At 41.0% G+C, this 143376-nt stretch overlaps 5 protein-coding genes and 1 long non-coding RNA gene across 12 annotated transcripts in view; 3 read left to right on the top strand and 3 right to left on the bottom strand.

Annotated features, from left to right (window-relative positions):
* Positions 1–579, bottom strand: part of FEZ1 (fasciculation and elongation protein zeta 1) — a 51486-nt gene extending 50907 nt beyond the window's left edge. Inside the window, exon 1 of one of the 2 annotated variants that reach the window (XM_013979543.2) lies at positions 332–579. The gene's annotated coding sequence lies outside the window, so the exon portion shown is untranslated. The remainder of the gene's footprint in view (positions 1–331) is intronic. The other variant, XM_021063094.1, reaches the window with a different exon arrangement.
* On the top strand, positions 32479–52885 carry EI24 (EI24, autophagy associated transmembrane protein). Of its 2 annotated transcripts, XR_002335716.1 has the most exons (12): positions 32479–32642; positions 35398–35510; positions 39323–39468; positions 40654–40714; positions 42025–42091; positions 43108–43232; positions 43818–43937; positions 44278–44389; positions 45067–45178; positions 45594–45668; positions 47835–48207; positions 52324–52885. XR_002335716.1 is itself a non-coding variant. In XM_003130045.4 (11 exons), exons 2-11 carry the CDS (start codon positions 35469–35471, stop codon positions 47995–47997), a joined length of 1023 nt encoding a protein of 340 aa, XP_003130093.1. In that variant the 5' UTR covers positions 32479–32642; positions 35398–35468; the 3' UTR covers positions 47998–49306. The 2 variants fall into 2 exon arrangements, 1 of the variants encoding a protein (XP_003130093.1); XM_003130045.4 differs by lacking the exon at positions 52324–52885 and having other exon boundaries at positions 47835–49306.
* On the top strand, positions 54713–82590 carry STT3A (STT3A, catalytic subunit of the oligosaccharyltransferase complex). Of its 2 annotated transcripts, none has more exons than XM_013979542.2 (18): positions 54713–54857; positions 57639–57765; positions 58900–58960; positions 62071–62192; positions 62574–62719; positions 63884–63974; positions 65049–65155; positions 65818–65982; positions 67400–67580; positions 68648–68803; positions 69787–69878; positions 70625–70780; positions 71592–71780; positions 73331–73447; positions 73560–73662; positions 78268–78456; positions 79508–79623; positions 80634–82590. In XM_013979542.2, the coding sequence occupies exons 1-18, from the start codon at positions 54756–54758 to the stop codon at positions 80670–80672; spliced, it is 2259 nt and encodes a 752-aa protein (XP_013834996.1). In that variant the 5' UTR covers positions 54713–54755; the 3' UTR covers positions 80673–82590.
* Positions 80901–86776, bottom strand: LOC110255454. Its single transcript, XR_002335717.1, has 2 exons — positions 86650–86776; positions 80901–86091 (listed from the first exon to the last, which is right to left on the bottom strand). It is a non-coding gene; the product is annotated as an uncharacterized LOC110255454 (long non-coding RNA).
* On the top strand, positions 87143–118797 carry CHEK1 (checkpoint kinase 1). Its single transcript, XM_005667481.3, has 13 exons — positions 87143–87265; positions 88024–88108; positions 90201–90424; positions 91766–91830; positions 91924–91993; positions 96652–96840; positions 97334–97438; positions 100283–100378; positions 105368–105476; positions 106362–106539; positions 106835–106966; positions 115944–116045; positions 117740–118797. Exons 2-13 carry the CDS (start codon positions 88044–88046, stop codon positions 117833–117835), a joined length of 1431 nt encoding a protein of 476 aa, XP_005667538.1. The 5' UTR covers positions 87143–87265; positions 88024–88043; the 3' UTR covers positions 117836–118797.
* ACRV1 (acrosomal vesicle protein 1) lies at positions 131297–137894 on the bottom strand. Of its 4 annotated transcripts, none has more exons than XM_021102002.1 (5): positions 137802–137853; positions 134558–134621; positions 134100–134356; positions 132441–132560; positions 131297–131681 (listed from the first exon to the last, which is right to left on the bottom strand). In XM_021102002.1, the coding sequence occupies exons 1-5, from the start codon at positions 137851–137853 to the stop codon at positions 131557–131559; spliced, it is 618 nt and encodes a 205-aa protein (XP_020957661.1). In that variant the 3' UTR covers positions 131297–131556. The 4 variants fall into 4 exon arrangements, with proteins under 4 accessions (XP_020957661.1, XP_020957660.1, NP_001182249.1 ...); XM_021102001.1 differs by having other exon boundaries at positions 134100–134402; positions 134553–134621; NM_001195320.1 differs by having other exon boundaries at positions 134100–134621; positions 137802–137894.

Here is a 143376-nt window from a genome sequence, read left to right on the forward strand (position 1 = left end):
CACACACACACACACACACACACACACACACACACACACCCCAGGCCTGGCCGAGGCTCTGATGATGTTTGACGTGCCTATCATCCCATAGCTCCCGGCCCCCCGGGCATTGCTTCCCCGCTGCTCTCCCTTGAAGGGCTGGGCAGGAGAGCGACGGCCTCCGGGATCTTCCTTTCCGATTCCAGGATGGGACAGGATGGGGTGCAGAGCTGCGGCGCCCCCAGACCTGTCGGCCGGAGTCCCGAGTAGCGGGGCCTCTTTCACCACCCCCGTTCCACCCCACCCACGACAGGGAGTCGGTCCGGACTAAGGTCGCCCCCCGCGATGGCACCTGTGCGGGTCCTGGCGAAGGGAGGCGGATCGCGGGGCTCAGCTGGACACCCCCATCCAAGGGCCGCAGCGAGCGGCCAGAGCACAGCGCAGCGACAGCGGCAGCGGCAGCGGAGAAGCCAGGGCTCCCCCCGCAGCTCTGCCGGCGCCCGGCTCCGCTCCCCTCCTCCACCCCGCCCCCTCCGACCCCTCCCCTGCGCTCGTGCCCCGACTCGGGGGACGCGCCTGGACCGGGCACGCGCTTGCGCCGGGCACGCGGAGGCCCTGAACGTCATCCTCTCGTTAACATTCATAGCACTGCTTGGTGCATGTGGCCTGCCTTTATTAATATTTATGAATTACTATTTCTCCCTCCTTTAACACTGGCCTTTCTGCTTCCCTCATGAATATTCAGAAGCTCAAGATGTGTGCTTGCAATAACTCCCAGTGTGAATTTCTCACAGGGCCTGACATGTATCTTCTCCATAAAAACATAGGCTGAGTGGATGGGCAGGTGGATGCCAGCAGATACTCTCAAAGGCCTCCCTGGACTTTCCGGACTCCCCATTCTACTATTCCAGGGCCTGACATGAGCAAGCTGAGAGATGCCTGCCACCTCTAACAGGTGCAGTCTTCATGTCCAAAGTAATAAATGCTTTTTATCACCCCAAAATGCTAGGGGCTGGATCCAGGCAAGAAAGCTCCTTTTTTTTTTTTTTTTTTTTTGCCTTTTAGGACCGCACAGAAGTTCCCAGGATAGGAGTCCAATCGAAGTTGCCAGGCTAGGAGTCCAATCAGAGTTGCAGCTGCAGGCCTTTGCCAGAGCCACAGCAACGTGGGATCCCAGCCTCCTCTGGAAGGCAACGCTGGCCCCTTAACCCACTGAGCAAGGCCAGGGATGGAACCTACATCATCATAGATACTAGTCGGGTTCATTACCGCTAAACCACAATGTGAACTCCAAAAGCTGCAAATTTTATCACTATGCATCTGCAAACTTTCATTCGTCCCAAACTGAAACGCTGCACCAACTAAACATCAACTACCTGGTCCTTCTCTACAGCCCCTGGTAACCACCATTTTAATTTCTGTCTCAATTATTTTGACTATTCCCAGTACTTCTTTTTTGTTTTTGTTTTTGTTGTCTTTTCTAGGGCCGCACCAGTGGCATATGGAGGTTCCCAGGCTAGGGGTCTAATCGGAGCTGTAGCCGCCAGCCTACACCAAAGCCACAGCAACACCAGACCCGAACCATGTCTGAGACCTACACCACAGCTCATGGCAACGCCAGATCCTTAACTCACTGAGCGAGGCCAGGGATCAAACCCAAAACCCCATGGTTTCTAGTCGGATTCATCCACGACAGGTGCTCCTATTCCCAGTACATCTTATGAGAGGAATCATATATCTGTCCTTCTGTGTCTAGCTTATTTCACTTAGCATAATGTCCTTAAGGTTCATCTATGCTGCAGCATGGGACAGACTTTCCTTCCTTTTTAAGGCTGAATGATATTCCATTGTATTATATAGCACATACTTATATAATGCCTTGTCTATTCATTCTTCTGTCTATGGACATTTGGTTTGTATCTACTTTTTGGCTGTTGTAAATAATGCTGCTGTGAACACAGGTGTAAAAAATTGAGGCAAGTTTTAAAAAAACAAAAGCAAAACACCAAACCAACCAGCCAACCAACCAACCAAAAACAACAACAACAACAACAACAAAAAACAAAGGCATTCTATGACCTGTGCTAGAAGCTGGGGAGGTAAAATGAAGGCTTGCCTTCAAGAGGTGCAGAATTTAGTGTGTTGATTTCCAAACTCTGCTACTTGGAACCTATAGGGGGTTTCTTAGTGTCTTCTCCTAAATTTATATTCACCAGAACCTCAGAATATGACCTTTTTTGGAAACAGGATCTTTGTAGATGTGGTTAGTTAAAAGGAGGCCATGCTGGATTAGGATGGCCTAAATCCAATGACTCAGGTCCTCATAAGAAGAGAGGATACATAGAGCAACAAGAAAGAAACTACAAGATGATGGAGGCAGAAACTGAAGTGATGCAACCAGGAACCACCAAAACCAGGAAGAGGAAAGGAAGGTTCTTCCCTAGAGCCTTCAGAGGGAGCTTGGCCTTGCTGACATCTTGATTTTGGACTTCTAGCCTCCAGAACCATGAGACTATAAATTTCTCTTGTTTTAAGCTGTCCAGTTTGTGGCAACTTATTACAGCAGCCCTAGGAAACTAACACAGATTTTGTTACTGGGATGCTGCTGAAACAAGTATTTTTAAATGTGAAAATGACTTTGAAATTGGGAAATAGACAGACTGGAAGAATTTTGAGGTATATGACAGAAAAAAGCCTAGATTATCTTGTAGTCATTGTTGTTAGAAATATGAGTTAAAGGCGATTCTGGAAAAGGCTCAGAAAAAAATGAGAAGAGTCGTAAAGAAAGCTTCTATCACTATAGAGAGTACACATATTGTCATGAACAGAATGATACTAGAAATATGAATGTTCAAGGTACTTCTCATAATTATAGTTTCAGACAGAAATGAGGAACATGTTACTAGAAACTGGACAAAAGGCAGTCTGGTTACAAAGAGATGGGAAGCTTGGCTGAAGTGTGTTCTGCTGTTAGGTGGCAAGTAGATTTTTGAGTAATGAACTTAGATATTTAGCTGAGGATTTTTTTCTTTTTTTGGCTGTGTTTGTCGCTTATGGAAGTTCCCAGGCCAGGGACAGAACCCACACCATAGCAGCAACCCAAGCTTCTATAGTGACAACACTGAATCCTTGTGCCACGTGGAAGATGTGGCCTGGTTTCTCCTTTCTGCTTATGGTAAAATGCAGTGAGGCATGATGGTCTGGACCCCCTTCACTATTAAAGTATCAAATTGCACATAAGATTTCTGAGAATTGAGAACTATGTCTAGATACTTACATCACAACACAACAATGGGAGGGAAAAGTATATATACATGTATGTGTAACTTGGTCCCCATGCTGTGCAGCGGAAAAAAATAATTAATTAATAAATTTATTTATTTATTTATTTAAAAGATTTTTTGAGAATTTTATACCAACAGACATACTCTGGACCAAAAGCTACAGAGACAGGACATAATAAAGGAAGCCTGGTAGATCTGTGGAATTTCATATGCAAGAAACAAGGTGATAGAGGTTTTCTTCAAGAAAAAATGTTAACAGCTGCAGAAGTCATCCTTCAATAAAAAGGAAGAATGGGGAGTTCCCATTGTGGCTCATAGGGTTAAGAATCAATCCAACTGGTATCCATGAGGATTCAGGTTCGATCCCTAGCCTTGCTCAGTGGGTTCTCAGTGAGTTAAAGGATCCAGCATTGCTAGGAGCTGTGGTATAGGTTGAAGACTCAGCTCAGATCTCGTGTGGCTGTGGCTGTGGCATAGGCCAGAAGCTTCAGCTATGATTCAACCCCTAGCCCAGTAACTTCCATGTGCCTCAGGTGCAGCCCTAAGAAGAAAAAAAAAGCGGGGGTGGGGGTGGGGAGAATGACTCAAAGGGCAAGGCCACTGCCCCAAGACAAAAGCTTTGAGCCAGGAAATATTATTCTCAGTCCTTAGAACCTCATGTAACTTGCCCTGCTGGGTTTAGAGCTTGCTTTAGATGGGTAATTTCTATTTTACTTCCATTTTCTCCCCCCACCCCCTGCCGCCGCCGCCGCCGCCGCCGCCGCCGCCGCCGCCGCCGCCGCCGCCGCCGCCGCCGCCGCCGCCGCCTCCGCCTCCGCCTCTGCCGCCGCCACTTTTTTTCTTTTTAGGGCGGCATCTGCAGCATCTGGAAGTTCCCAGGCTAGGGGTGGAATTGGAGCTGAAGCTGCCAGCCTATGCTACAGCCACAGCAACACTGGATCTGAGCTGCATCCGTGACATACACCACAGCTCACAGCAATGCTGGATCCTTAACCCACTGAGTGGGGCCAGGGATCCTCATGGATACTAGTAAGGTTCTTAACCCACTGAGCCACAATGGGAACTCCCATTTTCTCACTTTCTAAGTAGGAATATCTGTCCTATGTCTGTCTTACCATTTTTTTTTTGCTTTTTTTTTTTTTTTTTTTGGTGGCACCTGCAACATGTGGAAGTTCCCAGGCCATGGAACTTCCATTGTGGCTCAGCAGAAACGAATCTGACTAGTATCCATGAGGTTCCATCCCTGGCCTCAGTGGGTTAAGGATCCAGCGTTGCCATGCGCTGTGGTGTAGGTCATAGACGCAGCTCAGATCTGGTGTTGCTGTGGCTATGGTGTAGGCCGGCAGCTGTAGCTCCAATTTGACTCCTAGCCTGGGAACCTCCATATGCCTCAGGTGTGGCCCTAAAAAAACAAAAAAAAAAAAAAAGAAGAAGAAGAAGAAGAAGATCCCAGGCCAAGGATTGAACTTGAGCCACAACAGTGACAATGCCAAGTCCTTAACCACTGGAATTCTTCACCATTGTATGTTGGAAGAAGATGAGTTTCACAGGTCCACACATAGAGAGGAATTTTGGCCCAGGATGTGTGTACGCTAAGTCTTACCTAAATCTCGTTTAGACGATGAGATTTGGAAATTCTTGAGTTGAGATTTAGAGTCAATGTTGGAAAGGATTAAGACTCAGGGATGTCAGGATGGAATGAATGCATTTTTGCACAAGGGGTGGACATGAATGTTGGGGGGCCAAAGGGTAGATTCTAGTGGGTTGGACCTTGTCTGCCAGAATTTGTATCTACCAATGTCTTAGTCCATTTTGGCTGCCATAACAAAGCACCATAGGCTGGCTGGCTTATAAACAACAGACATTTATTTCTAAATTATAAAGGCTGAAAGTCCCAGATCATAATGCTAGAATGGTAGGTTTCTGGTAAAGGCCCTCTTCCAGGCTGAAGACTGCCCACTTCTCACTGAATTCTCATATAATGGAAGGGATTAGGGATCCCTCTAGAGCTGCTTTTTTTTTTCTTTTTCTTTTTAGGACCACACACATGCCATATGGAAGTTCCCAGGCTAGGGGTCAAATTGGGGCTGCAGCTGTCAGTCTATGCCATAGCCACAGCAACGCGGGATCTGAGCCGCATCTGTGACCTACACCACAGCTCATGGCAACACTGGATCCTTAACCTACTGAGTGGGGCCAGAATTCAAAACTGCATCTTCATGGATATTAGTTGGTTTCATCACCACTAAGCCACAATGGGAGCTCCTAGAGCTACTTTTTATAATCCCATTCATGAGGGTTCCACCTCATTCATGAGGTTTCCCAAAGGCCACACCTCATAGTACCACCATCATATTGGGCATTATGTTTTCAACATATGAATTTGGGAACAACACAAATATTCAGAACAAAACAAACCAAAACTTCAGAATGTGACCTTATTTGAAAATGGGGTCTTTGCAGGTGTAATCAGTTAGTTAAGATGAGATAATAACTGGGTTAAGGTGGGCCTGAAATCCAATGATTTGGTCTCATTGCCAGGGTAGTCTTAAGGAATGAACCCAGAGTGTTCCCTTGTGGTGCAGCAGGTTAAGGATAAGGATCCAGCATTCTCACTATAGCTGCTCAGGTGGATGCTGAGGTTTGGGTTTGATCTCTGTTCCAGAAATTTCCATAAGCCACAGGCATGACCAAAAAAAGGGGGGAATTCCCCTTATGTCTCAGCTGGTTAAGAACCTGATGCTGTCTCTCTAAGGATGTGGGTTCAATCCCTGGCCTTGCTCAGCAGATTAAGGATCTGGCATTGCCTTAAGCTATGGCATAAATCATAGTTGAGGCTCAGATCTGGTGTTGCTGTGGCTGTGGTGTAGGCCTGCAGCTGGGGCTCCAATTAGAGCCCTAGCCTGGGAACTTCCATTTGCCACGGGTTCAGCCATAAAAAGAAAGAAAAAAACAAAACAAAACAGAACCCTGGAAGAATTAAATAAGACAATTCAACATTCACATCTACTAATAATTTGAACACTCTGACATAAATCACAGTAATATCTTTTTTGACCCACCTCCTAAAATAAGGAAAATAAAACCAAAAATAAACAAATGAGACCAATTAAGCCTAAAACCTTTTACACAACATAGGAAATCATAAACAAAATGAAAAGGTAACCTACAGAAAGGGAGAAAAATCTTTGCAAACAAAGTGACTGACAAGGGATTAATCTCCAAATTATACAAATATTTCGTATAGCTTTATACAAAAAAAAACAAACAACCCAACTGAAAAAATGGTCAGAAGATCTAAACAGACATTTCTCCAAAGAAGAAAGACAGATGGCCAAAAGCACATGAAAAATGCTCAACATCACTAATTATGAGAACAATGCTAAAAAATAAATAAATTTAAAAAGAGAAGACCCAATTTAAGATATAGATTTTCACTCAAAAAAAAAAAAAAAAGTGCAAGTCGGGAGTTCCCCTCGTAGCTCAGCAGTTAACGAACCCATCTAGGATCCATGAGGATGCAGGTTCGATCCCCTCAGTGGGTTAAAGGATCCGGCATTGCCGTGAGCTGTGGTGTAGGTCACAGACATGGCTTGGATCCTGCATTGCTGTGGCTGTGGCCTAGGCCAGCAGCTGTAGCTCTGATTCAATCCCTAGCCTGGGAGTCTCCAAAGCTGAGGGTACAGCCCTAAAAAAACAGACAAATAAATAAATAAATAAATTTTTAAAAAATTAAAAAAAGAAAAAGAAAAATGTAAGTCAAAACTACGAGGTATCACTTCACATCAGTCTACAAACAATAAATGCAGGAGAGGGTTTGGAGAAAAGGGAACCCTCCCACTCTGTTGGTGGGAATGTAAGCTGGTCCAACCACTATGGAGAACAGTATGGAGGTTCCTTAAAAAATGAAAAATAGAGGAGTTCCCATCATGGCTCAGGGGTAATGAATCTGACTAGTATTCACCAGGATGTGGGTTCAATTCCTGGCCTCACTCAGTTGGTTAAGGATCTGGCATTGCTGAGAACTGTGGTATAGTTCACAGACGAGGCTTGGATCTGGCGTTGCTGTGGCTGTGGCATAGCCCAGCAGCCATAGCTCCAATTTGACCCCTAGCCTTGGAATTTCCATATGCCACAGGTGTGGCCCTGAAAAGCGAACAAGAGGAAGAAGAAGAAAGAAAGAAAAATAGAACTACCATATGATTCATCAATGCCACTCATGAGCATATATCCAGAGAAAACCATAATTCAAAAAGATACATGCACCCCAATATTCATCACAGCACTATTTACAATAGCCAAGACATGAAAGCAAGCTAATGTCCATCAATAGAGAAATGGGTAAAGAAGATGTGGTGAGGAGTTCCCGTGGTGGCTCAGTGGTTAACGAATCCGACTAGGAACCATGAGGTTTCAGGTTCCATCCCTGGCCTTTCTCAGGGGGTTGAGGATCCGGCGTTTCGGTGAGCTGTGGTGTAGGTCAAATACGTGGCTCAGATCCCTCATTGCTGTGGCTCTGGAGTAGGCCAGCAGCTGTAGCTCTGATTCGACCCCTAACCTGGGAATCTCCATATGCTGCGGGAGCGGCCCAAGAAATAGTGAAAAGACAAAAAAAAAAAAGAAGAAGAAGATGTGGTGAGAATGGAATATTGGTGAGAATTGAATCATGGAATATTACTCAGTCATGAAAAAGAATAAAATAATGTCATTTGCAGCAATATGGATGGACCTAAGGATTATCACATTGAGTGAAGTAAGTCAGACAAAGACAAATATCATGCGATATCACTAATATGTGGACTCTAATGAAAAATGATGCAAAAGAACTTACAAAACAGAAACAGAGTCAAAGATTTTGAAAACAAATTTATTGTTACCAAAGGGGAGACATGGGGAATGGGACATAAATTGGGGGGTCAGGATTGATATATGCACAATACTCTATATAAAATAGATAGATAACAAGGACCTGCTGTATAGCACAGAGTAACCTACTCAATATAGTGTAATAACCTATATGGGAAAAGAATTTGAAAAGGCATAGATGTATATATGTGTATAATTGATTTACTTTTCTGTACATCTGAAAAACACCAGGAAAAAATATATGCTAATACTTCCTGTGTGCCATCAGGTAAAACTTTGGCACAGACCCTAGTGTATAAAAGTGCTCAATCAGGAGTTCCCGTGGTGGCTCAGTGGTTAACAAATCTGACTAGGAACCATGAGGTTGCGGGTTCGATCCCTGGCCTTGCTCAGTGAGTTAAGAATCCGGCGTTGCCGTGAGCTGTGGTGTAGGTCGCAGACACAGCTTGGATCCCATGTTGCTGTGGCTCTGGCATAGGCCGGTGGCTACAGCTCCGATGCGACCCCTAGCCTGGGAACCTCCATATGCCGCGGGAGTGGCCCTAGAAAAGGCAAAAAAAGAAAAAAAAAAAAAAAGTGTTCAATCAATGTTGCTTGTGTGTCATTAGGAGTTTCAAGAAGCTTCCTTAGGGCTGAGAGTAGAGCTATTCCAAGTTCCCACCTCTCCAGTCAGAGTCAGTCCAATTTTATTTTATACTTGCTAAGAGTTCCTAGAGCTTTAAAAAGTTTCTAAATAAATGTCACTTTCCGTGGACAAAGGTATAGGTGCTTTAAAGACAATAGAAAAAGTTTTAAACAAAGCCTTATAATTGTTATGTGATAGCCGGGACGAGAACAGGGGTTTTCAAGCCCAACACTGTAGTATTTGGGGCTGGGTGATTGTTGCTTGGGGCTGTCTTGTGCATTGTAGAATGTTGACCAGCAACCGTGGCCACTAGATGCCAGTAGCAAACCCCCAATCAACCAAAAAAAAAATCTCAAATGACCCGTAAGTCTGAAAAAAATTGCCAACTCACCCCAATCTGAGAACAACTGTAAATCCTTAAGGGGTGAGTGAACATTCTGCTTGGATGTGGCTGCATTTCCTACAGAGGGAATTAGCAGGACCAAAGCCGGGAATTATGAAAAGACACACATGCTTTTTAAGAAAAACTAAGACTGAGTTAGGGGTACAGACTGTTGGTTGTTGGCAATATAGGAAAATAGCTTCTGGAACTACATCAATACCTGTTCTAGGGTATTTATTTCAGTCCTGAACTGAACTTATTTTAGTACCGAATTTACTTGGTAGAATCAAAGAATCTTAGTATATAAAGCATTTAAAGGTCCTCTAGTCTAACTATTCACCTGATATAGAAGACAATATCCTTCCTAGATTATGTTACACACAGTTTTTACTTAGACACATCTCTTGATGAGAAACTTGACCTCATGGAGCTGCCCATTCTATTTTTTTTTTTTTTTATGGCTTTCAAGGCTTGAAATGGCATTTTAAGTTTAGAAACTCAGTGATAGCATGATGTGTATTGTGCTTACCCTGTTTGATCTTCCTTAGAAGGACCCTTCTTTAAAAAAAAAAAAAAAAACAGTTTTCTATGACATTCTGGAAAGAGCTGCTGAATCTTTATTGAAAAGCTACATCATTCATAGCCCAACAAATAAAGATAAGTTCATATCTGCTAATATTTTAAGACTACTTGATTTTTCTATTACTGGTAGTTCTTGAATGACCAACATGTAATTCAAGCCTGTATTCATCTCCATCCTAAAACTCCAGGGTTGATTAAACGCCAATTTGTTTCCACAAGGGAATGAAATAATTCCCAAAGATTTAAATTATATTCATAGTCATCTAGTCAGCAGGTAATTACTCCCTACTATAAAACACATGCACCAAGAACAAGACCATATTACTTTCAAAAAGAACAAGCAGTATTATAAAAATTGACAATATCCCACCCCCAAGAAAAATGATCAATTATTGATTCCAAAATGGTCATGTCTCTCTTTCTTTCTCTTTTTTGGCCACGCCCCTGGGTTATATGGAAGTTCCCAGGCCAGTGATCAAACCCTCACCACAGCAGTGACAACACTGGATCCTCAACCCACTGAGCCACCACCATGGAACTCCAAGTCACCTCTGTTTTCTGATGAAAAAAAGACAAAATATATGAGCTAGTTTGAAAACAAAGAATGAAGATCCCTTAAGACATTGGAAATCCCATAAGTGTAAATGTGATGACAATTTTTTTTCTATATAAGAAAAAAATTGGATGTTTCAAGAAAGGAAAAGGAGTTCCTGTAGTGGCTCAGTGGAAACAAATCTGACAAGCATCCACAAGGACACAGTTTTGATCCCTGGCCTCACTCAGTGGGTTAAGGATCTGGCATTGCTGTGAGCTGTCGTGTAGGCTGCAGATGTGGCTCAGATCTGCCGTTGCTCTGGTTGTGGTGTAGGATGGCAGCTTTAGCTCCGATTCAGCCCCTAGGCTGGGAACCTCCCTATGCCTTGAGTGGGGCCCTTAAAAAAAAAAAAAAAAAGGAGAACCACAGATTTTAATAGGAAAGGGAAAATGAGGTCCCCAGTGTGGGGAGGCTTTCAGATCTACAGTAGTCTAAAAAGAAAGTCTTTATCTTCCCTCTCAGTGGCTACCAAGTGACTCCTCAGAGCTGATCAGCATGTATCCTCGGTGAATGGGGACAGAATAGGTCTATAGTTGTCACCTATTCACAATAGGTCACAGAGCCTAGAAGCAGTGAGGCCACTCAAGACATGGTTCAGCTCTATGAACTCACTCTTGTGTTAACTTTTGGTTCTTTATGGGACCCTCCCTAGTCCAAGCAGGGACAACATTTGTCTGAAACCCTAAAGATTGACCCCCTCTCCCCTCAGTCTCAGGTCATCCTCTCTATTTTCTGCTATCCCCAGTATGTCTTGGAATTCAGAGATGTGAAGATTCAGAAATACACCTGAGGGAATAAAAATACCAAAACACCTTGCCATTTCACTGCATCAGTCTAGCCATATAAAAATCACTTCACCAGCAAACAGGCAGAGCCCAGCACATTCTGCAAATCCTGCCCCGGGCCACAGCTGTCCTCTCTAAGGCATGGCTCTGCATCGTGACAGCATTTTCAACACTATGAAAATGATGTGTTAAGAACCCACCTCTTAAGAGTTCCCATTGTGGCTCAATGGTAATGAACCTGACTAGTATCCATGAGGATGTGGGTTCAACCCTGTCCTTGCTCAGTGGATTAAGGGTTCTGCATTGCCATGAGCTGTGGTGTAGGTCACAGATGCAGCTTGGATCCCACAGCTTTGCTGTGGCTGTGGTGTAGGCCGGTGGCTGCAGCTCCAATTCAACTCCTAGCCTGGGGACTTCCACATGCCATGGTTATGGCCCCCCAAAAAAGCAAAAAATAAAATAAAATATACAGACAAAAAGATATCCTGCAAAATTCTTGACATGGCATGGCTTTGGGATTGGGTTTTAGAGAGATATGAAAGGGAAAATTCATTGTTGGATACTGACCAGATCCCTGGAACATGTGAAAAGAAGTTGATGAGTCTAAATGCTAACTGTTGTCCTAGAAACACACAAAGCAGTTTGACATAGAATGAATGTAAAACCAGAAGTTTTGAGAGGCTTGGTAATTTGTGATCAGTCAAAAATCTGATTTTTTTAGATTTGCATATTCAAACAAATCCAGCTTCTCTCCAAAATCTCTTCGGAGTGTTCGTTGGGTATAATGGTTGAACACGGATGAAATGCAAAATGCATAAATCAAATGAATCTCACTCATTACCTATTCAGAAAGAAAGATTACTCCCAAATCTGATAATGGCAATTCTTTGCAGCCAAAAGAAATGAATAGAAAGTATTCTCAAATCCTTTAGGAAACCTTGTTTGGAACAGGGAAATATTTGCTCCACGTTAAGTAATCTAGCTCTCTGCCACTTGGAAGGTCTAAGAATAATTCTCAGTTTAGTGTTTCACATAATTGTGAGATTATGATTGATCAGACTAGACCACATTAAAACAGAGGAAAACTAAAGGAAAGGGTATGTGATGCTGTTAAAGTAGGATAAGCTCCTTGACCAGGAGTCAAGAGTTTGGGATTTCAGCGTCAACTTCACCATTAGTGAGTTTTGTGACTTAGGGAAAATTACTTAGGTTTTCTGGACCTCAGTTTCCCCATTTATAATATAAAGAGCTTAAAATTCTTTCCTTCTCTTAAATTTAATGAATCTAAAATCCATATTTTCTTTCAAAAAGGAATCACAATATCTTGTTTAAATTGATCCCAAACTCACTGAAGGATCCTTTTAATAGCTTTGCCTTTGTTTCTCCATGAGTGGACTTCTAAGTATTTCACAGAGATATTGTGAGAAAGAAAGATGAAACAAGGCTTAGTTGTACAAAACCCTAGGGAGATAAAAGTAAATTAAATCTACAAATTAACTCCAAATTCCATTTTATTCTGAGATTTTCTGTAACCAAACCTCAGTTACTATCCAGTCATAAAAATAATTTATATCTGTTGGATGGTTTTGTTTTGTTTGTCTTTTCGCCATTTCTTGGGCTGCTCCCGTGGCATATGGAGGTTCCAAGGCTAGGGGTCTAATCAGAACTGTAGCCGCCGACCTACACCAGAGCCACAGCAACATGGGATCTGAGCCGTGTCTACAACCTACACCACAGCTCATGGCAACGCTGGATACTTAACCCACTGAGCAAGGCCAGGGATCAAACCCACAACCTCATAGTTCCTAGTCGGATTCATTAACAACTGTTGGATGTTCTTTTATTTCCTCTTCTAGCATTGCCAGATTTTCCAAGTAAAGATATGGGACTCCCAGTTAAATTTGAATTTCAGATGACAATGATTAATTTTTTAATGTGTCTATTTTATGCAACATTAGTGACAACAATTTTTTTCAAAATCTATTGTTTATTTGAAATTCAAATTTAATTGGGCACTCTATTTTTTCTGGCAACACTACATCTACCCTAACTTTGGTAAAGGTAGGTAATTCCTAAAAGGTGCTGTGTGTGTGATTTGAATAATTTTTAGAATTAAGAGCCTATCTCAATAAAGTTTCACACAATGTTTCTAAATGATATTTCAATTGTCCTTAAATTAGAAGTTTGGCCTACATACTATTATCCCTCTTTCCCTCTCCCCCTCCCACACTTCAAGAATATCTTTTGTGGGTGGGGAACAATCTTTTGTGAGTATCTTAGATGTCCTATCTGGAAATATGCATGAGATGGACTAGATTTTTCTACAGGGAGAAATGAAAGTAAGAGTAAGGAAGGAGTTCCCATAATGGCACATCGGAAATAAATCTGACTAGTATCCTTGAGGATGGGGGTTCGATCCCTGGCCTTGCTCAGTGGGTTAAGGATCTGGCGTTGCTGTGAGTTGCAGACACAGCTCAGATCTGGCATTGCTGTGGCTGTGGCGTAGGCTGGCAGCTGTAGCTCTGATTGGACCCCTAGCCTGGGAACCCCCATGGGTGGGGCCCTAAAAAAGACAAAAGACAAAAAAAAAAAACTTGATCAGTACATACACACAAAAACTGGTACCTGACTGTTTCTAGCAGCTTTATTCCTAATAGCCAAAATAGCGGAAACAAGCTAAATGTTCACTGATAGATGAATGTATAAACTACCACCAATGAAATATTATTCAGTCATAAAAAGGGAGAGTACTGTTACATACTACAACTTGGATGAACCATGAAAATATTCAGTTTAGGAGTTCCCATGGTGGTGCAGCGGAAACGAATCTGACTAGGAACCATGAGGTTGCAAGTTCGACCCTTGGCCTTGCTCAGTGGGTTAGGGATCTGGCATTGCCCTGAGCTGTGGTGTAGGTCGCAGATGCAGCTTGGATCTGATGTTGCTGTGGCTGTGGCATAGGCCGGCAGCTATAGCTCTGATTGGACCCCCTAGCCTGGGAACTTTTATATGCCCTAAAAAGCAAAAAAAAAAAAAAAAATTCACTTTAGTGAAAGAAGTCAGAACCAAGAAGTCACAAGTTGCATGATTCCATTTATATCAAATGTCCAGAATAGATATTCCATAGAGAAAGAAAGTCAATCCATGGTTTCCAGGGCTGTGTGTTTGGGGGTGGGGGGTGGGAGGGATACAGAGTGACTGCTAATGGGTGTGCAGTTTCTTTATCTTTTTTTTTCTTTTTACACTTATGAAATATGGAAGTTACCAGTCTAAAGGTTGAATCAGAGCTGCAGGTGAGGCCTAAGTCACAGTCACAGCAACACAGGATCTCAGTCACATCTGCAACCTATGCTGCATATTGCAGCAACACTGGATCCTTAGCCCACTGAATGAGGCCAGAGATTGAACCTGCATCTTCATGGACACTATGTCGGGTTCTTAACCCACTGAGCCACAGTGGGAACTCCTCTTTAGTCTCTTTTGAAGTGATGAAAATGTACTAAAATTAGATAATGGTGATAATTATACAACTCTATAAAAAAATTGTACAACTCTATGACTATCCTAAAATCCACTGAATTGTACAATTTAAAAGGGTGATTTTATGGTATATGACTATATCTCAATAAAGCTTTTTTTTTTTTAAATCAATGCATTGGAAAAAAAAAATTGCTCAGATCTCGGGTGATGCTACAGAACCAATCCAACAGAGCCATTTCTAAAGAGCCAGCAGAGGAGTTGTCACTGTGGCTCAGTGGTAATGAACCCAACTAAGACACAGGTTCTATCCCTGGCCTCACTCGGTGGGTTAAGGATCCATTGTTGCCCTGAGCTGTGGTGTAGGATGTAGGCTCAGCTTGGATCCCACGTTGCTGTAGCTGTGGCATTTGATTAGACCCCTAGCCTGAGAACTTCCATATGCCCTGGGCACAGCCCTAAAAAAATATATAAAGAGCAACAGAATAACAAGGGTAGCTATTATTTGTGTGCCTAATCATTTTGATTAATATTACGGTTTATTAAAGGTTTTTTTTGTTTGTTTCTTTTTTTTTTTTTTTTTTTTTTTGTCTTTTGTCTTTTTAGGGCCTCATCCACAGCATATGGAGGTTCCCAGGCTAGGGGTCTAATCAGAGCTGTAGCTGCCAGCCTACACCACAGCCACAGCAACACCAGATCAGAGCTGCGTCTGCAACCTACAGTTTATTAAAGGTTTTTATTGCGTATTCTGTTTCCTTTTTTGTTTGTTAATATTTTCAATCTCATTTATTTTCACAATGTCCCCATAGAATATTATTATCCTCTGTCTTAAAAAGAGGGAATGGACTCTGAGAAACTGATTCGTTTGAGACTTCTACAGGTAAGTAAGGTGCAGGGTAGCATCTGACTCCAGGATAGAACCAGTTTACACCTGTCCATCAGAGAAACCCAGAATGACAGAGAATCTGGCTAAGCCTAGAAACAGGACTGCCAGATCACTGTCAGCTGCCCTGCTGCTCACTCCTTTCTCTCCAGCAGAAGTATTTTCTCCCTAGTGGATCTTGTTTGGTTTTGTTTCCACTACATTCTCAGCCTCCCTCAACTTCATTGATAGATGTGTTTCTTGCTTTAGATGTTGCTTAGAAATTTCCTCATCCCCAGACATCTTTAACAAAAGATACTGGGGTCTCCCCAACAAAAACTCTGTGTGGTATTTTGCCTGAAATCAAAACTTAATGTCAGAATATGCTTATGTGTGGTGAGATGCCTCTTTCTGTCTCTCTCCTCCCCACCCCACCCCAGCCTCTCCTGCTGCTGCTGAGCCACACCATAGAAGAGAAAAAAATTAGTCGGTCTAGGGCCTGGGGTTCAGTTTGGCTTGTAGCCCTGTCCCAAGCCCCTCCTGAACTGGATTATGCAGTGAGGTTTGAAGTCATCAGGGCCTCTCTTTGGGGCCACCAGAGAGCTGGGCGTCTCTCCTCCTCCTTTTCTCTCCTCAGCAGGAAGGGTAGCCTGCTTACCCCCTCCCTTCTTCCACAGAACCACCTCCCACTACTTCCATCCCTCCTCCCCTTGCTGCCTTTCCCTGTGGCTGCCAGGTTGCCATGCCAATAAGGTTCCCATGGTTACTAAGAGGAGCTGCTGCATTTCCATAGGCAGTACCTACCTAACAAAAGAGAGAGGGTGACCAGTATTACCCTCGGGCAAAAAAAAAAAAAAAAAAAAAGGACCAAGGACAAAGGAGTCTCAGTCCAGGGGATATTGGAGGACAGATTTGTTTATCTCTGATGTCTTCAGGCTGGACCTTGGACCAAATCCTGCTGCCTCCACTCAAATTTTCTCTTCCCTAACTTGACAGAGAAGCGCCTGGCACTAGTTCAAGTCCATTGTTTTACCTAGTGTGGGGTCCAAATAGACACCACATTGAGGGGATCACATTAATATGTAAATACACTAATACATCTGGGCTCTTTGTCTAACTAGGGTAACGGCTAAGTGCAAAGCATGCGCTGCAGTCTCCACTGCTGGCTATCTTGTCTGAGAATCGGTTTATCCTTAGGGCGTTCCTCCCTGGATTGACTCTCTTAGGCTACACTAGGTTTTTTTCGTTTCTGTTTTTCATGAAATTTGTTTTCTCCCAATCATAAAGAAGGATCTTTTCATTTAAAATTCAAGTATAAAGAAAGTAAGAAAAAAACATTCCCTGTTCCAAAGTCAAAATGTTCATTTCTTCTTTTAAAAATATACAGGTTTTGGAGTTCTCATTGAGGCTCAGTGGTAACTAACCTGACTAGTCTCCATGAGGACATGGCTTTGATCTCTGGCCTCAATCAGTGGGTTAAGAATCTGGCATCACCATGAGCTGTGGTGTAGGTTGCACACACCACTCAGATCCCAAGTTGCTGTGGCTGTGGCTGTGGCTGGCAGCTGCAGTTCCGATTTGACCCCTAGCCTGGGAACCTCCATATGCCACGGGTGCGGTCCTAAAAAGATATATTATACACACACACACACACATTTTATTATTACTGGTCTGTCTTAGGTAGTTGTAGAACATCAGTTTTGAAATACAATTTACTTTACTCAGATTTTGCTATATTTTTCTATCAGCTGTTAAATAAAAAATGGCAACTCCTCAGAAAAACATTGTTATCTTCTGTGCCTGAAAGCAGGGGAAATTTCTCTTTGAGAGAAAAGAGACTCATCCCTAAAGATGGGGGGTTGACGCCAAGATAACTTTCCATAAACAGACCTTACTAAAATAGCTCTTATCTTCCATTAGCTCCTCCTATATTTCCTAGTTGCGTCCACACAACTTGTTGTCCCTTGAAGTCCAAACCCTTTGTTAAAAGGGTAAATAAGCTCCCAAGTCTAAACATTTATCTGAGTTTCACTTTTCTGTGACCCCCCATGCACATGAACATCAATAAAAATAAAGTGCCTGTTCTGTTAATCAGGCTTTTGTCGATTTAATTTGCAGCCCTCAGGAACTGAACATAAAAGAGTAGAGGAAAAGTTTTCCTCTTTGACACACACATGTTCATAGAAGTGCTATTCACAACAGACAAGTGGTGTAAACAACAAACGATGTCCAATAATGGACGAATAGATAAATAAAATGTAAATGTAAATATACGGTAGAATAGGAATATTATTGAGTCTTAATAAAAAAGGAAATTCTGACATCGATGCTATATGCTATAACATAGATGATCCTTGAAGACACTGTGTTAAGTGGAATAAATGAATCACAAAAAGACAAATACTGAGGTATCCAGAATAAATTCATAGAAACAGAAAGTAGGATGGTGGATGCCTGGAGCTGGGGGAAGAGGAAATAGGGAGTTTTTGTTTAATGAGTGTAAAGTTTCCGTTACGAAAAATTTCTGAAGATGTATTGCACAGCAATGTGAATATATTTAACACTACTGAACTGTACACATAAACGTGGTTAAGATGGACAAATTTATGTGTGTTTTACCACAATTTCAAAACCGCAAACAGACTTACCACATGACCCAGCAATTCCACTCCTAGGTACATACCCGGAAGAAAATAAAAATTGCATATTTGTCTACATAAAAACTTGCGCAGGAATGTTCACAGCAGCATTTTTCCTGATAGTCAAACAATGGAAACAAGCCAACAGTCCATTTTCTGATGTATCCTCAATATGTGATCTATTTATACAACAGAATATTATTCAGCTATAGAAGGAATCAAGAGCTGCTACATGTTAAACATGAAAGGGGAGTTCCCTTCATGGCTCAGTGGTTAACAAACCCCACCAGGATCCATGAGGATGTGGGTTTGATTCCTGGCCTCACTCAGTGGGTTAGGGATCTGGTGCTGCCATGAGCTGTGGTATAGTCTGGCAGCTATAGCTCCAATTCGACCCTAGTCCATGAACTTCCATATGCAATGAGTGAGGCACTAAAAAGCAAAAAACAAACATGAATGAACCTGAAAACATTGTGCTAAGAAGCCAGCCACAAAAGATATGTACTGTATGATTTCATTGATATGAAATGTCCAGAATGGGCATCTACAGAAACAGGGTTGGGAGAAAGAGGTGGGTTTGGGAGTGACAGCCAAAGGGAATGGTTTATTTTTGAGAATTGTGGAGACAGTTGCCCATCTACTACATGCAATACTATACTACGAACCATAGAATTACATGCTTTAAATGGGTGAAATATATGATATAGGAATTATACCTCAAATAAACATTTTTTTAAAAACTGAAAAGTAAAAAAGAAGTATTTAGGTCTTAAATTGTTGAGGTGTTTTTTGTTTTTGTGTTCTTTGTTTGTTTGGCTATACCCACAGCATGCAGAATTTCCCAGGCCAGGGAACCTGAGCCACAGCAGTGACAACACTGGATCCTTAACCCTCTGAGCCACCAGGGAACTCCAACTGTTAAATTCTTTTTTTTTTTTTCTTTTTAGGGCCACACCCATGGCATATGGAGATTCCCAGCCTAGGGGGTCGAATCGAAGCTGTAGCAGCCAGGCTACACCACAGCCACAGCAATGTAGGATCTTTAACCCACTGAGCAAGGTCAGGGATCAAACCTGAAACCTCATAGTTACTAGTCAGAATTGTTTTCACTGAGTCACAAAGGGAACTCCCAACTATTGAGCCTAAAAGCTCCAGTAGCTTAATGTGAAAAGCCAAACAAAGCAGACACCTTGGCCTGAATCTCTAGTCAACTAGGGAGGTAGGTTTTTTTTTTAGTTTCTTCTAATTCCTGGGTTCATCATATTCAATCCAGGACCTTTATTTTTAACACTTTTATTTTAACAGAAGCCATAAATGTATTGCTTCTTTAATTCCTGGGTGTTGCCAGGGTGAAGGGAATCAAGGAGACTGACTTTCCTAAACATTCATTGAGGGGCAGTCCCTAACATCATACTGTGTTGTCCCAGGCAATTTATTTCTATTTCTCTTCAATTTCATCATCTCTAAAATGGTAACAATAATAAATAGCATTCCTGTTAGTGTGCGTAAGAAAGATATTTGCTGGGTGGCCCCGAAAACCAGCCATTGTTTAGAGCACGCCCTTATGGATTAGGTGCTTCTAGACTTTCACTGCCGTAGAGGGAAAAACTTTCTTCTACCCTCTTAGGTTCTGTGGGTAGGCCTGGCAATTAAACTGACATAAGATAAATTAACAGGAGAAAAGCATACAAACTTTATTTAATATTTTTAGGTTCCTAGGGGAGCCTTTGTAGGAAAATCAAGACCCAAAGCAGGAGTTCCTGTTGTGACGCAACAGAAACGAATCCAACTAGGAACCATGAGGTTTCAGGTTCCATCCCTGGCCCCACTCAGTGGGTTAAGTATCCAGCATTGCCATGAGCTGTGGTGTAGGTCGCCGATGAGGCTCAGATCTGGCATTGCTGTGGCTCTGGTGTAAGGCAGCAACTGCAGCTCTGATTAGACCCCTAGCCTGGGCACCTCCATATGCCGCGTGTGCGGCCCTAAAAAGGTGAAAAGATAAAAAAGGCCCAAAGCAGCAGTCAAAACCAAAAGTTTATGTGCTTTTTAAAAATAAATGGTAGGAGTTCCCGTCATGGCGCAGTGGTTAACGAATCCAACTAGGAACCATGAGACTTCGGGTTCGGTCCCTGGCCTTGCTCAGTGGGTTAACGATCCGGCGTTGCCGTGAGCTGTGGTGTAGGTTGCAGAGGCGGCTCGGATCCAGCATTGCTGTGGCTCTGGCGTAGGCTGGTGGCTACAGCTCCGATTGGACCCCTAGCCTGGGAACCTCCATATGCCGCGGGAGCGGCCCAAGAAATGGCAAAAAGACAAAAAAAAAAAAAAAAAGAAAAAAAAGAAAGAAAATAAATAAATGGTAATTTTAAGGAGAATTGATAAAGGGGGTTGAAGTTGGGGCAGTAAATTGTGGGGAAATGGAAAATACACGGGGGAAACTAGGAGATCAGGGTTATTTTAGCGGGCCTGTTTGTATAGGTCCATTTCTGCACTGTCTCCGGCAACAAGAGCGTTCTTTTCCTGGTTCAAGGAGGGCACTTTTTCCGTGGGAAATTTTATGACCTGTTTATAGGCGACAGGGAGGGCAGAGAGCCTTTCCTGCATCTGCTGTTTCTCAAACGCCTTCAGCTCAAAATAGCCAACATGCCCAGAGTTCCCATTGTCGCTGAGTGGAAAAGAATCAGACTAGTATCCATGGGTGCAATCCCTGGCCTCGCTCAGTGGGTTAAGAATCCAGTGTTGCTGAAAGCTGTGGTGTAAGTTGCAGATGTGGCTCAGATCTGTGCTGTGGCTGCGGCTCTGGCCCACAGCTCCAATTCAACCCCTAGCCTGGGAAATTCCATATGCCATGGGTGCGGCTCTAAAAAAAAGCAAAACAAAACAAACAAGAAAATAACCAAGTGCATTCCCATCGTGGAGCAGTGGTTAACTAATCCGACTAGGAACCATGACGGTGTGGGTTCCATCCCTGGCCTTGCTCAGTGGGTTAAGGATCCCACGTTGCTGTGGCTGTGGTGCAGGCCAGCGGCTGCAGCTCTGATTGGACCCCTAGCCTGGGAACCTCCATACACCGCAGGAGCGGCCCTAAAAAAGACAAAAAAAAAAAAAAAAAAAAAGAAAAGAAAAGAGGAGTTCCCGTCGTGGTGCAGTGGTTAGCGAATCCAACTAGGAACCGTGAGGTTGCGGGTTCGGTCCCTGCCCTTGCTCAGTGGGTTAACGATCTGGCGCGGGAGCGGCCCAAGAAACAGCAAAAAGACCAAAAAAAAAAGAAAAAAAGAAAAAAAAGAAAAGGAAATAACCAATATGCCGAAGCAGCATGTTTTGCAGTGGCATGTTCTGAGCCCCTTCATTGCCCTAGAGCTACTTTGCTATTCTGTAAATTGTAGGTAACTAATAGATATGCATAACAATTCTTGCTATAGACACAAATTCTGTCAAGTGGAGGTTCCCTTGGCTTCTTCCTCTCCTGAACTTTGGAAAAAGTCAGATTACCAATTCATTTGTAAATTCATTTTGAAATTCCTTTACTCCATGCAAATTTGTGTCTCTTTTGATTCTCCCTTGAACAGGCAATACTGTTTTACTGGTTCCCTCATTAATAATTTTTTTTTTTTTTTTTTTTTTTTTGTCTTTTTGGCTTTTTAGGGCCACACTTGTGGCATATGGAGGTTCTCAGGCTAGGGGTCTAATCGGAGCTGCAGCCACCAGCCTATGCCACAGCCACAGCAACAGAGCATCTGAGCCACGACTTTGACCTACACCACAGCTCACAGCAACACTGGATCCTTAACCCACTGAGCGAGGCCAGGGATTGAACCCGCAACCTCATAGTTCCTAGTGGGATTCATTTCCACTGCACCACGATGGGAACTCCATCAGGTGTTCTTTTTCAAAAAATCTGTATGAGAGTCTTGTTTTACCTTTTTGACACTTTTTTAAAACACATTTTAACCTTTCTGTTTGTGGTAAAATGAGGGAAAGCTCTTCCAGTTGTGGGCTCTTTTCAGTATAATGCAAAACTTAGTTAAATTGAAAGGGTAGGAGTTCCCATCTTGGCTCAGCAGTTATCCATGAGGACTTGGGTTTGATCCCTGTTAAGTACTTAACATCTTCCATTTGTTGGGGATTTTAGTTCTGCAGAAAGGCTCAAAGATATTCTTACGTATATTCCTTGAAGAGGAACCAGGACCCTACCCCAAGGCTGCACTATCATTTCCTGACTGCTCCATCCTTGTCTCAGCATCCCCTCCCCTTCCTGATTAGCAACTGTTAGAACTTGCCCTTTGGAACTCAGGGAAGGTCATGGAGGCTGAAGCTTATTTCCTAAAAACAAGAAAGGGGGGACACAGAAAGACTGTGTGCCCCCAGAGTCCCACAGGGCCCTGCTTGGTTCCTCCCCAACCCCAAGTTCAGAGAAAGGTTGTTTTAAACTGAAGATATTTGAGATACAACAAATATAGAAAAAAGCCTTTCTAGAACATTGCTATCTGACCAAAAGACAATGCCTTGCTAGATTAAAACTGCCAGTGATCCCCTGGGGGAGTTTCACTCCCAGGAAGACTGACCTCTTCACCCAGGAAGAGAAATTGCATAAACAACTTTATCGAGAACTGTCAAACTTGCATTTGTGTCCCTAAAGCCCTTTTGTCTTTCCTGAAAACAAAACAAACCCCAAAACACCAAACCTTTTGTTCTTCCCATAGCAGCCCTTTCTCTCCTTTCTCTTAGTCCCATTAAATTGATATATCAACCCCTATCTCCAGCAGTTTAGAGAGCCTCTTGTCTAAACTGTCCTGCATGCTTGTGAATAAAACTTGTTTTCTTGTCTTCTGTTAATCTATTGTTAATTCAAAGGCCCCTATTATTAAACCTAAATTGGTAAAGTTTTTCCTCCGAACTGAAGGGGTGGGGAGGGAAATAGGGAATGACTGCTAACAGCTAGGGAACTGGGCAGGGATTAGTGAAAATGTTCTAAAATTGATTGTAAGGACGATTGTACAACTCTGCAAAATTACTAAAAACCACTGTATTATACATGTTTAGTGGATGAATTTGATAAAGTTGCTTTTTATTTTTTATTATTTTTTGGCCATACCCATGGCATGTGGGTACTGAACACTTGCCACAGCAGTAACCAGAGCCACTGCAGTGACAATGCCCAATCTTTAGCCCACTGAGCCACCAGGGAACTCCCTAAAGTTGTTATTTTATTTTGTTATTATTATTTTTTTTGTCTTTTTGCCATTTCTTGGCCCGCTCTTGCGGCATATAGAGATTCCCAGGCTAGGGGTCGAATCGGAGCTGTAGCTGCTGTCCTATGCCAGAGCAACAGCAATACCAGATCTGAGCTGCATCTGCAAACTACACCACAGCTCACAGCAATGCCAGATCCTTAACCCACTGAGCAAGGCCAGGGGTCGAACCTGCAACCTCATGATTCCTAGTTGGATTCATTAACCACTGAGCCACGACGGGAACTCCCCTAAAGTTGTTCTTTTAAAAAAGATCTTTAATCTGGCCTTGTCACTGCTATGGCTCTGTTAATTGCTGTGGTAAGTGTTCGATCCCTGGCCCGGGAACTTTCTCATTGAACAGGCCAAAATAAAATAAAATAATAAAAAATATCCTTAAATCCCTCTGCTATTATTTTACCTTACTTTTTCTAACATTCCTAGACTGTTTATCATGATTCTTACTCAAGCTTATCCAATCAAGTCCCTAGTGAGGGTCCTGGGCACAAAAGTCTTTCTGTGTTCTCCATTTCTTGTTTTTAGGGAATAAGCTTCAGCCTCCATGACCTTCCCTGAGTTCCAAAGGGCAGTTCCTAATCGGGTAAGGGAGAGGATGCAGAGACCTGGGAGGAGCAGTCAAAAACAATAGTGCAGCCTTGGGACAGGGTCTTGATTCCTCCTCAAGGAATATGCATAACAGTATCTTCTTTGAGCCTTTCTGCAGAACTAAAACCCCCAACAAATGGAAGAACTGCTTGATGAAATATTCTTCATTCCTGAAAGAAGGACCACCAGAACCTGTCCTGGAGCCAGCTTTGAAAGACAATGCAAGTTTACCTCTACCCTGATCCTTATCTGTGGCTCAATTTTTCCACTCCCCAAACTATAAAACCACCCAAGGCAGGGGCACAGTCTTTAAGGCATTAGCCTGCTGTGGCCCCCTTTGCCTGGCAAAGCAATAAAGCTGTCTTTTTCTCTTTCACCCAAAACTCTGCCTCAATCTGAACAGAGGCCGAGTTTCGGCAAAAATATTGAAAGAATTGCCTTGAATCAAAATTCAAATTCTTAATAAATTTTGACCCAGCCTCACTCTCTCGACACTGTGGAAGTTCTCCCTTACTGCCGTAAGCAATAAACTCAGCCTTGTCCTTTTGGCTAAAGAGGCTGGTGTGGGAGTAAGTGTGTTTGTGTGGCTGTGTATTAAAATACACACAACATAAAATTTACCATTTTCACCCTTTTTTAAGTATACAGTTCAATGGCATTAAGTACATTCACATTCCTATTGAAGCATCACCACCATCCATCTCTATAATATTTTCATCATCCCAAACTGAAACTTCATAACTATCAAACAATAACTCCCCATTCTCCCATCCCCGGCCCTGGTAACCACTTTTCTACTTCTTGTCTCTATTCTAGGAACCTCACATAAGTAGAATTATATAATATTTGTCCTTTTGTGCTTGGCTTCTTTCACTTAGCACAATGTTTTCAGGTTCATTCATGGAGTAGGTGTCAGAATTTCATTCCATAAGCCCTTCAGCTCATTGACATTCAAAACTCAATTTATGGAAAGTTCCCGTCGTGGCTCAGCAGAAATGAATCTGATGCAGGTGGATGCATGAGGACTCAGGTTTGATCCCAGGCCTTGCTAAGTGGGTTAAGGATCTCGAATTGCCTTGAGCTGTGGTGTAAATCACAGACTTGGCTTGGATTCTGAGATTCTGAGTTGCTGTGGCTGTGGTATAGGCTGGCAGCTGTAGCTCCCATTCAATCCCCTAGCCTGGGAACCTCCATAGGCTGCGGGTGCGGCTCCAGAAAAGACAAAAAACAAAAACAAACAAAAAAATTCAATTTATAATCTTCAGTGTCCTGTCTTCTACTCTATTTCATCCTCCTCTTAATTTCTGAAACACAAATCTGACCTCATTCCTTCTCTGACTCAAAAGTTTTTATTTAATTATTTATTTGTTTGCTTTTTAGGGCCACACCTGCAGCATATGCAAGTTCCTAGGCTAGAGGTTGATTTGGAGCTACAGCTGCCTGCATATGCCACAACCATAGCAACACAGGATCTGAGCCACATCTACAACCTACACCATAGCTCAGGACAATGCTGGATCCTTAACCCGCTGAGCTGAGCCAGGGATTGAACCTATTGCTGAGCCACAACAGGAACTCCTGATTCAAATGTTTTGTGTAAAAGTCAGGCTATCTCAGTCTTTGGTTGAATCCACCCTGCAGAAGTATTTCCTTTGGCCTTCAGTTTTTCCAGCATTTAAAAAGTCAAGATAAATTTGATCATCTTGAATAATTTCCTGCGTTGACAAATGGCAGCAACTACCTGGACATGAGAAATAGCCTCCTCCACCCAGTCCATCCTACTCAGCCTGTGTCACTGGGCCTTCAGACAACAGTCTTTAAAAGCCATGTCTAAATGGCTACCCTGCTGCTGTAAGAAAAAGGCAAGACAAACCGTCTCCTTGGGCAGCAACGAGAGGTAAAGGATTAGCTGTCAATTAGTATCAAGATGGTGTGATTTCCAAACAGAGCCGAGTAGAAGGAAACAAGAAATGGCTGAGAGCCATAGCACATCATTTATGGAAATTAAAATTATGTACATACAATACAATTCACATTTTACAGGAACAAATTCAAATAGAGATACATATGGATTGTTTTGGAAGATTTGTGTAGGAAAGGATTGAGGAAGGAGGAGCAGAATCACCTTTATCACCTTTATTGGTAATAAAGCAGGATGTATAAATGAAAACAAACAGAACAAGCAAGACTTTGCCCAGACCAATGATGACAGACAAACTGAGTTCAATGAACTCATTCCGCTATAAGTGATATGAAAAAAAGTTTGTGTGGGGGAGTTCCTGTCGTGGCACAGCGGAAATGAATCCTACTAGGAACCATGAGGATTCGGGTTCAATCCCTGACATTGCTCAGTGGGTTAAGGATCTGGCATTGCTGTGAGCTGTGGTATAGGTCACAGACAAGGCTTGGTGTTGCTGTGGTTGTGGCGTAGGCCGGCAGCTGTAGCTCCAATTAGACCCCTAGCCTGGGAACCTCCATATGCCACAGGTGCGGCCCTAAAAAAGGAAAAAAAAAAGTATGTGTGTGTATACACACACATATATAGTATATATAACTGTGTACATAACTGTGATACATATGCATACATACATACACATGAACATCGTACTGATATGTATGTGTATACATATATGTTAAAACTCCTTAGCATGTCATATATTACCCTCCATGATTGTCCTTACTCATCTTACCAGCTTCTTCCTGTTCCCTCTCCAGTGGATTCTGTGCTTGCAGTTTCCTGAATTCACCTCCCATCCTGAGTCACTCCTCCTTTTGGCCTAGGGAGTTTTCACTAGTCTTTCAGATTCAACGCTAATGTTTCTTTCTTCAGAAAACCTTCCCTGACATCTCCAGTCAAGCTACAGAGTTTCCTTCTGAGTTGTCTCTTATTATAACTTCGCTTTTCATTTTCACATAATTTTCATTATGTATATATAAATATGCCCTGCAATATTGTATGAACTCCTTGAAAGCATGGACTGGTCATTTGCATGTCCTTAGAATTTGTTTCAGGATTGGGTCTGAGGCAGATGTTTGATAAGTAATTTGGAATCAGTGACATCTTGTACTGTAAGTCTCTCTCTTCAATTTCACGAGGCAGTATAGAACAACGGTTAAATGTATAGCCTGTGGAATGACCTGGATCTGTGTTTGGACAGGTTCTGCCACTTATTATCTGCCTGTCCTTGGGCAATTACTTAACCTCTATAAATCTCAGTTCCTTATCTGTTAGCTGAGAAAGAAGTGATTGATAGCATAACTCTATATGAGTTGCCTTGAGGTTTAAATTAAGTGATACAGGAGTTCCCATCATGGCTCAGTGGTTAACGAATGGATGGATGCAGGTTTGATCCCTGGCCTTGCTCAGTGGGTTAAGGATCTGGCATTGCCATCAGCTATGGTGTAGGTCACAAATGCAAATCACTACCTTATAGGACAGATCTATTATTCAGAACACTTTTCAGTGGCTGAAATATATTTTCACTGTTTTACTTGTGCAGAAGATTTTTGCCAACAAAATTTGGGCTCCTTCTAACTATCAACCTACAGACAGTGTGGTGAAGGCTCCTAGAATGAATACCTGATTCCAGCAACGGTGAAAGAGGCAGCTAGCAAAACAGTACTGATGTACAATTTACAACGCAATTTCTCATTAAATGCATAGATTTAATTGGGGGGTGTTTAGACCTTTTAAATTTAATGTGATTAGTGGTATGACTGGACTTAAATCTAATAACTTATTGCTTTCTATTTGTCCTTCTGTCTCTCTCTCCTTTATTGCTTTCTCTAGCTTTTTTTTTGGATTAATTATCTTTTATGAGTCTATCTATTTCCCTTGCTGGCTTATTAACTATAGTTCTTTGATTGGTTACTGTGCTAGTTGTTTTAGGGTTTATAGATCACATCTTTAACTTAACACAGTTCAATCTACAACTAATATTATAATTGCATATATTATAAGAAACTTAAAACAGTATTCCTTTTATTTCTCTTTTCCTGGCCTTTATACTATTGTTTGTCATTTATTTTACTTCCACATGTGTTGTAAATCTCCAATATAAGTTCCTGTTGTGGCTCAGTGGAAAGGAATTCAGCTAGTATCCACAAGGATGCTGGTTTGATCCTTGGCCTCACTCAGTGGGTTAAGGATCTGGTATTGCTGCAAGCTCCGGTATAATTCCCAGACTTGGCTCAGATCCTGCGTTGCTGTGGCTGTGGCTGTGGTGTACGCTGCAGCTGTAGCTCCAATTCAACCCCTAGTCTGGGAACCTCCATATGCCGCGGGTATGACCCTAAAAAGCAGAAAACAAACAAACAAAAAACCAAAAAAACCAAACTATTTGGCGTTTTCTGGTGGCCCACTGGGATAAGGATCTGGTGTTGTATTTTTTTTTTTTTTTTTTTTTTTTTGGCTTTTTAGGGCTGCACCCACAGCATACAAATGTTCCCAGGCTAGGGGTCTAATTGAGCTACAGTTGCCGACCTACACCACCGCCACAGCAACGCCAGATCCGAGCTGCATCTGCAACCTACACCACAGCTCACGGCAATGCCGGATCCTTAACCCACTGAGCAAGGCCGGGGATCGAACCCGAAACCTCATGGTTCCTAGTCCGATTCGTTAACCACTGAGTCACGATGGGAACTCCGATCTGGTTTTGTCACTGCAGTGGCTCAGCTTCAATCCTTGGCCTAAGAACTTCCACATGCCGTGTGGCCAAAAACAAAAAACAAAACAAAAAACCCCACTTGGTAATTGAATGTGGGAAGTAAAGTAGAGATAGTCAAGGGAGTTCCCGTTGTGGCTCAGCAGTAACTAACCTGAGTAGTATTGATGAGGACTAGGGTTCCATCCCTGGCCTCACTCAGTGGGTTAAGGATTCGAACTTGCTGTGAGCTGTAGAATAGGCCAGCAACTCCAGCTCCGATTTGACCCCTAGCCTGGGAACTTCCGTATGCCTCGTGTGTGCCCCTAAAAAGACCAAAAAAAAAAAAAGGGAAAAAAAAAAAGAAGAGATAGTCAAATATGACTTCATCGTATCTGCAGCCACATTGTCCTTGTTTCTGTTCCTGGAACACACCAAGAAAGTTTTTGCCTTAAGACTATGTTCTTGGTTCTGTCTGCTAACTCCAGACTTTTGCGTGGCTGGCTTCTTTGCATTCAAATCTCAACACACGTCCTCAAACATGCCTTCCTTTCAAATAGCCAATAGCAGCCACTCTGTTGGCTGTTTTTTATGACATTTTCACTTTTTATTTTTTTTAAGTCACTTATCACTATTACCTTGTTTTATTCTATTTTATCCTGCACCATCAGTTTACTTGAATGTAAACTTCATTAAAGCAGACATTTTGTCTGTCTTGCTTACCACTAAATCTTATTATTTGGAAAGAGTCTGGCAAATAAAGGGCACTCAGTAAATATAAAGTTTATCTCTTGCCATTTCTCCTCCTATTCTATTCCAGCCACAATGAACCAATTACAGTGCTCTAAATACGCTGGGTAGCTTCGCCTGTGCTTTTTCCTGAGTAAAATTCCCTTCCCATCCTTTCTTCCCTTTGCTAACTCATTGTCCTTCAAGACCTTGTTCTTATCACATTGCATTATCTTGTCTGTTTTCCCACTAGAGAGAAGCAAGTTGTGGGCATCACATATCCAATACCTAGCCAAGATAAACAGAGAACAGGCATTAGGTAAATGTTTATATAAATAACTAGGAGCTTGTTAGAAATGCAGAATCTTGGAGTTCCCATCGTGGCGCAGCTGAAACAAACCCAATTAAGAACCATAAAGTTGTGGTTCGATCCCCGACCTCACGCAGGAGATTAAGGGTCCGGCATTGCCGTGAGCTGTGGTGTAGGTCACAGATGTGGCTCGGATCCTATGTTGCTGTGGCTGTGGTGTAGGCCGGCAGCTGTAGCTCTGATTAGACCCCTAGCCTGGGAACCTCCATACGCCTCAGTTGAAGCCCTGCAAAGACAAAAAGACCAAAAAAAAAAAGGCAATTCAGAATCTTGGCTCTCACGCCAGATGGACTAATGAGAATTGTATTTAGCAAGGTCTCCAGGGGATTGGCTTTCACTTTAAACTTTGAGGAGTGCTACTTTTTTTTGTTTTTGTTTTTTTGTTTTTAGGGCTGCACTCGCAGCATATGGAAGTTCCTAGGCTAGGGGTCAAATCAAAGCTACAGCTGCTGGTCTACACCACTGCCATAGCAACACAGGATCTGAGCAGGCCTCCAAGGCCAGGGATCAAACCTGCATCCTCATGGATACTAGTCAGATTCCTTTCTGCTACACCGCAACGGCAACCCCCAGGAGTGCTACTTTAATGGTGATAATTCAAAGCCTCAATTTCAATGGGAGGCTTTGAACCATAAGGGAAGGTAGTGGTAAAGAAAAAGGCATGGATGGTTCTGGGAATCTGGCAAACCTGGGTGGATTTTTTTCCCTTTTTTCTCTTTAGGGCTGTACATGTGTTGGAGTTCACGCTGTGGCAGAGCAGAAACGAATCTGACTAGGAACCATGAGGTTGGGGGTTCGATCACTGGCCTTGCTCCGTGGGTGAAGGATCTGGCATTGCCATGAGCTGTGGTGTAGGTTGCTGGATGCAATTTGGACCCTGTGTTGCTGTTGCTGTGGTGTAGGCCTGCAGCTAGAGCTCCGATTCAACCCCTAGCCTGGTAACCTCCATATGCTGCAGGTGCGGCCCTAAAAAGCAAAAAAAAAAAAAAAGAAAAAAAAGAAAAAAAAAGAAAGAAAGAAGGAAAAATTTCTTCTATGTAGTTCCTTATAATAAACAGTCGAATATATATTTCCTCATATTGATACTGGAAAGATGATATCAGAATCCGGGATCTTGTTCATAGCAGTGGAAGAGTGAACTCCTGAACACACAGGCAGCAAGCAAGCAAGGTCTTTATTAAAGAAAAGCAAATAGGAGTTCCCGTCGTGGCTCAGTGGTTAACAAATCCAACTAGGAACTACGAGGTTGTGGGTTTGATCCCTGGCCTTGCTCAGTGGGTTAAGGATCCGGCATTGCCGTGAGCTGTGGTATAGGTTGCATACGCAGCTAGGATCCCGAGTTGCTGTGGCTCTGGTGTAGGCTGGCGGCTACAGCTCCGATTCAACCCCTAGCCTGGGAACCTCCATGAGCCGGGGGAGAGGCCCAAGAAATGGCAAAAAGACAAAACAAAAAAGAGAAAACAGAAAAGCAAATAGCCTCCAGGACAGCTGGGAGAGGGGAGAAAAGCCCTCTTTCTCTATTGTCCTATAGGGATTTTATCTGTTAAAGGTGGGGAGGGGCACCAAAGTGGGCTCCAGAAAGATGTGGTTTTCTCCCATTGGCCTTGTTCGAATTACCTATATCAGTCTTTGTCCGATAGGGCTTTTGAGGTTGGAAAAGTCCAGAAAGTTCCATGGGCTTTTTTTTTGTCCTTTTCCTTCACCATTCGTCATTCCTTTTTTATCAGTTGAAGAGTGGGCTGAGACTCACATTTTCTATAGCAAAATCTGTGGGGAATGCGCATTTCTTATAATAAAACAAGGTGTGTGGAGATGTTAACTCCCTGGAGCCCTTAAGCCACAAATGTTAATCAGTGGCCATATCAAAGAATGCATCGAAGCCCATGCTCCTACACCGACTACCTGAGTTAATATTCTGCCTCAATATGGGGCCAAAAAGAAGTTTAGGAATGTCTCCTCTTTGTAATGACTTTAGTCATTGTGTAAATCAAGCAATAGACTTATAACAAAAGGAAAATTGAGTGGATATTCATAGATCTTTTCCCAGGGAGAAGAGAGTTAGGATGCCTGAGTATTTGTTCTGCCACTGACTTTGAGTAAATTAGTTCACATCTGAGCTTACATTATGTAAGACTATACTAAATAGCTGTAAAAACCGGATTCTTTAAGTGGCCCTAGGGGTAGCAAGTCTAAGCACAGCTAGAGGTGAAGGAAAATAGAAGTGGAAAGAAGAAATGGGGAGTGAGATACAGAAAGCTGGGAACAGGGGAGAAAAAGTTTATATGTGAGACTTGATGGTTCAGTATCAAGAAATTGCTGTCCCTGGGGTAGAGACGGCCTGGTGGGAATAGAGATGGAAAACAGTTTTATTTCTCTTTGCTTTACCCTTGTTAACTCAGTCAACACTTTGCTGTCAGAGTACATGCCTTATGTAGCCGAGGGCATGGCGGCTTGACCTATTCTTAATCACTGTATTCTTATTCATTCAGTGAGCTTGATTTAAACACCTGATGGCTTACTACCCTTTGGTTACTTTAATAAATCTCCAAGAAAAAAGACCAAGATGACTTCTGCATTATATTGTTCCGTGGTTAGACTTCAAAAGAGAAGAACAAGCAGCCCTGGGGAATATATGGGAGAGGGCAAAGCACAAGACATGCTATCAGAAAGGATGGCATCCCACCTCGGCGGGTGAACTGCCTCCCAGGAAGCGGCGCGGATCTGGCGGGCACGGTGAAAGGACTGCATTTCCCAGGCTCCGTCGCCCTCGAGGCCCCGCCCCCTTCGCCCAGGCTGCTGGACTCGGCTCCCTCCCGACTTCCCAGCGGCCCCGTGCGGCCCGGGCATGCCCAGTGCGGGCACAGCGGCCCCGGCCCTGGGAGCGCCCGGGCGGGAGCTGGCGGCTGGGCGCCGAGAGGCGCGGAGAAGCGGAGTGGGCCTGCGGAGGGCGAGGAACAGAGCCAGAGCCGTGGCGGCGAAGCTGCGGGGTAAGTGCAGCTCGGCGGAGCCAGGCCCTGGCGCCGCTCATTCTATGCGTAGTAGGGGTGGCAGGGGGTAGTGAGGGCGTGTGAGGGCAGCAGGGCCCGGGTATGGGGCCGAGAGGTGCGGACAGGGACTTCGGGAGAAGACCCTTGGAGGGAACCTTGCTGCGGCGTCTGGGTAGGGCCGGGGCGCGGGACACAGCCCGCAGCCATAGGCAAGCCTCTTCCCAGGTGCGGCGCGGCTATCTTTAGCTCCCGTATGATGGGAGATGAGCGTGCCCCGCGCCTCGTGCACGACTGTGGCTGCGGAGGGAGCCCAGCTTCCAGTTGGAATTGCCAAGTAGCTGCGGGGGAAGACCGGTCTGAAGGGACCATGGGGACCCCTGGGCTCTTAGCAGTCCCGGGAGCCTGGTGGGAAGTGAAGATGCTTACCTTTAGTGCACCTGCAGTAGGGATCTGACAGCCTCTTGCTTTCCGCGCTTGGGTTTAGCGACTTAGAAATGAAAGTACAGGGCTGTTCCTCAGTAGATGCTTAATAAGTTCTCATGACTGTTGTAGGAATTTAGCGGCCAGCCTCATGTACAGGCTTAAGAGACATTTTTGTCCAAGGGATGCTCGAGTTAAACAAAAATCCTCATTGCAGAGCTTGAGTAAAATGACCGGATTGAGGGGTTAGAACGCCGAGGGTTTGACGTTCGCTGTAGCCTTTGACGTGTTGTCATCTTGGGCAAGCCATTTAACTTCAGAGGCTCGGTTCCTCCCTCTGTAAAACGATGTGGACCAAGCGCATCTGGTTTCCTTCCACCGTAGTTGGATGGTTCCCTCCTTGTCTGGTCTCAAATTGTGGCAGGTTGCTTTTCTCCATGCCTCAGCTTTTTGTCAAACCGGATCATTGACCAAATATTTCTGTAGGAAGGCTGCTAGAATCTTCACATAAAATCGAAGTGACTTGTCCTTCAAAGGCCACAGTTGTCAGTAGGTAACCTTCCACTTGGTACTTTGCAGAAGCCAGGTGTTAATGGCCATGGTTCAGATAACACAGCTATTCTCCTTGGATTAGGACCATCGTTTCTCAAACTGTCAGTGCCCTGTGAGAAATCCAGACTAAGTAACTGGCTTCCTTAAACTCCCAAACTAGCTCATTCTGTAGTGGGATTATGTTTCTATAGAAGTTAAGTTTTTATTTTCACGTTATTGAGCTTTATACTCAAAACCCATGAAGAATTTTTAATACCTTTAATTTACAGATGAGGAAGCAGCTGGAAAAGAATGAATCCCTGATAATCTTTAGAATCCCTGATAATCTTTAGAAACTAGTGTCATAATTGAGCCTTAGCTATTCACCTGGCAGTGAGTTTTATCACTCAGGCCTTTTTGTTTTTAAGTGGAAACATTAACAAAAGTTTCTTACCCTTAGAGACCTCTCTGCCTGAGTGAGTGAATCTGTGTAGGACTTGACCCAAGGAGTAGATGGTATATGTACAGTGTTGTGCAAATGGCCTTCTTACTACTATATCCCCTGATCTTCCTGTTCTGGGTGGCAGTAGTCCAGTTGGGTCAGTAAAGTACAGTTGGTGAAGTGGTCATCAGGGAAACTGTGATTATGTTTTGAAATTTGAGGTTTATTTAAGCTGCCTGTGAAATTGTCATTAGGGTCTATTTTTTTAATTGAAGATACCCTAGATTGGTTTAGTCAGGTTTGAAAATTTTAGAATCCCAAGTTCTTAATTAAATTTTTGATATTGGTTTTTTCCATTCACCTTAAACACATAGTGTTTTAAGAATAGTGTTTTCAGAATATATATACATGTGAACTTTCAAGTTATTTTATGAAGCTAGATTTCTAGCTCACCTAAGAAATAAATAAAATGGGAAGGCTGTAGTTAAAGAATATTTATACATGTGAACTTCACTTTTTGGTCTGGTTTAAAATTAATTATTTTTTGCCTGCTTGTTAAAATTGTGCATGTATGTATATATTTAAAGTTGGAAAACAAGAAAGGCATATTTATGGGTCTTTGGGAGAAATTTCATATCATACGTTAAATTTACATGGATTCTGAAAAGCCTGTGTGTGAAGTACATATTTAGTAATTTTTGTTAGAACTTTCATCTTGTTCTTGCATTTGCATTCAAGTAATAAATATTGCTTAAGAGGATGTTGAAGTGTAATTATCACCCATCTCAAAATCTCAAATCTCCAAAATACATGGGACATGGAGGGATAGTTAGGGATGTCAAGGTCCAGAGAAGACACTACTCCATGTAACAACATATTTACCCCATGTAAACGTGAAAGGATGGCAAGTGATTTAAAAAGTACTGATCTTGGAGTTCCTGTTGTGGCTCAGTGGAAACAGATCTGACTAGGATCCATGAGGATGCAGGTTCGATTCCTGGCCTCACTCAGTGGGTTAAGGATCTGGTGTTGCCATGAGCTGTGGTGTAGGTTGCAGATACACCTCGGATCTGGTGTTGCTGTGGCGTAGGCCAGCAGCTACAGCTTTGGTTCGGCCCCTAGCCTGGGAACTTCCTTATGCTGTGGCTGCAGCCCTAAAAAGACCAAAAAAAAAAAAAAAAAAGTAGTGATCTCAGGTTTTTCAGCAGTTATAGGTATAATTTCCCTTTAATTCATTGTGCTTTTGTCTACCTAAGTGCTGGAATCTACTCTACTCCTATATGTGGAAAATGTCATCATGTACACATGTACAGGGAGTGACCTGAAGATAAATATTTTTCCCTGATTATGCTCTCTTTCCAGGTCCCTCATGATGAAAGATTTGGGGACACTTCTCTCTCCTTTGTGTAGTTGGTAGTTTGGGTTGTGAAGAGATGGCTGACAGTGTCAAAACCTTTCTTCAGGACCTTGCCAGGGTAAGTACATCAAGTCATTTTTTTACCTTTTTGCTACAGGAACTGACTAGGAAATGCTTTAAGTATATTTGAAATTTTTATTATATTTGTTGGGTTCTTTACATACAAATTTTCATTCTAATCCATACTACTCGAGAGAGGTGTTATCCCATATCTTGCAAAATCTTGGGAGGCTTGTCTAGTGAGTGTCTCTATTATTGGTTTTTTTTTTTTTGTCTTTTTTAGGGCCACACCTGTGGCATACAGAGGTTCCCAGGCTAGGGGTTGATTAGAGCTACAGCTGCTGGCCTCTGCCACAGCAACACCAGATCCGAGTTGTGTCTGTGACCTACACCACAGTTCACAGCAATGCTGGATCCTTAACCCACTGAACAAGGCCAGGGAGTGAACCTGCAACCTCATGGATACCAGTCAGGTTCATTACTGCTGAGCCACAATGGGAATCCTTATTCTGGAATCATTTTACACTTGCAGAAAATTTGCAGGATCAATTCTCCTATATTTTTCACCAGCTTCTTCTAATGTTAACATCTATGTAACTTGATTTTTACATTGGTTAAAATCAAGCAGTGAACTGATACAATACCATTACCTAAGGTACTTTGTTTGGATATAGATTATAAAACCTATCTTTTCTCACATTCTACAAGGTGGAGATGATGATGCTTTAAGAAAATGTTCCATAAAGATCTGTTTAGGACCTGCTCACCCAAATGATAAATAGCATAAAATTCCATTATGGTGGATGTCTGAGGCCTAATGCCCTAGTTGTAGTCCCTGTAGCTTTATTCCTGGGAGTGGGAGAGTGGCCAGTTCTAATGGGGAGTGGAACTCTTCCTCAATGGGACTATTTAAAAGTTTATTACTTTTGAGTGAAAGAGGGGGAAGGGAAGGAATATCTTAGAAGGGCCCATGGGAATTCATGCAGTGTGGTCTGTTTTTAATACCTATGTCCTTGTCTTTGCCATTCTTGTATACTAACCTTTAACCCTGGATCAGTTATACAACATACACTTGATGTGTTTGTCTGCCCCACTAGACTATGAGTATCTCAGAGGTGGGTGTCCTCCTGTCGTTCTAGCACATACTAGGCCCTGAGCCACTTGGTAGGTTTTTGTTCGTTTTGTTTTTGTTTTTGTTTTGCTTTTAAGGGTCATACCCATGGCACATGGAAGTTCCCAGTCTAGGGGTCAAATTGGAGCTGTAGCTGCCAGCCTACACCACAGCCACAGCAGCAGGGGATCTGAGTCATGTCTTCAACCTTCACCACAGCTTACGGCAACGTTGGATCCCCGACCCACTGAGCAAGGGCAGGGATGGAACCTGCATCCTCATGGATACTAGTTGGATTTGTTTCTGATGCACCACAATGGGAACTCCTGGCCCTGACCCTCTAAACTGAACTATCTTAAATGTTTAAACTATTCGTGGAATAATTAGAAGTTAAAAAGCAAAATAAGATTAAATTTACTTAGAGATAAAAGATTAGGTGCACACTGCCAATTTATGTTCCTATCTGTGGGTAGTTCATGTACTTGTCCATTTCTCTGTATCCCAGCAGTTTCTTTCTTTCTTTTTTTTTTTTTTTTTTGTCTCTTTGCCTTTTCTAGGGCTGCTCCTGCGGCATATGGAGGTTCTCAGGCTAGGGGTCAAATCGGAGCTGTAGCCGCCAGCCTATGCCACAGCCACAGCAACGCAGGATCCGAGCCGTGTCTGCAACCTACACCACAGCTCACGGCAACGCCGGATCCTCAACCCACTGAGCAAGGCCAGGGATTGAACCCACAACCTCATGGTTCCTAGTTGGATTCGTTAACCACTGAGCCACGACGGGAACTCCCCATAGCAGTTTTCTCTATAATTTCTTTTTATTCATAACAATAGGTGAAAATGCCATTCTTAAATCCAGGCTGGACTTTGCTTCCAGAATGCCTTTTTCTGTTCCTTGATGAAGTTGAATACCACAGTCCTTTCCACTCTACTTTTTTTTTTTAATTACAAAATCTGTTGTGGAACCTACTAAACTATAACTCTGTGTGTGTGTGTGTGTGTGTGTGTGTGTGTACTTTTCTTGCTGAGTTATAAGTTTCTTGAGTGTTTCCACATGATGTCTGGCTCATGGAAGTTGCTCAATGTGAGAGTGGGTGGATGAATGAGTGTAGTTCTTTGAACTGGGTAATAGGCAGTTCTGATGTTTGTAGTAATACCAATAACCTTTCTGCTGTTGAGGCTTTTCCAGTTACTGATGAGTGTAGTGACTTATCAACTTAATAATCCTTTCCTCCACCACACACTGAAGATGTTCTCCTCCAGAATGTCTTATGTGGCATGCTCTTACGCTACAGCTTTTCACACTTTTACAGTGATTATTTCTTTGTGTCTTCTTTTACCCCTGGTCCAGCCCTGGTCCTTTCTAGAGACCATGTTTAGTTCACCCTTATATTGCTAGTTTAGTACAGGATATACATCATACTGCAGGCATTCAGTTGGTATTAGGAGAATATAGAGGAGGACAATAGCTTAGCTCCATAGTATTGGTAAGTGTTGGAGGGATTAGAAAACTACTATTTTGCAACCATGTTATTCAAGATTGGTTTGGGCAAGAATTGTAAATTGTTGTTAAATTTGGGAGTGAGAACTTAATGAGCAGAATATTTACCTGGTCTCAGCTATCTCTGCCTACAGGTTACTTACTAGTTGCAAGGGGAGAAATTTGCAGCCCTACGATGGAGCTGGATAACCCTTTGACTGAAAATGTAAAATTGACATCACCAGCAAGGACAGACAGATATCAAATGCCTCTGGATGTAATAGTAATACCTAGAAGGGCACACCATCTCTTAATGTGATATTTCTGCCAAAAATATGTAACATGGGCTCTAATTGTGAGGAAACAAACCTACATTGAGGGCTTACCATAAAATAACTGACCATAAATATTTCAAAAAGGAAGATAGGTTATGAAGCTGTTCCTTTTTTTTTTTTTTTTTTGTCTTTTTTTGCCATTTCTTGGGCTGCTTCTGTGGCATATGGAGGTTCCCAGGCTAGGGGTCCAATCGGAGCCGTAGCCACCGGCCTACACCAGAGCCACAGCAACGCGGGATCTGAGCCGTATCTGCAACCTACACCACAGCTCACGGCAACGCCGGATCCTTAACCCACTGAGCAAGGCCAGGGATCGAACCTGCAACCTCATGGTTCCTAGTCGGATACGTTAACCACTGAGCCACAACAGGAACTCCAAGAAGCTGTTCCTGATTAAAGGAGACTAAAGAGATATGAGAGCTAAATGTAACATGTGATTCTGAACTGATTTCTGATACTTGAGGGGTAAAAATGCTGTAGAGGGTATTACTGGGACAAATGGGAATATTGGAATATGGACTATAGATTAAACTTTCAATATTTAATTTCTTGTATAGACAATTATATTATTATATAAAAGAATATAATTGTTCTTAGGAAATACACACTGAAGAATTAAAAGTAAAGACATGATAAAGTAGCAACTTACACAGATGACCCAGAAAAATAACATGAACATTTGTGTAAATAATACTAATAATGTGGCAAAATATCAAAAAAAGGTATTAGGGGACTTCCTATGTGGCTCACAACAGAAACGGGTATGAGAAAGTTCTCTTTTCTTGCAACTCTTCTGTGAATTGGGTATTATTTCAAAGCAAAAATACCAAGGCTGCCTTAAGCTATGTACCAAACCAAGTACAAGGATTTCCGCTGATATTTCACTTTACGTAACTTTGGACAGCCTTCTGATCCATAATTTTCCCTCTTAATACTCTTGTCTACAGGGAATCAAAGACTCCATCTGGGGAATTTGTACCATCTCAAAGCTAGATGCTCGAATTCAACAAAAGAGAGAGGAGCAGCGTCGAAGAAGGGCAAGCAGTGTTCTGGCTCAGAGGAGAGCCCAGAGTATAGAGAGGAAGCAGGAGAGGTAAGGAGGGGAGGCTGGTGTTGGACAACATCTGATGAACCCCCTTGGGGGCACTTTAGGAAGTGATAGATCTTTTTTTTTTTTTTTTTTTTTTGTCTTTTTGTCATTTCTAGGGCCGCTCCCACGGCATATGGAGGTTCCCAGGCTAGGGGTCCAATCAGAGCTGTAGCCACCGGCCTAGGCCAGAGCCACAGCAACGCGGGATCCGAGCCGCGTCTGCAACCTACACCGCAGCTCACGGCAACGCTGAATCATTAACCCACTGAGCAAGGGCAGGGACCGAACCGGCAGCCTCATGGTTCCTAGTCGGATTTGTTAACCACTGCGCCACGACGGGAACTCCTTTTTTTTTATTTTTTTATTTTTTTTTATTTTTTTTTTGTGATAGATCTTTAGTGTAGAATTCAGACACTGCATAGTGACCTGGAGTTTTAATACCCCATTATTTGTTTTTTGGTAATTTCTCCCCCTAAAAATGTTACAGGTGATTTCCCCCCACTCCCTTCACATTGAATTAAGCTGGAGTCTAGCAGTAAGCCTAGTTCAAAATGTCATGGTGTTTAAAAAATACCAGAATGGTAAATAGAGAACCACAAGGAATTATTTGTTTTTTTGTTATTGTTGTTGTTCGTTTTTTTGCCTTTTAGGGCTGCACCTGCGGCATATGGAGGTTCCCTGGCTAGGGGTCCAATCAGAGCTACAGCTGCCAGCCTACAGCACAGCCATAGCAGTGCAGGATCCGAGCCATGTCTGCAACCTACAACACAGCTCACAGCAATGCCAGATCCTTTACCCACTGAGCGAGGCCAGGGATTGAACCCTCAACCTTATGGTTCCTAGTGGGATTCATTTCCGCTGCACTAGGACAGGAACGCTAAGGAATTGTTTGGATTGGTAGGTACTTCTGGAAGTACCTATGTGGATTTTGATAGAGGGGCCTTAGACATCCTCTTCTCTTCTCCAGTCCTGGATTTTAGAAAATGTAGTTTTTTCCTTCTAAGAGAAACTGCTTCTTTTGAAACATTTTTAGCCCTTTCTCATTGACTTGAGAGAACACTGGGAGAACAATAGGTTCTGGGAAGAGAATGGTGGTTCCAACAAAAGATATGAGGAGGACAGCTACTGAATGACAATATGGAAATAGCCTAAATGCCTTTTAAGTTAAATACATATGGTCTTTTCCAGTGAACCACGTATTGTTAGTAGAATTTTTCAGTGCTGCGCTTGGAATGGCGGAGTATTCTGGGTAAGTTCTTTTTTCCTCAGATTCCAGCTGCTTTATAAGTATGTTCATTCAGTTTGTTGCGATGTTAATGGTTCTCAGCTGTCTTCTTGAAACTCAGACAAGTAGCTTTCACCTGCTGATTCACGCCTAAGGCCATAACTCAGGATTTTGTGCACCTTCAGTCATTTTATTCCCACTCAGAGAATATTTGTAGGTGAACGTCAGGAATGGCCCTGGATGTACATTTTTTCTTAAATCACTTATTCCCAAATTCTGATGTTATAGGTAACAGTTTCTCTTGACGTTGTTGAACATTTTGATTGAGAACAACTATGGGGGCTCAGAGGGGAAGGACAGATGGATACTGGTTCTCCTTTGTCTGGTCATAGCAATGTACTAGAATTAATTACTATTGAAGTTCATACCAGAAGGTTGCTTACAATTAACTGAGAACCAACCTAGGCTAAAGTGAAATTTGAGCACTTTGAAGAACAGCTAGTCAAATATTTTCTTTGACTTGAAATTCGGTATAATTCAACTTTTTTTTTCTTGTCTTTTTAGGGTTGCACCCACGGCATATGAAAGTTGTCAGGTTAGGGGTAGAATCAGAGCTGCAGCCATAGGCCTGTACCATAGCCACAGCAATGCCGGATGCTTAACCCACTCACTGATTGGGGCAGGGATTGAACCCGCATCCTCATGGATACTAGTCGATTCTTAACCTGCGGAAACTCCCTCAACTTGTTAATCTAAGCACTTCACAGATGTTCTTAGGTGTTAGCTTTAATTAATAAAATATTACTGTGTACTTAGTGTATGCCTGAATTTTGGCTGGAATGCTAATTGAAATGTTCTATGCCCCCAGAAGTTTTACTGTTTTCACAGGCAGTGTCAGGTTTCTACCTCTCAGCTGGAGAATTGGGAAACAGAGATGAGTCCAATTTTGGTGCCTCTTCAGGCTTCCAAATTTACAAAAGATGGTTCCATCTGGAAATAGTTCCCCTGAAACTATGAACTCTTTTTTTTTTTTTTTTTGGCTTTTTAGGGCTGCACCCACGGCATATAAAGGTTTCCAGGCTAGGGGTCTGATCGGAGCTACAGCCGCCAGCCACAGCTATAGCCACAGCAACATCAGATCTGAGCTGTGTCTATGACCTAGACCACAGCTCAGGACAACGCCGGATCCTTAACCTATTGAGTGAGGCCAGGGATCAAACCGGCAACCTCATGATACCTAGTAGATGTGTTTCCGCTGTGCCATGACGGGAACTCCAGAACTCCTATTTTAAAGAAGGGCTTCTGATGTTTTCCTTGTTGCTTCTCTCCTTTAGTTCAGTCTCCTCTTGTTTTATCGAGTGTTTATTCCTGTGCTTCAGTCAGTAACAGCCCAAATTATTGGTAAGTATGTACACTGCTCTGTGCTGTCTGCCTGGGGTGGAGTTGGGAGATGTTTCCTCTGTGTACTTCCTCTGTACTGAGAGCTGTGGATTTTTTTTTTTTTTTTTTTTTTTTTGTCTTTTTGCCATTTCTTGGGCCGCTCCCATGGCATATGGAGGTTCCCAGGCGAGGGGTCGAATCGGAGCTGTAGCCACTGGCCTACGCCAGAGCCACAGCAATGCGGGATCCTAGCTGCGTCTGCGACCTACACCACAGCTCATGGCAACACTGGGTCGTCAACCCACTGAGCAAGGGCAGGGATCGAACCGCAACCTCATGGTTCCTAGTTGGATTCGTTAACCACTGGGCCACGATGGGAACTCCTGTGGATATTTTTAACTCAACTCTCTCGACAGCCCTTTGAATGGGTATTGTTATAATTTTATTTTTATTTATTTTTTTTTGTCTTTTTAGGGCTGCACCCACGGCATATGGAAGTTCCCAGGGTACTGGTCAAATTGGAGCTGTAGCTGCCAGCCTACACCACAGCCACAGCAACTCTGGATCCTTAACCCACTGAACAAGGCCAGGGATTGAACCGTACCCTTATGGATACTAGTTGGGTTCCTTACTGCTGAGCCGTAATGAGAACTCCATAGGTATCATTTTATTGATGAGGAAATTGAAATTAGATAGCAAGGTTGAACCACTAGTAAGTGGTAGAGCTGGGGTTTAAACCCTGGGTGTTTTCCTGCATACAGTGTACTGTTAGTTATTGATATCTCAGTTACCATCAGGTAAGCAGGTTGGTCTCGAGGGTAAGCATTACATATCCATGGCTGCTCTGAATTGGCACTATAGCCAAAATTTGGTTTGTCTGTGAAGAATTAGACTATCTGAAATATCTTCTGCTAGCAAGAAACAAAGATGTATGTGTGTGTGTGAGAATAAATAGTTACAGCCTACGGGTCATATTTTTGGTCTTCTGGTGAAAGCTAAAACCCAGTTAAACTAATAGCCCTTTCCCCCTTTCTTAGGTGATCCGTCACTACATGGGGATGTTTGGTCCTGGCTGGAATTCTTCCTCACATCAATTTTCAGTGCTCTTTGGGTGCTCCCCCTGTTTGTGCTTAGCAAAGTTGTGAATGCAATTTGGTTTCAGGTAGGTCCAGGGCAGAATGGAGTCTGGCTACTATGGCATGATGGGGTCGCCACTTGGCAGATTTCAGTCTGTGAAGTTAGTGTTATGTAGGGAGTGATGTCACAGCCTTAACTTTTCTTTTTTCTTTTTTTGTTTTTTGTTTTTTTAGGGCTGGACCCATGGCATATGGAGATTCCCAGGTTAGGGGTCAAATTGGAACTATAGTAGATGGCTTACACCACAGCCACAGCAAGGTGGGATCTGAGCTGCCTCTGTGACCTACACCACAGCTCATGGAAATGCTGGAAACACTGAACGAGGCCAGGGATCGAACCCGGATCCTCATGGATCCTAGTCAGGTTCGTTAACAGCCGAACCACAAAGAGAATATCAGCCTTAACTTTTCTTGGTCAAGCATCCTGTGTGTGATCTTGGTCCTTTTGTAAAATGGAATTATTTTCTAAGGTGGCCCTAATATCTCATGGCCAGATGTCCAGGGGCTTTTCTTACCTGGCAGGTCTCAAGGCAGATCAGTGATCTTAGCTTTGGGGATGGATGTGGAGGCCATTTAATTCATGTTTCGGTGAGTTCCTTTCTCTCTTACAGGATATAGCTGATCTGGCATTTGAGGTATCAGGGAGGAAGCCTCATCCATTCCCTAGTGTCAGCAAAATAATTGCTGACATGCTCTTCAACCTTTTGCTACAGGCTCTTTTCCTCCTCCAGGTGAGACTGGCCTTCTGGGCAGATTTTAAAAAAGATTCACTAGAGGGAGCTTCACAGAGAAGGGTATTGCATTTATACTGAGCAGATATGTTTATGGGTGGTAATGATTTTTAAGTCATTTTTTCATAGAAACAACTAGAGACTTTTAGAATCATAAAATGATAAACATGAATTTGCCTGCTCTTCTCTGCCACCCTGAGCATTCTCCACTTGCCTGCTAGTTAGGAACTCGAGACGCAACTATCAGGCTATCTAGGCAGAGTGATGTCTTAAGAGTGGCAGGTGAAAAGCTTTAGATCTGTGAAGCTTTGGAATTAAGATTGTCATACTTGTTCTTCAGGGGATGTTTGTGAGTCTCTTTCCCATCCATCTTGTTGGTCAGCTGGTTAGTCTCCTGCATATGTCTCTTCTCTACTCACTATACTGCTTCGAATATCGTTGGTTCAATAAAGGTAAGCCTGTCTAAAGAAACTTGGAACTTGGAGACCAAGTTTGGAAATGGTGTTGCTAAGTAGACTTCTTAAATTCTTCAATACTTAGGCCTTTGGCAAACCATCATTGGGATAAAGCAGCCTTTTGGCAAGTGGGAATTTATATTTGGCCTAGGGGGGTTTAACCCTTAACTTCAATGCTGAGGGATATAGCAATGCAGCATTGCCCTTATGGTGTTTAATGTGTCGAAGCTCTGACAGAACCATAATATGGCATAAATGAGCATGGGTTACTCAGCATTAGAGAAATTAATTTGACCTTGGTGTGTATAGATTATTTGAGGGATGTTTTGAAAATTCTTGGCATATTTGGGTGTGGATGGTTGATAGAGATTGATTTTTAGAGGGTGGCTACCTTTTTTTAGTATCTTGCTTTTGTTCAATACTAACATGACCAAGGATGCTGGTGTTGTATTTTAGAATTCACTTACCCTGCCAGCTTTGAAATTGTGATTATTGAATTGTAAAAACTTTGCATAGACGCCTTCTCAGATTTGGACATTTCTAATTTATATGCTTCAGCTGTATTCTGAATGGCAGAGATCTGTACCTAAAACTCAAACCTCAAATTCTCTACCATATTAATAATTTGACTAAAAGAAAGTATGTGGCCTAATTGTATTGGCTCCTTGTTTTAGGAATTGAAATGCACCAGCGGTTGTCAAACATAGAAAGGAACTGGCCTTACTACTTTGGATTTGGTTTGCCCTTGGCTTTCCTCACAGCAATGCAGTCCTCCTACATTGTCAGGTAATTTGATTTAGGGACTTGAGGGGACTAATGAAAGTACTCACTGTAGGGAGCACCTTCTCCATGCCTGGTTCTGTGCTCTGCAGGCAGTCTACATTCTTATTGGCCATTGGGAGGTCCATAGGCTTTTTCTCCTTGACGGATAGTCATGGACATTTGTCACCTAATATTAAAAAGTATAGTCTGTATGATCCTATATGCCATATTCTTTCTTATATGTTGCTTCTTGGAACAATGTTAAACATAGCCAGTGTTTAGAAAAATCCTTTCTTTTTAAAAAATGTGTTTGATATATTAAGGGTCTATCAAGCCATGATATTTAGCACTGGAGGTAAAGAACTTAAAGCTTCTAATATCTTCGAAGTCATGGCTGTTTCGAAGGTGACTAATTATTCCTTCCCTTTTTTTGAAACAGTGGCTGCCTCTTCTCTATCCTCTTTCCTTTATTCATTATCAGCGCCAATGAAGCAAAGACTCCTGGCAAGGCATAGTAAGTATTAGCCAGTATTAGCTAAAGGGTAGGATGTTTTTCTGTCTAAAATGTTGGGGCGATAACACTGCAGTTATGTGAATGAGACTTTTTTTTTAATAACCTAACACTGTAGGAAAACATTAATTAGTTTAACGAGAGAAACACTTCTCCAAATTTGGATGTATCTCCAAATTTTCCCCATGGATACATGCACGCGCATCTTTCAAAAATGGATACTATTCTTTTTTTTTTTTTTTTTTTTTTTTTTTTTTTTTTTTTTTTTTTGTCTTTTGTCTTTTTAGGGCTGCAACCGTGGTATATGATGAAGCTTCCCAGGCTAGGGGTCGAATCAGAGCTGTAGCCACCAGCCTTCACCACAGCCACAGCAACGCAGGATCCAAACCACGTCTGCGATCTATACCACAGCTTACGGCAACGCCAGATCCTTAACGCACTGAGGAAGGCCTGGGATTGAACCCGTGTCCTCATGGTTGCTAGTCGAGTTCATTAACCATAACTCCTATACATATTCTTAAAATGTAACAATTCAATGAATAAAGCACTTGTAATACCTGTAGTTAAGCTCATTTTTGTAAGAATGGCCAACCTTTTAAAAATAGTAGGCTGTGGGAGTTCCCGTCGTGGCTCAGTGGTTAACGAATCCGACTAAGAACCATGAGGTTGCAGGTTCGATCCTTGGCCTTGCTCAGCGGGTTAAGGATCCAGTGATGCCGTGAGCTGTGGTGTAGGTTGCAGACACGGTTTGGATCCTGTGTTGCTATGGCTCTGGCATAGGCTGGTGGCTTCAGCTCCGATTCGACCCCTAGCCTAGAAACCTCCATATGCTGTGGGAGTGGCCCAAGAAATGGCAAAAAGACCAAAATAAATAAATAAATAAATAAAAATAAAAATAGTAGGCCATGTGATTTGGCTACATGAATTTATCAATAGTGATAGTAAAACAAAGTATTTTATTTTACTTTTTTTTTTTTTTTTGGTCTTTTTGTCTTTTTAGGGCTGCACCCATGGCATATGGAGGTTGCCAGGCAAGGGGTCCAATCGGAGCTATAGCCAATGGTCTACACCAGCCACAGCAGCATCAGATCTGAGGCTCGTCTGCTATCTACACCACAACTCATGGCAATGCTGGATCCTTAACCTACTGAGTAAGGCCAGGCATCAAACCCATAACCTCATGGTTCCTAGTCAGATTCGTTTCCGCTGCACCACGACGGGAACTCTTTTTGGTCTTTTTTTTTTTTTAAAGTCCATACATGCAACATATGTAAGTTCCCAGGCTAGGGATCGAATTGGAGCTGCAGCTGCAGGCTTGTACCACAGCTCATGGCTATGCCAGAGCCTTAACCCACTGAGCGAGGCCAGAGATTGAACCTGTGTCCTCATGGATACTAGTTGGGTTCACTATTGCTGAGCCATGATGGGAACTGCCAGAGTATTTTAAAGTTTATCTTTAGCAATACTAGCAGTCTGTATTATATTAATGTTTTATCACTTCAGAGAAATGCCCAGTCTTGATCAGTTTTGGTTACTTAACCAAAGTAAGGATACACATTATTAAAAATTTCAGATCTGCTTTGGGTTCTTGCTTGCTCTTATTATTCAGTAAGAAATCAATGTGTATCTTAGTGTAACTGACTTCTTCTTGAAAGTGAAACATAAGAGTTCGTGGTGGCTCAGGTATCCAGCATTACTACTGCTGTGGTGCAAGTTCAATTCCTGGCCTAGGAATTTTCATATGCCAGAAGTGCAGCCAAAAAAAAAAAAAAGAAAAGAAAAGAAAAGAAAAAACACATGATATATGATATCTTCCTATATAGCTTGAAGTTTGTACCCAGAATAGTACTTTTTTTAAAAAATTACTTAATGAATTGAAAAGTACTCCTTAAATCAGAAATAATCTAAAATAGAACTTTATTTCCTCTAAGCCCCAATAGTGCAAATGGTGATTCCACTGCACTCGAGACAATGACAGGACCCAGTGCATTCTTTAGTTGCATATTTAATCTGTGTGTCCAGTATCTGTACTTGCTGGATCAAATTTCAGTTGCCTTGTTTTCTCCTTTATCATTTAAAATTGAAAGTATTCAAAAAAAGTGTCAAATAGTTAAAACAATTTTGATCCATTGTGGGGGTCTAACAAATTGTTTCTCTTTTGCCTTTTAGCCTTTTCCAATTGCGCCTATTCTCTTTGGTGGTTTTCTTAAGCAACAGACTCTTCCACAAGACGGTGTACCTGCAGTCTGCCCTGAGTAGCTCAACTTCTGCCGAGAAGTTCCCCTCACCACACCCATCTCCTGCCAAAGTGAAGGCTGCTGCAGGCCACTGAGTCGCCTGCCATCCAGAGGGGATGGGAGGGGTTGGAAGGACAGGATGCTGTGGCAGCTCTTTTCCTTGTTTGCCTCCCCCACCAGGGAAGGCAGGACCCACCCTGCCAAGGGCCCTGTGCATATTCCCTTCTCTCTGAAGAATCGGGACTTTTATCTCTGGTGCACGTAAGGCAGAATCCTCCTGACACCAGTATGGATTTTAAACACCGGTGAGTCTGAAAGGACCACAGGTTTTTCTGCAGCTCTTTTCTAGCATTTGCCAGCCCCTGTGCCTGGACTGATATGAATACTTTTTCTCCCTGTGCCATTTACCCTCCCACCTCCCCTTCCTGCCTCCCACCACCCTTGGATGAATGGGTTTTTGTAATTCTAGCTGTTGTATTTTGTGGACCTGTTATTTTTGTTTTCTTGTGAAGCACATATATTGGATGTGGGGGTAAAGGAGAATCCATTGCTCCTGGTCACTCCCTTTATAGCCATCACTGTCTTGTTCCTTGTAACTCAGGTTAGATTGTGGTCTCTTGCTCCACTGCAAAAAACAAGCCTGAAGAGATGGGACAGGAGGAAAGATCCCACAGCCAGATCTGCTGGGTTTTGAGGAGGGATTTTCTTTCTTCCCCTTGAAGGGGAAAAAGCTTTTTTCACTGGTACATTTAAAAGTTCCCCAACTACAGGGAGGTACCAGTTTTGGACAAGTGCCACTGCAACACAGAATGCTCAGAGAACCTGAACTTTTAAACTCCAGAGGTCTTTTAAACTTTCCTTTTGGCCACTGCCGGGTCTGTCTGGTATTTCAAAGGAATATTGGGTGCTGCAAATAGGAACTGAAGGGGTAAACTTATTAAACCCATTAAACCTGTGATTGGTTGGTGTCTTCCTGTCATTTTAAAGACTAACTATGGGGCAAGGAGCAGATGTCAAAATACTTGTATGGTTTTTAAGATGTCACATACATGAGCTGGTTTCCCCCAAGTGGGTAATAGTTGAATTTACAAATCGTCACTTCAAGAAACATATTCATTGAACACAAGACTTTTTCTTGGATAATTTGGAAGATTAGTTCTGAAAAATGTTCCCTGAGGAGGTTTGGGTTATGTGATTACAATCATGTTAACATCTTGTGAGCGAATTTGGGATTGAGTTGTTTTAAAGTCTCTACGTACATCTCTTCTGTGTGTTCATGAAGGGAGAGACCCTTTTAGACTTCAACAAATTGAACATCCCCTTTAGGGAAGAGATTGGACATTTGTTTAACAGAACCTTTACTTGGTACATGACAAAATAAAGATTTAAAAATTGTTGCTGGAAGGTGTAAACCACGTTTCAAATAAGATTTTAAAATAGTGGATATTTTGGAAATAGGTGTTTCCAGCTTAAGAACAAAAAATTATAAAAGGCAGTTTAAGATTTCCCTCCAGTATTCCTCTGACATCTCTGGTCGTTTGACAATAGTACTTCAGAGAACTGCTTCCAGTTGATGTGGGGATGGTTTGAAGAAGACCTCAGGATTTTATCAGCTTGCAACTGATCAGTGATTGCCTTATTTAAGATTTAGTTGTTGTAGTTTTAAAAATTATATTAAAACGGCCATATCTTTGCTGCCTGAAATTTTGATCTGTGCCAGCTAAGCTGGTCTTGGCTTAGTTTTGAAGGGTGAGGGAAGGTTGAGTAGATGAAGGCACACAACGTTCAGCACTGTGCCTGGCTATAGAAAATGCTTAAAGTTTAAGTGAGGAGTCTCTACAGTTTTATTAGTGTAACTGAGAGGCCAGGCCTGTACAGAGGCTAGATTACCAAATGTCTATTGTAGATATTCTTGCTCTTATGAGATATACACAGCAGAAGTGTAAACTTCTCTTGCCTTTTCACTAGGCTGTGGGCCCCGAGGGCAATGATTAGGACATTGGGGTCAAAGGGACATTAGGCTCTGTTTTTGTCAAGTCCAGAGTGGCAATTTAGGCAGACTAATAGTAACTGAAAAAGGAGGACACATCACTCACTACAGAAGAATACGAGAGCTTGAGTTTCAGTCATGCAGCCAGAAGGATCTAGAGATTGTGTTGACAAAAGCTCTTTTCAGGGGTAAACATCACAGCTTGGAAAGGTTTGTGTGGTTCAAACCACTATCCTTTTATCCTATCTAGAGCTTGAGTTGTCCATTTTAGCAATTCAAAAAAGTAGGTGCTTCAGACTTAAGTATGTTAAGTCTACTGGAAACTTAAGTGGACAGATTCATGCACTGTCTTATTAAATGCTCTGCACTTAGTAAGGGCCAATTTAAGAGAAATTATGACAAACTGGAATAAACCCAGAAAAGGGCAACTAATGGTTAGGGGTTTGTAAACCACCTTAAAGGATAACATCTGTGGTAATAAAAGGGCAACTATAGTTGTTCGCTGTGTTCATTTTCCCTCCACTTATTTTCTGATTATAGAAGTAGTACGTTTGTTCAGCTTCTGTACTCTGTGTTAACCTCAGTGGAGACTGCTCTGGTAAAGTTATTGGTTCTCCAGTAGTGATGGAAGACTGTTTAGTAGTCATCTCACCCCCTCCCCCCAGTCACCCCAGCATCTTTCTTATGCTATATTCTAAGCCACAGACACAGGATAAAAGGAAGCAGACCTCAGGTCAGTAAGTTAGGCCTTTCTAGCAATGAGAGCCATACATCCAATGAAATGTTTTGGATGGACCTAAAGTGAATCTACAGAACCAGTAAAGGATCAAGTGAGAGGAACAGGTGGCTCAGTCATGTAGCAATCATTTGAGCACCTATCAGGCACTGCAAGGCACTGAGGATTCAAGGGTGAACCAGAAAGATGGGACCAAATGGCACAGTTCGGGAGCCTGAGAAGTAATCAAATTCTTAAAAATTTTGTGTTCAAATAGCTACTATTTTCCATAGGTCTCAATGTTGGGGAAAACATTGGAAATCAGAATCTTTGCATGAGATAAGAGATTATGCCATTTGTTCAGCCCCCCCCCCCCATCGTTGTATTCATTCTCTGATTTCATGTTAAATATTTTTTTTCTTCTTGGGGCCACACCTTGCAGCATATGGAAGTTCCCAGGCCAGGGGTCAAATCAGAGCTGCAACTGTCAGCCTATGCCACAGCCACAGCTATGTCAGATCTGAGTGTGTCTGACCTACACTGCAGCTCATGGCAATGCCGGATCCTTAGCCCACTGAGCAGGCCCAGGGATCAAACTGACGTCCTCATGGATACAAGTCGGGTTTGCTACTGCTGAGCCACAACAGAAACTCCCCATGTTTAAATGTTTTGTTGTACTTTCAGACCTTTGTGGAAAAGAATGATCATTTGGGAGTTACCACTGTGGTGCAGGGAAACGAATCTGACTACCATTGATGAGGACGCAGGTTTGATCCCTGGTCTTGCTCAGTGGGTTAAGAATCCTGCTTTGCCGTGAGCTGTGGTATAGGTGGCAGACGAAGCTAAGATCTGGTGTTGCTGTGGCTGTGGTGTAGGCCAGCAGCTACAGCTCTGATTTGACCCCTAGCCTGGGAACCTCCGTATGCCAAGGGTGTGGCCCTACAAACCACCCCCCCAAAAAGACTACTTCATCATTCAGATAAGTAGTTCTTTACCAGGGGTTAAAATCAGAATCATCTCAGGAGATTTCCTGAGATACACAATAACATCACTTGGCCCTGGGGGAAATTTAAGTAATTCTAAAATGAAAGTTAATTTCTAATAACTTCTCATAGAAACTTGGTCAGCTACCATAAAGTAAGTATAGATTGTTGTGAAAGTAGGACAGAATAGGAAAGTTCTTGGAAATTAAAACAATGTGGAAATAAAATGAGGTGGCTTATAAAAGTGTTGATGAGGCTAAATTAGGGAACAACATAAAATTGAGGCAATTTCTCAGAACAAAGAGCAGAAAGAATAAGACATGGAAAAAATTAAGAATCATGTAGGTGTCCAAAATACCTACATTTGTTTCAGAAAACGAGAACAGAAGCATGGAGACAAGAATAAAATCAGAAAATTCCCTGCACTGATGATGAAAATTGGAATTTTCAGACAGGGCCTGCCAAGTGTAAAGCAATGTGGGGGAAAAAAACAAAAGATGAAATCTCTAAGGAAAAATAGAAGAACAGGTTACTTACAAGAGACTATGACTCACATTGGTATTAGACTTCTCAAGTACACCTCTTCATATTAGAAGATAAAATTGTAATGCCTTGAAAGTGCTTTTATGTGTGCTTATGTGTATGGGATGGGAGGGTCCCAATTTTGTTCTTATAACTAAATCTAGCTATGCTATTAAGGACAAAATAAAATCATTGTTTCCTTTCCATTCAGCTTTTCTGAAAAAGTTACTTGAAGAATCTATTGAAGTGAAAAATACAAAAAAATAGATGACTAATTAAAACACCCAACCAAACAACATGAAACAGTGGAATCAGAAGTGCAATGAGAAGAAATCCTGGTAATACAGCTATGCAGCACACTTGGAAAGGTGGGTTCTGGGGAGAACATCTCCAAGAAGAAAACATATTGTTAATCTGGTCTGCTCCAGATGAGACTGAGATGTGTTTCTTTTGATCGATGATATAAAAGAGGTAAGTAGACACTTCAGGGAAGACTAAAAGCTCATTAGGAATGACAGAATGCCTACAAAGCAAGCTGAAAATAGCATTATTTTAAATGACTGATGGAATAATAAAAAGTTTTTCTGAAACAACCAAACCAAAACTTTTGATCCAATAAGTTAGGAGGGAGAAGGATTAAGAGACACACTGAACTCACATATAATCTCTGGATTTATAATTATTTTCCCTATGACTTTGCCATCCTGAGTCTGATTTTACTTATAGATAAGCTTTTCCCTATCAACTGATATTAAAGGATCATCCTAAAAATAGGCTTGGATTTTATTTTTCTTTTAAGTGAACTGCCCCAGGGGGCAGAGATCCAACCCATGCCACAGCTGTAATCAGAGCTACAGCAGCGACAACCGTATCCTTAATCCTCTGAGCCACCAGGGAACTCCATAAGCGGTTTAGATGTTAAACTTTGTTCTTTAACAGTATATTTTGACTTCTGAAAAAGTTGACTTAATTGTACCATCTAGAAACAAACATTTAAGAAACATGCTCAAGGTGTTCCTGTCGTGGCTCAGCAGCAACGAATCTGACTAGTATCCATGAGGATGTAAGTTCGGTCCCTGGCCTTGCTCAGTGGGTTAAGGATCCGGCGTTGCTGTGAGTTGTGGTGTAGGTCGAAGACGCGGCTTGGATCCTGAGTTGCTGTGGCTGTGGCATAGGCCAACAGCTACAGCTCCGATTTGACCCTTAGCCTGGGAACTTACATATGCCACCAGTGAGGCTCTAAAAGACACCCCCAGCCCCCTAGAAAGAAAGAAACATGTTAAACAATTCAAAAAAAAATTAATCCGAAAGTTAATATCTTAATGTTCTTGAAGCCGTTTTTTTTTTTTAATTTAAAAGATCTAATTTTAATTCTTTTAAAAAGAAAAACTCCTTTTGAAGAAGCATTTACTTGAAGTTCTGCAATTCATTCAGTTTGTTTCCTTTTGTTAGTAAAATTACATTTAACACAAATACAAAAGGAAAAAGCAGATCTTCTGAATCATAACGTCCTGGGGTGAACCTGGTCATGTGAATTTTGAAACATACACGTGATTTTGAAGCAGTGATTTAATGTGCTTTCAATAAATTTGGTCGGCCGCATTCAGAGTAACTGTGAAGAGAAATGAGTGACACTGGCGCTAAATTTGAACAGTTGCCGGATGCTCCTATTTCATTTGGTGTAGCTCTTGCTCACAGAGGTGTGTAGGAAGTAGGAGTGCGTGTCTGAGAGGTGATGGAGCTGGCTGCTGGAACTTCGTCCCCTTCCCTGCCCTCAGTAGCTTTTCTTTGTGAGTGGACAGAGGGAGAACTGAGGCGAGTTAGCAGCTTCCACGAGCACGTAACTTACAAAGGGTGAGCTGACAAAGTACCGCAGGTCTGCAGGCTGATTCCAGGAAGCCTGTCGCATGCATGGGAGGACCGCCTCCGCGGGTTGGTGCACTCAGTCTGTGGCTTAGAATCTTCCAACCAAACTTCGACGATCCTTTTGGCCTTGGCGTGCTTACTCCCGAGGTCGGGCTTAAGAGAGGTAAATGCCTCGTAAAATTTGTCAGGGCTCTGGTCCATCACATTTTCCGGGAGCATCTTCAAAAACAGCTCTTGAGAGAACTGTAAGTCAAGAGATCCTGTACAAGATGTAACGGTCTGGCCCGGGAAGCATTTGAGTTTCTTTGAGAGTAGGTGGGAAGTGTTTCCTTCCTCTTCTTTAATCTTATATTAGGTAACAGTTTCTACCTTTAAAAAACAAAACTCTCAGAAAAGGAGGAGCGCGATCTTAGCACGGCTTTTTGGGATTTGTAGTTTTGGCTTATTCCTTGGCGTAGTTTCCGTTTCTGGTCACATGACTTGGGCTAAACCGTCCGCACCTTCCGCCCGCGACTCCTTTGCGGTCCTCGGACTGACACGTCACTGCTCAGCTCTCAACCAAACTGCTTTGAGCGGTTTCTTCTGCGCCCACGCTCGCACAAGCGGACCTATCACTGCTCGGCACTTGTACGAGGTCCCGCCTTCTCGATCCTAAGTGATTTCTGCATAGACCACTTAAGAAGTGGGAGTGCGGTTTTGTCCACGCCTCCGAGTTTGACAGACAGTTCTATGACCCTATCGCTCTCATCAATTGTCATATTGGCCCTGAGCCAGCCAATGGGAAGCGGACCGGGAGGCCAACTTGGTGCTACCAAGGTTGGGTGCGCGGTGAACGGATGGCAGAGCGAGCCGAACGGACTCCTGAGGAGCGCGGGACAGGTGAGAAGGCCCTAGAGTATTACTTAAGAATTAGCGGCAAGTGCAGTCTAAGGTGTTTGTGGGGCAGAACGAAGTGCATGGATGGGGCTCTAATGGCGGGGGGTATGGGCGCGGAGCAGAATCTAGGACCTTGCAGAGGAGGGGGCGTGGGGCGTGGTGTGGGGACATCCTGAAATGGAAGGATGTAAGGGTCTGGGATGGGGCGTGCGCTTAAGCTAAGGAAGGCGTGGGAAAGATCGCACCCGGAGACTAGTCCCTGGAAGGATGGCGCTTAGGATGCTGAGGTGGTGGGGTGTCCCTCGGTGGGTGGTGTCAGAGGTGTTGCGTTTTCTGAAGGTGGGAGACCGGGGGAGGAGGGACCTGAAGTAGAGGAGGGCGGGGGGGGGGAGTGTGAGAAAGTGTGTAGGCAAACGGGGTGGGCAAGTTGCAGTCTTCGGAACTAGAACTAGGGTGGGACGAGGGGGCCAGCGCTTTCAGGCGCAGGTGAGGTGGAGAACATATGCTAAGTGTTTTGAGAAAAGTCTTTGCCCTTAATCGCTTTAGCGGTATGCGAACAAGACCAGAGAGCACAGTATGGAAACTCCCTTAGGGTCCTGGCCTAAATTACCAGCTCCTTTTACTCAGTTTTCAGGTCGAGGTTCTTGTGCTCTCATTTACTCCCTTACTCTTTTAGGCCTATGGCTCAAATCTACTCAGTGGTGGTGAGTTTTGCTATTTCAAGCGTTGGAGAAGACAAGTACTATCCTGAGGGATGTGATTGGATTGTTGACTTCCTGAGTTAGGTATTTAATTTGGTTGCAAGATAAGGTTTTCCTTTGGGGTTATAATTAAAACTATGTTAAAACTGCTCCTCTGAGACAGTTAACTTTGGAAAAGATGCTTGGCTTTTCACTGTTGGAGCATGTTGCTTCTTCATGCCTTTCGCCTAGTCCAGTGTTTTTTTTTTTTCCCTCCTCTTCTCTAGTAATAGTGGGGCAAAAGATCAGAAGGGGTCCAGGTTCCTTTTTGTCCCCGCTGGCGTCTTGTACAGTGTTTCGTATCCTTTAATATTAGATTCTTTGTCACTTAGCCTTTGACCAGCTTGTGGTTTAAGAAGGCAGAGCCCTCTTCGACATAAAGAGCTAACCTCCTAATTATTGCTAATAGTAAACCTTATCCATCAAGAGATCACCATTCTGAATGATCTACAGACTGTTTCCCTCAATATTTAGTTTTAATCTAGCCCCGCCTTTTCCCCCTGCCAGCCTGATCATTTTTTACTTTAGTAGGAAAATGTTGTCTTCTTTTCCCTCTGGATTGTCATCTGGTTCCATGAGCTGTCTCTGGGATCAGTGGCTTAAATCAGCAGTGTCAATTACAGAGATGCTTTGAGACAGCTGATAGAAAGTGGGTATAAGTCTGAGCAGTACTTGTGTGATAAAAGGGATTAGAAGTGCAGTGATCCATCTGTGTCTGTTTCCCTTTCTTTGAGTGCATGTCTGTATATGTATTAGTGATCAGTCATGCTCCTTAGTTGATCCTTTAACACAGAAAGAAGCTTGTAGCCAGTCAGTTGAAGCTGAAAGTTAGGGCTGTAAACTGCTGATTCAGTCATGACTTTTTTTTTTTTTTTTTTTTAGGATTGCACCCAAGGCATATGGAGGCTCCCACGCTAGGGGTTGAATCGGAGCTGTAGCCCCGGCTTATACCACAGCAACGCCAGATCGGAGCTGTGTCTGCGACCTACACCACAGCTCATGGCAGGCAACGCCAGATCCTTAACCCACTGAGCAAGGCCAAGGAACAAACCTTCGTTCTCATGGTTACTAGTCAGATTCATTTCCACTGAGCCATGATGGGAACTCCATAGTCATGACTTCTGTTTCTCTGTTTTCAACTTTCACTTCTATACTCATTTCCTGCTTTTTTTCATACCTTCCTTCCTTTTCTTGAATGCTTTCTTTCTCCATTCATTATTCTTTTCTCTTTCCAGGCTTTCCTATTTTCTTTGCCTGTCTTCCTCCAACCCCCTTTTTTCTTTTTTTTTGTCTTTTTGCTATTTCTTTGGGGCCGCTCCCACGGCATATGGAGGTTCCCAGGCTAGGGGTCGAATCGGAGCTGTAGCCACCAGCCTACGCCAGAGCCACAGCAACGCCGGATCCAAGCCGCGTTTGCGACCAACACCACAGCTTACGGCAACGCCAAATCCTCAACCCACTGAGCAAAGCCAGGGATTGAACCCGCAACCTCATGGTTCCTAGTCAGATTCGTTAACCACTACACCACGACAGGAACTCCTCATCTTCATTTTTTTTTTTTTTTTTTTTTTTTTTTTTTGTCTTTTTTTGCTATTTCTTGGGCCGCTCCCGCGGCATATGGAGGTTCTCAGGCTAGGGGTCGAATCGGAGCTGTAGCCACCGGCCTACGCCAGAGCCACAGCAACGTGGGATCCAAGCCGCATCTGCAATCTACACCACAGCTCACGGCAACGCCAGATCGTTAACCCACTGAGCAAGGGCGGGAACCAAACCAGCAACCTCATGGTTCCTAGTCGGATTCGTTAACCACTGCACCACGACGGGAACTCCTCATCTTCATTTTTGACTCACAGAGCTGACATGCCTACTTCCTTGCCAGTTGATCCTAATTCAGGCAAGGCTTGGGTATTAGTATCAGCCCTGACCCTCTCTGGTGTGTTCAATACCCCCTGTCTCTGTGGTTCTCTGCTATGATACAGTATGAAAGTGAATTAAGTAAATTGAAGGTGTTTAATATCTCTTGGTTTTGATTTTTCCATTTTAGCTGTTTGAATGTTATCTGTTGCCACCTATTGATGTCAAGATGACTAAGCTGGGATTTTTACGGTTGTCCTATGAGAAGCAGGACACACTTCTGAAGCTTCTAATTCTGTCAATGGCTGCTGTATTATGTGAGTACATGTGGACCTCTTTCTTTGGATATGGAAAGGAGAAAATCTTGAAAAAAAAAAATCAATGGCTCTTTTTGTTAGTTTGTTTGTTTTAGCCACAACTGTAGCATGCGGAAGTTCCTAGGCCAGGGTTGAACCTGAGCTATAGCAGTACCACAGCAGTACTTAACCACTAGGCCACCAGGGAACTCCCTCAACAATGGCTTTTTAATTTTTTTATTTTTATTTATTTACTTTTTTGTCTTTTTGGGGCTACACCCATGGCATATGGAAGTTACCAGACTTGGGGTCAAATCAGAGCTGTAGCTGCTGGCCTACACCATAGCTTGTGGCAATGCCAGGTCTTTAACCCACTGAGCAAGGCCAAGGATTGAACCTGCATACTCATGGAAGCTAGTCAGATTTGTTTCTGCCGAGCCATGATGGGAACTCCCCAACAATGGCTTTTTTAAATGACTTGTTTTTTCTAGCAGATTGTAATATATTCTTTTTACTGTTCTTACTGTACTTATTCAATAGACTTTTATGACAGCAAAATAAAAGAAATATAAGAATTATAAAAGTTGGGACTAGTGATCATCTGAGAAAGAGTGGGGAGCATGCTATGCTGATTCTGTTTTCTCATAGGGCTGAAAGAGATGCTGGAGACCCTGGGATACTGAATTTTGTGAAAGACATTTGTCATCTGTAGTTGCTTGCCTTAATATTTCTGAAAGTCCAGAACTCAATCTGTTTTCTTAGATTTTATAGCTTTCATGAATCATAAGTATGGTTTTGGTTGCCTTACCTCTATGTTTGCTGCAAAGATAAGGTTGTGGGAAGGGAAGGTCAACATATATAAAAGACGACCATGTAAATTTTAGTGCCATATTAGTAGGTGAGTGTATTATTACAGGCCTTGATAATAAGTAGTTAAACGTGTCCTATGTAAGTGAAAAATGTAGGTGTCGTTATTAGGGGAAAGTAAATGTCTTTGTTTTTTCATATGTGGGTAGGATGGATAAATGCTTTATTCAGGGATCATTTTATATTTCCTCTGACTTTTGTGCTGGATAATACTAGTATCTCTATAATATTACTATCATTAATAGTAATTAATGATAAAACATTAAAATGGTTCTCTGGTTTTTGCAGCATTCTCCACTCGTCTCTTTGCTGTCCTGAGATTTGAAAGTGTCATCCATGAATTTGATCCGTAAGTACCTTGCTTGGTCTGGTGTTTCGAGAAGAATTCAGGTTCATGGGTTTCAGATTCACATTCTAGTCAGGGAGTTCCCGTCTTGGCTCAGTGGTTAATGAATCCGACTAGAAACCATGAGGTTGCAGGTTAGATCCCTGGCCTTGCTCTGTGGGTTAAGGATCTGGTGTTGCCGTGAGCTGTGGTGTAGGTTGCAGACGTGGCTTGGATCTGGCGTTGCTGTGGCTGTGGTGTAGGCTGGTGGCTACAGCTCTGATGAGACCCCTAGCCTGGGAACCTCCACATGCTGCAGGAGCAGCCCTAGAAAAGGCAAAAAGACAAAAAAAAAAAAAAAAAAAAAAAAAGTCACATTCCAGTCAGATCTCAGTGATGGGGATGAACTTTCAACACATTTAGGGGGAAAAAAAATTCTCAGGTTTTCTGGAGGAGGTAATTGTCTCCTTTTGAAACATTTCCATTGGACTTTGGGACCAAGTGAGTTTCTCAAACTCATAAAAAATGAACGAGGCATTGCGGGTATTCCTGCCAATCACTTAGAATCTGGCTCACCTAGGAGATGTCCAGCTTCTAAGCATGGTCGACAGTTAGTGGTACACATTGAGGGCAAGGGGCTGGGGCCTGGTATGTGTTTGAGATGTGAAAGAAAAATCACAAGTCGAGAACTTGAGATCCATGACTTTTTTGTTTGTTTGTTTGTTTTTTAATTTTTGCTGTTTCTAACAATTTATATGGTAGAAATTGTGTCTGTAGTTTAGTTCTAAGACACTGAGGAAAATTAAAAGCTGTGAATTTGATTAAGGGTTTTGACTATTAGATTTAAAAGGGCATAGGTGAAAGACATTGATGCTGAGTTTTGTTTTGTTCCAAGCACTGTTTTACAGATTATTTCTAAATCCTTAAAATAACCCTATGAGGTGGAGATACTAGTATCTCCTTATGTGGCTGAGGCTGGGAGAGGCCATTCAAGGTTACACATACAGTAAGTGAAGGAACCAGGATTTGAATCTAACTTTGTCTTTCTCTAGACACTGGAGTAACTATGTTATATTGCCTAAAGTTGTGGCTTATTTAAATTTGGAGAGCCGGAGTCATAGGTTCTTGAAGCATTGTTGATACCTAAAAAATAGCATATTCAGCGTATGATTCAAGTTCAGTACTTGCATGTATATGCAGATTTGTTTTGTGTAAATATTTGAAAGCACTTTGGAGCCACACACATACTTTCTTGGGGGCCTTCCAAATCAATTTATATTTTTTATTATGAATGAGGAAACATATCCTTTTGTTTCTTTCTTTTCTTCTTTGGCTACCCCCATGGCATATGAAGTTCCTGGGCCAGGGATCAGATCTGAGCCTTAGTTGTCATCTCAGCTGCAGCTGTGGCAACGCCGGATCCTTAACCCACTTTGCTGGGGCCAGGGATCAAACCTGTGTCCCAGCACTCCCAAGACACATTGCCGATCCCGTTGTGCCACATCAGGAACTCCACATACTTTTGTTTCTTTTCTCTTTTTTTAATTAATTTTTTATTATAGTTGATTTGCAACGTTATGTCCATTTTTGCTGTACAGCAAAGTGACCCAGCTATCCATCCATATACATTCTTATTTTCACATTATCCTCCACCATGTTCCATCACAAGTGATCAGATAAAGTTTGCCAAGCTATACAGCAGGATCTCGTTGCTTATCCATTCCAGATGCACTAGTTTGCATCTACTAACCCCAAATTCCCAGTCCTTCACACTATATTTTTGTTTCTTGATCACCAGTCTGTTAGGGTTTCTTCTCAGGCCCTGTAGATGAGCAAACACTGAGATTGAGATGGTCAGGGAAAGCAGGAGTGTTTGCTCTGTAGTTGTAGAGCTAGAAGGGACTATAAAGATCATGTGACTTGACACTTCCTTTTGCAGAGCAGGAAACTGAGGCCTAGGGTGTGACCCCAGTCCAGACCTTTTCCCACTAACTCATACTTCCTGTCTCACTCTGCGTCTCCTACTGTTCAGGACATGATTCTGACACATGTTGACTGCCTGCTACCCTCATCCCTTCTGTCTCCTTGACAGTTACCAAAATAACATTCATCAGTAACAGCAGAAGGATAGAGATTTCTGCCATCTGCTACTTCTGCTTACTTCAGCTGCCAAAACTCAACTGACCAAGAAGGAAATAGGGCTAAAGGGGTGGGCAGAAAAGATGGTTAGTCATGATTATATTTAGTGATTAGATAATTCCTTTTATTTGCTTGTTTATATTTTTATTTTTTATATTTATCTTTGTCTTTTTAATTTCTTTTTGAATGAAAAACTTAAGAGAAGGGGTTACATAAATTGGACCTAAAGAACTGTGTCTTTTCATGTGTAACTCTAAGCATTTTATATCAGATATTTTTTATGTAATCTATATTTTTATGCTACTATGTAGGTGGCATTCAGAACTATTTTAAATAACAACATGAGTAGATCTGATTACAAGTTTAAACACTCACTAAGCAGTTCCTGCTATGGAGTGGACTAAAAAAATTTTCATCCCACATATGGTGTTATACCCACATCTTTAGAGATGCTCATTACTTGAAGTTATCCATGTGTGGTGTGGAAATGTTCTTTTGTGTGTTCCTGTCCCTTGAAAAGAGTCAAATCTATTGGTGCCCACATCTCAGCTGTCCTGTCTTTTGGGTGCTTGAATTTTCTGACTTGGGCTAGTAACTACTGTGTGTCAGCCTGGTGAAGTATCCTGCTGGATAGTTTTCTTACAGGATTAGGCTGCAGTTGCACTAACTTGTGAGAGACGCAGTGCTTTAGTTGAGACAAGCATGGAGCTAGAACTGAGACTTACTGTAATGTAAAATGAGTTTTTTTTTTTTTTTTTTTTTTTTTCTGTATTGCATGGTAGTTAGATTTTTAATTTTTTTGTTTTGTTTTAAGGCGTGTAAAATGATTTTCATGCTTTCATGCTCGGCATACTTTTTGGTACCAAACTGACTTTTATTGGAATAATAATTAAATTCCTCAGTGCTACTATAACCTGAGGAGCAAACTTCACTGCAAACTGGGACAGGTATTTTAGTATGAAGAGGCAGAAGTAATTTTTTCTTTCTTGCTATAGGTACTTTAATTATCGGACTACCCGGTTCTTGGCTGAGGAGGGATTTTATAAATTCCATAACTGGTTTGATGACCGGGCCTGGTACCCTTTGGGACGAATTATTGGAGGAACAATTTACCCAGGTGAGAGGAACAGGATTTTTTTTCTCCTTCATAGAAGTAAAGTATTTGTATATTATGGAACAGTTTCTTTTATTTCTAATATCTTTGTTTTGTGACACTTGTAATTTCATTCTTATTACAGATTCCTAAAAATAGATCTTATATTGAAGGGAGAACATGTATGGGAGAGTGAGGATAGGTAGTTTTTCATAAATTCTGGGCTTCTGATTGAATCTTTAGGAGAGAAATTTATAGGCCTCCTGCCATTGCTTGTTAATGTTTCTGGTGGTTTGTCAGGACCTGTATTGTCACTTTATTGATACTTGGATATTCTCTTCCTCTTTCCCTTAAATTCTTTATCTTACTAGGATAACCTAATGGCCTCTCTTCTTCCTGTTACAGGCTTAATGATCACCTCTGCTGCAATCTACCATGTCCTCCATTTTTTCCACATCACCATCGACATTCGGAATGTCTGTGTGTTCCTGGCCCCTCTCTTCTCTTCCTTCACTACCATCGTCACGTACCACCTTACCAAAGAGCTCAAGGTGAAGGATTTGGGGTGACAGGAGGCTTGGGAATGAATTTTGTTGAACCTTTCTACTAGATGCTAAAGGGTGGGGGACTGAGAGCCTTTGATGGGCAGGGAGTCAGGGGCTAAAGACAGCTTTTGCTGAGCTGAATAATTGGGTTCACTCCAGCCCCTTCCTAGAATGTGTGGTTTCTTAGCATTAGCAGCTGTTCGTCCTTATAAGATCATTTGAAGGTTGAATATAAATGACTACATGTGGAAAAAAAAATTTAAATGAGGTTTAGATTTTGAAGTCCTCACAATCTAAGGGAGAAGAAAAATAACTACAAAAAGTGTTCCAAAGTGGTTAGTTTTTCCTTCTGGAAATGGAGACTTGGCAATTACTTGTTGATTAAAAAAATTATAAAAAGCATTTATTTAAAAATTCTTAAATCACTTGGCTTTTGTAGTAGACTCCATGATACTGACTCTCCTTTTCTAGGTTTCTGCATTGCTGAGCCTGGTTTCTGGGATGCTATTATTAGTTTGTGGCTGTGGTGTCGGGGAGATACCTGAGAAGTAATAAACTAGTATGAGGGCTCAGGCTTGAGTTTAGTTTGGAAACTTTTTCATCCTTCTCCTTGCTGTCCTTATTCCAGATTTGACTCTTATCAGCAGACAAGTCCTTCCTCTTTTAGAGTGGGGGTTGTATTTTGTTGTTCCTTTCTTCTGAGTTCACAGATTGTCTAGGAGTATTCCAACTTTATTATCTAAGCCTCTGGCATCTTTAGTCCAGATACCTTATCCCTTATCTTTGTTGGCTTTTTAGCTCAAATGATTGATTGTCCTTGCATAGCTTTTAGAGGTGTGATTGGTGTTTCTGTGGTGTGCAGATTCTGTTATGCATAGGGATGCATAAGTCTGGGGATGCTTCAGCCAAACAGTCCTTTCTGGGGCAGCCTCTGGTGCCTGACAGCTTACGTGATTTGTCTGTCCTTAGCGTGTGTGTGTACTCAGTTTCAGACTTGGTATCATCACAGGGAATTGGTTGTGAAGTATTTAGCTATCTTGTGCCGTGAACATTTCTAGCATTTCTAGCATCACATCTGCCTTGGGAAATGTTGGACTGTTCTAAGCCCATTGTAAGCCTCTCTCATAGATGAATTGGTGTTGACTTCCTATTACCCCTCTTTTCTTACAGGATGCAGGAGCTGGTCTTCTTGCTGCTGCCATGATTGCTGTAGTTCCTGGATATATCTCTCGATCTGTGGCTGGCTCCTATGATAATGAAGGTAAGAGTTTAAGTGCTGAAGAGGATGTGTTCACCTCATTATCCAGTGGAGCTTCATGAAGTACATTAGAATCTGGGTTCAAATCTGTTCTTTAGCTATAGGAAAAAATCATACTGAGAAGATATAAATAGTTAGGGACTTCAGGTAAGTTTATATTCTCTCTGTCACTTCCTCTAGAGAGGCAGCTGGTAATTTTCCTTGTATAAGGCCTTTGGCTCATCTCTGTACTCTTAAAAGTAGAGTGATGTTTTAGTGTTAAATGGTACTATTATTTTAACCTTGTAATCATTTGCTTTGTTTTCTTAGATAAGAGGAATGGAAATTATTAAAACTATAATGATTCTTATTGACTTATTTTCAGCCTATATTTATTGAATGTTATTGCTAAAACACAGTGTTAGGTATTATATAAAGATAGATAATGAGTAAGATTATTTTGGCTTATAATTAAGGGATTATAGAGATAAATAATGAATAAAATTGTATTGGCCCATAACTTACTAATGAAGATTAATGCCTAATGATAAAAATAACCTATAACAGGCAGATAGTATTATGTGCCATGAGAGAAGTATGAAGAGAGTACTTTGTAGTGAGAGGAGAGATTAATTCAGATTTGGGGGTCAGGGAAAGCTTTTTGGAAGTGAAATGGGCCCTGAAGTTGGAACTTCATTAGGCAAATATTAAGGAGAGCGGCAGTCAGGGCCTAAGGACCAGCTTGTGGTAAAATGTAGAGGCAGAATGGAGCATGATAGCACGGGGTATCTTTAGGACTGAAATAGCAGGGAATTTAGTTCCTGGAAAGAAAAGCAGTAATAATGACTAACTTAGTGCTTGCTGTATGCTAGGTTCTGTTCTAAGTGCTTCATGTGCTCTTGCAGTTTGTCTTCACAACACTTATATGAAGTAGATACTATCATGGACTCTTTTTTACAGGAAACTGAGAGAGAGGTAATGTAATTACACTGTTAATGGGTGGTAGATCTGAGGTGTGAATCCAGGCAGTTTTTTCTGAAACAGTATTTAACAGTACCCCAGCATGGCCTTTTATTGAGTATTGTGTTCTTTCTGCAGGGATTGCCATCTTTTGCATGCTACTCACCTACTACATGTGGATCAAAGCAGTAAAGACTGGTTCCATCTATTGGGCAGCCAAGTGTGCCCTTGCTTATTTCTACATGGTAACTTTTCATTCCTTTCATCCGTTATAATTGGAAGCAGCGCTTGGGCTTTGAGACCGTAAACTGGAGACCTAAAGTCTTTATTGTCTTTTGTATCCACACAAAGCCTCATCCAAGGCAGGCAGAGATATCCATTGTGTAATAGCAAGATAGAGGTGATTTTTTTTTTAACTTCTGAAGGTCTCCAGATACTATATTTTCTATGGGCATATATTGGTTGGTCAACTCTTTTCTGGTATATTCCCATTAAATTTTTCCTTTCCTAATACTTTTAATATATATTTTTTTCTGTTCAATCTTTTGTAAACACTGAAACTTCTTCCCTTAACTGCTTCCACTTAATCATATTTTCCAGATATCCCATATCCTCCGTGTAACCTTACAGCATCTAGAGTAACCCTTTGGCTTGGGGGAAGGGGGGGGGGCTCTTGCTTTGTGATCATAATGGCAAGAGCCATAGAGACCAGGGGATGGAGTTACATTAATGGGTGTTAATTTGATTTTCCTACTTAAAGAATTGTTATTTAAACTCTTTAAGGCATTTGGCATAAATGAATTTTTCAGTTATTGTCAACAGATGTTCTTTAAAAAGGTTGTAGGGTATAATGGTGATGAACCAAGGAGAAGTGCTCAGAGGACTGTTATTTTTCATCCTGCCCTAGGTCTCTTCATGGGGAGGTTATGTGTTCTTGATCAACTTGATCCCTCTTCATGTGCTGGTGCTGATGCTCACAGGACGTTTCTCTCACCGGATCTATGTGGCCTACTGTACTGTTTACTGCCTGGGCACAATTCTTTCCATGCAGATCTCCTTTGTGGGTTTCCAGGTGAGCCCTAGACTGAGTGAGTTTTTAGCTGCTTCCCCTTGCTCTTAGCAGCTCCACTTAGATTGATTTGTCTTGGATTTTGGTGAAGATAGTGAAATTTATTCATAGGTCTGACTTTGGACTGCTTGTGGACAACAGAATCCCTGGTCACTAGAATCTGCCTCCTGGAGTGTGTTAATATTTGTTCATGAAGTTTGAGTTTAATGACTTTTTTTTTTTCTTTTTAATTGCCACACCTGTGGCATACAAAAGTTCCCAGGTTAGGGATCGAATTGGAACTGCAGCTGCTGCCCTACGCCATAGCCACAGCAATGCTGGATCTGAGCCATGTCTGTGACCTACACCACAGCTTTCATCAACGCTGGATCCTTAACCTACTGATGGAGGAGGCCAGAGTGAACTCCTGAGTTTAATGACTCTTAAATTTGGCTTAGGTCTATGGGAGGAGGAGGGATATTTTGGCTGAGCTTAGTTGATGTGAATGTGATCTGTTCAGTCCTTTTTAATGCGAATGATCCCATTTAATAGTAATGACCCCTGAACTTCTTAGTGGAACCTATGTGAAAGGAAGTAAAAGCACAAACCTTTTAACCACATAACCTCAGGGTTAAGAGACAACTTAAATCAGAGAACAATGTAGTGTGTTTAATCTCTCTTGTAAAATTGTGAAAGTGAAACATTTATTCAGGTCAGCAAGTATTTCTTTACTGGTCACCTGCTATATGCAGTTTGCTAATAACTGGGAAATGTAAAAGGTTAAGATATGGCCTGGTCCTTAAGTCATGGTAGGGAAAGAAACACATGCAGCCATCCATAGTCTGTGGTATAGTGGTTCTAGAAATGTAGTTCCTGGATCAGCAGCATCAGAGCATCTGGGAATTTGTTAGAAATGCAAATTCTGGGAACGTGCCATAGAACTACTGAATCAGAAACTCTAGCCGTGGGGCTCAGCAGCCTGTGTCTAAATGTCCTTCCTCTCCCCTGTCATGATTATGTTGCCCAGTGGGTTTGAGAACCACTGGTCTAAGTGATGGAAGAGATCTAAAATGAGTGGATTATAGAGGGGAGTGATGGATTTCTGTTTGACACATTTGGAGGAAATGGTATTTGCATTGGGTCTTGAATGATGAGTGTTCAGTGAATGTAGATTTTGGGAAAACAAGGTAATTGCAGTCAAGGCTTAAGAATTAGCCTGAGCAAAGGCCAGAAATGTGATAGAGTATGGTTCACTTTGGGGAACTCATTTTTTTGGAAAAATGTGGCAGATGAATTAGCCCCTGCCCTAGTCTGGCCCTAGTTCCTTGGTGACCTCAGAACTCATTTGACCCTTTGGTCTGAACTTGATCAGGATAACTCGGGCCAAGGCCGGGCTCATTTTTTTTCCCTAACGTTCTCATACATATGCCTTCTCTGACAGCCTGTGCTTTCATCAGAACACATGGCAGCCTTTGGAGTCTTTGGTCTATGCCAGATCCATGCCTTTGTGGATTATCTACGCAGCAAGTTGAATCCACAGCAATTTGAAGTTCTTTTCCGAAGTGTCATCTCCCTGGTAGGCTTTGTCCTTCTCACCATAGGAGCTCTCCTCATGCTGACAGGTAGGGAAGACAAACATAGAATAAACTCCAAAAATTTGGGTTATTTCCTGATCACATAAAGATTTATTTTTTTCTCTTATTTCTCTTGATTTCAAGCATTTAAAGTCCAACTTCTGCACGTTCCGTTCTCTTGTTAGCCACTGTTTGGATTCAGCATAACAAAGAGTACTTATTAAATTTGCCCTTAATCTCAGAAGCAGCACACTTGCTGACAGGACTGTATCTTACCATGCTAATCTTTCTCATCTTTCTCTCTCTCTCTCTTTTTTTTTTTTTTGTTGTCTTTTGGCTTTTAGGGCCACACCCAAGGCATATGGAAGTTCCCAGGCTTGGCATCGAATTGGAGCTGTAGCTGCTGGTCTATACCACAGCCACAACAACTCGGGATCCGAGCCACATCTGCGACCTATGCCAGCCACAGCTCACCGCAACGCTGGATCCTTAACCCACTGAGCAAGGCCAGGGATTGACCCCTCGTCCTCATGGATATTAATTGGGCTCCTTAACCACTGAGCCACGATGGGAACTCCCTCCTCTTTCTCTTTTTGTCCTTTTCTTTCCTCTTGGTAGGCTGGGAGAAGTTCTAACATTGCTTGCTCAACAACGTGGCCTCCTCTAATCCCATATGCGCTATACCATGGCTGTTTAGTTTGGTTAGCATGCCACATTTTCCTCCTCTATTTTCCTCACTTATACTTTTCAGAGAATGACTTGATATTTGCTCTAGATTCTGTATTATCTAATTCACAGCAGCATTCAAGGATAGGGTGACTTAGTTTTGGTTTGACCAGATTGGGCCAAAAATTCTTCCAGGAAGCATTTCTGCCTCCATCCTCTCTGAGTTTTATACAGCTTGATTTTGTTCTGCTGACTATGCTGACAAAAGTACTCTCAAGTTTGAAGAAAGGCAGGAGTGAAACTCTCAAGTATTGGTGGCATTCAAATAAAAGCCTAGTTCTTCTCTGTCTCAGAGAATGTTACTAACATGGAAAGTTGTGATTAGTTAGAATCAGATGTTATTTTTGGTTCAGAAGTAATTGGGAAATTTGTTGCCTCTTCGCTGCCAGGAAAAATATCTCCCTGGACGGGGCGTTTCTACTCACTACTGGATCCTTCGTATGCTAAGAACAACATCCCCATTATTGCTTCTGTGTCTGAGCATCAGCCTACGACCTGGTCCTCATACTATTTTGATTTACAGCTTCTCGTCTTCATGTTTCCAGGTGTGTATGCCTTGTCCTGAAGAGGCCTTCTTTGTTAGAATCACCATTTGATTCAGAAATAAGTAAAACACCCTCATCCTTGTATTATTGTTGATGTTTTTGGTTTTTTGCCTGTTTATCCTATGTAGTTCAGAGGATGGTTAAGCATATATTTTTCGTAGTATTTGGAGCAGAGTAGAAGTCAGGAGTTGAACAGTTGCAGATACTGGCAAGTCCAGAGTCTCACAGTTTTCTCTTCATTTGTATTATAAGTTAAAATTAACCCTAATTAGTATTCAGGGTTGGGATCTTTTTTCTTTTGAGTACTTCCAATGTACCCCAATCCCCCATCCTTGACTCTTCCCCATTTATCTTGTTGGCAGTATCGAATTTTGAGAATAGGCATGGCTGATTGAAAAGTCTCTTCATCTAACTTACCTTCTGGCCATTTCACATATGCCTTAGAATTTACTTGTGGGGGATTTTTTTTTTTTCTTCTTTTGATAAAATAACTTCATTATTTTTTTCTTATTATGAAAGTAAGTTGTCTATTGTAAAAATATAGACAGATTTTTTAAGAAGTAAAATTCAGGACTTCTCACTACACATGTGTTGCTACTCTTAACATTTTGATGTATATTCATCCACTTAATATTGTTTAAAAGTCATACAGTTTTTCATCCTGATTTTTAAAACTTAATCATGATAATTTATGTTATTTGTTATTATTTTTAGAGAAATAATATTTAAATATATCATTTACTATTTTTTAAAGTAGAGAGGTGTATAAAGAAGAAAGCATATGTTCCATAAACTTCTACAGCAATATTGTAATTGATGTATTTTATTCTATTTTATAAATATTCTATAATTAACTACCTCTGTAAAGTTGGACATTTAGGTGGTTTCAGATTTTTTGGTATTTTAAAGAGTGCCATAGTAACATCTTTACACATATCTATGATTGTTTTTTCAGCCACTTCTTTTTACTTTTACTTTTGTAGTTGGTCTCTATTACTGCTTTAGCAACCTGTCTGATGCCCGGATTTTCATCATCATGTATGGTGTGACCAGCATGTACTTTTCAGCTGTTATGGTGAGGAATGCTTCAGTCCTAGTAAACCTTTCCACCCCTGACTCTGAGGGTTTTTTTCTCCCTCCAGTTTGTCCCACATGGCAGGTTTCAGAAAGTACTGATGATTGTGTAGATGCTTTGTTGTGAGCATTTGCAGGGCCAAGTCTTAAAGCTGCTCACTGTTGTTGATCCCCCACCCTGGCCCCAGGACTATATGGAGCATTCATACTTTCTGATGGCAGAGCCCTACTTTCTTGAATTCATAACCTTGTGTTAGGGAGAAGTGCTTTCACACTTGTTGGAGAAAGTGACCCTAGTCAGGTTCCTTCCCCACTCCTTCTGGTGTCTGAAAGGGGAAATGATATTTTTTTCTTAAAGGCCTGGGTGCTGAGTGATAGGTTGTTAAAAGAGAGGAGAGATTTTTATATATTGCTATTAAGACAGTGCTTCTCACAATTTTTTGATCCCAAATCACATTTAAGAAATATATTTTACATCACATCATTACTCAGGATGTAAATACATACAGGCAAGTATAACTGAAAAACAAACTTTTTAAAAAATATATTCTTTTGCTATGGATATATGGATATACTTTCTCTTGGCTATACTTTCCAAAGCTGTGATATTCTTTCTCTTGTATTTTGTTCTATTCCATTGACAAATCATGTTTGTTGAAAACCCCTAAGTTGATACCATCATCTACTAATAGGTTGAAATCTGTAATTTGTACGATACTGATTGTGATCTTGCTTCCTATTTGTTAGGTGCGTCTGATGCTAGTGTTGGCGCCTGTTATGTGCATTCTTTCTGGCATTGGAGTCTCCCAGGTTCTGTCCACTTACATGAAGAATTTGGACATAAGTCGACCAGATAAGAAGAGCAAGAAACAACAGGATTCTACCTACCCCATTAAGAATGAAGTGAGAATTAATGCCAAGAACAGACTTGGGGAACTGTGTGTCTGTGTGTCTGTCTGTGCACACGCACTTGCACATATGGGGGTTTTTGGTTTGTTTTTTCTCTTTTTTTTAAGGGCCTTATATGTGGCATGTGGAATTTCCCAGGCTAGGGGTGGAATAAGAGCTGTAGCTGCCAGCCTGTGCCACAGTCACAGCGATGCAGGATCTGAGCCACATCTGCGACCTACACTACAGCTCATGGCAACACTGGATCTTTAACCCACTGAGTGAGGCCAGGGATCAAACCTGTGTCCTCATGGATACTGGTCTGGTTGGTTGCTGCTGAGCCACAATAGGAACTCCATTGTTTTATTGTTGGTTTGTTTTTTTTTTTTTGTTTTTTTTTTTTTGTCTTTTTGCCATTTCTTGGGCCACTTCCCGCAGCATATGGAGGTTCCCAAGCTAGGGGTCAAATCAGAGGTGTAGCCGCTGGCCCACACCAGAGCCACAGCAATGCCAGATCCGAGCTGTGTCTGCAACCTGCATCACAGCTCTTGGCAATGCTGGATCCTTAACCCACTGAGCAAGGCCAGGGATCGAACCCGAAACCTCATGGTTCCTAGTCAGATTCGTTAACCACTGAGCCACAACAGGAACTCCTGTTTGTTTTATTTTTGACTGAGGGAGAGTAGAGAGCACTGTCACAAATAGTCATAATTAAATCATATAGCCTCTGAATTATTTTGGTTCATCTCATATTATTGACGGTGTAAGAAGCTGTTCTGTGTAGTGTAGTTTAATTTGGTTTATAACACAATTCTTCCTTGTTTAGGTGGCAAGTGGCATGATACTGGTCATGGCTTTCTTTCTCATCACCTACACCTTTCATTCAACTTGGGTGACCAGTGAGGCCTATTCTTCTCCCTCCATTGTGCTGTCTGCTCGTGGTGGGGATGGCAGTAGGATCATTTTTGATGACTTCCGAGAAGCGTACTATTGGCTTCGTCACAATACTCCAGAGGTGAAGATTTGGGAGGAGTGGGATTGTGGGGTAGGAGGAGTTGGGGGCACATTTGATGTTGTGGTGAATAAAATAGCTTTTAAATGGGCAGAGAGCTTAGAGAAATTGGAACTATAAAATTCTGGTGTTGAATAAGACTTAGACGTCAATTTCCAGTCATTTCAGGATTTCTTTTGTAGTGACCCTTACTGGTAATTATCTACACTCTGCCTGGCACTTAAATTGACAGCATAGTGATTTTATCATGAGGTAGATCTTCCCAATTAAAAAAAAGAAAAAAGTTTAAAAATAAATAATACATGTTTATTGTAGAAAAATCAGAAAATAGAAGCAAAAAAAAAAAAAAAAAGAAGATACAGATTTTTCATAAAGGATCACCTAATTGTTATTAACATTTTGGTTTTGAGAATCTGAAGTGATTTCCTTTCCAGTAGCTAATGGGAATGGCACTTCTCAGCTAGATTCTTATAAGGATTTCTTTCTTTTTTTTTTTTTTTTTTGTCTTTTTTTTGTTGTTGTTGTTGTTGTTGCTATTTCTTGGGCCGCTCCCGCGGCATATGGAGGTTCCCAGGCTAGGGGTTGAATCGGAGCTGTAGCCACCGGCCTACGCCAGAGCCACAGCAACGCAGGATCCGAGCCGCGTCTGCAACCTACACCACAGCCCACGGCGACGCCGGATCGCCAACCCACTGAGCAAGGGCAGGGACCGAACCCGCAACCTCATGGCTCCTAGTTGGATTCGTTAACCACTGCGCCACGACGGGAACTCCTCTTATAAGGATTTCTTAATCCTTGTTCATCATATTCGGATTTGTTCCTCCCACCCCCTCTTTATAGTAACTGATTTTTGATATTGCTTAAGGTCAGTTATTTAGTACAGTAAATCTGGTGACGCCAGGCTATTTATTTGAAAGTATTCCCTGCACCTCCCACCCCGTTATGCTTATTTTTATAAGGTTATCTAAGATGAAAATATGACACTGTTTGGTTGTTGAATTTGCATCAAGATATCATAGTTGAAGAAATAGCAACAACAACAACAACAACAACAAAAAAAAAAGAAAAAGAAAAAAGGAGTTCCCGTCGTGGCGCAGTGGTTAACGAATCCGACTAGGAACCATGAGGTTGCGGGTTCGGTCCCTGGCCTTGCTCAGTGGGTTAACGATCTGGCGTTGCCGTGAGCTGTGGTGTAGGTTGCAGACGCGGCTCGGATCCCGCGTTGCTGTGGCTCTGGCGTAGGCCGGTGGCTACAGCTCCGATTCAACCCCTAGCCTGGGAACCTCCATATGCCGCGGGAGCGGCCCAAGAAATAGCAACAACAACAACAACAACAAAAAAAAGACAAAAAAAAAAAAAAACAAGATATCATAGTTGTATGTAAATGTAGGATCAAGTGCCGAGATTTATTTTCTTATTAGGCGTGCATTATTTTATGAAGAAATTGAGTTATTTGCCAGTTTCACTTCCTGTCAGATGCCCTTACACTCTTGTATTTGATTTTTGGAAGCAAGCGAGGAGCTTGTTACTTCCATTTCGTGCTCTTCTTTCAGGATGCGAAGGTCATGTCATGGTGGGATTATGGCTACCAGATTACAGCTATGGCGAATCGGACAATTTTAGTGGATAACAACACGTGGAATAATACCCATATTTCTCGAGTAGGACAGGTAAGGTGAAGGGGTCATTTGAGTATTTGATACAGAGCATCTAATGGGAACTATTTCTCCATGAGGGGATCACATGACCTGGAATTTGAGAAATGTGCATGTGCTTTTCTAGGCAATGGCATCCACGGAAGAAAAAGCCTACGAGATCATGAGGGAGCTTGATGTTAGCTATGTGCTGGTCATTTTTGGAGGCCTTACTGGGTATTCCTCTGATGGTAATGTACTTGATTCTGTTTCTAGCCATAGGGCACAGATTCTAAGAAAACTAGATGAATCTCCTATTTTCTTGTCCTTTTACTAATATCAACATATTTTCTTAGTTGAGAAAGTTCCTAAGTATTTGCAGCCTGAAGTTTGTTTATTTATTTATTTATTTTTTTACAAGTCAGAAGTGGATGTAAAGACTTCTCATGTAAGTATGGCATGCTGTAATTCCTGTTGTGGCTCAGTGGTAATAAACCCAACCAGTATCCATGAGGATGCAGGTTCAATCCCTGGCCTCGCTCAGTGGGTTAAGGATCTGGCATTGCCATGAGCTGTGGTATGGGTTACAGAGGTGGCTTGGATCTGGTGTGGCTGTGGGTGTAGGCCAGCAGCTGCAGCTCTGATTCGACCCCTAGATTGGGAACTTATATATGCCACATGTGAGCCCCTAAAAAAAAAAAAGCATGATATACTATAAATGTCTAAAGACCTAGGAATGGTTCCACAACTAGTGAACAATAAAGAACATAAGGCTTCTGAAATGAGCTTAAGAATTAGCATTTTTTAGTGTGTTTAAGCCACAGAATCATCTGCTAACTTTAAATATTTATGTGTGTGTTTGTGGCATATGTTAACCATGTTCCCTAAAGCCATATGTTTAGAAGAATCATTCAGGTATAGTTCTCTACCTTAAAAAAAAAAAAAAAAAACCTTAAAAAATTAAAGCAATCCTGTTTATACTTTAAAATGTTAAATATTTTTGATAGTTTATAATAAAAATGGTAGCCCTCAAAAAAAAAAAAAAAAAAAAAAAGGCAAAAAGACAAAGGAGTTCCCATCGTGGTTCAGTGGTTAACAAATTCAGCTAGGAAACATGATGGTTGCAGGGTTGATCCCTGGCCTTGCTCAGTGAGTTAAGGATCCGGCGTTGCCGTGAGCTGTGGTATAGGTCGCAGACACTGCTTGGATCCTGAGTTGCTGTGGCTGTGGTGTAGGCCGGAGGCTACAGCTCAGAGTAGACCCTTAGCCTGGGAACCTCCATGTGCTGCAAGTGCGGCCCTGAAAGGCCAAATAAATAAATAAATAAGGGGGGGGGTGCAAAAATGGTAGCCCTCTGCCTCTAAACCACCTTATAACATCGGTTCCCAGGAAAGTTATTCAAGTTATTTCTTCTAGTACTTATGTTCATATTTCTAAATAATATATAAATATTCTGCTATTCATTGATGATATTAGATACCTTATATCAATTTCTTAATATAGTAGATAAGGAATTTAGTTCTTTGTCTGATCCCTTTACCTCTTGGATCTTCTCAGAGTTAATGATCAGTTTTTGGATAAATACAGACAAAGTGTTTTCAAAATCATGACTTAGTAAATATTATTTACTACTGAGTCAGCCTGTACACCATAGTTACCTTCTTATCTAGAATAACTTGTTTTCCTGCAGTTAAAAATTACCTCATATTTCTATCTTGATTTTCTTTGAATATATGTTTGCTTCTTAAAGATGTTAAAATTTTAGATTATGTCTGGCTTCTGATATAGACAGACTTAACCAAGTCCACCTGGATAGTATATATAAAGTGTCAGTATAAAGTAGTAAGACTAGTTTTCCATGTGTGTCTTGTACAAGCAGAGAAAGAATGATGATAGCAAGGATGTGCTCCCATGGACTTGAAATTTCACAAATAATTGCTTCAGCACTCTATGATGGTGTGTGATTATAGATTTTTTCTTTCTAATGATAGTATATCCAAATGCTACAGAAAAGTGTGTGTGTATATCTGTGTGCATACATATTTATATGTATGGATACATATATATATATAAAATTGTGTACATGTATAGAAATGGATAGTTCCCTGAAATCTTTAGTGAGTGTATATCTATCATATTTTCTTTCTTTATTCATCTGTTGATAGACTTATTTGTGTCCATATCTTGGTATTGTGAATAATGCAGTGAACATGGCTGAAGATGTCTCTTCAGGGTGGTGATTGCATTTCTTCTGGATGTATCCCCAGAAGTGGGATTGCTGGATCACATGGTAGTTCTAGTGTTAATTTTTTGAGGAACCTCCATACCAATTCCTATAGTGTCTGTACCAGTTTACACTTCCACCAGCAGTGCACAAAGTTTCCCTTTTCATAGCATCCTCACCAGCATGTCTTGTGTCCTTTTGGCAAGCTCCATTCTAGCTAGCATATGAGGTGATACCTTGTTGTGGTTTTGATTTGCGTTTCCTTAATGATTAGTGATGTTGAGCACTTTTTCATGAATCTGTTGGCCACTTGCATATCTTCTTTGTTTTTTTTTTTTAGCACTTTATTTTGCTTTTTAGGGCCACACCCTCAGCATATGGAGGTTCCCAGGCTAGGGGTCTAATCAGAGCTGTAGCTGCCAGCCTTTGCCACAGCCATAGCAACACAGGATCTGAGCCGCATCTGTGACCTACATCACAGCTCACAGCAATGCCGGATCCTTAACCCACTGAGTGAGGCCAGGGATTGAACCCACGACCTCATGGTTCCTAGTCGGATTCATTTCTGCTTTGCTATGATGGGGGAACTCTAATGCATATCTTCTTATGCCCATTTTTAATTGTATTATTATTATTTTTTTGCTATTAAATTGTACGAGTTCCTTATATATTTTAGATATTAACCCTTCATTTGATATATGGTTTGCAAATATTTTCTACCATTCCGTAGGTTGCCTTTTCTTTTTGTTTATCGTTTCTTTTTCTGTGCACTCTTTCATTCTCAGTTTGTCGGGTTTTTACTTCAGACATACCTGGCAGGAAGCTGTAATAGCAGTGCTCTAAGACAGTTGAGTTGATGTTCTGGGGTTTTATTTTTGGTCCTGTTTCTGGTCCTGTCAAGTCTCTTTGCCTCACTTTTTCCACATGCAAGATGGAGGTAAAATTGCAGACACTACATGAGGACAGTAATATTAGGTATTGAAGACTTATGTGACAAACAACATGTAAGGTAACATGTTCTTACTCATAATACCATAGCAGCCATATCATTGTAGATACTCTTGCTTTCCTAATTTGACAGATACAGAAACTGAAGGACAGAGAGTTTCAGTAATTTGCTCAAGGTTACCTACCTAGAATTGGCAGTGCTGAAATTCAGACCCAGGCAGTTTAAATCCAGGGTCTGTGTTCTTAAGCAGTATGGTATCCCCTAGAACCCTTTAGGGCAGTGGGAATCTTTCTTTCTTTCTTTTTTTTTTTTTTTTGTCTTTTTGCTATTTCTTTGGACCACTCCCGCGGCATATGGAGGTTCCCAGGCTAGGGGTTGAACCGGAGCTGCAGCCGCCAGTCTACGCCAGAGCCACAGCAACGCAGGATCCGAGCCGCATCTGCGACCTACACCACAGCTCACGGCAACGCCGGATCGTTAACCCACTGAGCAAGGGCAGGGCCCGAACCCGCAACCTCATGGTTCCTAGTCGGATTCGTTAACCACTGCGCCACGACAGGAACTCCCCGGAATCTTTTTTTCTTATGGGTCTGTGGTGCTTCTTATACTAACCGTCCATTTCCCTAAAGCCTGTGGAGGAGATACAGGGAGTGGCAGAATTCTAAGAGATAGCCTGAGTAGATAGTGGTATCAGTATATGGAGCCTGGTAGTGAGTTTGACATAGAAATGTTGATTTCTCATAGGTGGGCTTCAGAGGTTTGTAACTTTGCAACTGTAGATAAAGAGGGAGCATGCTCTGTCCTCTGTACTTTGTTGGTAAAGCCGCTACTCCCTAGGTAAGTGCCATCCAATAGAAATGGGAGCTATATATGTCATTTAAAATTTTCTACTAGCCACATCAAAATAAGCAAAAAGGAATAGGAGAAATGCATTTAATAATTTTTTTATCTAAATATATCCAAAGCAGGAGTTCCCGTCGTGGCGCAGTGGTTAACAAATCCGACTAGGAACCATGAGGTTGCGGGTTTGGTCCCTGCCCTTGCTCAGTGGGTTAAGATCTGGCGTTGCCGTGAGCTGTGGTGTAGGTTGCAGACGCGGCTCGGATCCCGCATTGCTGTGGCTCTGGCGTAGGCCGGCGGCTACAGCTCCGATTAGACCCCTAGCCTGGGAACTTCCATATGCCGCAGGAGTGGCCCAAGAAATAGCAAAATAAATAAATAAATAAATAAATTTAATATGTAACCAATATATTTTATATACTTTGTTTTATCTTGGACTAAGTTTTAGAAATCTAGTGTGTGCTTTATACTCAGAGCACATCTTAATTTGGGCTAGCTACATTTCAAGTGTTAGTAGCTACATGTGGCTAGCAGCTAGTAGATTGGATAGCTTAGCCCCAGCTAATACCTAGGACTAATTTCAGTTGTGATTTAAATCTGAACCAATAGCATAGAATTTCAGGAGTCTGTAGGAAAATCTATAGGAAAAGCTGTGTATTTTGGCTGTACATTAGCTTTCTTTTCTTTATATAAAATTAAATGGTATTGTACTCCATCAGAAAAAGATTTGGAGCATTTTCCTTAGAAATAGTGACCTTTCATTGGGTGATTTAGCTCTAGCAACCTTTTGTAATGCAGCTGTTTTTCCTTCTTCCCTTTTTTTTTTTTTTTTTTTTTTTCTAGACATCAACAAATTTCTGTGGATGGTCCGGATAGGAGGGAGCACAGATACAGGCAAACATATCAAGGAGCACGATTATTATACTCCAACTGGGGAATTCCGTGTGGACCGCGAGGGTTCTCCAGTGCTGCTCAACTGCCTTATGTACAAGATGTGTTACTACCGCTTCGGACAGGTCTACACAGAAGCCAGTGAGTGATTCCTAATAATGTTAATAATGACAGTAGAATGGTAATAGCTAAAATATACAATGTTTTTTAAATGCCAGGCACTGCTTAAGTGCTTTATATCTATTAATTCATTTAATCACAATAAAAATTCAAAAAATTGTTACTGATATTATTCACATTTTATATATGAAGGAGATTGAGGTATGAATAGGTTCCTTGGGAGTTCCCATCGTGGCTCAGTGGTTAACGAATCTGACTAGGAACGGTGAGGTTGTGGATTTGATCCCTGGCCTCGCTCAGTGGGTTAAGGATCTGGTGTTGCCATGAGCTATGGTGTAGGTTGTAGACACGGCTCGGATCCAGCATTGCTGTGGCTGTGGTGTAGGCTGGTGGCTACAGCTCTGATTAGACCCCTAGCCTGGGAACCTCCATATGCTTCAGGTGCGGCCATAGAAAAGACAAAAAAAAAAAAGATTCCTTAACTGTAAATAGGTTCACATAACTAGTGCTGAGTCAGGTTAAACCCAGGCAGGCTGTAGATTTTGTGCTTTTACACATTACTTTTTGTTGCCTCTCAGTAAAATGTGGAGAAAGGAATGCCAAGGGGGATAGAGTGAGATGAAAGACTTTACATTTCTTCAGATAAATTGAAAGTTATTAAGTCTTTCTTTCTGACTTCAGTTTCTTAGTTCTGCAGTCAGGACAGTTTTTGAAGTGGATGCAGGCCTTTAACATCTGATAGGTTCTTCTCTTTTCCATGGAAGGGTTACAAGTGTATCACAGAGGCCTCTGGGTGGCCTCTACTCTGGAATCCTCAGAAATAAGAGGGGTTTGGAAGTCATCGAGCCCTCTGGTCCTTATGGTCTCTGCCAGGCTTCACCTTGGAGAGGACATGAGTTAGGGTAACAATTTGCTCTCACTACCCGATGTCCTTTTCTGCAGGCCCTACTAAGCAAACTGCATGCTGGGGAATAACGTTCCAGTTAGATGATTTACCAAATGGATTTACTATTTCCTTAGGAAATCAGCACCGTAGAAAGAAGTGTGTCTCCTTTTTTTTGTCCCTTTCTAGAGCGTCCACTAGGCTATGATCGTGTTCGGAATGCTGAGATTGGGAATAAAGACTTTGAACTTGATGTCCTGGAGGAAGCATATACCACAGAACATTGGCTAGTCAGGATATACAAGGTAAGCCAACAGGAGGCTGCGGAAGCAGCCCTGGTGCTTAAAAATGGGCCACATGTTTCTAACATAGGAATATTTCTAATGTCTGAAAAGTAACTCACAGTTCACTTAGAATTTTACTATTTTTTTTGTCTTTTTTTTTTTTTTTTTAGGGCTGCACCTGTGGCATATGGAAGTTCCTAGGCTAGGGCCCAAATCTGAGCTGTGGCTGCTAGCCTACACCACAGCCACAACAGCTTAGGATCCAAGCGGCATCTGCGACCTGTACCACAGCTCATGGCCACGCAGGATCCTTAAACCACTGAGCGAGGCCAGGGATCAAACCCAAGTCCTCATGGATTCTAGTTGGGTTCATTGCAACTGAGCCACAGTGGGAACTCCAGAATTTTACTATTTTTTTAAATTATAGATTGTTCTTAAGAGTGTACACTCCCCATTCTGCTGTCATTCTAGCAGTAGTTGCAGTGATTATTTTTGCAGTCAGGGTAAACTTGATCTGTTTTAGTGATTATCAGGCTTAGAGCGGAGAGGGAGAGGGTGCGGAGAGGGAGAGGGTGCGTGTTTATGTTTTTGAACTACATTTTCTTCTCTCCCACTAAAGAATTTATGACAGGGTCACATAGAAGTGTGTTATAGCTCTTACATAAGAAAAAAGCTTGATGACTTTTTTTTTTCCCACTGTGCCTGCGACATGTGGAATTTCCTGGGCCAGGGATCAAACCTGCACCATATCAGCGACCCAAGCTACTGCAGTGACAGTGCCGGATCCCTAGCCTGTTGCACACAAGAGAACTCTAAGAACCCTTGATATATTTGGAGGGTGGATCATTTATACAGCTCCTCACAAAGGTTTTCTAAGAGGCTAAGCAGAGTGTAGCTACTCTCAAACCAGAGCCAAACTAGGCAGCAGAATCCAACAGAATCCCTCCCTGTTTGGATGAACCCAACCCGGTAAAGAAGCTCTGCCATGTTGACCTGATTATAAACATTAAAGTGATACCTTTATGTTGCAGGTGAAGGACCTGGATAATCGAGGCTTGTCAAGGACATAAATGTTACATCCAGCTCTGATCTGCTTCGCACTGAGCGCATCACATTTAGGGCGCTGAAGACATTTTTAAAACATGCAGTTTATAAGAACAGAATGTGATGGGATTAGAATTATCTGGATGTTTTGCCCTGGGCAGTATAGGCTGGGCCAAATGGAATGATCTTTATAATTCTGAGCAGGTTACCAAATGAAATGTCATGGCTTTACTTTGGTCAATTAAAGGGGGGAATTTTTTTTTTAATGTGCCTTATTTGTTTTGACTTAATGACTGATTTGAGGAAGCCTAAAATTTATGTTGGGCTGGAAGAAGGACAGAAACAGACCTCATTCAAGTTCTTAGCTCCCTTAATGAGCCATGTAGGGGCATTCTGTCTTTCTCAAATCAGGAAAAACCATCAAGGTCTAGCTCAGATCCTACAAAAACAAACAATTTTGTCATTTCAAAAACTGCAGCACCTAGCACAATGCCTTGCACATAGTGGGTGCTCAGTAAACTTATTGAATGAATAAAAGTTTGTGGGACCAGAGGAGTGCCATTTCTGTGCAGGAAGGATAGCCGTGTTGCTGTAATGTCTGTTCTCAACATCTCTCATCCGTAGAGGCTATCTAAGGGACAGAGGGACAGAGGTGGCTAGCCAGACCTGATCTTACCAATATTCTTTGGGATGAGCTAGGTTTTTGTTTTTGAGCAGGAATAAATCTACTGAGATTAAATCTTAAATTTTGAAGACTTAAGGCAGTCAGTGAAATTACTGTTCTCAAGGGGGAGGAAGAAACTTCACGTTATATATAGAGCTTGATGGTCAATAGGTGTTTTTGAATTAGCTGAAACATAACCATACATATCTATTTGAAATTAGCTTTTCAGTACCTTCACTTATTCATGATATAGTACATGTTTCTTTTCTTACTTCCTTTAGCTTATGCACTAAAACTTTTGCTAGTTATTTAAAGGTGAGCTCTTCTTCCTTAGTTTCAACCTTTTTATTATCATAGATCACTAACAAGCTCCATGATCCAGTTTTCAAGCCCTTGCCAAATAAGCTACACAAAACACAGGAGTGGAGTTCTCTTGTGCAGCAGCAGGTTAAGGATCAAGCATTGCCACTGCAGTGGCTTGGGTGGCTGCTGTGGTACAGGTTCGATCCCTGGCTTAGGAACTTCCATATGCTGCAGGTGTGGCTAAAACAAACAAACAAAAACACAGGAGTCCCATTGCTATTTAATGTCAGGACAAATAGCCTTATGTTCAGTTACAACAGTGTATATTATGTACTTTAAAACATAATATATGTCAATGATGTATATAAACCCTTAGTTATTTAAAAAAAAAAATGCAAGGTAACTCTTTACTGTTACTATTTAAGAAATAGGAGCAATGACATAACTTGCAGAGAAGTCAAAATGGTGCTCCTAAAGGGTATACTCAGGTCTGCTTGTGTACCCAGGAAGCAGCCTTCCAAACCAGGTTATACACCAGGTGCTTCAACTGTGGGTGAGATTTAGATTTGATTTACTATGTGTAAATATGTGACTTGATTTATGTATAGAATTCCTCCCTAGGGGAAGAGGTTATTCTAAGGGTTTTATTTGTTTTTGTTTTTCTTACCAATGTGAGTAATACCAGTTAAGAGACCATTAGTGATTATTTTCCTCTGTAGGATATGGGGTAGCTCTTTAGTTTATCACTGTAGTTATTGCTGTTATGATTTTAATTTTGTTACTTTCTAGAGTACCTAAAGCTGTATTTTTAAGAAAATTCTCATTTCCATTGTTACAGTGCACTTAGTGTAAAAAAAAAAATCAAATAATTTTTAAAAAAGCACTGTTTTCAACTCCCCAGAGGTACCCACTTTCAACTCTGTTGATTCTCACATTACTTATCTCCATATCATTAAACACCTTGCTTTATTTTGCTATGTGTTGGTTTTTCAATTTTAGGTATCACCTGTTGACTTCCTGGTGCAGAAATTTAGGATTTAGCTCTTTTTCACCATGGACACACGTATTCTTACCATCTTAAGGCTCTGTTATAGTTATGATTTGGGTTAGCTCAGTAGTTTTTACCCTTAAATCTTTTCACAGCTAGGCCACATGGGTATATACTGTTAACTACTTTTTTTTTTTTTTTTTCCTTCATAACTCTTGGAGGGAGTTTTTTCACTTGTTTATTGTACTTGTCACTAATTTCTCCCCAAACTTTCCTTCATTGGTGCCAGCTTTCTTGTAATATGTTCAGACTCGTTAGGTATTCATTCTTATAGATGTCTCCTGTTTTGTTGTATTCCAGTTTGGATTGGTTTACTGTCTAGGTTTGCTACACCCCTCTTGGGTTGGTGTATCATTTCAGTTATATTGTGTGTTAATCCCCTGATTTCTTTCTTTCTTTTCTTCTTTTTTTTCTTTTTTTTTCTGTCTTTTTAGGGCCATACCTGTGGCATATGTAAGTTCCCAGGTTAGGGGTCAGATCGGATCTGTAGCTGCTGGCCTGTACCAGCCACAGCAACATGGGATCCAAGCCGCATCTCTGACCCACACCACAGCTCATGGCAGTGTTAGATCCTTAACCCACTGAGCAAGGCCAGAGATCCAAACCTGCATTCTTATGGATACTAGTCAGGTTCGTTACCAGAGCCACAGCTGGAATGCCCCCTGGCTTCTCTCTTAATTTATTACCACTAACTACCTTCCTGAGAAAGTGTGTAGGAGATATTTCTTGAGATCTTGAATGTGTCTTGTGTCTTCATAGGTTGACCAGGTATAGAGAGTTCCAGGTTGGTTAAAACTGTTACTTAGATTTGTTTTGAAGGCATTGGCCCATTGTTTTCTATTTTCTCAACGCTGAGAAGGGCAATGCTATTCTGATTCTTAATTTTTTTGTATGTGTCCATTCCCTTACACTCCTTCCCCAGACTTCTTAGTATCTTTTCTTTGTATGTAATTTTTTTTTTTTTTCTTTTTAATGGAGGTTCCCAGGCTAGGGGTTGAATTGGAGCTGTAGCTGCCGGCCTATGCCAGAGCCACAGCAACGCGGGATCTGAGCCACGTCTGCAAACTACACCACAGCTCATGGCAACACCGGATCCTTAACCCACTGAGCAAGGCCAGGGATCGAACCCGCAACCTCATTGTTCCTAGTCGGATTCGTTAACCACTGAGCCACGATGGGAACTCCTCTTTGTATGTAACCTTGTGAAACTTTACCAAGTGATGTGTCTGGAGTGGGTCAGCCACTGTGTTGGGTGCTTTACACTTGGAAAAGTCATGTTTGGAAAAGTATGGTATCAGTTTGGAAAGTCAAGTTTTTCATTGTGGGAAATTTTCTCCAGTTGTTTTGTTTATTCCAAACAACTCAGGAGCCACAGCAGCTCAGGAGCCGAACTGTGTCTGTGACCTACACCACAGCTGACAGCAATGCTGGATCCTTAACCCACTGTGTGAGGCCAAGGATCAAACCTGCATTCTCATGGATACTGGTCAGGTTCATAACCCACTGAGCCACATTGGAAATTCCCCAACATTCTTATATTTACTCTTCTGTTTTCCATCTTTATACTTCTGTCTGGAAGATTTCCTAAACTTTTTTCCATAACCCATCTATTTTATTTCCCTTTTTTTTTTTTCTATCATATTCTTTAATGTTCAAGAGCTTTTTTGTTTGAATATTCCTTTGTTTGGATATCTTTCAGATTAAAGCCCTTTTCAAATTCTTGCTTGTCTCCTCTTTTTAAAGAGTGGGATCCTGGTTGGATGGCCTCTGGCGGGGGAATGGGGCTTATTGAATGTGGGTTTCTTTCTCCTGTGGTCTGGCTGAGTTGTTACATTATGAAATCCCTGATACTGGTATCTTTAGATCTTTTCTTCTATATAGGTAAGATTCCCTAGAATCTTTTACGTCCTCTGAAGAATACATGCCACGCTGCCAGATTTCTGGGAATAAAGTGAGGAAAGAAAGCTTAGAGGTTCAACCTTTAGTGCGTAAACTTAATATTATTTTTAAGTAAAGTAGCCAAGGCTTGGCTGTGCCTCATGCTTCCCAGTTCAGACATCTTGTGTTTACCCTATCAAGTTTTGTACCAGCTTTGGGGAGAGGCAGTTTCTTGGGTAGACAGAGGAGGGAGGGGATCAAAGGTCTATTTGTTTCATATACAGTCTTTCTACAACCTACCCTCTTTTAGCCCCACTTTCACCCAGTTGTCCCTAATTCAACTCTAAGCCTTTAAAGAGTTCAAGGATGTAAATGAAGTTGCTTTTCTCATTCCCCATTGCTGGCTTTAGGATTCATCTTTCATCTAAATTATTCACCTTTCATCTAAAAGACTTTGCAAAATATTATTTCATACACTATGAGGGTTATTCCCTTTTGAAAATTTACTTTTGGGAGTTCCTGTCGTGGCTCAGCGGTAACTAACCCAACCAGTATCCAGAAGTACTCAGGTTTGATCCCTGGCTTTGCTCAGAGTTAAGGATCTGGCATTCCCATGAGCTGTGTCGTAGGTCGAAGATGAAGCTTGACTCTGGCGTTGCTGTGGTGTAGGCCGGGCCTATAGCTCCAATTCAACACCTAGCCTGGGAACCTCCGTGTGCCTCAGGTGTGGCCCTAAAAATACAAAAGAAAAAAAATTTACTTTTCCTCCTCTTTTTGGGCCACCCTGCAGCATATGGAGTTCCCTGGGCCAGGAATCAGATCCAAGCTGTGGTTGCAACCTACAAGGAGCAACAGCAACACTGGATTCTTTAACTCAGTATGTGGGGCCCGGGGGATGGAACCTGTATCCTGGTGCTGCAGACACGCCACCAATCCCATTGTGCCACAGCGGAGACACTAAAAATTTACTATTAAGTAAATTTTTTTTCCATCCCTGTTCTCGTTAAGTGGGTTAACGACCTGGCATTGCAATGAGCTGTGGTGTATGTCGCAGACACAGCTTGAATCTGGCATTGCTATGGCTGTGGTATAGACTGGCAGCTGCAGTTGTGATTCGACCCCTAGCCTGGGAACTTCCATATATTGCATGTGCAGCCCTAAAAAGCAAAAAAAAGTAAATTTTAGGACTTCCCTTGTGGTGTAGTGGTTTAAGGATCCGGTGTCACTCGGATAACTGCTGTGGTGTGGGTTTGATCCCTGGCCTGGGAACTTCCACATGTGGGCATGGCCAAGAAAACCAAAACAATAAAATTGTACTATTTAAGTTAATTTATTTTAATATTTACTATTAAAATTATTTTAGTAAGGTTAAAAAAGGGGACAGATGTTATTGTGTGCATCTATTCTATATGCTATGTTTGGTATTCTGCCTGAAAAGTGTATACCTTATTTTCAGGCTAAGATACCTTAATTCTATCAAGATACAAAGAAGCTGTGCAGGTCCTCCTCTTCCTTTCTTCATATTCTTTGTCTGCAGCACACAGTGCCAAAACTGAAAAAAATGATGTGGAAAACTTACTTTAACAAAAGCCTAAACTGTGATGAGCATTTTGAAGTGTCCTGGTCTTGTTTTTCTGTCCCTGACTTTGCTTCTTTAAATCAAATGTTTGCATTTTTGTATAATATATTTTACACTTACTTTAGTCTATTGCCAGTATCACAATCAATAGCTATTTATGTTCAATGCATGCATGTGGCCCAGTTTTGAGAATTGGAGAACTTAATGGAGATGATCTGCCCTGTGCCTTGAGTTCCTAGTCTAATTTACTGTCAAGGGGGAGTAACTATTTCAGTTTTTCTACATGATTTTGTACTCCAGCCAGTCCTTTTCTCAGAATTGACTTTCCCACCTAAACAGGATACTCTGCTTTTAAACTTTGCATTGTAAAATGCGCAGCCTTTTTGCTTGTACCTGCCAGTTTCTTACACATTAATGAGAGAGCGGGTAGTACTAGGCTATGCAGTTGCACTTCCTTCAAAAAGGTTGGGTTGAGGTATTGTTTTGGAGGCAGCTTAGATAAGATGGGAAAACTGGTTATCCTGACATTACCTCAAAAATACAAGAGCAGCTTTATTCATCCTGACGCCTTCCCACCCCTTGCAGCCATTCTTTGATGCTTCTCTCTCCCAACACAAAAGTTACTTTCCTTCTTCACAAGATCAGTTCTCAACAGCTGTTACTAGCTTCTCAGCTCCGGTTTTACCTGGCCCACACCTTCAAGTAAGAGGCAACCCTTACTGAGTGTGACCCTCAACACCTTGCCAGGCAAGGGTTGGGGTGCCAGGAGGTCGGGGGCGGCGGGCAGCGAGCCCTGCGGTGCTTCAATCCCTTGGAACGCGAGGCCAGCCAGCCGAGGATACACGCCTGGTCCCACTTAGCGTTTGTGCCCAGAGGTCGTTCGCACTGATGAGGTCGGCAGTTCTTAAACCTCTTCAGCCAGGATCTCCTCCGATCTTAAGGTAATATTGGCTGGCGGGCCTGAGAACGCAGCGAAGAGCGGCGCGGACCCGAGGCGCGGCCAATCTGCAGAGCCCGAGAGCCCCAGAACGCGCGCTTCCTGCTTTACGGCAAGGGAGCGCGCATTTGCGACAATGTGACGCTAGCAAGTTTTGGCGGGAAAAGTCCTGCATTTGGATTCCTGTGGTGGCGGGCAAAGGACGGCCTGGTGAGGAGGGGCGGCCGGTAGAGTGGGAAAGGCCCCTGGAGCAGGAGTTCGGGGTCTATAAGACTTAGGAGGGGCACCGCGAGAGAACGTTCTCGGCGCCGAGCCCGGGGGATCAGAGAGACTCCCGCGGAGGGCGGTATCGGAGGGTGGAGGAGTGTGATGCCAGGAGGTCCTCGTTGTACAAGGACTGGAGAGACGACTCCTCTGCTGGCTGGGTGCCCCAGAGTTTTGGGCCCCGGCCGCACGCGAGCCACCCAGCCCTTCCTTCCGCCTCTTGGGGCAGTTTGGCCCCGCCCCGGGCTCCTCCTGGCCTTGGGGACGGGGTGTGGGTAGGAATTGGGAGTGAGCCGATGGGGAGGAGGGGCTGCGGTCGTGGCAGTTATTTCCTTCACTAGTCAGCATCCCTGACTCTGACCCAAGTTCTCACCTTTCACCCCTTTTCCTGGTCCCCCACGGTAAAGCACTGGTCCTCCCACTTCCCAATGCGGATAGCACATCTCCTCTGCCGCCTGGAATGCGGGGTTTCAGCCTTGGGTTTGTGTGGGAATGGGGATTGTGAGTTACCAACGAAATGCCAGAGTTCATAATACTTGCTTGTGCTTTAACGGCTTGGATAAAAATATGGATGAGATGTTAGGGGAAACCAGGAGCTGTGATTTATCTTGAAGAATCATGGCAAGAGGCGGAGCTCAGTGGCTTAAGAGATGATTGAAGTTTATCCTCATATGCCGTCTTTTCTGGGTTCCTGCCTTTTACAGCCGTGGGACTTAGTGGAGACATGGCAGTGCCCTTTGTGGAAGACTGGGACTTGGTGCAAACCCTGGGAGAAGGTGCCTATGGAGAGTGAGTTTGAGTCCTTAAACCCTGCCTTCACACTCGCTTTAGTTTCCTGTCGGTTGTTGTCTCCTTTGAGTACATGTTAGGTTTTTTGGAATATGTTTATTCTAACACAGTGGCACCTTAGAGAACAGATCTTTGCATTTGAAACCCAAAACTTTGGGGAACTGAAGCTACACAATCTTCTGTAAGGATTAATTATTTTTCTTCCTTATTTTTAAAAAGCATTTTTTGCCCAAAGAGCCAAAAGAGATTTCTGAAATCAGTTTCCTGCCACCATTCCTTCCTGGTGTTTAAGCTGGTGGTTAAATGAGCAAATGAACAGACTTGAGTCAGACTGCCTGGTTTCCAATCCTCACTTTGTCACATGCTCACCATTGTTTTGTGTTCTTAGGCAAGCTTTTTTTTTTTTTTTTTTTTTGTCTTTTTCCAGGGCTGCACCTGCAGTGTATGGAAGTTCCCAGGCTAGGGGTCTAATCGGAGCTGTAGCTGCCTGCCTACACCACAGCCACAGCAACACAGGATCCTTAACCCACTGAGCAAGGCCAGGGATTGAACTCGAAACGTCATGGTTCCTAGTCGGATTTGTTAACCACTGAGCCACAACGGGAACTCCTAGGCAAGCTTCTTAATGTCCTTGTTTGCCTCTGTTTCCTCAGCTATAATGTGGCAATAGTAGTACATATCCAGTAGGTATTTACAGCGATTACCGCAGATATATATAGAATGGGATTGATAAATGCTAGATAATATATTAAAATTAAATGAATAGAGCAAAAATGAAATCTTGCCATTAAGTTACAACATGAATGGACCTAAAGGGTATTATGCTAACTTTAAATAAGTCAGACAGAGAAAAACAAATATTGTATGATTTCACCTAATATATGGAACTTAAAAACAAAACAAATGAACAAACATAAAAGAGAAACAGTTTCGGAGAACAAACAGGTAGTTGCCAGAGGGGAAGGGGGGCTGGGAAAGAAATACGTGAGATACAAACTTCCAGTTGCAAAATAAATGTCTCCAGGATGAATTGCACAGTGTGGGCAATATAATCAATAACTATATAATACTTTTGTAAGCCTAATTAGACTTACCATGGAGATCATTTTGAAATGTATAGAAATACTGAATCACTATGTTGTAACAGGAACAAACATAGTGTAGATCAGTTATACTTTAAAAACAAACACACATAGAAAAATAGATCAGATTTGTGGTTACCAGAGTGGGGTGGGGGAGGGGAAATTGAAGACAGTCAAAAGGTACAAACTTCTAATTATAAATAGGTACTGGGGATGTAATGTACAACATGATGAATGTAATTGACAGGGTGTATGTTACATATGAAAGTTAAAAGGGTGAGATAGTAAGAGTTCTTAACACAAAGAGTTGTCTATTTCATGTTTGTTTGTTTTTTCTTTTTAAGGCTGTACCTGTGGCATATGGAAGTTCCCAGGCTAGGGGTGGAATCAGAGCTGCAGCTGCTGGCCTATATACCATGGCCACAGCAATACAAGATCTGAGTGGCATTTGTGACCTACTCAACAGCTTGTGGCTTGACCACATCCTTAACCCACTGAGCAAGACCAAGGATGGAACGCACTTCTCAGGGAAACTGCATCAGGTCCTTAACCTGCTAAGCCATGATGGGAACTCCCTTTTTTCTATTTCTTCCATTTTGTGTCTATATGAGTTGATGGATGTTCACTAAACTTATTGTGATAGTCATTTCATTGCTTTATGTCAACCATATCTCAGTAAAGCTAGAAGGAAAACAAATTAAATGAATAGAGCATGTGCATATGTGATGTGGCCTAGAACTGCTATTTTCTCATTAATCAAGCATTTATTAAATGCCTTTTGGATATACAACATAGTGACTTCTTTGGAGCACTAGTTGTCATACTTGACATTTCAGAAAGTAGTGGTATCTGTTGAGAACATGGCAGAAACCATTCCCGTGGTTTCTTCCAGGTGGAGGAAAGTAATAAATGTAACATAGTTTTTGGATGCATTATGTTTAATCTTTTGAAGTTTCAAAAGATAGAAATCAAATGACTGGAATATTGTAACTCTTCCTTTTTCTTTTTAGAGTTCAACTTGCTGTGAATAGAAGAACTGAGGAAGCAGTTGCAGTGAAGATTGTAGACATGAAGCGTGCCATAGACTGTCCAGAAAATATTAAAAAAGAGATCTGTATCAATAAAATGTTAAATCATGAGAATGTAGTGAAATTCTATGGGCACAGAAGAGAAGGCAATATCCAGTATTTATTTCTGGAGTACTGTAGTGGGGGAGAACTTTTTGATAGAATAGGTATGGAAAAGATTTAAGATAATTATTCTGCTAACCAGGTTTTTAAATTTGCTTTTTAATCTTGAGTCTGCTCTTTGTTTGTTGTCCATTCAGAATTGCTTGTGAAATAGTGAAATTGGAGTAAATTTTCTTGTTTTTGCAACACTGAATGCGTAGGTAGAGTCATCAGAGAAACTTTTTTCCCGTTATATAAGTGATTTTGATTGGGATTGCTGTTTTGTAGAGTTTAAAAATGATAAACTATGATCTCATGGTGAAGTAGCCTAAGTACAATATATTGTATGCCTATGCAGTTTTTTTCTTTGTAGACATTCTGGTCACAAGAAATCATTGCATACATTTATAATCTAAAATAATAGCATGTTGTTATATAAGTGAAATAATTGAGTTTTCTAGGATTGCTTTATATAAAGTAAATTCTGTATCTGTTACTTAAAAACTCTGTAGATTCAAAGTCTTTTTTTTAAAAAATTTTTTCATTGGGATGGAGCTTTTTATTTTATTTATTTATTTATTTTTAATTTTATTTTCCCACTGTACAGCAAGGGGATCAAGTTATCCTTACATGTATACATTACATTTTTTTTCCCCACCCTTTGTTCTGTTGGAACATGAGTATCTAGACATAGTTCTCACAAAGTCTTGATATTAACACTAAGAAGTACATAAAATATATTCTGTGGCTGTAAATATATTATGTAGCGTTATTAAGAGTTAAAGAGTGACTGAATCTCCAATATGTATTTCAGAAAAGAGCTGAGTATGAAAAAAGTCAAAAGTTCATGAGGGAGATCAATATAAAAAGATTATTGATAATAAAGCCTTTTTAAAAAAATAAAACTGTTTCCTAAAGAAACTAAACAGGCATTTGTGGCTTTTTGGTGTGAGAAATTTTATGAATTTTAAATGTGTTAAATATTTAGTGAAATCAGCCTGAATTTGCCTAGGCTTCCACTTTGACAATTACATTTCAAGAGTGGAAAAAATAATGGCATAGCATTTGGAAGAAATAAGGGGAAAATTTGAAGGATAACAAATGAATCATGGTTAGTATAAGGTAAGTAGGGACTTTCAAGGTATGGCTTGCATTCTTGATTTGGTGATAGTTTGCTATTTCTCTGTAATTTTCCTGTGATGTTAATTTATTTTTGCCACTTTACCAATGGGAAAATGTGAGTTATTAAGTATTATATGTGTCATTAAACTTCAGAATCTTTTCGTTATTAATGTTAGATTCTCTTTGCTAAAGTACAATCACAAATGTTTAGAATTAGGAGACTATGTGGTTGATGCCTGATTATACTTAGATGGTAAACTGACTTTCATAATTAATTCTTATAGAGCCAGACATAGGCATGCCTGAACAAGATGCTCAGAGGTTCTTCCATCAACTCATGGCAGGGGTGGTAGGTACAAGTTTTCTCTTTTCCTTTCACTTAAAATTCGTCTGTAAAGTACATTACCGAATTCTGGTGTGCTTCCCGCTCCTTCTCTCTTAGGTTTATCTGCATGGTATTGGAATAACTCACAGGGATATTAAGCCAGAAAATCTCCTATTGGATGAAAGGGGTAAGTTTAGCATTTTGTCATTTAATAGCAACCTGAATGGCTACCCAAATCATTTTATTTTATTTTATTTTAAATAATTTTAATACAACCATACAAAGGCAGGATCAGGGCTTTTCCACTACTGAAATTGCAGGACCAAAAAAAAAAAAAAAATCTGAGAAGTCTAAAGGATTTGGGAGACTCAGTATATTTAGACTCGACAAGTTCTTTATGATGTAATTGCGGATGTGATAGAGAAATCTGATACATGTTGCAGGGAGTTTAGTTATATTTTATGGATGTCATAAAAACTGAAAGGGATGGATAGTGAAAGTGTTAGCTTTTAGAATCAGGATCAAAAAAGGTGACAGGTGTTAGCTGCATGAGGCAGCGATTTGTTTTGTTTTTGTTTTTTAGGGTCATACCCATGGCATATCGAGGTTCCCTGGCTAGAGGTCAAATCAGAGCTGTAGCTGCTGGCCTACACCACAGCCACAGCAACATCGATCCTTAACACACTGAGTGAGGCCAGGGATCAAAGCTCTGTCCTCATGGATACTAGTCAGATTCGTTTTCTGCTAAGCCACAATGGGAACTTTTTTTTTTTTTTTTTTTTTTTTTAATGTATTAGAATAGTGCCTGGCAAATAGTTGGCTTTCAAAAATGTTTATTGAATGAATGAATTTAGCAGACGTGAGATGTGAGTCAGATGTAACCAGTTGTTTTCCAGTACAACCCAGTATTTGGATTGGAAAAAACCAACCAAATAAGTATATTTTAATGGCAAACTTCTGGCAGCAAAGAAGGTTTAAAAAAACTTATTAATCAGCAAACTTCATATTAGTCACCCAGTGTGATTTGGTGATTAGAAGAGTAAGGTTAGATAAGGTGAGAGTGAGGGAGACAGCATCCAGCACTTCTCTGGTATGGCCACAGCGGGAATAATGGGTATTGAGGACAGTTCTGTGAAGGCATGTAGACTACTGAAGTGTTTTTGTAGGGGAGTGACCAGAATGATGAACGAGCTGGAAGCTAAAATAAGGAATAATTGAGGAACTTAAGGAAAACTCGCTAATTGTTAAATACAGTTGTTCACAATATGTGAATGAAAACTATATGGAAGCAATTTGGAGTAGTGCAGTGATGACCCCCATTGATGGATCTGTCCAACAACTGAACAGGTTATTTTATAACATGAGACTCACCCTGGGTTATTCATTATCAGGGATATTATAAAGGGAATTTAAACATTGCTTGGCTAGTTGGACCAAAGTACTTTTAGCATCTTGTCCAACCCTAAGGTTTAGTGTTTTTGGCAGTATTGTGCCCCATCATAATGTATGTGTATGTTCTTAACAACCTTCTTCTGACCTCTTTTTGAACTCTATGATTTACCTTTATATAAGGAGATAAATTAAGCCAGCTTATATAATAAATGGAGTATCTGGAATGTGAAAACTTTATTCCCAAATTAAAAATACTGATTTTTTTCCTTTTTATAAGGATAAAAGCTAATCATGAAATAAGATCGTAAGTTTAAAGAAGAAAGTAAAAAAATCAACAGAAACCCATCAATCAGTTACAATCAGTCTTAAGATTTTGGTTAATAGGTTTTAGGTATCATTTTATTAACTCATCTACTAACCTAACTACTTAAGATTCTCCCTTGGTTATTTAGCCTTTCGCAAGTTGTTTCATAAGGTGCTTAGCATAGTTTTAGCTATTCAAAATTGCAAGTTGTTTCATAAGGTGCTTAGCACAGTTTTAGCTATTCAAAATTGCAAGTTGTTTTATAAGGTGCTTAGCACAGTTTTAGCTATTCAAAATTTTGGTGTATGGGGAAAAGGAACCATAGAATGGTCTGTTGATGAATTCTGAGAAACGAGAGCACAAGCTGGGAGACTTCCTTCTGGCTCTTCTTCACTTTTTAGTGCTGCACCCTTGGCATATGGAAGTTCCCAGGCTAGGGGTCTAATCAGAGCTGCCGCTGACCACAGCCACAGCAATGCAGGATCCGAGCTATGTTTGCAACCCACACCACAGCTCACAGCAACGCCAGATCCTTAACCCACTGATCGAGGCCAGGGACTGAACCTGAATCCTCATAATACTAGTTGGATTCATTTGTACTGCACAGCAATGGGAACTCCCCTCCTTCTGTTTCTATTTTTCATTTTAGGTCCAATACTTTTTGAATACTAATAGCTTCGATGGTATTATAATCAATTTTTCCTATTCCTCACCTACAAATTGAGTCCTTTTCTGATTAAATGCAGATTTCAAGCCACATAAAAACTTCTAAAAAGGAAGGACTGCAGTTAGGAAAGGTAATAATATTTAGGGAAGGATTTATAGGAGATTTCAAAGGAAATAAAATGGTCTTAAACTAGGTATTAGGTGAGTGGATTTTCATTACGTTGATATTTCATATCTTGTATATTATATAAATAATCTTCTGTTTCTGCTTAATGATAATCTTATAAAAAGGAAAACAACACCAATATAGTGTAAGTCTTCCTGTGTATTCCTTCACAGATGTGCGTACCTTTTTTTTTTCTTAGAAGTAATCACAATCCTTAAGTTAAATTTATTATATGCAGTTAGAGCTAAGTATTATGTAGTAGAATTGGTGAAACAATAGAATCTAAGGAATGCTATGGTCATCCATTAGTATTTTCAGTGATTACTATCAGTTAACTTGGAACTCTAAGTCTCAGTGGTTTGCTAAGACTGTGTCTTATATACCTATTAAAAGGATTATGACAGTAGGTACCTCCCAAGACATCCCAGTAATTATTATCGACAGCTTACTTCTTATATTGGGTGGCTGTAATTGATTTTTAAAGAATCAGTCCCCTAATTGAGGACATTTAAGTTGTTTCTAGCCTTGAAAAAAATAGAGCAGTGATGCCTATTCCGTAAATTTGTGCACAGGCCAATACAATAATTGAGTTATATTATTATGAATATTTATTATGGCACTTGCCTTTCTTTTCATTTATACCCAATTCCATGTCAGTAGAGTAGATAGACTTTGTTTCTTGTATTTTTTCTTTTGGCTGTGCCCTTGGCTTATGGAAGTTCCCAGGCCAGGGATCAAACCTGTGCCACAGCAGCAATCCCAGCCACTACAATGATACCTGATCCTTAATTTGCTGTGCCACAGTGGGAACTCCTAATTATTTCTTTATTGATGGACATTTAAGATATTTACAAATAATACTGTTATAGATATCCTTATTTGTGAATTTTTGGATGTATTTTTGTGGATATGGTCCTACAAGTGGAAATTGCTAGTTCAGAGAGTGTGAGTATTTCAAATTTTGGCATCTTTTGCCAGATGGCTTTCTTTTTTTTTTTTTTTTTGTCTTTTTGCTATTTCTCGGGCCTCTCCTGCGGCATATGGAGGTTCCCAGGCTAGGGGTCCAATCGGAGCTACAGCTGCCGGCCTATGCCACAGCCACAGCAATTCGGGATCCGAGCCGCGTCTGCAACCTACACCACAGCTCACGGCAACGCCGGATTGTTAACCCACTGAGCAAGGGCAGGGACCGAACTCGCAACCTCATGGTTCCTAGTCGGATTCGTTAACCACTGCGCCATGACGGGAACTCCTGCCAGATGGCTTTCTAAAAAAGTTGTACCAGTGGACACTTAATAATAGGGGTTCTCCCCAACTCTGAAGACTAGGTTAGATTCCCTTTCTGTAAGATCTTGTAATGTCCTACATTTTCATAACCTTCACAGCAGTTGTTATAGTTAGTCTTTTTCAGTAATTTATCTACCTGCAATGGCTAGTGCAGTGTCGCTCAGTTGTGGTAGATATTTACTAAGTATAGTTATAAGGAAGCTTTGCCTGCAGTTTGTGTGTGTTGAAAATGAGAAGTTAGAATGGAAATGTGTTCTTCTGGGTTTTTTTTGGTCTTTTTGCCATTTCTTGGGCCGCTCTCTTGGCACAGGGAGGTTCCCAGGCTAGGGGTTGAATTGGAGCTGTAGCCACCAGCCTACGCCAAAGCCACAGCAACTCCGGATCGCAGCTGCGTCTGCGACCTACACCACAGCTCACGGCAACGCTGGATCCTTAACCCACTGAGCAAGGCCAGGGATTGAACCCACAACCTCATGGTTCCTAGTCGGATTCGTTAACCACTGTGCCACGACAGGAACTTCCTGGTTTGTTTTTTATACAGAGTTCCTCCTCCTTTTCTAAACTTAGTCACTTCGACAAGAAATTCTGGTGATATGTGGATCTTTAGTTTTGGAGTGTCTTTGTACATTTTCTTCTGACCAGCTGGGTTTGTTCGCTGCTGAGAAAGTTGTGCCTAATATATTATTGATGTCTCCCTCTTGCCCTCTGCCACAGCCTGATGAGGGCATGGTCCTGCTTTTAGCCCAGGCCTGGAGTGTTCTTTTCTAGAAAGCCCTTTTGACTCCATTATCTTTCTTTAACCTGGTCCATGATATTTGTGTGTTCATGAAAGCCATGAAGTCTTTTCCTAGTTTTATCTATATGACAACGTCTTTTATTTCTTTTTAAAAATTTCTTTTTGGTCATTTTAAGGTAGAGAATCTACAAATCTTAAGTAATACCAGTGGTTTTCCAATAAAACTCAATTTCTTTTAGTATATCTATTTACAAAATATTTTTATCCAGTGCCATCTTTTTTCCTTTGGTTTAGATAACCTCAAAATCTCTGACTTCGGCTTGGCAACCGTTTTTCGGCACAATAATCGTGAGCGTTTATTGAACAAGATGTGTGGTACTTTACCATATGTTGCTCCAGAGCTTCTGAAGAGAAAAGAATTTCATGCAGAACCAGTTGATGTTTGGTCCTGTGGAATAGTACTTACTGCAATGTTGGCTGGAGGTAAGAGCTATTTAATTATGATAAATGATTATTATAAGAGCTACTTAATTATGATAAATAATTATCATATGATAAATTATGATAATTTCCTATGGAAACCCAGATTTGTTGTACCAAAATAAATGAAATAAATCAAGGGAATAGTATTTATGTGATAGTATTTTAATATTAACTTATTTATAACCAAGTTGGAACTTTCAATCCCAGAGGTTTTTAAAGATGAAGTGTGTATATAGCTATTAAATGACATATAACAGTAGCTCTCTCTTTGAAAATTCATGTGAGTAATTTTGGATAGAGTAAGGCAGGACATGGACTATCTATCTTAGAAATGCCTTTGAAATTTCTTTGAGTTGACATTCTTATTTTGGAAACCATATTTAATTAATTTGGAGGAAACTTAATGGATTTGTGTCACTGATTATTTTCCCTTAAAACCTTTATTGTACAATGATGCAAACACTCAGAAAACTGGGACTTGTTTGTTTTTTAGAATTGCCGTGGGACCAGCCTAGTGATAGTTGTCAGGAATATTGTGATTGGAAAGAAAAAAAAACATACCTCAACCCTTGGAAAAAAATCGATTCTGCTCCTCTAGGTAACCGGGTTATCTTAATTTAAAGTATTGATTTCTTAGATAGTGAAGCCTAGCGCTGTTTGAATTTTCTTCTTACTTTTTTTTTCTTCTTAACTTTTAAATCATTATGTAAATAACCTGTGATCCTTATAGATAAATTAGGAAAATAATAAAAAATTTTATAAATCCAATCCTATAATTCCAGCACTCAGAAATAGCTTCTTATAGTAATTTTGATATGTACTTCTACACTTTGTAGTAAAATATATATATGTTTGCTATATATGTATATTATTTATAAGTATGTGTGTTTTTGCAAAAAATGAGATCCCATTATACATGCTGTTTTGTAACCTGTCTTTATTGTGTTAATGCTTTGTGAACATTTTTCCATGACTATAATTATAGGTCTACATCACTGTTTGTTTTTTTTGGGTTTTTTTTGTCTTTTTGTCTTTTGTCTTTTGTCTTTTGTTGTTGTTGTTGTTGTTGCTATTTCTTGGGCCGCTCCCGCGGCATATGGAGGTTCCCAGGCTAGGGGTCCAATCGGAGCTACAGCTGCCGGCCTATGCCACAGCCACAGCAACGCGGGATCCGAGCCGCGTCTGCAACCTACACCACAGCTCACGGCAACGCCGGATCGTTAACCCACTGAGCAAGGGCAGGGACCAAACCCGCAACCTCATGGTTCCTAGTCGGATTCGTTAACCGCTGCGCCATGACGGGAACTCCTACATCACTGTTTTTAAAGGCTGTGATGGTATTCTGCTATATGGACATGCCTTATAATACTTATCCAGTCCACCTTTTTAGAAATTCTGAATTTTTTCTAATTTCTCAGTGTTATAACGTTGAAAAAAAAAAAAAAAGAGATATGGTGATTGTCCATACAACTTAATCTTTGCACATAATTTTAAATTACTTAATTAAAATAAAATCCCAGAAGTGGAATCACAGAATCAAAAATACATGCAGTGTTTTTGTTATTGTTGTTGTTGTCTTTTTTTTTTTGTCTTTTTGCCTTTTCTAGGGCCACTCTCCGCGGCACATGGAGGTTCCCAGGCTCAGGGTCCAATCGGAGTTGTAGCTACCGACCTACACCGCAGCCACAGCAACACCAGATCCGAGCCGAGTCTGCGACCTACAACCACAGCTCATGGCAATGCTGGATCCTTAACCCACTGGGAAAGGCCAGGGATCGAACCCACAACCTCATGTTTCCTAGTCGGATTCATTAACCACTGCACCACCATGGGAACTCCATGTCTTTTGTCTTTGTTAGGGCTGCACCTGAGGCGTATGAAGTTCCCAGTCTAGGGGTCAAATCCGAGCTACAGCTGCTAGCCTACACCACAGCTATAGCAGTGCAGGATCCGACCCGCATCTGGGACCTACACCACAGCTCACTGCAATGCCAGATCCTTAGCCCACTGAGCAAGGCCAGAATGGAACCCTCATCCTCATGGATCCTTGTCGGTTCAGTAACCACTGAGCCATGACAGGAACTCCCGATATATGCAAGTTTTTTTTTTTTGGCTTTTGAGGGCCACATCTGCGGCATATGGAGGTTCCCAAGCTAGGGGTCCAATTGGAGTTGTAGCCGCTGGCCTACACCACAGCCATAGCAATGTGGGATCCAAGCCACGTCTTCAATCTATACCCCAGGTCAGGGCAACACTGGATCCTTAACCTACTGAGCAAGGCCAGGGATCGAACCCGAAACCTCATGGTTCCTAGTCAGATTTGTTGCTGCTGTACCACGACGGGAACTCCGCCATATATGCAGTTTTTAATTATTATGGTTTACTTTGCCAAATTATTTTCCAGAAAGTTTGTACCATTTCATCACAGCTTCATTAGTTTACATTTAACATTTTTTTTTTCCTAACCTGATTGGCCTGCCTCTAAGAAATATATTCACTGTTTTTATTTTTATTTTAAATTTAGTACCAGTGAAGGTGTGTATCCACTATGTATTTATTAGCTTTTTGTCTGTTTTTGTGGGTTTGTCTATTTTGCTTGTATTTAGTAAGAAGTTTTCTTATTTCTTTATATCAGGGTTTTTCCTAAAAAAATATCGATATCATGAAATCTTTGCATTTATTACAAATATTTTGGACAGTTTGTCATATATTTTTATTGTTTATGCTATTTTGATATGCAGAAGTGCTATATTTTTATTTATTTAAATTTAATATCTTGCCCTTTTGTGGTTTCTGACTATATTGTCATGTTTGGAAAGATTTTTTCTTCCCTCATCATTAGAAAAAAATTCCCTATGTTTCCATTTGTGTTTATGGCTTAATTTTCTTCCTTTTCATCCTTTAGATTTAGTTAGTCCTAATTAAATCTAAAGGATTTAGATTGAATTTAGATCTAATAAGTCCTTTAGAAAATCTTTTTGGTGTTGATGGTTTTTTATTGTCTCTTAAAAGTTTATTTGAGGAGTTCCTGTCATGGTGTAGCAGAAACGAATCTGACTGGGAACCATGAGGTTGCGGGTTCAATCCCTGGCCTCGCTCAGTGGGTTAAGGATCTGGTGTTGCTGTGAGCTGTGGTGTAGGTCGCAGATGCGGCTCAGATCTAGCGTTGCGGTGGTTCTGGCATAGGCTGGCAGCTATAGCTCCGACCGATTGGACCCCTAGCCTGGGAACTTCCATACGCAGCTAGTGCTGTCCTAAAAAGCAAAAAAAAAAAAAAAAGAAGAAGAAGAAGAAGAAAGAAAGAAAAAAGTTTATTTGAAAGGCAACTCCTCTTATAAAACTGTGTGAATGGGAACTTACTATATGTTCTGCACCACAAGCTATAGGCTTTTCTGATCTGTGTGACTCTTTTATAAATGTTATCTTAATGTTTTGTTTTTAGCCCTGCTGCATAAAATCCTAGTTGAGAATCCATCAGTAAGGATTACCATCCCAGACATCAAAAAAGATAGATGGTACAACAAACCACTTAAGAAAGGTAATATCCTAAAATACAATTCTTTTTTTTCTGTGAAAGAAAAGGTACTTGCAAAGTCAGTATCATAAGTCAGCAACACAAGGTAGCTGTGGTTTCTGTCCTCATGGAGATGATAAGGTCTAGCACAAAAACCCCAGAAATATAAAAAAATAATTTTGTTTATTAATAACTATAAAGTGGAAAGTCAGTGTACTGTAGCTAAAAATTTGACCAAGTCTTAACTGGCAGAGAAAACGTATCCTCCTTAGGAAATCACATTAAATCTAAGATTTGAAGATTAAAGGGGAGCTAACCAGATGAGTACAAGCAAGATGAGTGGCAGACTCTGAATACAGAAGTGGCATTGGGGATGTCTTGGAGTTTAGAAAGCGGTGCATTTCAGGAACTTGAGAGAAGACCAGTATGGCATGGACCATGTCTGGCTTATTCACCGTTGCATCACTGGTGTTTCACGATGTGAGGCATGTTTTAGGTATTCAGTACACTTTGTAGAGTAAATAAATGAATAGAGAGGGGGAAAGGGAGGGAGATTTGAGAAGAGGTTACAGAGATAAATAGCAATCAAGTAGTGGAGGACCTTGTAAGCCACGTTCGGGATCTTGGACTTTAACTAAAGGCCGCCAGGAAAACCTTTTGAGAGATTTTAAGCAAGGAAGTGACGTGCTTGTATATTCAGTTTTAAAAGACTTTTCTTCATTGTTTTTGATCCTGGATGTGAAAAGATGGTAATGTGGACTAGGTTAGAGACAGGGGATTGGAAAGAAGAGTTAGATTCCAAAGAAATTTAAGAGCTAGAATTGATAGTACCAGTGATTGTTTTTATACGGAAAATGAAGGGGAATCAAGGATGTCTCCTTTCTGGTTTGAACAACTGTGTAAATGTGAAACCATTTACTGGAGTGTAACTCAAAAGGAGAAACAGATTTGGGGGGAAGTTTTATTTGATTTTGGACATGTTGACTTTGGGAAGTTAAGTAAAACTGTCTCCTAGGGGTGTGTGCATGTGTGTAACTAAGGAGACAGCTAAGCTGAAGATGTCAATTTAGGTATTTTCTGCAAATAGGTGGTAAAATTTAAACTGTGGAGGTAGATTAAATTGAGTATATAGAATCTTAAAGAATGCTAAGGTTTGAGTTGGAGGCAAGGTAAACAGAAAAGTAGGCAGAAAGATGGAACCTCAGGCAAACCTGGAATAATTGAAGCTAAGGAAAGAAAATGTGTGACAGTGACAGATACTGTTAAATGAATTAATAATATGAAGCCTAAAATTTTGTTCAGTGGATTTCATGATCTTGGCAGGAACAGTTTTTTGTGTTTTTTTTTTTTTAAGACGCAGAGCAAATAGCTTTTGTATTTATTTATTTATTTCTGCTTTTTAGGGCCACACCCATGACATATGGATATTCCCAGGCTAGGGAGTGGAATCGGAGCTACAGCTATCAACCTACACCAGAGCTTAAGGCAACGACAGAACCCCAACCCACTGAGTGAGGTCAGGGATCGAACCTGCATTCTCATGGATGCTAGTCGGATTTGTTTCTGCTGCACCACGACTGGAACTCCTTGGCAGGAGCAGTTTTAATGGAGGGTTGAGAGAAATCTCTAGAGTACAGTGATTCTAGTCTAAAAGATTTAAGAAGTAGAGTGTAGATAGCTTAGTAAAGAAGTTCAACTGGGAGAGTACAGTAGCTGGGGATAAATAAGGAATTTTTAACTCTTTCCTGAATGTTTTTTTTCCTTCCACCTTATTCTAATTGAAATCCAGCTGTCCCCTGAGTATACTGCTTCCTCTCAGTTGGTAGGTGTTTTCTTTCTAACAACCTCTTTTTTTTTTTTTTTTGGTCTTATTGCTATTTCTTTGGGCCGCTCCTGTGGCATATGGAGGTTCCCAGGCTAGGGGTCCAATCGGAGCTGTAGCCACCGGCCTACACCACAGCCACAGTGACTCGGGATCCGAGCCGCGTCTGCAACCTACACCACAGCTCACGGCAACGCCGGATCGTTAACCCACTGAGCAAGGGCAGGGACCAAACCCGCAACCTCATGGTTCCTAGTCGGATTCGTTAACCACTGCGCCACGACGGGAACTCCTCTTTCTAACAACCTCTTACCCTCGGATCTGAGAGTGGGTAGGCATCTCCTGGTTCTTATCTTCACTGTCACTCTCTCCCTACTTCCCTCATTCCTTCATTCCTCCCCCCTTCATTTTGAATCATATTATCAGACTCTCCTGTCCACTATTCCATCCTTGTAATAATCCACTTTTGAACCTCAGATTAAAATTCCCACCCCACTATCACCTTTCCAACACAGCTTCTTGTTGTAATTTTTGTCATGGTTGTTGTTGGTTTAAATATTCATTGGGATGATCCTTGCAGTATCTTCACCTCCCATTTCCTTGACTTTCTCTCCGCTAGCGATCTTGTCTTCAAGCATTCTGCTCTGACCACCAGTATATGTTTTTCTGGTTTCCTCCCTCTAGCTCATGACTCCAGCCATGCTTTGACCATAGCTAAACTTGCAATCCATTAATTCTACTGCTTTCTCAGTGTATTTTATCTGCCTCCTCTCTAGGTCCTGAGTTTTATCCTCACTATTTTAAATCCCAAGGTTAGTTAAAATTATGACTTTATATTTATCTTCAACTTCCCTACCCATTCTGTCTTCATCATACTTACTGAGTAAAACCTAATCCAAGTTTAATCCAGTTTTCCATGCATTCTACATTTAAATCTCCACACCAAATTGCAACTAGTGGGAAAAACACAACGATGTCTACTTTAAATTCAGAATCACTAATTTCAAGTGAAACCTTAATTCTTCAGGCAATCATAAGCATTTCCCCACTTTTACAACCCTACTCTCCTAAATTATATTTTTATACCTTTTCTTTTCTCTTCAACTTCTAATACTTCCTCTTTATCTTCACTCTCAGTTGGTGGTGATACTTCCTATTTCTCTGGGAAATAGAAGCAATAACAAGGGAACTTCTGCAAGCTCCTACCACCATCTCCACCTACCTAACTGCCTCTATGTTCATATTCTCTGCTATTTCCCCTGTTGCTGGATAAAGAGTCTGCTCCACATAGAATCCAGTTCTTTTTCTTGTGCATTAGACCTGGTTTCCTTTTGCCTATGCAGGGACATTGGTTAGTAATTTCTTTTCTCTTTCTCCTGAATCGTTAATTTTCCCCTCTTTACTAGATCTTTCTGGTCAGCATACCAGTGTGCTCTTTCTCCCATTTTACTGTCTGATACATAGTAGGCTTAATAAGATATTTGAATTGGAGTTCCCATCGTGGCTAAGTGGTTAAGGAACACAACTAGCATCCTTTGGGATGCGGGATGGATCCCTGGCCTTTCTCAGTGGGTTAAGGATCCAGCATTGCCATGACCTTTGGTGTAGGTGGCAGATGAGGCTCAGATCTCAAGTTGCTGAGAATGTGGTGTAGGCCAGCAGCTGTAGCTCCGATTCAACCCCTTGCCTGGGAACCTCCATATGCCGAGGGTGCGGCCCTAAAAAAAAAAAAAAAATTTGAATTGAATTAATGGATTAATAAATAAAAAGTTTGGCTAAACCTAATCATGTTTAAGAGGAAGAAGCTAAAAAAGTCTGAGAAGGAATAAAAGAGTGTCAAAATCCCTGAGAGGCAGGAGGGTATGGGCTCAAATACAAGTGGAGGAATGAACAGTTGATGGGAGAATGGAAGGGAGAAGAGGATGGGTTGGAATGCAAGTAAGTTAGCAGGTTTGGTAGTGGCAAGTTGAGGGAGCTTCCACTGGCTTTAGTTTCCTTGTGAAATGAAAGGTGGTATCATATGCTAAGTAGTGAGATACTGGAGGGTGGTCTTGGTAATTTGATAGGAGTGTAGAAGTTTTGAAAATATCATTGTGGGTAAAGGGAGAGGAAACTGATTACAGAAACAGGACTGACTGTCAGAGTGAGGATCCAGCTGAGGGTTGCAGCCATGAATTTATAGTGGTGATATAGTCTGTACAGTGGCTATTCTTGGTAAAGCTTTTCCAGAGGATCAAAGAATGTTAGAGCAGATTTATAATGTTCATTGTCACTACCACAAATTATTTTTTATATTTTAAAAAGTTTCGATCCCTTAGCTGGGTCTCTTGGTCTTAATAGAACATTGTTCTGTTACCATAAATGGTACCATTAAAATTATGGCCTTAATACGATACCCTACACTTGGAACATACTTACAGGTCAGGATTTATTAAATGTGTAGTTTGTACAATTTGGCAGGTGAGTCCCAGTAAATTCATTATGACCACATTTCTCCTAAAATCATGTAGGAAGAGCCACTATTTGTTGCATAAGTATTTTGTGTTAAATAAATGAATTTAGATGTGGTTTCACTTCTTCAAGTTGCCAGCTGGGTTTAAAAAATATCTCCCGGGGAGTTCCCTTCATGGCTCAGTTGTTGGTTAGAAACCATGAGGCTGCAGGTTTGATCCTGGCCTTGCTCAGTGGGTTAAGGATTCAGCATTGCTGTGAGCTGTGGTGTAGGTTGCAGATATAGCTTGGATCCTGAGTTGCTGTAGCTCTGGCATAGGCTGGTGGCTACAGCTCCAATTCGACACCTAGCCTGGGAACCTCCATATGCTGTGGGAGCGGCCCAAGAAATGGCAAAAAGACAAAAAAAAAAAAAAGTCTGCCAGAGTTCCCACCGTGGCGCAGCGGAAACAAATCAGATTAGGAACCATGAGGTTGCAGGTTCAATCCCTGGCCTCATTCAGTGGGTTAAGGATCTGGCGTTGTCATGAGCTGTGGTGTAGGTCACAGACGCGGCTTGGATCTGGCATTGCTGTGGCTGTGGTATAGGCTGGCAGCTACAGCTCTAATTCGACCCCTAGCCTGGGAACCTTCACATGCCATGGGTGCGGCCCTAAAAAGACAAAAAAAAAAAAAACAAAAAAACAACAAAAACTGCCTAGAAAACTTGAAAGCATTTGTATATATATTTTCTCTTTTAGGGGCAAAGAGGCCCCGAGTCACTTCAGGTGGTGTATCAGAGTCTCCTAGTGGATTCTCTAAGCATATTCAATCCAATTTGGACTTCTCTCCAGTCAATAGTGCTTCTAGGTAAGACTGATTATAAAAGATCAAGAGTAGTTCCATGTAATAGTTCACATGAAACATAATACATGAATATGTTATTAAGATGAGAAGTTCCCACTGTTGCACAGTGGGTTAAGAATGTGTTGTTGCGGGAGTTCTTGTCGTGGCGCAGTGGTTAACGAATCCGACTAGGAACCATGAGGTTGCGGGTTCAGTCCCTGCCCTTGCTCAGTGGGTTAAGGACCTGGCGTTGCCGTGAGCTGTGGTGTAGGTTGCAGACACGGCTCGGATCCTGCGTTGCTGTGGCTCTGGCGTAGGCCGGTGGCTACAGCTCCGATTCAACCCCTAGCCTGGGAACCTCCATATGCCCCAGGAGCGGCCCAAGAAATAGCTAAAAAGACAAAAAAAAAAAATAGAATGTGTTGTTGCGGAGTTCCCCTCGTGGCTCAGTGGTTAACAAATCCGACTAGGAACCATGAGGTTGCGGGTTTGATCCCTGGCCTTGCTCAGTGGGTTAAGAATCCGGCATTGCCGTGAGCTGTGGTGTAGGTTGCAGACGCAGCTCAGATCCTGCGTTGCTGTGGCTCTGGCGTAGGCCGGCGGCTACAGCTCCGATTTGACCCCTAGCCTGGGAACCTCCATGTGCCTCGGGAGCAGCCCAGGAAATGGCAAAAACACACATACAAAAAAAGAATGTGTTGTTGCCACAGCTGTGGTGTAGGTTGCAGCTATAATTCAGATTCATTCCCTGGCCCAGGAACTTCCATAAGCCACTGGTGTGGCCGTAAAATAAAATAAAAAAAAAAAGATGAATATAATTTTTATCTGTGAGAGTGGAATGGTAAAGTGATATATGAAAGGCCTGATGAATTTTATTTAAATATATTTTTCTCCATATCTTAATGCCAGTGAAGAAAATGTGAAGTACTCCAGTTCTCAGCCAGAACCACGGACAGGTCTTTCGTTATGGGACACTAGCCCTTCATACATTGATAAACTGGTACAAGGGATCAGTTTTTCCCAGCCCACATGCCCTGATCATATGCTCCTGAATAGTCAGTTACTCGGCACCCCAGGATCCTCACAGGTAAGGGAATTTAGTTTTTCAAATAAGTAACGGCAGCCCTTTGATTTTTTTTTTTTTTTTTTGTCTTAAAGTCACTCTCTCTTTTTTTTTTTTTTTTGTAATGTATAAATCTAAGAAATATAGTATTAACATGATAAAGTTTATTTATTTATTTTTGACAAGTGGAAGAGAATTAGGGGAGACATATATATAAGAATCTTACATTGGAGAAAAGAATTTTCAGACCAAGTAGCTATAATATGACTGCTTTTGGTGATAAATCTGATTTATTCAGCTTTCCTTTATTGACATGTAGAACCCCTGGCAGCGCCTGGTCAAAAGAATGACACGATTTTTTACCAAACTGGATGCAGACAAATCTTATCAGTGCCTAAAAGAGACCTGTGAGAAATTGGGCTATCAATGGAAGAAAAGTTGTATGAATCAGGTATGTTTCATTGGTTTTCATTATAATTTTTCCTGAAGAAAAATTTATATATTTGTGTAAAAGGCTATCATTATCAGTGTATTTTAAAAATATAAAGTAGGAGTTCCCGTTGTGGCTCAGTGGTTAACAAATCTGACTAGGAACCATGAGGTTTTGGGTTCGATCCCTGGCCTCACTCAGTGGGTTAAGGATCTGGCGTTGCCGTGAGCTGTGGTATAGGTCGAAGATGAGGTTCGGATCTGGCATTGCTGCGGCTGTGGTATAGGCTGGCAGCCACAGCTCCGATTCAACCCCAGGCTGGGAACCTCCATATGTTGCAAGTGCGGCCCTGAAAGGCCAAATAAATAAATAAAAATATAAAATAATTGGTTTAATCTGTAAAAGAAACAATTGAAATGGAAGGAATTTAAGATCTTTACCTTAAGAAAAAGTGTTTCTTAAAAGATTTCTGTAAGGTTATTAAAAATATTATGATGCTTGTTGTTATTTTCTTAAAAACTATGTAATGTGCTTAAATTGTAACAGTTAACAATGGACTCCCTGTCCTTCCTCCCAATTTTTCTTGTTTAAATACTATAGTATATTTATAACATTGTCATTCTAATCTGTCTCTAAACTTCAAAAATCTTAGTATCATGAAAAACAGAGAGGAGTATCTTGTATTAAAGGAGACTCAAGAGACCTGATTAATAATTCAATACATCATCTTTCACTAGATCATGGGTTTAAAGGCAAAAAGCTACAAAGGATGTTATTGCAACAGTTGAGGAAATTGGAATAGGAGGAATTTTTTTTTTTGGCTGAACCTGAGGCATGTGGAAGTTCCCAGGCCAAGGATCGAATGCACACACAGTAGCGACCTGAGCAGCTGCAGTGACAATGCTGGACCCTTAACCCTCTGAGCCATGAGAGAACTCCTGAATATGGGTTTTATTTTATTTTATTTATTTATTATTTTTTTGCTTTTCAGGGCCGCTCCCAAGACATATGGAAGTTCCCAGACTAGGGGTCAAATCGGAGCTACAGCTATCACCCTATGCCACAGCACCGTGGGATCCAAGCTGCATCTGCAACCTACACCACAGCAGCTCCAGATCCTTAACCCCTTGAGCAAGGCTAGGGATTAAACCCACAACCTCATGGATCCTATTCCGATTCCTTAACCACTGAGCCACGAAAGGAATTCTTAGGGGTTTTATATTAGATTTTTTTTATCAGTGTCAGACTTCTTTGATGTGATTATAATATTGTGATTTGTAGCAGAATGTCTTTGTAGGAGACATGTTGAAGTGAAATGTATGCTGTTTATAAGTATAAAAAACTAAAAAAAAAAAGACAGTCACATTAAAAAAAGATAAGTAAAATATGCTTATCTAGGCTGATAAGGCTAATGAAGAGTTTGTGGTTATTCGTATGATTCTTCCAGTTTTTCCATAGATTAGTAATCTTTTAAAATTAAAAGAGGAAAATGTTTATTGCGCAGAAAGTTGAGGCCAGCCTGATTTTCTCTCACTTATACAGATAATTCACTCTTTTTTTTAATAAGTAGATTTGTTGGAGTTCCCGTCGTGGCGCAGTGGTTAACGAATCCGACTAGGAACCATGAGGTTTCGGGTTCGGTGCCTGCCCTTGCTCAGTGGGTTAACCATCTGGCGTTGCCGTGAGCTGTGGTGTAGGTTGCAGACGCGGCTCGGATCCCGCGTCACTGTGGCTCTGGCGTAGGCGGGCGGCTACAGCTCCGATTCAACCCCTAGCCTGGGAACCTCCATATGCCGCAGGAGCGGCCCAAAGAAATAGCAAAAAGACTAAATAAATAAATAAATAAATTAATTAATTAATTTAAAAAATAAGTAGATTTGTTGAGATAAGATTCACACAATATAAAAATCATTATTTGGGAGTTCCCGTTGTAGCTCCCCTGTAATGAACCTGACTAGTATCCATGAGGATGTGGGCTCAATCCCTGGCCTCGATCAGTGGGTTAAGTTGCTGTGAGCTGTGGTATAGGTTGCAGACTAGGCTGGGGTCCTGCATTGCTGTGGCTGTGGTGTAGGCTGGCAGCTGTAGCTCCACATCAACCCCTAGCTTGGGAACTTCCATATGCCATGGGTGTGGCCCTGAAAAAAAGAAAGAAAGAAAAAAATCATTATTTGAGCCATTTTAAATTGTACAATTTAGTGATTTTTAGTATAGTCACAAGATCGTGCAATTATCACCATTTAATTCTAGAACATTCCATTGCCCCCACATAAATCTCATACCAATTAGCAGTCACTCCTCAAATCTGTCTTCCCTTCATACCCTGGCAACCACTAATATACTTTGTGTGGACTGCCTTTGCTGCACATTTCATATAAATGGAATCATATAGTGTGTGATCCTTTGTGTTTGTCTGTTTTTACTTAGCATATTTTCGAAGTTAATTCATGTTGTAGTATTTTTCAGTACTTCATTCCTTTTTATGGGTGAATGATAGTCTGTTTTATGGATAGACTATGTTTTGTTTATCCATGTGTCTATTGATGGATATTTAGGATGTATCTATTTTTTGGCTATTATGAATAATGCTCCTGTGAATGTTTCAGGTTTTTGTGTAAACATAGGTGTTTTAGTTTGCCAGGGTTATCATAATAGAATCCCATAGACTAGGTGGCTTAACAGAAATTTATTTTCTCACAGTTCTAGACTCTGAAGTCCAAGATGAAGGTGCTGGAAGGGATGGTTTCCTATGAAACCTTGGCTTTAAATGGCCACCCCGTTACCACTTCCTCATATGGCCTTTTCTTGGCATGTACACCCATGTTATCTATCGATGTACCCTAATTCCCTTTTCTTCTGAAGACATCAGCCACATTGGATTAGGGTGCACTTAATGTTCTCATTTGAACTTAATTACCTCTTTAAAGGCCCTGTTTCCACATAGTCACATTCTGAGGCATTAGGGATTAGAGTTTCAACATATGACTTTAGAAGAGACACAATTTCAGTCCAGAACAATATATTTTCAGTTTCTTAGGTATGTACCAATGAATGGAATTGCTCAGGCTTTTGGTAACTCTATGCTTAACTTTTTGAGGAGCTGCCAACTGATTTTCCAAAGCAGCTATACCATGTTACATTCCTACCAGCCATGGTTCCAATTTCTCTACATCCCTGCCAACACTTGTTAGTTATATGTTTTTAATTATAGCTCTCCTTGTATGTAAAGTATTATCTTATTGTGCTTTTGATTTGTATTTCCCTAGTGACTCATGATGGTGACCATTTTCTCTTATGCTTATCAGCCATTTATATATCTTCCTTAGAGAAATATTGCTTAAATCTTTTGATCATATTTTAATTGTGCTGTTTTTCGTTTTACTGTTGAGTTCTTAAGAGTTCTTTATATATTATGGATACTAGATTTTGATCAGATACCTGATTTGTAAATATTTTCTCCCATTCTGTGAAAGAAAATTCATTCTATTTACATTTTAGTGTCCTTTAATCCCCCCAGATTTTTAATTTTGATAAATTTCAGTTTATCTGTTTTTCTTTTTTGTGTGCATGTGCTTTTGTTGTTGTTGTTTTGTGTGTGTGTTTTTCTTTTTTGTTGCTGTCCTTTGGATATCAAGTTTAAGAAACTGTTGCCTAATTCAGGATCATGAGGATATATACTTTTGTTTCCTTCTAATACTGTAATAAGATTAGCACATATATTTAGGTTTTTAATTCATCTTTTAGTCAAATATTGTATATAATGTGAGGTAGGGGTCCAAATCCTATCTTTTACACGTTAATGTCCAGTTGTTCAGAACTATTTATTGGAAAGACTATTCTTTTACCTTTGAATCATCTTGACACTCTGTTCAAAAAAAATTGGCCATAGGTGTATGGGTTTATTTCTGGACTCTCAGTTCTTTTCCTTTGATCTGTATATCTGTGCTTATTCTAGTACCATATTGTTTTGATTGCTTATTTAGCTGTGTGATGAGTTTTGAAATTACAAAATGTGAATCTTCATTTCTTTTTTTTTTTTTTTAAGATTGTTTTGGCTATTTTTGGTCCTTGCATTTCTATTCTAATTTTAGGATCAGCTTGTCCATTTCTGTTTAAAGAAAAAAAAAAAAGGTGTTTGGAATTTTTATATGGATTACATTGACTTTGTAGATTAATTTGGGGAGTATTCTTATTTTAATAATATTGTCTTCCAATCCATCAATATGGGATGTCGTCCCATTTATTTAAATTTTGTAAAGAATATCTTGTAGCTTTCAGTTTACCTCCTTGGGAAGGTTTAGTCCTGAGATTTTATTTATTTATTCATTAAAAAAAAATTTTTTTTTCTTTTTTAGGCTGCCCTGCGGCAAATGGAGTTCCCAGGCTAGGGAACAGATCTGAGCCATGGTTGCAACCTGTGCCTCAGCTGTGGCAGCACTGGATCCTCTAACCCACTGTGCTGGGCCAGGCATCAAACCTGTGTCCTGGCTCTGCAAGATGCAGTCATTCCCACTGCGCTATGGTGGAAACTCCTAGTCCTGAGATTTTATTCTATTTGTTTTTATTGTAAATAGAATTCTTTTTTTTTTTAATTTAATTTTCAAATTGCTCATTGTTAGATATGCATATATATATATATATATATATTTTTTTTTTTTTTTGTCTTTTTGCCTTTTCTACGGCTGCTCCCTCGGCATATGGAGGTTCCCGGGCTAAGGGTCCAATCGGGAGCTGTAGCTGCTGACCTATGCCAGAGCTACAGCAACAGGGGATCTGAGCTGCGTCTGCAACCTACACCACAGCTCATGGCAACACCAGATCCTTAACCCACTGAGCAAGGTCAGGGATCGAACCCACAACCTCGTGGTTCCTATTTGGATTCGTTAACCACTGCTCCACGACAGGAACTCCATGCATAGATTTTTTTAAATTGAACTTATATCCTATAAATTCATTATAGCTCTGCCTCCATCTTGGCAGATTCTTTAGTATAGTCTTATAAGGTCGTTATTTGCAAATATACTTCTTCCTTTCCAGTATTGATGCCTTTCATTTTTTTTTCTTGTTTTGCCTTGTTTTTTTCTTGTTTTGCCAGTTTGCTGGCATCTGAATGTTGTTGAACATTTTTTTTTTTTTTTGTATTCAAAAGGGATTTGGTCTGTAGTTTTCTTGTGGTGTCTGGCTTTGGTATTAAGGTAATACTGGCTTTAGAGAATGAGTTAGCACTGTGTTAAATGGGAATGGTGAAAACAGACTTATTTTCTTGTTCCTGATAATAGGATAAAATTTTCAGTCTTTTACCATTAAGTATGATGTTAGCTTTGAGTTTTTCATATACACTATTTATTAGGTAGAAGAGATTCTTTCTAATTTGTTTGTCACATGTTTTATTATGAAAAGATATTAGATTTTTTCAAATGCTTTTAATGCCATCTATTTTGATGATCGTATAGGATTTTCTCCTTTGTTAATAGGGTGTATTACATTAGTTGATTCATATTTAGAGCCAACTTGCATTCCTGGGATAAATCTCACTTGATCATGGTGCATACTTGTTTTAGTGTGTTGATGGATTCAGTTTGCTGACGTCTGAATATTGTTGAACATTTTTTTTTTTTTTTTTGTATTCAAAAGGGATTTGGTCTGTAGTTTTCTTGTGGTGTCTGGCTTTGGTATTAAGGTAATACTGGCTTTAGAGAATGAGTTAGGAAGTGTTCTCTTTTCTTCTGCCTTTTTTTTTTTTTTTTTTTTTTTTTTGTCTTTTCAGGGCCTCACCTACAGCATGTGGAAGTTCCCAGTCTAGGGGTTGAATCAGAGCGGTAGCTGCTGGTAACCACCAGCCCACGCCACAGCCATAGCAACATGAGATCCAAGCCCTGTCTATCACCTACACTGCAGCTCATGGCAATGCTGGATCCTTTAACCCACTGGGCAAGGCCAGGGATTGAACCCATGTCCTCTTGGATACTAGTTGGGTTCTGCCGAGACCAGCTCAGCAGGATGGGGCTGAAGAATGGGTGCTATGAAATTTAAGGAAAAAAGTTAACATAAAACAAGACACAGACACTTATCTTAAGTAAAGGTGGGAACCGGGGGACTCAAGGTCTCAGTGACCAAGAGCACTGCCTTAGGAAACCACACTGCTTTTATTGTGTTTTTTAGGATAGTGTCACGTGAGAAGGGGGTTGTAGGTGCAGGATATAGGTTTTTTTTAAGTTACTTTAAAAGTCACATAGCCAGTTGCTGATTAAGCTTTTACTCTGACCTTTAGGCATTTAACAATCATTAGCTCTTGAGGAAGCTTGGCGGCAGCTATCTATGCATAGCATCTAGAGAATCACATTGTGCTTCTGCAGGTGGCTTACCTATCTACAACAACCCAGAGTGCCTAGGTTTGCACCTTGGTTCTTCTTTGCTAATGCATATCCAGCTAACAACCCCTCATAAACCCCTTGGGGCTATGGGGCTCCTCTTTTATTCTTAAGAGGACGTACATGCTGTGCAAATGGGAGTGCCAGTCTGCACAGGTTCGGTGTGCCTAGACCAACGCATTAAGTCCTCATTCACCTGACCCTATGAAAACTTATGCCTTTAGGTCTTTGTTCTTAAGCTTAAGTCATTCACATCACTGCGACTGTTTTTCAAGCAGGAAGATGGGGTAAAGTAAAGTAGGACAAGATAGCATTTTCAGCAAAGAGGCTAAGAAAATATTGTAGAAACTTGTCTCGCGACAGGGTTCATTACTGCTGAGCCACAACAGGCACTCCCTAACCCTGTTAGTTTTTGGCTGATAAATTTTAGAGTTTGGATTCTAGATAAATATGTTTGTAATTGCAGTGTCTTATTGATGCTTAATTTTCTTGATCCGTTTAACATTACTGTCCTTTATCTCTTGCAAAATTTTTCGAAGTCTCTTTTGTTTGATATTAGTCTAGTATAGTCACTTCAGTTCTGTTTTGATGGTAGTTTGCATGGATTACTTTTTCCCTTCTTTTGCTTTCAAGCTATTTGTGTCTTAATTTAAAATGAGTCTCTTGGGAGTTCCCTGATGGCTTTGTGGTTAAAGAATCCAGCATTGTCATTGCTGTGGCTCAGGTCACAGCTGTGGTGTGGGTTTGATCCCTGACCTAGGAAGTTCTGTATGCCATGGGCACAGCCAAAAAAAATTGAGTCTATGGATAGTATATGTTTGGCTTAAGTTTTTTAAGTTTGTTTTGCCAATCTGCCTTTTAATTCAAGATTTTAATCCATTTACATTTAACATGATTATTTTGGTTTTTGGGTTTTTTTGTTGTTGTTTTTTGTTTTTGTCTTTTTAGGGCTGCACCCACGGCATACAGTGGTTCCCAGGCTAGGGGTCTAATCAGAGCTGTAGCCGCCGGCCTACACACAGCCACAGCAATGTGGGATCCAAGCTGCATCTTCAACCTACACCACAGCTCACAGTGAGTGAGGCCAGGGCTCGAACCCACAACCTCATGGTTCCTAGTCAGATTCATTAACCACTGCGCCAGGATGGAACTCCCAACGTAATTATTGATGAGAAATGACTTATTTCTATCTTTTTGCTATTAGTTTTCTTTTTCTTTCATTTTTCTTTTTAGGGCTGCACCTGAAGAAGATGGAGGTTCCCAGGCTAGGGGTCCAATTAGAGCTATAGGTGCTAGCCTATACCACAACCACGGTGACACAGGATCCAAGCTGTATCTGCAACCTATACCACAGCTCATGGCAATGCTGGACCCTTAACCCACTGAGCAAGGCCAGGAATTGCACCCGAAACCTCACCGTTACTAGTCAGATTCATTTTTGCTGTGCTACAACAGGAACCCCCCCACCCTTTTTTTTTTTTTTTTTTTTTTTGGTCTTTTTGCCTTTTCTAGGGCCGCTCCTACGGCATATGGAGGTTCCCAGGCTAGAGGTCCAATGGGAGCTGTAGCCACCAGCCTATGTCACAGCCATAGCAACACCAGATCCTTAACCCACTAAGCAAGGCCAGGGATCAAACCCACAACCTCATGGTTCCTAGTCAGATTCATTAACCACTGAGCCATGACGGGAACGTCTAGTAGTCATTTCTTGAAGTGAGAATTATTATAGATGTTTTTGTATTTTGGGCTGTGCTGCTGATCTTGCTTGGGTTCATTCATCAAGCTGTAGTGGGTGACTTTACTGTGGCTGGTGGTCTAAGATAGACTCAACCACATTTGCAGTCTTGGTGCTAGCTGTTAGTTGGGCCTTTTTTCCCCTGTCACCCTTCTAGCCTGGGCTTCCAAAACAGAAACTGAAAGTTGAAAGGCCTCTCAAGACCTTTGCCATCTCTTGATCACTGTTGTAGCTTTTCACCCACAAATCTGGCCTCTTTTTCTTTCTTATGTTTTAATAGTCTTGTTCTCCTTCTCAGTATGCTTTTATTTTCTTCAATTGTTTCTTCTCTCAGTTATATTTTGGTAAAATACTAAATATATTTTGTTGATAGGAGTTTACATAGACTCAATCCCTAATAATGGCACTGCGTCCTGTTTACAAATAGGTCTGGTTGGACTCACACATACCCATTGGGAGAGGAAAGCCCCTGGAAGGAGTGAGAGTTTTAGCTGCCACTGCCTCATTATAGAAATGCCTCTCAAAATTTTTTTTTTTTTTTTGCTATTTCTTGGGCCGCTCCCGCGGCATATGGAGATTCCCAGGCTAGGGGTCCAATCGGAGCTGTAGCCACTGGCCTACACCAGAGCCACAGCAACGCGGGATCCGAGCTGCGTCTGCAACCTACACCACAGCTCACGGCAACGCCGGATCCGTTAACCCACTGAGCAAGGGCAGGGACCGAACCCGCAACCTCATGGTTCCTAGTCGGATTCGTTAACCACTGCGCCACGTCGGGAACTCCTGCCACTCAAATTTTTATCCCACCAGTATCGCTGAAATGAGCTTATAGTTTTTATTTAGAGTATTTTCTACCCACACATCTGGCTTAACCTTATCTTTGTTGTCTTAGGTTACTGTATCAACAACTGATAGAAGAAACAATAAACTGATTTTCAAAGTGAATTTGGTAGAAATGGATGAGAAGATTTTGGTTGACTTCCGGCTTTCTAAGGTATGTAGAATAGCACATTAAAAAAAAAAAAAAAAAAAAAAAAAAAGACTTTGTTTTGCTGTGTTAAGGAAGTATTACATGTTCATTTTAGAAATTTTAAAAATACAAAAAAGTAAAAAGATAAAAATAAGAATCAAGTTGAATTTTATCCAAGTAGAACACAGATTTATTTTTGATATTGTATTATATCAGAATAACTATTAGTTACAGTGGGAAAATAAAAAAAATTATAAAAAAAAAAAAGAATAACTATTAGTATAGCCTGACTACTATTTATGTACTATATGAAAATATTCTTATGTGGAGTTTTTTAATGGCATTATATTTGTAAATATATGGTAACTTGGTATTTTTAGTTAATATTATGAACATCTATTGTCGTTATTCTTCTAAAACACAGTTTTTTCAAGTGACATTTTCTTTACTATGAAAGTTTTTGGGTTTTGGAGAAATAAGTAACAAATAAGAAAATAAAAATAGTCCTAAATGATTTTCACTCTTAAAATAATTACTCTTAATTATCCTTAATATTTTGTAGCATTCTAAACTTCTTACTAAATTTGAATATAATGGTTCTGAGTTAATAAAATTATGATTTTCAAAATGCACATTATGGAGTTCCCATTGTGGTGCAGAGGCAACGAATCTGACTAGTAACCATGAGGTTGTGGGTTTGATCCTCAGCCTCGCTCTGTGAGTTAAGGATCCAGCATTGTCCTGAGCTGTGGTGTGCATCGCAGACATGGCTCAGATCCTGCATTGCTGTGGCGTAGGCCAGCAGCTGTAACTCTGGTTCAACCCCTAGCCTGGGAACCTCTAGATGCCGGGGGTGTGGCCCTAAAAAGACCCCCCCCCAAATTGCACATTATAATTAATGAACTTTTATGTTATAAGCAGTTCTGTGACTAATACTTGTATATGAAGAGTTCATTTCTGATTCTCTCTTTAGAAATTAGTGGTTCCGAGGTTATAAAGCCATTGATACATGAGACCGAAATAGCGTTTTCCCTATTTCCTAAGAGATTGCACGTGGCTCTAAATGAGGTTGGAGGAGTAAGTCACATTCTTTATATTTGAGATTTGGTATAATAATGTCCACGTGCTTGGTATGAAATTAAATTAAGATCCTAGTATAGTGAAATTCTTCTCATAACAGAATCACTGGCTTTGTAACCATGGTATTTTGGCAAGACCTACGTGTAGTTGTGTAGCTTACTTTTAGTTTATAAGCTCCCAGTGCCCATAAAAAACAATGTCATATGTCCAGATATACCAACACTTGAAACGACTGTTACCACTGTTTCTGCTTTCTGGGCCCAGTGTTGTGGGAGCAGCGATGGGCCTCAAAATCAAATTATTATTATTATTTTTAATAACGATTTTTATTTTTTCCATTATATCTGGTTTACAGTGTTCTGTCAATTTTCTACTGTACAGTGTGGTGACCCAGTTACACATACATTTTTGGATTCACTACAAGTGATAAGACATAGTTCCTAGTGCTATACAGCAAGATCTCATTGCAAAATCAGAATTATCTATATAGCCATTTCTTCTAGCAAGATATTCTGTCCTCATAAGAGAACCTGAATGTACCTAGGGATGTTTCTACTTAGCACTAAAGAAAGTTTGATTTTATGGCATAATCTCTTTTATTTGACATTAATTTTGGCTATTATTTATTCCTAATATAGGGTGATGGATTGGAATTCAAGAGACACTTCCTGAAGATTAAAGGGAAGCTAAGTGATGTTGTAAGCAGCCAGAAGGTTTCGCTTCCGGCCACATGATAGATCTGCTGGCTCTGGGATTCCTGGTGAATATAGTGCTGCTATGTGGACATTATTCTTCCTAGAGAAGATTATCTTATTCTGCAAACTGCAAACAGTAGTCCCCAAAGAATTGTCTTCCCTCTAGCCAAACATTTTCCAATTCTTTTTGTATGTTCTTCATGCAAATAATACCTATATCTTAATTGTAAGTACAACTTTGGGCAAAGGGTGGATAGAATTCATTAGCTATTTCTTCATCTGCGTTTAGTGTCTGAATTTGAGACCCACGTGGTGGAAACCAAGTTTTGGGGATACATGAGTTTACCAACTTTTATACCAATATAATGAAAGATGATACTTCTGTCCCATTTTTACCAAAACATTTGGTTTCATCCAAAAAGTGTGTATTTCCTTCACATTGACATAATTACGTGGATGGCTTGGTAAAAACAATCTTGTGATTTTGGGATAGTAGGCTTATCCGTCTGTGAAACAAAGCCAACTTCAAAAATCTTATCCCCAAGATTTGTACTTAAATTTTCAGAAGGGCCTGATCAGGTCTATAAATCTGATTTTGAATTATAACTATTAATTAAAATTGCAAGTAGATTTGTTTTTTTCTGATATAGTTAATAATATGTAAAATACTAATTAGTCTTTCAAATAGAAGTTGAGCATACACCCTAGTGCTTAACTACCTTTACTCTAAATTACTGTTGCACATTTTAAATATTTTTCTATATTATTTTCTACTTTCACAGCCATATTTTAATTCTTTATTACAGAAATAAATTTTATTTTGAAAGTGAACTAGCTAACTCTGTGAATTTATTGGTGACTAAGCTTCTAGGTGGCAAGGAATGAAAGAGGATGGAAAAAGAAAGCTATAATGGAAATAGATTTGATTCCTGACTCTTTTACCTATTAGTTTTAGTAAGCCCTTGTTCTCCCAATAAAACAGATTTTAACTTTTAAGTATATTTGACTGGGACCCAGTATTCCGTTTTCTTGTTAGTTTATAAAAAATTAGTTATCTTAGTGTGACGCCAAGAACATGAAATTTTGTAGAGTTTATCACATATAGTATATCCTGGTAAATTACATTACTGCAGTATACCCAAAGGAGAAATAAATTTGAACCTTTAGGCGGCTTCTAAGAATTGAGCCAAATGTGAAAGAAATTTTGTTCTTGAGAATTGTCAGCCAGCTACTAGTAACTCTCAGACTAAGTTATCTCTGGTTTTGACCTTTCTCCTGGGCTCTGGCCTTTTTTTTTTTTTTTTTTTTTTCTGTCATTTTGCCTTTTCTAGGGCTGCTCCCACGGCACATGGAGGTTCCCAGGCAAGGGGTCTAATGGGAGCTATAGCCACCGGCCTAAGTCAGAGCCACAGCAACACAGGATCCGAGCCGTGTCTGCGACCTACACCACAGCTCACAGCAACACCAGGTCCTTAACCCACTGAGCAAGGGAAGGGATCAAACCCGCAACCTCATGGTTCCTAGTTGGATTTGTTAACCACTGCGCCATGACAGGAACTCCTGGACTTTTTTTTTTTTTTTTTTTTTTTTTTGTCTTTTTAGGGCTGCACCCATGGCATGTAGAAGTTCCCAGGCTAGCGGTTGAATTGGACCTACACTTGCCGGCCTATACCACAGCCACAGCAGTGCCAGATCCAAGCCACATCTGCAACCTAAACCACAGCTCAGGGCAATGCCAGATCCTTAACCCACTGATTGAGGCCAGGGATTGAACCTGCGTCCTCATGGTTACTAGTCGGGGTCATTAACCACTAAGCCATGATGGGAACTCCCTGAGCTCTGGACTTTTATAACCACAGCCTATCTGACATTTACCCTTGACTAAAAGTCATCTCATAACCAAACTTTTGATCCCTGTCCTCCAACCTAGTCCTCCCTAGTTTCCCCCATATCAATAAATGTTACATTCAGCTCCCCTTTTTCTTAAGCCAAAACTCTAGAAATCATCCCTTTTTTTTGTCTTTTTAGGGCCACACCTGTGGCATATGGAGGTTCCCAGGCTAGGGGTCTAATCGGAGCTGTTGCTGTCAGCCTACGCCACAGCCACAGCAACACCAGATCCGAGCTGCATCTGCGACCTACACCACAGCTCACAGCAACGCCAGATCCTTAACCCACTGAGCAAGGCCAGGGATTGAACCCCCAACCTCATGGTTCCTAATCGGATTCGTTTCCACTGTGCCACAATGGGAATTCCTAGAAATCATCCTTGATATGGTTTTCATATTTTTTATTCAATTCAGCACCTCCAATTTAATTCAACAAATATATACAAAATATATTCCCCTTCACACCCCTGTTAGTATACTCCTAGTCAAAGCCACCATTCTCTCTTATTACTTATCCTTTAACAGTTCAAAAAAGCAGTCAAAATAATCCTTCTAAAATGTAAATCAGGTATCCCTCTCCTGCTTTCAATTCTCATAGCTTTTCATCACACTTCAAATAAAATTCAAAATGTTCTCTATGACTTATGTGGCTTTATGGGATCTGTCCTCTTTGGCTTCGTCTGCCACTGTCCTACTTGCTCATTCTGCTCTAGACTTGGTTTTGCTGTTCTGCTCACAACATAGGTATATTCTCACCTTGAGGTCTGGTCTTTTGCTGTTCCTCGGCCAGGAGTACTTTACTCCCAACTATTGGTATAGCTTGTTCTTCACTTGAAGTCTTTGCTTAAATATCACCTCCTATGCAAAGTCTTTTTCCTGACTTGCCTAAAATATTACTGTACCTCTGCCACTCTTTCTCCTTTACTTTTTTTCTTTTCTTTTCTTTCTTTTTGTCTTTTTGCCTTTTCTAGGGCCGCTCCTGCAGCATATGGAGGTTCCCAGGCTAGGGGTCTAATCAGAGCTGCAACCGCCAGCCTACGCCAGAGCCACAGCAATGCGGGATCTGAGCTGCATCTGTGACCTACACCACAGCTCATGGCAATGCCAGATCCTTAACCCACTGAGCAAGGCCAGGGATCGAACCCGCAATCTCATGGTTCCTAGTCGGATTCTTTAGCCACTGAGCCACCACAGGAACTCCTTTCCTTTACTTTTCATCATAACTTACTATCTGACATTATAGATTTTCTTTATTTGTTTCATCTATTAAATGTCTGTTTCCCTCATTGGAATATGTATTATATAATCTCGGGGTTATGGATCCTATCTGTTTTATTCAGTTCTACATCCCCAGCATTTAGAACAGTGCCTAATGCATGATAGCATGCAATAAGTAGTTAACAAAGAAATAGCCATTCAGTTGATTTGATCTCCCCTCAAAATATATCTGGAAGCTAAACCTTTCTCTCCATTTTTTTGCTACTACTCTGGTTCCAGCAACTTTATCTCCTCCTCGGGTTTCTTTTTCTTTTCTTTTTTCTTTTCAGGGCTGCACCTACGGCATATGGAAGTTCCAGGCTAGAAGTAGAATCGGAGCTACAGCTGCCAGCCACAGCAATGCAGGATCCCAGCCTAGTCTGCAACCTACACCACAGCTCACAGCAACGATAGATCCTTAACCCACTGAGCGAGGCCAGGGATTGAACCCACATCCTCATGGACACTAGTTGGGTTTGTTTTCACTGCGCCACAGTGGGAACTCCTAAGTTTTTTTTTTTTTAAGGTGAATTGTACTGTGACACTCTCTTGCTTAAATCCTCCAATGGCTTCCCATTGGATTAAGATGGAATCTAAGTTCTTTGCTCTGGTTGACCTGGCCCTGCACGTTTCACCCTCTGTGCTTTGCTCACTGTACTGCAGACAGAGCAGCCTTCTTTCTGTTCACTGAATATGTCAAGGCTCATTCCCCTTTCAGGGCTTTGATGTTTGTAAGACACAGCCTGGAACCCCTTCCAGTAGTGTACATAGCTGATTTAGCATTCAAATCTCAGCCCAAATGTTTCTGCTACCCCCAATCACTATCACATTATTCAGTTTTCTTCATAGAATGATGACTATCTGAAATTATTTGTTTATTGCCTGCCTCCACCACCGCAACATAAGCTTGGACTTCATCATTCCTTTTCACCTCTGTATATCCTTATATAGAGCAGTACCTGAAATATAGTGGATACTAAATAAATGTGCTGACTGAATGAATGTTGAATAAATGGATGAAGTAATTAAATATCAGGGGAGGAAAATACACATAGAATATTGTCAAGGGAAGGTGAATAAAGGGTTAGTAAACTTTATCAACTGTTGGAATTTGTGTAGAATGGTAGGAAAATTTCAGTTCAGATTGACTAGCTTTGACATTTATGATTATGTGAACATTGGCAATTACCTCTACAGAGGTTGATCATAGTTACCTTTTAGAGTTGTTTTTCATCTTAAATGTGTTAATGTGTATGAAAAGTAGAGTATACTGGTTGCACAAACAGATATTCAATAAACATAACCTGCCATGATTTTTGTGCAGTGTTCATTATGGTGTTGGGTGGAGGTATTTACTCCCATTATTACAAGTACTTATGAATGAAAATAAGTATGAGAATGTTGGGAGAAGAGTTTATAACAGCTTAAAACTTTCATGAGAAGATCCACAATGTTGTGTGTGTATGTATGTAGTTTGTGTGGTGTGTGTGATTGTTGAGATAAATATAAATATATAAAATACATACAGTTTCACAAGCAATTGTAAGTCAACATCTATTTGACCACAACTCAGTTGAAGAAAGATCATTTCCAGACCCTTCAGAAGCCTTCTCATGTACGCCTTCCCAATCACAGTCTTCTCCCTTTCCTTGAAAGTAATCGTTAAATTTTTTTTGTAATAATCCTTCTGATTTCTTTAGTCTTCTCAGCTATTTATATATTTTTAAAATTATATAGTTTAGTTTTGCTTCTTTGAACTTTATATAAATAAAATTATGTTGTATATATATTTTTTGTGTTGTTCTTACTTTATATTCATGCTATTGTATGCATCTAATTCATTTTTTTTTAATTTTATGGCTGCACCTATAGAATATGGAAGTTCCCAGGCCAGGGACTGAATTTGAGCCACATCTGTGACTTACACACAGCTGCCGCAACAACAAATCCTTTAACTCACTGCTCCAGGCCAGGGATCAAACCCTCACTTTTGCAGCAGTCAGAATCTCAACCCACGGAGCTATACAGTGGGAACTCTTAATTTATTGATTTTAATTACTATACAGTAATGGCATAATCCTATACAGGATGCCACTTATGAACATGCCATTAGATGTTTATTCATTCTACTGTGAATAGATAACTGGATTATCGACAGATTGATAGTATCATTAACAGTGCACTAAGAACATTTTTGTAAGTGTATATGAGTTTCTCTAGTTCCTAGAGCCTAGGGTATATATTTAGGAGTAGAATTACTAGGTTTTAGGGTATGCATATCTTCAACTTTAGTAGAATAATGGCAAATTGTTTTCTAAAGTGATGTACCAATTTATACTGCTGTAGGAAAAGAATATGCCATTACTAAAAAAACAGTCTGGGGAGTTCCCAACATGTGCAGCAGAAACAAATCTGACTAGTAACCATGAGGTTGTGGGCTCAATTCCCGGCCTTGTTCAGTGGGTCAAGGATCCGGCCTTGCTGTGAGCTGTGATGTAGGTCACAGACAGGGCTCGGATCATGTGTTGCTGTGGCTGTGGTGTGGGCCGGCAGCTGTAGCTCCAATTCTACTGCTAGCCTGGGAACCTCCACATGCCGCTGTAGGTGCAGCCCTAAAAAGACAAAAAGCCAAAAAAACAAACAAACAAACAAAAAAAACCCAGATTGGAATGATCTCCTAAAGCAAAAGAGTTTTCATAGCAGAATGTGTTTCTAGTATTCCAAATTTTCACCTGTATTCGATATCATTAGTCTAATTGTCACAAGATTGTTGGTGTATAATGTCTCAGGGTGGTATTAATTTGCTTGTTCCTAAGTTTAAATGAGGTTGAGTGTCTTAGGATGTGCCTGTTCTTTTGCTCATATTCCTATTGCTTTTTCTTTTTCATAATGATTTCAGTTCTTTGTATGTTTAGCATGCTAATTCTTTTTTTTTTTTTTTTTTTTTTTTTTTTTTTTTTTTTTGTCTTTTTGCCTTTTCTAGGGCCTCACATGACACATGGAGGTTCCCAGGCTAGGTTTCTAATCGGAGCTATAGCCGCTGGCCTACACACAGCCACAGCAACACCAGATCTGAGCCAAATCTTCGACCTACACCACAGCTCAAGGCAACGCCAGATCCTCAACCCACTAAGCGAGCCCAGGGATCAAACCTGCAACCTCATGGTTCCTATTTGGATTCGTTAACCACTGAACAATGACGGGATCTCCTAGTATGCTAATTCTTTGTCAGTTACCCATGTTACATGTATATTCTCCCATTCTGTGGCTTCTTGTTTCACACTTTGAGTGAGATTGTAGTTCTAATGTGGTCCAATTAAGGCTTTCCTGGAGTTCCCTTTGTGGCTCAGCGGAAATGAATTTGACTAATATCCATAAGGACGCAGATTGGATCTCTGGCCTTGCTCGATGGGTTAAGAATCCAGCATTGCCATGAGCTGTGGTGTAGGTTGAAGACATGGCTTGGATCCCACATTGCTGTTATGATGTAGGCCAGCAGCTACAGCTCCAATTCAACCCCCACCCTGGAAACCTCCATATGCTGCAGGTGCAGCCCTAAAATACCAAAAAATAAGACTTTCCTTTGGCCAGCAGTTGTTGTTTCCTACTTAAAAACTTAGTCCCTATTTCAAGATCATGAAGACTTTCTTGTGAGTTATTTTCTAAAAGCTAAAAAGTTTTGGCTTTCACCTTTAGAGCTATCATCCACGTGAAAATGTTTTTTGTGTATAATGTGAGGTGGAGGTCAAGTTTCATTTTTTTCCCCATATGGCTATCCAGTTCAGCACTGGTTATTGAAAAGATTACCCTTTTCCATTGCTCTTCATTGATATCCATTCAGTGTTCAGAGTTTGCATTCTTGTTTTTATAGTATGTTTTATATCAGGATCCAAATAAAGTCCACAGTAGCAATTGACTGATGCCTAAGTTGCTTTTGGTCTTTTAAGTTTCCTTTTGAACCTCCCTCTCTCTGAATTTTTTCACTTGCAATTTATTGGTAGAAGAATCCAGCTGGTTTACTGTATAATTTTCTTTAACCTGAATTTGCTGATTGTGTCACTCTGGTCTAGTTTCTATGCTTCCTCTGTTCTCTGTGTTTCCAGTAAATACAGACATTCAAGATATTAGTCCTGTGTCAGTTATATGCGTTGTGTATGAGTATTTCAAAATCATAAATTTCCCTCTAAGTATCACTTTACTTCATGCCATAAATTTTCATGTGTTGTATTTTTGTTATCTGGCTCGAATTTTTTTTTTCTAATTTCTCTACGATTCATTTTTTTGACTCATGGATTATTTAGAATTATAGTCCTGAGTTTTCAAAGCTTTGGGAATTGTTTTTAATCTAAAAACCTTGATTGAGATATAATTTATATACCATAAAATTCACCATTTATTTTTATTTTTTGTCTTTTCAGGGCATCTCCAGTAGCATATGGAAGTTGCCAGGCTAGGCCTGCAGAGCTGTAACCATAGCCTCAACAACGCCTAAATCCAGGCTGCATCTGTGACCTACATCACAACTCATGGCAATGCCAGATCTTTAACCCACTGACTGAGGCCAGGGATCGAACCTTCATCCTCATGGATACTGGTCGGGTCCATTACTACTGAGCCATGATGGGAACTTCCAAAATTCCCAGGCCTATGGAAGTTCCCAGGCTAGGGGTCAAACCAGAGATACAGCTGTTTCTTTTTTTGCTTTTCTCTCTCTTTTTTTTTTTTTTTCTTTTTGGTCCTCCCCACAGCATACAGAGTTCCTAGTCCAGGGATCAGATTCAAGCCACAGCCACAGCAATGCCCTTTAACCCACTGTGCTGTGTCAGGGATCGAATCTGTGTTCTGGCCCTGCAGAGATGCTGTCAATACCATTATGCCACAGCAGGAACTCCAGTTTTTATATTTCTTGACCTTGACATTTTAAAAGATTATAGGCTGGTTATCTCATATAATTTCCTTTTGATAGGATGACTACTGTAGTGATAATGTGTCCTTCTCAATTATTGATGATTGATTTTTTTTTACTATTTGATACTTTGTCTACCATTTCTCTCTTTCTTTTCTTTCTTTCTTTCTTTTTTCTTTTTTTTTTTTTTTTATAAATGGTTGCATGCGCTGCATATGGAAGTTCTCAGGTCAGGGATCAAACCCACTCCTCCCAGTGACCCAAGCTCAGATTAACTAACTGCACCACAGTAAGAACTCCTTGTCTACCATTTTTTCAGTTTGACCCAATCAATTGTTCTTTTCGTCTTCCTTTTCTGCCTTTGAGTTAGTCAAATATCTTTAATATTCCATTTTAATTTTCTATTGGCTTTTTAGATGTACTTCCATATTTTTAAATGATTTTTTCCCTAAGGATTACTATATTTTATCACAGTTCAATTAACATGAATACTCAACTACTTCCTTTACAAATAATAACTTTTCAAAAATTTGGTTCCAGGGACCTCCCCTGTTCTTTGTGCTGTTATTTTCAAATACATCTACTTAGATTAAAAATAATTTTAGCTTGGAGTTCTCCTAGTGGCACAGTGGAAACGAATCCGACTAGGAACCATGAGGTTGCGAGTTCGATCCCTGGCGTTGCTCAGTGGGTTAAGGATCTGGCCTTGCCATGAGCTGTGGTGTAGGTTGCAGATGCTGCCTTGGTGTGACCCTAAAAGGCAAAAGGCAAAAAAAAAAAATTTAGCTTTAAGCAGGCATAACTTTTAAAATTGGGGAAATAAGTTGTATGCATGTCTTAAATTTACACATGTTTACTCTATCTAGTACACTAGATTTCTTCCTGTAGATCAAAGTTTCCATCTGTTATCATATTCCTCTAGCTTGAAGAAATTCCTTTAGCTTTTCTTTTTTTGTCTTTTTAGGGCGACACCTGCAGTGTATGGAGGTTCCCAGGCTAGAGGTCCAATTGGAGCTACAGCTGCTGGCCTATACCACAGCCGAAGCAAAGCAGGATTTGAGCTGCCTCTGCGAACTACACCACAGCTCACTACAATGCTGGATCCTTAACCCACTGAGCGAGGCCAGGGATTGTTTGTAAATTCTCTTCATTTTTACTAGTATGAAAGTGTCTTTGTTACCTTCATTTTTGAAGGGAAATTGTCTTGTTTAAAACATTCTGACTGATAATTTTTAGTTAAAAATTAAAATTAAAGATTTAAGGTTAAAAATTTTAATTGCTTTGAAAATGTAATTCTTGTTTTCTGCTCTACATTATCTCTCTCCTTTTTTTTTTTTTCCCATTATTTCTGATGCAAAGTCAGCTAACATTTGTATCAGTGTTCTCCTATATACCTATTTCAATGTATCTTTTGTTTGGACCAATTTTGAGTTTTTTTGTTTCAGTAAATTTGAATTTTAGTAACTTAATTATTATATGACTTTTTCTTTGTATCGATCCTACCCTCAGTTTACTGAGCTTCTTAGATGTATAAGTTTATGTTTTTCACCCACTTTGGGAAAATTTGTCATTTTGTTGTTGTTGTTGTTGTTGTTTTGTTTTTGTTTTTTTTTAAATTTTATGACTGTACCCACAGCACATGGAAGTTACTGGGCTAGGGATCAAAGTCACACCTCTACAGCAACCTAAGGTACCGCAGTTGGATTCTTAACCCACCGCACCATGGCAGGAACTCCCGGCCATTATTTCTTTGAATGATTTTTATGTCTCTTTATCTTTCTCTTAATCTGGGACTCCAATTAATTATTTCTTATACTGCTTGATGTCTCACAAGGTGTTGAGGTTTTGTTAATTTTCTTTAGTATTTTTTCTCTGTTTTAGGTTGGATAATTTCTATTGATCTATCTTCAAATCTACTGGCTCATATATGGTCTCAATATGCTGTTACAACCACATGAATTTTTTTTTCAGTTATTGTACTTTTTAGTTCTAAAATTTCCATTTGATTTTTTTGGTTAGTTTCTTTTGCTGTGTTGAGATTCTCTGTTCACTCATATGACACTACTTTAGGTTATTTCCTCTCCCTTTTATTTACTTATCATTAAAAATTTATTTATTTATCTTTAAAACTTTTAAATTTTAATTTTATGGCTTCACCTGTGGCATAAGTAAGTTTATGGGCCAGGGATGGAATCTGAGCCACAGCTGCAACTTAGGCCACAGCTGTGGTAATGTCAGATCCTTTAACCCACTGGGCTAGGCCAGGAAGTAATTTATTTTTATTGAAGTAAAATTGATTTACAGAATTCTATTAGTTTCAGGTTTACAGCATAGTGATCTGATATTTTCATACATTACGAAATGATCACAGTAAGTCTAGTTAACATGCTTCACCGCACAAAGTTATTACAGTATCATCTACTATATTTCCTATGTTGCTCATTGTATTTTCATGACATTTCTTTTGTAATTGGAAATGTGTACCTCTTAATTCTTGTAGGTTTTTGAATATATTGCTGATAGTTGCTTATTGCTTTTGTTCACTAATTTCTACGTCTGGTACATTTTGGCACCAGTATCTTTTTTAAATACTTTCTTGGCTATAGGTCACATTTTCCTGTTTTTCCTATGTCTAATAACTTTTATTATATAGTGGACATAGTGATTGATGCATTTCAGAGATTCTGGACTCTACTTGTTCCTCTGAAGAGTATTAACTTTTGTTTTAATGAGTAGTTAACTTGGGGTTGACTGGAACTCCAAACTTGGTCTTATTCGAGGCAGACAGCAGCTAAAGTCTCTCTGCTCAGTTCTTTCTGCTGCTATAGTTGTTGAGCCTCCTGGAGTTAGTGTCAGCCAAGAATTTCATCAGAATTTTATACTCAAGTTTGGGAAATTATCCCTTCTGTGGTTGCCTTCTTTCCAGGATTTCTCCCTAACTTTACAGCTGTTTTGTCAGCCTCAATCTATGTCCTCTGAGCCCTAAAACCAGTAAACTGTGGATTTTTGCCACCCTATGATTGAGAAGTACCCTTAGGCATAAAGCCACAGACGTGCCAATCTCATCCAGTGCTGTCTTAGTCTTTTTAGGAAAAAAAGTCTTTTTGAGGAAATTTCAGATAGTTGCTTCCTTCCTTCCTGCCTGCCTTCCTCCCTCTCTCCCCCACTTCCTTCCTTTCTTTCTTGTCTTTTAGGGCTGCACCTGCAGCATATGGAACTTCCCAGTCTAGGGGTTGAATCAAAGGTGTAGCTGCCAGCCTATGCCACAGTCACCGTGACACAGGATTTGAGCCCTGTCTGACTTACACCACAGCTCATGGTAATGCCGGATCCTTAAACCACTGAGCTAAGCCAGGGATCAAACCTGCTTACTCATGAATACTGGTCAGGTTCGCTACCACTGAGCCACAGATGGGAACTCCTGTTTCTGATTTTTTCAGAATTTATAATCATTATCTGAAGGAGGGTTAGTTCAAGCAAACTAATCCACCATTATTGGAAGCCAGAACTCTCTTCCCCTTAAATTTTAACAGGATATTTGAATGTATTTTCTCAACATATACAGCTATTAGAATAGATTTAGTTATATTTATTGTATTTAGCTAGTATTTACCCTCCTCCCTCAAAAAAAAAAAAAAAAAGTGTCCTCAGTGTTAGTAGGATTTTGTTTTTCTTCTCGTCCCCTTGTAAATCATATTTGAGGTCATCCCAGGTTGAGAATTCACTTGGGATTTTAGTTCCAGGATTGGGTCTATATTTTTGAATGCCACTTTATCTAGGGCTAGAACTCTATGTTTGAAACAATTTTTACTCAGAAATTTGAAATAGAACCTGAATGTCTCTGAGCTGCCAGAGCTTATCTCAGCTGTGACTTAACTCTTCATCTGGCTTAAGGTCCTATAATACTAACAATTTTGTAAGATTATTTTCAGAATTAAAAGAGCATAGAACTATTAAAGGCATTGTCTGGCACGGAGTATATGCTCTATAAAGGCTAGAAGACTAAGTACTACTATCTTCACCTTGATGATTATGTTCATGATCAGCTTCATGGAAATACAAATCTCAAGTCAGTGCCCAGTCCATTCACTTGCGTCTAAGAAAATAGTAAATACTTAAATCCATGGGTGAAAATAATAAATTAACCCTAGCTTGTATTTCTCTGTTAAAGTGAAAAAAGAGTTAATGCACTGTCAATTTGAATATTCCCATATAAAAACAAACAAATTTAAATGTAACCATTATTGCACTTCAGAAAATGGAAATTAAAATTATATGCTGAGAACTTATGCCACTGATAAATGTTTAAAAAAAAAAAGAAATTCAAAGATACTTCCCATTTTCTTCCAGCCTGTGAGCTACAAGCATTGCCAATGAGGAGTCTGTCATCAATCTATTCTGGGAGGAAGTTCCTAATGTGTGTATTTATATATATGTGTGTATAAATATATATATATATATATATTTATACACACTATATATAATTTAAAATTTTTACATGTTTAAAATGTTTGTGTGCTATTCTGCATTCTTATGCATGAAATAAAAAATCCTACCCATAAATATATTGATAAATTGGATTTTTATCAAAATTAAAAGCTTTTTCCTTTGCAAAAGACACTCTTAAGGCTACCTGGTTGATCTCAGGGGTTTTTAGACAGAGATATGGGGAGCATTTGCTGATAGGAAATGGACTTATGTAAGAGATTTGATCTTGAAAGAAGCTTTTGATTAATATTCATAGTGTGGTGGAAACAGATTGAGACCATGCAAATTTGGTTTTGAAATCTGGCCCTGGCTCACTGTAGCTTTGTAACCTTAGCACATTTGGAACATAGGATATGAATAAATAAAACATTTTTACATCATAATATCTTACTTATAACTAAAGACGATGCTCTCTTTACTGATGACCATTCTAGGCTTTTTTCTGAGGATCCGATATGAAAACACCTTGAAGAACAACACTAATACAAGGTGAGAGAGACTACTGTAGTATTTCTACCTGCCCCTTTAAGCTGAGAGGAACAACTAACGTTGTGAGAAAAAGATTTCATTAAGATCATTATGACCTGCTTTATTTATATAGCAAATGTGTTAAAATAAGTCATTTTATTGTTATAATCATGTTAAAAATAGGCTCTTGACTGAAAACTCAAGAGCCAAAGAAGTGGTGAGTTTTGAATACCTTGATAAGTAGAGTTGGGGGTGGTTTCTATAAGGATGGAAAGGTGGAGGTCAGAGAGAAGAACCTGCAATATTGTTTTAAGCTCCTAAATAATTAGCACCTATTTGCATTCCTTTTGTGTCCCCTGCCCTGGGGCACCCCCTTCATTTTGAGGAATATGGAATTGTTTAAAAATTCATCCACTTTACTGCAGGAGCAGAAGGAAGCTCAGGGTGACCCTGCCACTGGTTGATGGAAAAAGATGTCTGGAGTCTATATTCTTTAATCATGCAGAATTTATTGAAAAAGAAAATGATGAGAAATGGGGTAAGGGAATCTGGAAGACAGAGGGCAGAGAAGAATGGGTAACAGGCATAGATAAGAGAGGAAATATAAGCTATTTGAGCTTCTTATCTGACACTCAGGCAGAGGAAGATGTGATTAGTTGTTGACTGGGGAAGAAATTAAATATAAATTGAGTCCAGTAGGGTAATGGAGGATTTTTGCTGCCTGAATCAGCAAGAAGCAAGGGCATAGGCTTCTAGATCTTGTTGCAGAAAGATTGATTCCGACAGCATATAATTTGCATCCTGGTTCCATGGGAGAAGAGGTTCATAGATGGGCACATGTTCTCACATCCCTGAACCATGAATTGAAGTTTTCCACCTGAAAGAAGTGGAGACAGACGACTGTGAGCAGAAAGCTTCCTCCTCCAACCTCAGCCTTTGTCCACAGGGCTATACAGTGTCCCTAGGCAGGCATGATCAAGTCCTTCAACATGCATATTCTTTCTCCCCCTCCCTTTCTATCTTCTTCTGGACCCTTCCCCCATCAGTTACCCACTCTCTCTAGTGAGGGATCAAACGAAGTACAAGGGGAGTCAGGCAACGTTGTTCGTGGGAGGGAAGTAACAAAATCCCTTCCTTATTTGGGGGAATTAGGAGTGAGTGTAAGGGTAGAGAAGTAGGAGAAACATACTAGGTCTGGCAACCTGTGAAGAGAGGCCGATGGATAACTGTTTATTAGTTTATTTACTCAGTATTTACCAAAGGTCTACCATGGGCTGGGCATTGTGCTAAGTGCCAGGAATATACAGCCATGAGCAAGACAGACACATTTCTGAGCCTACTGTCAATGTCTCAATGACTCAAGGGGCAATTCACACATTTCCTTAATAGGAAGAGACAGCCAACCTCCCTGCCTCCTTTTAAGACATCGTAGGCCTGCTGGGAAGGGCCTCTTTCTCAGTAGCTGGAATTCTACTCTTAATTCTTGAAAGAATAAGGTTCTCCTGAATCTCCAAGTTTCTGGGGAATCACAGCTTGATCCCTCCCCAGGCCCATGCCACCCTACCTACTTCCTATCAGTACTCAAGCTGGTTGATGTGTTCTCTGGCAAAGACAGGCACATAAAGTCCCTACATACCTTCAAAGATCTTCTTTAACATGCACTGCTGGGAATTCTGAGTGGTGCAGACTCCTTCTCCACGAAGACATTTTCCTTGGTCATTCATATAAGAGCATGTATGGCAGTTTAATATGGGGCCTGAAATTTTAAGGTAAACCTGATGAAATAACCCTGTGACCCAGGGAGGGATGATGGGCAGCAAGTAGTTGGCTACAACACGTTTCATTTCCTGGTTCTTGTTGGGGATGTGAGGGTCCTGTGTCTGAAAGAGCTTATCTTCTCTTCCTTACCAGAGGAAATTCCTTCTTTCTTACTGCTTCATCTATGATCTTCGTTGCTGATGGATCCCATGTTTATCTAAGACTGACCTTTACTCTAATTCATATCCCAATGGCTTCCTAGACACCCATCATTACATGCCCTTTGGCCATGTCTAACTCAATAGGAGCAAAGTAGAACTTCTCACATGACTGGCTCCCTTTCCTACTTCCCCATAATCTCACTTATCCACAGGGCTCAGACACTTGGAGTAAAATTTGACTGAATAATAAGTGATGTTAGAATGCTCTAATGCTGCAAAACTTATAAAGGGTCTGCATCATTTTCTGTCCTCAAATTGACCTTCAATAAGGTCAGTTTGTCACAAAGGGCATTCTCTTTGAAATAACTCCATATTGTCTCTCTATCTCCACTGCCAAGTTCCTAATTTTGAGGAAGCATTAAGTAAAAAGAATATGGGCTTTGGAGTCAGCCCTAAGTTTGAATCTAAAGTTTGCTACTTTCTAGCCTCACTTCTCTCAACTGAAAATTTAGAATACTATTACTCCTGCAATGGAGTGAAATATGAAGTATTTATGTCTGGTAATCTTGAGACATTAAACCTCAGATCTTGTTTTCCTTCCTTAAACTTTTTCCTTTTTCGTAAGAGCTAAAGAATTGCAGCTTTCCTGGGAACTCATTCCTGGATCTAACAAAAATGTCAGCAAGATTTACTTTCCATGTTCAAACCTTCAAAAAGTAAAGAGCTACCAGCTCTGGTGCTAGATATCTCCTCACAGGATTTGCAAAACATTTTCACATGTTTGTTAAGAGGCAGATTTAGCATGAAGCTCATCAAGGTTGTCTTCTGTGAGTCCCTTCTGGGCAAGCTATGGGCATTTGTATTCATCATTTCTTACTTAAAGTTGGCATTTTGTACTTGAGTTACTTTTCTGAGGGCCCTCTGAAGTATTCAACCCTCAGATCCCACAAAACCTGAATCCTGCCTCCTGGGATTATTGTAAAGAAACATGAGAATCTTTGGGAGAGCTGTTTGTGAAGTGTCTGAACTATTCTTTCTTCTAAACACCTTAAAATTGGTTTATTTGGAGTTCCCTTTGTGGCTCAGCTGTTAATGGACCCAGCTAGGATCCATGAGGACATGGGTTCGATCCCAGGCCTTGCTCAGTAGATTAAGGATCCAGCATTGGCATGAGCTGTGGTGTAGGTCACAGACTCAGCTCGGATCTGGTGTGGCTGTGGTGTAGGCTGACAGCTGTAGCTCTGATTCACCTCCTAGCATAGGAACATCCATATGTCTTGGGTGCTGCTCTAAAAAAAAAAGGGGGGGGGTTATTTGATGTGTTGCTTACTTTCCACCTGAAGTCCAAAATTGACATGAACTCAAATGTAGCTCACCGGAATTTGTGCTGGAAGGCGGAATGCCTGAAGGCTGTTCTGCTGATGGCTGTTCACCAGGTGCTGATACCTGTTCACCTGGAGGTTTCTCATTTGAAACTTGTTCACTTGCAGGTTGTTCACCTGCAGGCTGTTCACCTGCAGGCTGTTCACCTGCAGGCTGTTCGCCTGCAGGCTTTTCACCAGAAGGCTGTTCATTTAGAGACTTTTCACCAGAAGGCTGTTCACCGGAAGGCTGTTCACCAGAAAGCTGTTCACTAGAAGCATGCTCGCCTGCGGCATGCTCACCCGGAGTGTGTTCAACTGCAGAGTTCTCACCAGAAGGATGATCGACTGAAGTATGCTCACTCGAAGCGTGTTCAACCGAAGCATGCTCACTTAAAGTGTTGTCTCCTGAAGAAGTCTCATATAAAGCGTCACCGTCTGAAGGGTTTGCAAATGAATAGTACTCACCTGACAGTTGCTGAACTAAAGCTTGATGATCCAGAGAGCCAGGAAACTCATCAGGTTGACCTGATGCTCCTGGGGTGGAGAAATAGATGAGAGATGGTGACGATGAGAGAGGATGTCCAGGTAAAGAGTACTTTCCTATGGAGTCAGGCTAATGTTGGGGGGTTCCTAGGTTTCTTGGGGACCTACACCAGGCACCTGAGGATACTGTGCATACGCTGGAGGAAGCCAACCAATTAGTTGAGAGATCATAAAGGATGGAGGTGTTAACAAAACTGAGACCACCTCTGTAATTGAAGGGAGGAATTTTAAGATCCACATTATTTGTGTGGATCTGTGTACCCTGAGTGGGCACAGGGGGTCCCCTCATCCAGCACCAAAAGCACCTGTGCCTCCCTGACAAAGCCAGCATCAAGAAATCAATGTTTGGAGTTCCCAAACTTTGTGGCTCAGTGGTAACAAACCCAGCTAGGATCCATGAAGATGTGGGTTTGATCCCTGGCCTTGCTCAGTGGGTTAAGCATCTGGTGTTGCTATGAGCTCTGGTGTAGGTCGCAGATGCAGCTCAGATCCCACTTGCTATGGTTGTGGTGTAGACCTGCAGCTACAGCTCCAATTTGACCCCTAGCCTGCGAACCTCCATATGCTGCAGGTGCAGCTCTACAAAAAGAAAAAGGAAAAAAAGAGAAAAGAAATCAAAGTTTGTTCATTCATGTGATCAGAAGTCTACCACTAGCCTTCCTCCAGTTCCCCTGTGGGTAAAAGGTAAGAATGGAGAGACAGGAGGGAGAGAGAAAGTTGTTTCAATAGCCGAGTAATTCTTGCTGAATCTGAGGGTAGAAGTTTAAACTTTGGACAAGATAAGTATTAAACTAGAGATAACAAATATCTAATGAACCCACAAAAATTACCAGAAGGGTAAGCTACCTTTATTTGGTATATTCATGTTTTTTTCCCCACACTCAATCCCCAATCCATGCGGGCTGAGCACTCAAAGCCAGCCAAGTTTCTATTAAGTAAGATAAAAACATCCTTTGCTTCTTATATCTCTGAATTGAGATTTCTAGTGACATAGCATTTACATCTACAGCATGGTGTTGTCATGAATATTTAATAAAGATAAACTGTGAAGCACCCAAACTATTGCTTAAGTGCTCAATTAATTTTAGTTTTCTCTCTTCCTCATCTTGCACTTGGAATTACAAAACTCTTAGCTGGTCATTCTCTTCTGCCAAGTCTCTTCTACACTTAATCCATGTCATCGATGGCTGTTGGACAAGTATTTCTTAATTGCAACTTTCATCTTATTAAGTGTAGCACCAAACAGACAATTTGATTATTATTCTTTGTCTGAGTAACTGATTTAAACTGAATAACCTAGGAGTTCCCGTCGTGGCGCAGTGGTTAACGAATCCGACTAGGAACCATGAGGTTGCGGGTTCGGTCCCTGCCCTTGCTCAGTGGGTTAATGATCCGGCGTTGCCGTGAGCTGTGGTGTAGGTTGCAGACGCGGCTCGGATAGCGCGTTGCTGTGGCTCTGGCGTAGGCCGGTGGCTACAGCTCCGATTCAACCCCTAGCCTGGGAACCTCCATATGCCGAAGCGGCCCAAAGAAATAGCCAAAAAAAAAAAAAAAACAAAAACAAAAACAAAAAAAACTGAATAACCTAGAGGAGGGTGGTGAGTAGACTACTATGACTGGGCCAGAAACTGAGCAGCATTATAAAATCCTTGAGACTTAAGGCCCCAAAGTACTTTAGCTCTATAAGAATCCTGCAAATACTTATTATATGTATGTATTTATGTATGTATATAGACCGATTTGAATTCCTTATAATTAAGACTAGGATGAGAATATGTTGATAAAGGAAAAGTAAGATTTACTAAGTCTTTTAGGGGGTTTTTATTTTAAAAAATTGTTATAGAACTATTATCTTCTTGACTGATTCTTCAAAAGATAACACATGTTTTAATGAAGAGTTTTCTGATGCCAAAAGGAAGCTGAAAAAGCACACTAGTCATTCTTATGGATTATGACTTGCTGTTTCACCATGTGGCTGGTACATACTACCATCTGGTGGCTACGTTACTGAGTAACTTTTGAAAGTTGAAAGCAAAAGACAAAATCTCTGAGAATTGACATTACAGAAAACGCTTTGTCATGGAATGGACAGCTCAGAGCTCATGGCCTCTCCCTTCTCCTGTAGGAGGAAGGAGGGAAGATAGCCCACCTTAAATGGGGATCCTGAAAGTAAAATATGGATAATGGGTGGACAGAACAGAGCCATGAAGGAGAGGCTTGTAGGGTCTCTAGTCTATAGCCATGCTGTGTGAGGGGGTGACTTTCTGGGATGACCACATTTCCATCTCCTTATATCTCTTGATTTTTGTTTTTTTTTGTTGTTGTTGTTGTTTTGTTTTTTTGTTTTTTTTTTTACTATTTTAGGGCCGCACCCACAATATATGGAGGTTCCCAGACTAGGGGTCAAATCGGAGCTGTAGCTGCCAGTCTATACCACAGCCACAGCAACACCAGATCCTTAAACCAATGAGCAAGGCCAGGGATTGAACCTACAACCTCATGGTCCCTAGTCGGATTAGTTTCCACTGTGCTACGACGGGAACTCCTTATATCTCTTTCTACATTAACTACAAAAGGATCCCTTACACCCAATTCATTGCGACAAACCATCATTGGGCTTCCCCAGAACCCCTAGACCTATCCTTTTTTTTTTTTTTTCTTTTTAGGGCCACACCCAAGGCATATGGAAGCTCCCAGGCTAAGGGTCGAATGGGAGCTATAGCTGCCGGCCTACACCACAGCCACAGCAACTCGGGATCCTAGCAACGTCTGCGACTTACACCACAGCTCATGGCAACGCCGGTTCCTTAACTCACTGAACAAGGCATTGAGCCTACATTCTCATGGATCCTAGTCCAGTCTGTTACTACTAAGCCACTACAGGAACTCTTAGACCTATCTTCTCATTTCACAGAGCATCAGACACAGGTGCTGAATGGCTGAACCAAGTAGGAACAAGACAGGGCCAAGCTGATCTCTGATAGTGAAGTCATTACCAGGAGGAATCAACTGGTTCAGGAGCTCTCAAGGTTGAACTTGTTTTGGCTATTCCTAATTCTGAGTCAGAATTGGTTTGGGTAATTATGATACTGGTCTTCCTTCTTCAAGGGCCAAAAGGCCTTAAAGAAGCCCCTTAAACATATCCACCCAGAGACAAGATAAAGGACTTACCTGTCTCAGATCCAAGTAGATAAAGACTCACTAGTAAAAGAAACTTCTTCATCTGGATTTTGGGAAAGAGAGGACCCTGGCGTGGGACCACCCAAGAGCCGTGAAGAAAACCTATGAGCAGAAGCTCCCAGTGCTGAGCCACAGCATCTGGAAATTCTAGAACCTCAGAAACAATCCATGTTTCCTCACAATGGGCTGTGCTGAGGTCCTCATGGCACCTGTGCAGGCAGGTTGGCCCTCTGGCAAACCTAGAGCAGACTGTACCTGTGAAGGCCAATTCACCATGTGTACAATGGTGTGTTGGGGTTCTGCCCTACCTTAAAAAATCTTATCACCAAAATAACGTAAACTCTCTTTTTAAAGTATTCTTGACAGTGAGGTGAGAGTAGCTGGTGATTTCTTGTTTGATTCTTTGTTTCTTTCTTTATTTTGTCTTTTGTCCTTTTAGGGCCACGCCTGTGGCATATGGAGATTCTCAGGCTAGGGGTCTAATTGGAGCTGTTGCTGCCGGCCTTCGAAGGATCCAAGCCATGTCTGCAACCTACACCATAGCTCACGGCAACACCAGATCCCTAACCCACTGAGGGAGGCCAGGGATCGAACCCACAACCTCATGGTTCCTAGTCAGATTTGTTTCTGCTGAGCCATGATAGGAACTCTCTTGTCTGACTCTTTAAATCAGCTCTTTTTTGGTCCTGGATCCCAGATGGCTGACCTCTACTGAGGTGATCACCTGAGTGCCGGTTGGGTTTGGCTTCAGATTAGGTTTAGTCAGTGGAAGACTGGAGAAGGGAACACACACATACAGACACACACACACACACACACACACACAGACATTGAAACTGAAATATTTATTCCTCCTATTTCCTTCCCTCCAGTTCTGATATTGAGTGGGGCTTGACATGACAGTCTCCAGCTCTCAACTAGGCTACGGTAACAAGATTTCCTTTTGCTGCTTAGGCGTAAAGGATGATGATATCTTGCTGTTGCCAAAAACTTGATGCCCCAACTTAATTTTTTTGTTGTTTTCTTAACGCTGCCCACTTCTATAAACAGTCTTTTCATAAAGGCCTATTTCAAACATGGTTTTGGCAGGAAACAGATGGCAAACTCAAGTGGGTAACAGGAGAATTTACGTAATGGGCACAGAAAAGGATCTATAGGGATATTTGAAAGCTGTGCCTTGAGCTATAACTTCTATCAAGGTGGGTAGCCAAGATAACAAGATGGATGCAATGAAGCATCCACCTGGTATTAGTGAGAACTTTTGGGGGATAGGGTAGCAGAGCCACCCTAGCCCCCATTTCTTACCTTTTCCTTGCCCACTTCTCTTGGACCACTTTGCTATATGTGCCACTGAAGTCTGGATCTAGAATAGGTGTATTTGTCACTCTTTCAATTATTTAATTCTTGTCTCCCCGTTAGACTTTAAGCTCTTTGAGAGCAGTGTCCCTGTCTTTATCACTATTGTATCCTCACTATCCAAGGGCAACTTTGCCACATCACAGGTGTTCAATAATTTTTTTCCTGCAAGAAGGAATGAATTAATTGCCTTTTCTGGTCCTCTCTCTACTTCTTGGAGGAAGATCTCTGGAGAACCCCCAGAGTGGGCTGGCTGAAGTTTATGGGTCGGCTGGAGAAAGCAGGGTCTCGGGCAAAGTTTGCCAAGGCCTATCCTGCTTGGCTTGAGTCGGACAACAAAACTAGGATTTCCAGGTCTGTGGCTGAGCTTCTTTGGAGTAGGTAAAGGTGTGCTGTTAGTAGTTCCTTTTCTTTACATGAAGTGTGTGAGGAGAAATAGCTGAGATCATGTTGGTTCAGACTTTTGAGATCATGTTGAGTCAGACTTTTGTTGATGGGAGCAGTAGAAATTAGTGGAAAGGAAGCGATGCTATGGACACCACCCACCTGTAGTTTAAAGTTTGCCAGTTGCCCTCTTTGCAATTATCAGAACTTTCCACTTCCTCCCTCTTCTGAAGGCTGGCTTTGTAGCACTATATCCCAACCCCACCCAGGCTGGCTTTTACTGTGCTCTACTTTTGAAACCTCCCTACATCTAGTAGCCTGGCACTTCCAAGTCCAACTTCTGAGTATCCGAACATACCATATAAGAAAACATGTGGTAATGTTGAATTCACTGTGGAACTTGAACAGTTCTGGAGTTAAGCTCTCCAGAGGTATTCCAGTCCCTGCCTAGATGAGTTAATGTTCCAATTTCTAAATGAACCAACGAACTAGCGTACTCAGCCTCTGTAATATTTGTGGCCTGGTTAAAAAAGAAGAGCTGAGTTGGAGTCTTCTCTTAGGAATTTGCAGTTGGAACACAGAAAGACAGAGGCAATTAGCTATGGGGAGCTGCGTTGAAAAGTTATTTATTTATTTATTTATTATTTGCTTTTTAGGGCCCCACGTGCAGCCTATGGAAGTTCCCAGGCCTACACCACAGCCACAGAAACACTGGATCTGAGCCACATCTGCAAGCTACGTCACAGCTTGTGGCAATACTGGATCCTGAACCCACTGAGAGAGGCCAGGGATTGAACCTGCATCCTCATGGATACTAGTTGGGTTCTTAACCTGCTGAGCCACAATGGGAACCCCTAAGAGGTCATTTAAACTCATGTGCTAAGAACACTCTTTGGGACCCAAGGGAGCATGAGAAAGCTAAGTCCAGGAGAGAGTAACAGAGAGAAAAGAACATAGAGGAGAGATACCAAGCCTCATTCAGTTTACCTCAAATGACGGGGGATTAGATAGATATACATGTAGGAATGCATACCACCCAGAGTGGGTCTCGTGGAGACCTGTACACAGTCTGTGACCTGAAATAGTTTTGGATACACAGCAGTTCTAGTAATAGCTATCTAGTAGGTCTTAGTTTCTTCTAGTCTTCCTGCCTGTGTTCCTGTTGCTCTCATTCTAAACTGGCTTCATTCTAATTTTGTGACTTCTGTTTATTTATAAGGGTTTATAATCCTACTGATTCATAACTTTTAAAAATAATGACAATGATTTTTATTTAAAATAGTTATTTAATACACAAATTATGTCTTTCTCATGGGACTGATCTTATTTCAGATATAGATTTGATTTTTCCTCAGTTTTCAGATATAGATTTGATTTTTCCTCAGTTTTTTAAAAAACTTTCCATGATTATTTCTTTTTTTTTTTTTTTTCTTTTTTTTTTTTTTTGTCTTTTGTCTTTTGTTGTTGTTGCTATTTCTTGGGCCGCTCCCGCGGCATATGGAGGTTCCCAGGCTAGGGGTCCAATCGGAGCTGTAGCCACCGGCCTACGCCAGAGCCACAGCAACGCGGGATCCGAGCCGCGTCTGCAACCTACACCACAGCTCACGGCAACACTGGATCCTTAACCCACTGAGCAAGGGCAGGGACCGAACCCGCAACCTCATGGTTCCTAGTCGGATTCGTTAACCACTGCGCCACGACGGGAACTCCTATGATTATTTCTGATTCATAACTTTTTGAAAACTGTAGTTAATTTACAATGTTGTGTTCATTTTTGGTGTATAGCAAGGTGATTCAGTTATACACACATATATATTCTTTCTCATATTCTTTTCCATTATGGTTTATTACAAGATACTCAATATTGTCCCTGTGCTATACAGTAGGACCTTGTTATTTATCTATTTTATATACAGAAGTTTGTACCTGCTAATTCCAAACTCCTAATTTATCCTCCTTGCCAACCCCATTTCCCCTTTGGTAATCATGAGTTTATTTTCTATGTCTGGGGGTCTGTTTCTGTTTTGTAAATGAGTTCATTTGTATCAGGTTTTTTAAATCTATTTATTTATTTTTTGTCTTTTTGCTATTTCTTGGGCCGCTCCCACGGCATATGGAGGTTCCCAGGCTAGGGGTTGAATCGGAGCTGCAGCCACCAGCCTACGCCAGAGCCACAGCAGCTGGATCTGAGCCAAGTCTGCAACCTACACCACAGCTCACGGCAAAGCTGGATCGTTAACCCACTGAGCAAGGGCAGGGACCGAACCCGCAACCCCATGGTTCCTAGTCGGATTCGTTAACCACTGCACCACGACAGGAACTCCTGTATCAGGTTTTAAATTCCACATATAAGTAATATCATATGATATTTGTCTTTGTCTTACTTCACTAATATGATAATCTCTAAGTCCATTCATGTTACTGCAAATGGCATTATTTCATTTTTTTTATGGTTGAGTAGTATTCCATTGTATATATACACCATATCTTCTTTATCCATTCATTTGTCAATGGACATTCAGGTTGCTTCCATGCCTTGACTATTGTAAATAGTGTGCTATGAACACTGGGGATTCATTTCCACTGCACCATGATGGGAACTCCTATTCACAGTTTCTGAATGTTTATTACTTCTGCTTACTCATGATTTCTCTTCATTCATGGCTTACACTTTACTCCTGACTCCTCCTAACATGTGCCTTTGTCTATTTTTTGGCCCTTAATAAACAATGTTTGAGTCTGACATTCACTTTTCAAGAGAGAAGATCTCAATGGTTTAACCTCTCACTATCAGCTTTTCCACAAAATTCTTTTTTTTTTTTTTTTTTGGCATTTTAGGCCTGTACCTGCAGCATATGGAGGTTCCCAGACTAAGGGTCAAATCAGAGCTGCAGCTGCCAGCCTACATCACAGCCACAGCAATGCAGAATCCAAGTCACGTCTGTGACCTACAACACAGCTCACAGCAATGCCAGATCCTTAATCCACCAAGTTAGGCTAGGGATGGAACCTGCATCCTCATGGATCCTAGTTGGGCTTGTTAACTGGTGAGCCACGAAGGGAACTCCTGCACAAAATTCTAATGTCAGGTTACCTCACAGGACTTACATGCAATTCAGGGTGGCAAGGATGGAGGGTCTACGTGGTGTTTTCCATCATGTCTTCCTGATAAGAGGTAATTATTTATTTATATATTTATTTATTTATTTATTTATTTTTGCTTTTAAGGGCTGCACTTGCAACATACAGAAGTTCCCAGATCCTTAACCCACTGAGCAAGGTCAAGGATCAAACCTGTATCCTCATGGACACTAATTGGGTTCGTAACCCACTGAGCCACAACGGGAATTCCTAAGAATTGATTCTTTTTTTTTTTTTTTTTTTGGTCTTTTTGCCTTTTCTAGGGCCGCTCCTGCGGCATATGGAGATTCACAGGCTAGGGGTTCAATCAGAGCCTTAGCCACCGGCCTACGCCAGAGCCACAGCAACGCGGGATCGGAGCCGCGTCTGCAACCTACACCACAGCTCACAGCAACGCCGGGTCCTTAACCCACTGAGCAAGGCCAGGGACCGATCCTGCAAACTCATGGTTCCTAGTCAGATTCATTAACCACTGCACCACGACGGGAACTCCTAAGAATTGATTCTTAATTCTTTGTACACTCCCTGGGAAGTCTTAATCCATGTTAATCACCACCTACCTAATTGAAGACTCCCAAAATCCAGCAATCTGGTCCTGGGGCATTTAGCTTGTCACAGGCATACCTTGTTTTATTGTGCTTCTTAGATACTGCTTTTGCTTTTTTTTTTTATATCAAATGGAGGG

This window comes from Sus scrofa, chromosome 9 (genome assembly GCF_000003025.6).
Source record: "Sus scrofa isolate TJ Tabasco breed Duroc chromosome 9, Sscrofa11.1, whole genome shotgun sequence".
Classification (NCBI taxonomy): domain Eukaryota; kingdom Metazoa; phylum Chordata; class Mammalia; order Artiodactyla; family Suidae; genus Sus; species Sus scrofa.

What these genes read in the sequence shown, in the direction of transcription:
- ACRV1 (NM_001195320.1), bottom strand. Translation starts at nt 137,853, where the DNA reads ATGAAGAAGTTTCTTTTACTAGTGAGTCTTTATCTACTTGGATCTGAG. An exon ending in TCTACTTGGATCTGAGACAG is followed by an intron (nt 134,622 to 137,801) that starts GTAAGTCCTTTA and finishes TCTCCACCCCAG; the next exon opens with GAGCATCAGGTCAACCTGAT. An exon ending in GTTAAAGAAGATCTTTGAAG is followed by an intron (nt 131,682 to 132,440) that starts GTATGTAGGGAC and finishes CACTTCTTTCAG; the next exon opens with GTGGAAAACTTCAATTCATG.
- CHEK1 (XM_005667481.3), top strand. Translation starts at nt 88,044, where the DNA reads ATGGCAGTGCCCTTTGTGGAAGACTGGGACTTGGTGCAAACCCTGGGA. An exon ending in AGAACTTTTTGATAGAATAG is followed by an intron (nt 90,425 to 91,765) that starts GTATGGAAAAGA and finishes TAATTCTTATAG; the next exon opens with AGCCAGACATAGGCATGCCT. An exon ending in GCACCCCAGGATCCTCACAG is followed by an intron (nt 106,540 to 106,834) that starts GTAAGGGAATTT and finishes ATTGACATGTAG; the next exon opens with AACCCCTGGCAGCGCCTGGT.
- EI24 (XM_003130045.4), top strand. Translation starts at nt 35,469, where the DNA reads ATGGCTGACAGTGTCAAAACCTTTCTTCAGGACCTTGCCAGG. An exon ending in AGGCTCTTTTCCTCCTCCAG is followed by an intron (nt 43,938 to 44,277) that starts GTGAGACTGGCC and finishes CTTGTTCTTCAG; the next exon opens with GGGATGTTTGTGAGTCTCTT. An exon ending in ATATCGTTGGTTCAATAAAG is followed by an intron (nt 44,390 to 45,066) that starts GTAAGCCTGTCT and finishes TCCTTGTTTTAG; the next exon opens with GAATTGAAATGCACCAGCGG.
- STT3A (XM_013979542.2), top strand. Translation starts at nt 54,756, where the DNA reads ATGGGAAGCGGACCGGGAGGCCAACTTGGTGCTACCAAGGTTGGGTGC. An exon ending in GTCAATGGCTGCTGTATTAT is followed by an intron (nt 57,766 to 58,899) that starts GTGAGTACATGT and finishes TGGTTTTTGCAG; the next exon opens with CATTCTCCACTCGTCTCTTT. An exon ending in ACAGGTCTACACAGAAGCCA is followed by an intron (nt 78,457 to 79,507) that starts GTGAGTGATTCC and finishes GTCCCTTTCTAG; the next exon opens with AGCGTCCACTAGGCTATGAT.